Below are 143436 nucleotides of genomic sequence, written 5' to 3' on the forward strand. Positions count from 1 at the left end.
AAGTGAAAACACAGGGAATGAATTTAGCAAAGGAGAAGAATGATTCCCAAATGTACATCACCAACCCTTTCCTTTTGTTTTCTTCAGCTACACCTCTTTAATTGCTTATAAGACATTTCTAGTTGAACTTTATTATGTTGAAAACCAAAAATCAACATTTTATGTATCTCTCCAAATTCTATTTGGAGATAACTTTCCCTCTTCGATGCATTTCATTTCCCCTACATTACTATGTTTTTATTTCCATAGTTTCTATTTCTAAGTAATGACCACAGGCATTACTGATACTAATCTGTAGTGGTATAGTGAAAATTCCAGATCTGCCACTTACTGGCCACATGACTTTGGACAAATTACATAACCTCTGGGGACATTAGTTCCTATAAAATGGGGATAGTAGTAAGAATTAGAACATGTAGATATAATATATATGTGTGTTTGTGTGTATAAACCTTCCCCACAATAGGTGTGCAAAAAAATGGTAGCTATTATTACCCTGAAATCGATTTCAAAATCTGCTCTAGGCTATGCTCCAGGCATTGTATTCTTAACTAATTTTCACTCATTTGAAATTTTCCAGCATTATACTGTCTCATCCCATGATGTGTTATTCTCACTTCCCTGTGACATAAACATTCTTTTGAACTAGTCTGAGACCCAATCCTTTCTTTTTCTATAGCTTTCTGCTTTGCAGGCGGCTGCTGACGCCTGACACCCACAGGGTTAAACCTAGCTGCTGAAGCCACCCCCTCTTCCCCTCCCAGTCCCCCTTTTCACAGTAGCCTGGCAGCTGTCCCAACTGCCTACCGAAGCCAAATGCTTGAAGAGAGAGAGAGTAAGGAGCCAGCCATGAATCTCTTCCAGAAAAATGAGTTCAAGGAAACTCCTTTTTTACCTGTCTCCCCTGAAGAGGTACCACCTCGACCCCCCAGCTTTCCAAAGAAGCCATCTCCGGTGAGTCCTCAGATTCAGTTCTGTCTCTGGTAGGAACAGACTTACTCTTTTGGTTCTCCTTCTTGGCCCCTGGAGCTTCACGCTGAGCTGTGTTAGAGTATTAAAAACTATTCTCTCTTGGAGTTAGAATTAACCTGTAAACCAAACCTAAACAGAAGTTTCCTTTAACTTAGGAGAGGAAGCAGCAGGAAGAGGTAGTCAGAGTTCTTCAGTTGGTATCCAGGACTTGGCTGTATTTCATTGTATATTCTGAGTTTCTCTGGGGTGGAAAAAAAGCAATTTGAATGTCCAGGGAAACTTGGCAAGTACTCCTTTCTGGAGAACTGTGTGTGATTGTTCTTTCTTCACCAAAAAAAATCTCAGCCCTTAGTTTCCCCTGTGCACAGAATCTATGCTGACCACCAAGAGAAGTTTTAGAATAGATCTAGTCTCTGTTACTGTGTTCCACTTTACAGTGGGAGAAAGGACAGAGAAACAAGGAAGTAATAATAATGTTTTACTTTATACACTTGTTAAAGCACTTCCCAGTTCTTATTCAATCCTCATATCAAAATCCTGTAAATGGAGAGGATACAGACATACTAGCCAGTATTTACTGAATTCTTACTACAGGCAAAGAGGTAACTGTAGTAGTATTCTAGAGGTGGTAGTTTCTTTGGAATAACAAAACTGAAGTATAAAGCGAAGTGTAGTGACATGGCCTGGATCAGTATGTTAACACAGCCAGTGACAGTGTTACATAGCTAGTAGAAATGTGTTAACTAAACTTCAGGTTGCATGATTCTCGAGCTGTGAGCTGGTAAGGTAATAAGACTAATTCATATTGTCTTCCAAGCAAGTTTTTATCATACGTTAATGTATATTAATATTTTGGAGGGTTGTTTTTTATATCCATGTGGATAAAAGAATGAATACATTAATTTATTTAGTTATATGTTTTCTGGTCCCAAAGAATTTGAGCCTGCTTACAAAGATGTGTGTACATCTTATGAATAAGAAAAGGCAATAAAAATCTCATGATAAGATTCGACTGAACCAAGGACACATATCTCCATCCCCCTCTCATATTGGCTGGGCTATCATAATGGGTAGGGATTTGAAATAAAACATGATGTTCCTTTTATTCTGACTGATACAGTGCATGAAATAGCATAGTCCTTTTAATGCCCAAAAAGATTAGCATGAAAATGTTATAGAATCTTTCTTTCATAGAAAGAATGGACATTTAATTTGACAAGATTTAAGAACTCTCTGCCCAAGGTCAAGGTGATCAGTCATCTTACCTTTAGCAATCTGTACTAGGCTCTGTGCCTGGCTTCAGTAGCCACTGAATGGGAAGCCTTCATATTGCTAGGATTTCTCCCAGCACAGTGAATGGGGCAAGTGGGAAAAGAAAGGTTAATCCGCACAGTGGAGCTAAGCAGGATACTGACATCTGAGTGTGACTGCCTGGACATCAAGTGCTCCATAGGCCAACTCTTTGTTCTGTTCCTGAAAATAAGTATGATTATTCTCCTACCCAGAGCCCCAGGCTTTTCATTTAGTACTTGTGGGAAGATGAACAGGTCCTGGTGTCTAGTATCAAGGAATGCCTGAGCAGTTTCATGTTAAATGAATTGAGGAAAAAAGTAATATTCAGAATAGCTTCTCACTGCTAAATCAGCAATGCAAGCACTTTCAGTGTGATACTGGCTGTTTCATGAAGAGCAGGGGCCATTGTTTCACGTGACCTATCATGGCAACTTAAAATAAATGATTTTTTTCTGTTGTGGAGCAATCTAATGGTTTAAACAGGGAAATATAGTTCATGCTTGAACCATTGCCTTTTTGTTTCTTAGAAAATCTGTGGCTCCAACTATCCACTGAGTATTGTCTTCATTGTGGTGAATGAATTCTGTGAGCGCTTTTCCTATTATGGCATGAAAGGTAATTTTGTGTCCCTGAGTCCTACTCCTCTCCACTCACTCTCACCCCATGTTTGTAACAACCTGTCTCATATGCACTTATTTCCCTTATCTACTCTTTCTGCCTTCATCCAATTGGTCCTTTCCTTTGGCGAAGACTTCCAAAAAATGCCTCATGGGATTTTACCTACTAAGTCATACAGGCCAAGAACAGAAAGGCCAAGTGAAAATCAGAACACAGCCTATGAGAATATAAGTGGAAAAACTCTCATCATCGACATTCCATTCTTCATTTCTGTTCCTCAGGTCTATGGGTTATATCATTGCTGGGAAGGAGAAGGAAGGGATATTAGAAGCTCCATGTTATCTTTTGGATTGGCCTAAATTATCCTATGTAGACATACACTGAAGGGAGGAGTATTGCATTTGTGTACTAAGCATAGCCCCATTCACTCCCACAACTCCAAGGGGCCCTGCTTCTACTGCCCAGCAATCACCCCTCATCACTTCACTGATAGGAGTGTTGAAGGTCAGTATCAACTTCAAAGACCATATCAAATGTTCTTTTGCTCCATAAATCATTTTAATGCATCTATTTTGTTTTGTCTCTCTTTTTTTGCTTCAGCTGTGCTGACCCTGTATTTCCTGTATTTCCTGCACTGGAGTGAAGACACTTCCACATCTGTATACCATGCCTTCAGCAGCCTCTGTTATTTCACTCCCATCCTGGGAGCAGCCATTGCTGACTCATGGTTGGGAAAATTCAAGTAAGGATGATGGGAGGTCACAGTCCAAGAAGCTGCACATGTTAATTGTGCAGAGACTATCACTTCTAGCCTCTTGCTTCCAAGCAAGAACATACTTATGTAATCCATGACAAATAAGAATCTCTCTCAGACTGACAATACAGAAAGGTTTTGTCTCTTATCAGTTTTTCCAATATTTTTATACCCTTTTCAGTCAGCAGCGTTTTTTTCTTTTATCTAATTTTAATCTTCCATTCTGTAATTTAAGACTAGTTCTTGTTCTGATCTCAGGTGATAGAGATTGCTACCCACAAGAAAATTTATAATTCAATGTAGTTATTTGATACACTATCATCTCTTCTCTAGATTGAGTCATCCCAAAACTCTTACTATCTTCTTATGAATCCCTCTTTTTTTTTTTTTTTTTTTCTTTTTGCGGTATGCGGGCCTCTCACTGCCGTGGCCTCTCCCGTTGCGGAGCACAGGCTCCGGATGCGCAGGCCCAGCGGCCATGGCTCACGGGCCCAGCCGCTCCGCGGCATATGGGATCCTCCCAGACCGGGGCACAAACCCGTATCCCCTGCATCGGCAGGCGGACTCTCAACCACTGCGCCACCAGGGAGGCCCTGAATCCCTCTTTTTAGCTCTTTTACCATCTCTGTTTCTCTTCTCTAACCTCCTTCTGTAGTTTCTTTTTTAATAATATAATAAATATCTTCATGAGTTAGACTAATGGTCTGTTCAGTTCAGTATCTTTTAAGTCCCTGAAAATAGCACCAAGAGATATGTTTGGGGTAGTGTTATTTTTGTCCCCTATAACATCATCCTCATGGGCTAGAGATGGCTCTTAGATATCCATCACTCAGGTATTTTCTGTGGACTTGTCTTCTATGGAATTGTCTAAATTAGCATTTCTCAAAGTGCATTCTGTTGAAAATTGGTTGTATAGGATCTAATGAATGTTATGTGGGAACATAAAGCTCTCATAGTCAAATAAGTTTGGAAAATGCTAGGCTGAATAAAGCTAAAAAGGTATCTTTACTGCATGACTTCTTACAGCCTTTAACATGTGAATTCATACCATAAAATATCCAAGAACAGGTTATGGTATGTAGTATTTTCCAAACTTATTTAACCATGGAATATTTTTTCAGGATTTCTTGTGGACCTAGTGTTCCAAGGAATCCTCTTTAGTAAACATTGGTTTCTATCTCACTTTGGCCTAGATATATTCATTCTTCTAAAGTTTTTAATCAGCACCCAATGTAGCGCTACAACCACACCTTAGTACTAAACACGGTTTCTTGCCTTGGGAAAGGTATGGCAGGTGGCTGAGATCTATGTTTGCTCCTTATACCGAGTCCATCCAGATAGAGGGTTGGCACTATGTGCAGAAAGAAAATATAAACCATGGTATATAGTCTTCATTCAGTTATAGAATAAAAGACTCACATATATCATGTAGTAATTTTATTTATTTTTAAAATGACTTCCTTTAAGATTGAAAAAGTATAGATCCGAGATTTGGTAAGTAATAGCTTCCTGACTATTTCAGAGGAAATTTAGCAACCTCCACTTGTGCCCTCAATCTCAATCCTTTATGAGGTACTTTCAGTTTTTTTTGAATTTATTTTTATTGAGGTATAACTTACATAAAGTACACAAATCCAAAAGTCTTAAATGTACAGCTGGATGAATTTTTACAAATGTATCACCATCACCTAGATCACTCTCCTTTGTGTCTTTGTACCCTCAGTACCTCTGTCTCTTTCCTTCAAATTCTTCCTCAGAGACACTCTTGTCCTGTACCTAGAAGCAAGGGCAAATATGAGACCTTTAAACAAACAAAATTATTGTTAACCTTTCTTTTTCTATCTTCTTTGTCTTATTACCACTACCTTCAGATTTTTAAAAGAATCACTTATTATTTGTTGCCTTCCTTTCTCTTCATTATCACTCCTTAGGGTAGAGTAATGTAATGCAGTGCAGTAGAATCCAATTAGATTCAACTTAAGCTGATAGAGTTTAATTCAGTAAATGTTTATTGAGCAACTTCTATTTGTCCAAAGACCCATGAGGGATAAAAAGATGAATAAGACATAATACATGCTTCATGTTGTTCATATTCAACTAGCTTTAATACAAAGCAGATTACGGTAAGTGAAATAATATATAGTATGTCATCTTTTTATCCTATTGAAATTCTTCTCTCTAAGATCACTGGTAATGATCTCTTTGTTATCAAACCCAGTGGTCTTTTCTAAATTCTTATTCACTTTGAGTGTGTTTTAACATTTTAGTCTGTTAGCACCCCTAAATTCTTGAAACTTCCTGGGCTTCTTTAACACTGTATTTTCTTGTTCTTTTACTTTTTTGGATTCTTCCTCATTTGGCTTTTCTTTTGCTTTTTGTTTACTTTACTCTTTCCTGAATGTGGGCATTTCCCCAGTGTATACCTTTTACCCTCTCCCCTTTCTCCAGATTCTCCCTCAGCAACCTCTGTGGTGTCAATTTTACCTATATGCTAATGGCTCCTCAAACTCTGTAATCTTAACCTGTCACTCAAGCACCCTTATGCATTATAACTGCACATTAGCATTCATCTCCTGTATATTCCACCTTATCCTCTCTCCTAGCTTTCCTATACTCCCACATCCAATCAGTTTTCAAATTCTGCCAATTCTATTTCCATAATCTCTCTCACATTCTCCCTCCTCAACACTGAATCCCATGGCCATCAATCGCCACTACTCTAGTTTTGGTTTTCATTAGCCTCTAAGTTGGGCTATTGAAATGGACGTGTACGATGTTTTCGTTGCTTCCCATATCTTTTGTTCACAATTGAGTCTATGCACTACTGTCAAATTAATCTTCCTAAAAGAAATCTCTGTTCATATTACTACTCTGCTCAAAAATTTCTGCTAACACACTGTCTACTAATCTCATCCAACTTACCTTTCTGCTCTTATTGTCATACTCCCTTTCAAAAATATACACTAGAGAAAAACCAAATACTAATATTTACCTAATGATAAACAGGGACATTTCTTTTCCATGTCTGTTTGCATAGTTTCTACTTCATGGAATCTCCTTCCTCCCCAGCCTTCTATGTCCAAACCCTTTAAGGCTCAGTTCAAATTCCACCTATGCAATGGAGTATTCTCTGCCCCTCACCTTTCACCACTAGCCAGAAGTAATCTAAAGTTCTCTGAACTCCTTATTTTTTACCCTCATGTGACATTTACCAAACTCTGTCTTATCATAACTATTGTATATGAATCTAATACCTTCTTCAGACACTTAGAAGACAAAGTCTCATTTATATTTTTATCCACAGCACCTAGAACAGTGCCTGGTACATAACAGGCCCACAGCAAGTGTTTCAATTAATCAATTTATTCACCCTCAGATACTCAAATATAGGCACAAGACTGAGGTAGGTGTGGGCAGGTGTGAAGATGACTTATTTTGTTGTGGGTATTGTGATTGCTTTTTTTTTTTTAATCTCTACTTCAGCTACTTTTTTTAAATAAATAAATCTATTTATTTATTTATTTTCGGCTTAAAACCAGATTCATTTATTATATCACAATTCTGTAAGTGAGAAGTTGGAGCCAGTCAGTTGGCTCACAGGTCTGGGTGTCTCCTAGGTTGGACTCTGGGGAATAATCTACCACCAGCCTCATTCGTTGTTAGCTGAATTAATTTCCTTGTCATTGTAGGTGCTTATTTTCTTGCCATCTTTCAGGTGGAGGTGTCCCCTTTCCTTGACACGTGCTTCTTTCCATATTCAGGCTATCAGTATGGTGTATCAAACCCTTCTCGAACTTTGAATCTCTTCCCCTTCTGTTACCAGAGAAAAGTCTCTGCTTTTATGGGCTCATATGATTAGATCAGGCTCATCTAGTTAATCTCACTATCTTACTGTCAATTGTGTCATATAATATAACATAATTAAAGAAGTGACATCTCATTATAGTCATAGGTTCCAGAGATTAGGGTGAGACATCACTGGGGGGGGCAGTGGATTTCAGCAATTCTGCCTGGCACCATGGCATACGACAATAAGGGGCAGTGACAAAGAGCATTCTTATGTCAACATTTGCTTTGTGCGTCAAGAGTAATAGCCTTGATTACCTTTGACACTTGATAATAATAAAAGAAATATTTTAGGGCTTACCTGGTGGCGCAGTGGTTGAGAGTCCGCCTGCCGATGCAGGGGACACGGGTTCGTGCCCTGGTCTGGGAGGGTCCCACATGCTGCGGAGCAGCTGGGCCTGTGAGCCATGGCCTCTGAGCCTGCGCGTCCGGAGCCTGTGCTCCGCAACGGGAGAGGCCACAACAGTGAGAGGCCCGCGTACCGAGAAAAAAAAAAAAAAAAAAGATTTTAAAATAATATGGGAATTTTTATTTGATGACAACATTTTAAATTAATTCCTGAAATAGAAGAACACTGACATTTGTGAAAATATGAGAAGTTCTGTCCATTGATAGTAAAGAAAATATTTCCTCTTTTTGAACAAAGATGATTTTTTGAAGCTCTATAAAAAAAGAAATAGGATTATAAAAATAAGTCCCAAGGTTCCAATATATTCTGCTAGGTGTGTGACTTTCTGGATAGTTTCCTTTTTCCTAAGGAAGGAGCTATTTGAGCATCGTGTAACTTTCCACCATTAATTCTCTTGGAGCACAGAATTATCGCCTCTGTGTATCCTCTGCACTGCATCCAGGGCAACCACACTCACATATTAAGGTAGCAGGCCCAGCATTTATCTATAAATTTAGACCCTTTCTTACTGTGACAACATCATGGACTAATAAAAAACATCTAGGAATTGTTATGAGTTGCCTGAGATACTTTCCCCATAAATTTTTTAATTATTACTTAATTTTGATATTTCTTTCTTTGGAAATAGATTCTCTGTTGATTTTACAAGAAACCATAAATTCTTAAAGAGTGATCAGTCAACTGTTAGCTTTGCACTATTTCAAGCGAATGACAATATTACATGATAATAAAGTAGTGAACTTCTTAAATTAGACATGTGCATTAAAACAAACCCTTCCTGGTTGGAAACCCGTGACTGTCATTAGCCACTTTAGTATCACAGCAGGTTACACAAATTATTATTACATTTAATAAGCATTCTGACAAGTTGAGGAATTCTTTACCTGCATTCAGATCACACACAGAAAATGATTTGAAAGCATTTCCTGCCTTGAAAACACCAAAGCAAATCAAAGAAATCAGCTCCAATCTTATCTTTATCTTGACTGTGTTGGGTCTTCGTTGCTGTGTGCGAGCTTCCTCTAGTTGCCGCGAGCGGGGGCTACTCTTCGTTGCGGTGTGCGGCCTTCTCATTGCGGTGGCTCTCTTGTTGCGGAGCACGGGCTCTAGGAGCATGGGCTTCAGTAGTTGTGGCACACGGGCTCAGTAGTTGTGGTGCACATGCTTAGTTGCTCCATGACATGTGGGATCTTCCCGGACCAGGGCTCAAACCCGTGTCTCCTGCACTGGCAGGTGGATTCTTACCCATTTCACCACCAGGGAAGCCCTGTGGTTGCTTTTTAAATCACAAAACTCTTTGGGGATGAATTGGTATCTCTTTCTGAGAGAAAGTGAGTTGGAGAAAACATGAGTAACTTGTTCTATCGGGGTGTGTGTGAGCTCACATGTACAAAAACAATGATGACAGCAACATAAGAATATAAGTATTTAAAACTCCTCTCCTTTTCTTCAGATGTTATCTTCAGGATGAAAAATATCCTATAACATTAGAAACATCTGAATTTAGTAAACAACTTCTATTAAAAGTGCTTCCTCTGTTTGCAGTTGCAGAATCATAGCTTTGTTAAGAGAAAATGGGTATCCAGGGTCCCTCACTCTTGTATAAGGAACTCCCTATGTCAGGAAAGAGGTGAACCTTCCTTCAGGGCTACACACAGGAAAGAGTAGCCAGTGGATATACAATGGAAAAGAAAATTTTTAAGTATGGACACTGGCTTTTTATGATTTCTATAAACATCTACTGAGAGGGTTAATTACATGCTCAGATGCAATTTTTGATGCCTAGTTGCTTTTAAGAGAGAATAACATTTTTAGTCATAGTCCCTAGTGTTGGTTTTTACCTTGTGATCTGTGACTGTCGCTCTGGACTCCTGATCATGGCAATCACTAAAAGCCACTCTCTTAAATGTGTTTATTGCCAAATATGCTTTTAGATGTCTTCTCTACAATTTCCTTTTTTTTTTTTTTTGAGTGTGTCTATAGCATGTCCTTCCCCCACTATTTTTTTTTTTTTTTGTCTCGTCAGAGCTGACCCTCTTTATGCTAGGTCTCTTCCTCTGCCTCAGAGGAAGTATGAATAATAATATATGCCTACTGCACATACTCCTTCTCAGATCCTAAGCTTTAATTAAAAATGTCTCTGGCTTTTGATATTCTTACGGTTAAATAAAATTTAAAACTTCTTTCTCTTTCCTTTCCTTTTTCCACATTAACTTGTTCATGATAAAACTGAAGGAATGCTGGGCTGTAAGAAAGTAGAATTTCTAGACCTAATCCTAATACTAATTAGAATGTCACCTTAAAAATATCCTTTGACTTCTCTGGATTTCACTTTCCTCATTTGCAAATGGAAGATTGGTCAAGTCTATCTAAAACAGATCTGTGTCCTGTGGTTGGGATTGTAATGACCCCAATGACTCCATTTCAAATGCAGAATTTCCAAGTCTCTCTTGACTTCTCTCTCCTTCTGTTAAAGTTCTCTACCATTAGCTTCCTGTCTTATATTCTTCACATTCTAGACTAATTCCCTGAATTTTTCACCTAGGAGGTTGCCTGTTTTCCTTTTAAGGCACTTATACTTCTCTCATTCATTTAGTCCAACAACCTGATATTGCCCTGTTCTCCCAATGCAGACTATCACTCCAGCTCAGACTCCTTTTGTTTTTTCTCTGTGATGATTTAGCATAGATCATCTACTTTGTGTTCATAATTGTTGGGCTTTTTTTTCAATCCCTTTTTATTCCCTTTCTTTCTATTCATTCTTTTTATTCCAGTGAAGGGAACTTTTCTCAAGAAGACACTACAAGGCCTTTTGGAAAAGGCTGCCCCCTCCCCTAATATTAATTAGCCCTGGTTTAGTCACTCAGCTTTCTTATCCCCTGCTTCCCATTATAAACCCTCTAAGATCCCTTCACTGGAGAGCCAACCTAGGAAGATAAGGCATTTAGAATGAGAAATCCACATTCTGAGATTTCTGACATCTCCAGCCTCTCTCTGCTACTTTCATTCCATTCTTTATATTCCACATTAGCATATAACACTTCAAAATCACAGAAGTTAGCTATATAATTTCCAAGGTTCCTTCTAGTATTAATATTCTACTTATATATAAAGAGAATACTGGTGTCTTAATACAAATAATACACATTGTATATTTGGTAGTATGCCATGTTTCAGTGTGTATATCTCTACATATGTTCTTACTGGAATTCCTCACTCTTCTACTTCATGTTTGTCATTCAGATTTTTTGGAAAAACAGCATAACAAGTCCCTATCAACTGCATGAGCTATATCACTGGACAGTCTGTTCAGAGACCCTGGTTCCTTTCTTACCCTTGGGAAATTGTCCATGAGGAAACTGTGGTGGGGATTACAATTAACCCAACTGTTCAGACTGAACCTGAGAGCCCTTTACCTCTCTATATATCCCAGTGATTGTGTTTAGAGAAAGTTCTTTGTGTTAACCGTCCCTTTTTTCCTGTTTATGTGACATTCTTTCTTGACCCTTATGGATTTCTAGAGCCAAAGACATTCCTTGGAAGAAACCTCAGGTCAAAGTATCCTGTTCTTCTGGTTCTCCTTCCTTAAAACATTATCGCTGGCTACAAATCCAACCTGGTCATGACATATCTACACAAGATCAGGGGTACTCTTTGTTTGTGTGGGGTTAGTGAGGGAAAAGAGAGAGCAGGTATGAGAAAGGAATGTCCATTATCTCTAACACTACAGGGTAAAGAGTTACTGTCTCTTTTTCTAGACTGTTTCATTCACTATTATTATTTCTATTTGCATATCTCAGGTAATTCTTTCCTTCTCCACCCCCTCCTCCTGCCACTCCATTTATCCTGGCACTGAGAACAGTATGAACTCTGAGTCCGTAATTACTCAAATCTCTGAATTCTGTTTGTAGACTGACTGATTTAACTCTCTCAACAGGACAATCATCTATCTCTCCTTGGTGTATGTGCTTGGCCATGTGATCAAGTCCATGGGTGCCTTACCAATACTGGGGGGACAAATGTTACACACGTGAGTAAAATCATGGAATAAACTAAACCACTTTTCCTCCATTGGGCAGGTAAATGTCTCACACATTCATTACAGATGTTTTTCTGTCTTCTTACCAACGATGTCCCTTTATTTTCCAATCTGTTTTAATACCAAATTGGTTAAGGAAAAAACTTTGACCAGTTGAACTCTTTCCTGCTTTATCTGATCTCATTGGTTTTTATTAAATGTTTGGGGACTAGTAGAATGCCCAGTTAGTATCCTTTTCATAAAAACTCTTCATGTGCTTGAAGACATTAAAACCTTCATGCCCTCCTCATCTATTCACCCATCCACACATTGTACCTTTACCAGAGTTAAAAAAAATTTTCTGTGATATTTCCTTATAATACATTGTAGAATTCATTTTCAAAGCTTGGATTATTTCCATTTATGTGTAGCTCCATATATTCCAGTTGCTCTATCCCTCTTTATTAAGCTCTTGATGTTTATGATGCCAGAGACTCTTGATAGATTCTGATGTCTGTTGGTTCAGTCAGTAGAGAGGATTAGAGTTGTTCAAGAAGCAGGTCATACATATTCATGTTTATACTGTGCCTATATGTGCACTTTCCAATGAGTTAAGAATTTTGTTTGAAATTTAATAAATATTAGATACCTCCTTATTTTTGTCCCCTCAGAAATCACTACTCCTATTAGTTATGACTAGTTTAACATTTTATTTTGTGGTTACTAAGGATATGTGGGATAAGGGTTCACAAGGTCATTCTATTGAAGTGTCCCTTTGACTAAGACAAGATTGAGAACCAGTGCTTTAACTTTGGAGTTCCTTCAGTATCTGCTTCTATCTGTTGTGCACAAGGGGTAAATGAAACTATCAGGGACAAATCTCACCATGTAATGTATACTTTCTGGCAGAAATTCAAGGATTATAAGTGTACTTGAGTCTCCCCTAGGATTGAAGGCATATGGAAAATGCCCACAGTGTAGAAATGTGAAGGAGGTCTTTGCCCTTGTACACATTTTTTTCTCTTGTAGCTCTATATTTTATTTCTACAGTTGTGTTTAGTATCAATATGGTTAGTACTCTCACCTCTCCATTTCAGAGTCCTATCAATGGTCGGCCTGAGTCTAATAGCTTTGGGGACAGGAGGTATCAAACCCTGTGTGGCAGCTTTTGGTGGAGACCAGTTTGAAGAAAAACATGTAAGAGTCCTGTAATTTCTGTGTTTTCAAGAATGTAGAGCAGGCATCAAACGGCAGGTAACCATTTGCCAAGATTGAAGTGATCCACTAGTCAGATCATATCTGAGGAGCTGCGTTCAGTGCTGGGTACTGGTCATTAATAGAGGGAAAAACTGCAACATTTCAAAGGAAAGTGGTAGATGGACTAAAAGATGCTCTTATGAAGAAAAGTTGAGGGAAATGGAGATATTTGTAGCCTGGATAAGATAAGAATTAAAGAGAATATTTTAGCTGTCTATAGATATTTGAAGGATGTCAGTAATTAAACCAAAGATCAATGGCTGAAAGCTATAGGAAGCTAGCTTCTGGCTTGATGGAAAGAAAAACTTCAAATAGTTGGAAGTAGTGAGTTTACTCTCACTTGAGGTACTTAAGAAGATACATGGTAATCACTTTGGGAATGGTAGGTGATGAGTAGTACGGAGATGATTTAAGCATCTCTAGCTTTGAGATTCTATGAAAGGGGAAAAGGACCATTTGGAATAAAACAGAATGAGTTTCTCTAGATGAACCTGTCTGGATGATCATTCCTTCTTTTCCTAAATACTTGCCACTGTCAGTGGGAGGGGAAAACAGTGTGAATAAAGGTAAAAATGAGCCTGTATAAGGAAGCAGTGACAACTAGGCAAGGGAAGTAGTCTATTCTTAGATCAGCCAACATTTCTAGCTTCCTCTTTTTTCCTCTCAGTTTTCTTTTTTGGCTGTCTTCATGTATTATTCCCTCTTCTGTAGCTAGTTACCATGTTTCTGGGTTTTCACTCTGTTCTTTCTCTGTGTCCTGTCTTCCTTCATGTCTCTAACCCTTCAGACCATTTGAGTTATTTTATATTCTTTATCTGCCTGCGGGTCCATAGATCATAATTGCTTGCTGATGTTGGAGAAATAACCAACCTCTGGCAAGTGGGATTCTATGCACAATGAACTATACACATAGATTGGTGTAATGAGTTTAAATGGGGACCAGAAGAGGAAGCAAAACACACCATAAATAGAAAATGAGTATTGTGCTGATGTGTCAGGAAAAGATCTGGGGCATCAGAATGAAGCACAGAAGTGCACAATGAATAAAGCATCAGCAACTGTATTTGAAAATTGCTTCACTTTGTAACTGCTCCACAAAGATATTTCAATAATAGTACAAGCCCACCTCCAGGTTTCCACCAGCCATTTCCAAGCCCACAGATATCCTTTTATACTCTTTGGCAGACTTCCCATAAACATTAGGTAAATTATCCTGTTTGACGGACAGTTTACTCCACTGTCCCATGTTCTAGTCCTATTCCTACCACACATTCCACAAAATCAATTATTTGGTCACTCAATCACTTAATAAATTCAGCTAATAAACACTTATTGTCTGTAGTGTAACAGGTACTATACTAGTGGGGATTACAGAAAATAATAAGATACAATTTCTGCCCTAAAGGAACTCAACCTACAGAAAGAAATAGACATTTAATGCAAAGAAACTAATATTAGAATAGATATGTATAGGACACAGTACATAGGCATAGTGTACAAAATGATCATTTTTGCCAATATAAAGGGGTAAAAGAATGTTTAAGATGCTTGTACTAGGGTTTGAAAGATAGGGAAATGTTTGTCTGGGGTCAGCGAGCTATGTGTTAAAATATCTAATATGATATTCACATACACATTCACAGAGGCAGTGCCTGAATCTGTCTCTGTGTATGTACCTCTCGCTTAGTCTGAACATGAGGTGGGGGGTGGAGCTAGGAGGCATATTGCACTGATGATTTGGCCTTTTTTTTTTTTTTTTTTCCAGGCAGAAGAACGGACTAGATACTTCTCAGTCTTCTACCTCTCCATCAATGCAGGGAGCTTGATTTCTACATTTGTCACACCCATGCTGAGAGGTTGGGATCTTTTCTGAGGGACTCTGTATAAGCTTTACTCAGGCCAGCCAGAAATCTGTTCAAGGCTTCCTCCTGTCCATCTTCTCCTTTTATAAGAGTTTGAAAATCTGAGAGAATTTCTTTTAATCTTGCTTTGTCTGGCCCAAAAGGATTGTGGATTAGGTGATGGGAAGAAAGAGGATGGCTATGTCTATGACCTCAAAAACCTGAGCTTACAGAGTAGAACGTCAAAGACTTAAGATTCAGTTTTAATTTGTTTTGTTTTGTTTTCCTGTAGGAGATGTGCAATGTTTTGGGAAAGACTGCTATGCATTGGCTTTTGGAGTTCCAGGATTGCTTATGGTGATAGCTCTTGGTAAGTGCAGTGGGGCAAAGGAAACTAATAGCCACTGATGCCTTCCACATGTAAAGCATGATGTAAGCACTTTACACAAACTATTTCATTCAGTCCTCACACTAACCTATTAGGTAAGTGTTATTGTAGGGGTTTTCCCTAGACATTGGAGATAAATTAACTGAATAAAGTCAGAAACCTCAAAAAAAAGTGCCCAAGGTTACATAACTAATAAGAAGTTTCCTAGAGAGCTTTAAAAAAGACTGATCCCTGGACCCTATGTAGGACTAATTAAATCAGGATCTCTGTGGTATAGGGCCTTGGCATCTGTAATTTTTTAAGTATCTAGGTGATTCTAATGTGTAGTCAAGGTTGAGATGTACTGATCTACACTACAGTATATAATGAAGCAAGGAAAATAATTAATCCTTCCTTTTGAACTAGCTTATTTCATCTGATGGTTATTTATCTGGTAATTGGAAGACTTTTAAAATTCATTGGGCCTTTTAAAGTAGCTTCTAGGTTTAGCTGTTTCTACCCTGCTCTGCAATGCTCCCAAGAAGTTTGCTCTTAAGCAAAGAGAATAAGAGGAGTTGGATAAGTAGGGGGAAACTGATGCAACTTAGATCAAGTGGCATTCTCTTTACCACAGGGAACCCAGCAATGGAAGTGGAAGGGGGATGTGTGTGTTGCTTAGTTTACACAGCCTAAGGGGAAACTCGGACATGATTGTTTCTAATCATTGACCTGGAAACCTGTTCTCACGCTGAGCCTTTGGGTGACATCCCCCCTGGAAGATATCCAGTCCAAACACATAAAGAGCTCAATAGAGGATAAAGAGCCCAGAGACTCAATGTTCCATCTGATTATTTTCTACCGGGGGTTGGGGGGTGTGCTAATATTATTATATCAGATTGCAATTCCAATTCCAAGGAAATTTATGCGTAATTCCTGGAGCCCTGTGATAATACATTCTCTGCTTCCTTCTCCCTTTGAAGCCAAGTATTTTCCTAGTTTTCCTCTGATTAGTACTATGTCTTTTTCTCTGGATCATTGCACAATGATATTATTTACGTATCAGCGTAATTATGAAGATCAAAAGAGATGTTATAATGGAAATGTTTAATAAATAATGAAATGTTAAGTGTTAGCTGTCATCATTAGTCAGCTACTTCAATTTTCTGTGTACTAATAAGTCAGTTCTCTGACTTTTCACTATAATTTAATTTATTCATTTGATTTTTTTCACTCATTAATTTGATAGACATTGACTTAATGAGCCGTTTATGTGTCAGATTCTGTGCTAGATATTGGGGTCACACTGGTGAATTAGATAGCTACAGAATTCATGCTTTCAAAGAATTTATTTGGTCCAGCAGGAGGAGGGAGACAGATAAGAAAACAGGAAATTTCAATATAGTATGATCACTGTCACAGCTGGTGAAATACAGAGAAAGCTATAGGAACACATAGGAGGGATATCTGACTAAGACTTCGAGGGTCAGGAAAGAAATAATGTGTAAGGTAAGACCTAAAGGATTAGCAGCAATTAATTCAAAGATTAATCAAAGGAAATATTGAAAGTGAAACAGAAATAGGACACGGTATCTGTAAGACAGGGAGATGAGAAATAGTATGACATATTTGAAGGCCTTAGAGGAATTCAAATTGCCTGGAGCATAAATGGAAAGACAGAGAGGAGAAATTGACAGAAACTAGGTAATGAAGGGCCTTTTAACCTACTAAGGAATTAGAACTTTATCAGGAGACTAGTAGGGAGCTTCAAAAGGATTTTGAATAGAGGAATGATTGTTAGATTTTTATTTTTCAGTGGTATTTCTGACTGTAATGTGGAGAAAGAATGGGTTATGGGTGAGACAAGGATACCCTTTGTCTTGATTACTGAATTTTGGTACTCCCTTAAATTTTGTGCTCAAGGTGAGTGCCTCACTTAGCTCACCCTCCTTGGCCCTGACAGAATTGACAAGCTTGATATGATTAGATGTGTGAAAGTAAGGGAGAAGATAAGCCAAGATTGAATGTAGGGTTCTGGCTTGAGCAAATGGTGGATAGTAGGGTCATTAACTGATAATAAGGAAGAAGAGGTTTGGGGCAATACTAATGAATTTAGTTTTGGACATGCTACATTTTAGATGTCCTTGGAACATTTAATTGGGAGTATCAAACATTTATTTGGAAATACAGGTTTAAAGTTCAGAAGAAATGTTTCAGCTGTAAAGATCTGGAGCTATTAATATATGGATAGCAATTAATTCATGAAAATAGATGGAATAACTAAGAGATAATAAGAGTAGGGTAAAAAGACAGCAAGGTTAGAACCGTGAGGAACACCGTATTTAAAAGACAGTCAAATGATCTAAGCACCAGGAATTAGAGATAAACAAGTTATGGTACCTATTTGCAAGGAATTTTATTTTCCTGGTGAAGATACAGATAAGTGAACAATGAAGTTCTGTTCTCTGTGATAAGTGCAGAAATAAAGATATCTACAAGGAAGTGCAGCAAAGGCATGAGTAACTAGGTTGCACTGAAGTTATTCAAATAAAGATTCACAAAAGTAAAGTTGGGGAATGGCTCTCCAGGTAGGAAAAAAACAGTGCAAATGGAGAGGCAGAAAACAGAACATCATATTTTGAGAACCAGGGTGATTTCATTAATGCCAGAATCAAATCTCTAAGGGGAGTCTCTATGGCATAAACCTTTAGAATAATGTTTCAAATTTGTATGGGAATGAGTCTTAATGTAATGAAACTTAATAATGATTATTTTCTCCAATATATAGATTGTCAATTCTTTGTTATGTATTTATATTATTAAATGAGATTATTCAGTGTTGAGCATACCTTTATACAAACCAGCATTTACTTGTAAGTTCTTGTATTTCCTTTTCAGTGAAAATGTGTTAAGGGTCAAATTTTGTATTTGAATTAGGTAAAGGGTTCAACACTTAACAACAAAAAAAGACAGGCAAAGAGGGGAAACCCACAAATGAGACTAAGAAGGAATGGCCAAAGTGATAGTTGTTCTATCTTGGCTACCAAGAGGATTTCAAGAAGGGACTCATTCAGAGTAACAAATGTTACTGACTGGGAAAGCAAGATAAGGGTGGAAAATGTCCATTAAATATAGCGACAAGGGCTTCCCTGGTGGCGCAGTGGTTGAGAGTCCGCCTGCAATGCAGGGGACGCGGGTTCGTGCCCCGGTCCAGGAAGATCCCACATGCCGTGGAGCGGCTGGGCCTGTGAGCCATGGCCGCTGAGCCTGCGTGTGCGGAGCCTGTGCGCCACAACAGGAGAGGCCACAACAGTGAGAGGCCCGCGTACCGGAAGAAAAAAAAAAAAAAAAAAAAATATATATATATATATATATATATATAGTGACAAGAGGGTCATTGATTTGATATTATCATCTATGGTAGATTGGTGGAGATTCGAGACTAATTAGAGTAAATTGGGAAGTGAATGAGAGGGATGAAAGGGAAGACAGTATTTATAGCTGAAAGGCGACATGGAGTCAAGAGAGGATATTGAGCATGCTTGAATGTCATTAGGAAGACTCCAGTAAAGAAACATGTTGAAGATGTAAGATAAAACAGTATAATCAGTATGAAAGCACACATGGCACAACTGCCTTTATACAGGAGGAGGAACATCAATCACCCTCACCTAAATGGAGAGAGGAGAGGATGGGTGTGGATACAGAAGTTAATAGATTTGGTGGCAAGAAGTTGAGGGTGTTTTCATCTGAAGCCTTCTATCTTCTTTGTGAAGTAAGAGGCGACGTCTACTAGTGGGAGGAGATGGTAGAGAAACTCAAGGTCCCTACTCATCTTCTTTAGTTAAGTGGCCTTGAAATTTAAGTGTGAACTTGTCAAGATCTTTCTTTTATCACTTCACTGTCACTTTTAGACCAGAATTCCTGAGAATTTCAGCCTGTTTCTAGGATCATTCTTAGTTTCAAGAGCAGTCTATTTCCTTCCAAAATCTTCCAAAATCTTCTTATCTAAATACCTCTTTATCTGCCCACTGGTCTCCCAGGATTAGCATTCTTTCTCTGAACTATTTTTTCTATCAACAATAAGAAGGCTGTGGTAGGTAAAGGGTGCTATTTGGAGAAGCTTTGGGGAAACTGAGAGGATAAATAAAGAAAAAGTGGTAGGGTGAATCTGACTGAGAGGAATGGAGAAATTAGAAAGTTAGGATAGAGAAAAGTAAGGTGATTCAGGCATTCTAGATGTAAGGATATTGGAAATTGCTACTGGTCACTGAGAAAAGCATCTTGGGTAGAAGATCTACTAGAGGGGCATCTTGCTGGAGCTGGGAAGTCCATTCAGGAGGAAAGTACATCTGGGAGGGTACCAAGATGGAGGTTTCCCACAGATTTTAGTTAAATTTAATAAACTTGAAAAAATTTTACTTTTTTATAACTATAAAAGTAATATCTCATTGCTGGTAATTTGGAAAATAAAGGAGAAAATAAGAAAATTAAATTCACCTATAGATAACTGTGGAGATGTGGTTAAAGGATAAAGATGGGCGTTGAGGGAAAGAGAATGAGCTCAAGAACAGAAATAGAACAGAAAAGAATTTTTCATAGGAATGATGAATAGTGGTTAGAGGATAAGGTGCCAGATGGAGAATAATGAAAGGTAAAGTGGGAAGCGGTAGGTTGACGGGGAGCTCCATTGCAGACAGGGCCACCTCTTTTTTATCTTTATTACCAGTAGTATCTAGCACAGTGTGTAATGCAAGAATGAATGAATGAGGTGCTTTATGGTGGTTAAGAGTATAGATTCTTGAGTCAGACCTCAGGTCAAAAATGCAGTTTCTGGCACTTTCTTGTACAAATTGCTTAATTTCTTTAATCCTTGATTTCTTCATGTGTAAAATAGAGTATTACATATTTTGTCAGGTTAAATCAGTACTGAATGTAAAATGCCTAACACTTTACATATAATAATAAATCTTCAAGAGATCATTAATGATAATAATAACCACCAGGATAATAATGAATTTGGGAAGGGCTTCCATGCCAGGAGTTTAGGCTTGTTAGGTAGGTCCTGGAAAAAAGATTTAAATTTGGCATCAGATAAAAGAAGAAGAGAACAGGACTGAGAAACTAGGTGGTGGCCATTTTGATAATGCAGGGTAGAAGTTGTGAGGTCCTACACAAGAGTCACAGCAGTGGTGATGCAAAAGAGGGGGCAGGCAGGAAATGCACTGAAGACAGAGGGTCAGTAAAAGTTGGTAATATGTCAGATGTAGAGATGAAGAAAGAAGAGTGAGAATTCAAAGGTGACTTTCATTTCTGTGATAACAGGAAAGTCTCAACACTGATCATTTTGGCTCCCATAGTTTTTATAACTCCAAAGTCAGATAGCATCAGTCAGTTCCCTCCCTTTATGAGATGAGCCAGTTGCTCCTGTATTTCAGCATTCTGTCCTTAGTGTTTACATACTGAATGTGCTAAATGAGAAGCTAAGAACCTTATTTGTCTATCAACTGCAGTTGTGTTTACAATGGGAAGCAAAATATACAGAAAACCACCTCCTGAAGGAAACATAGTGACTCAAGTTGTCAAATGTATCTGGGTAAGTCCATGACTTGTTTACCTGCCTTTTTCAATCAAAGGGAAAGAGATGCTGTGCTGAGCATATAGGCCTTCAAACATGGCTTCTCTCAATGACCTCTGCTCTACTTCTGTGCCTTTTGGCAAACTGAGATTAATCGGTCTTCCCTCTATGCCTCTACTTAACCACTAAGTTAAAAATAATGTAATCATTTTTTTAAATGGGCAAAACTTTTCTGAAATGTAGTTATGTATGTTGCCAACAGAAAATAAGGATAGGTAAAATTAGATTTGAAATATTCTGAAATTCAATGCCTGATGAAATCAAAAGGTTGGATTAAGTCACTTAAGAGTTATGTGTGTTTGAGGGAAGAGATAATGAATTGGAAAAAGCAGGGGATGGTTTTTTTGGTCTCTCCTCTGATATCTACGCTCTGCCCTAGTTTGCCATTTCCAACCGTTTCAAGAACTGTTCTGCGGACATTCCAAAGCGAGAGCACTGGCTGGACTGGGCAGCTGAGAAATACCCAGTAAGTTGGAACTGCCGAAACATCTGATGCCTCCATGTAGTCTTTCCTAATGTCCAAACTGATTCCCTCCTGCTGTATTTGACCTCTTCTCTTACCGTTCTGGGCCACTTCTACTCTAAGCAAGAAAACCCTATCTGGCAATTCAGCCTGTTCCTTCTCACCCCTTCTTGCAGAGGCAGCTCATTATGGATGTGAAGGCACTGACCAGGGTACTATTTCTTTATATCCCGTTGCCCATGTTCTGGGCTCTTTTGGATCAGCAGGTAAGAATGAAGACACAAGAGGGAGGGGATATGGGAATATATGTATACGTATAGCTGATTCACTTTGTTATACAGCAGAAACTACCACACCATTGTAAAACAATTATACTCCAATAACGATGTTAAAAAAAAAAAGAATAGTTCTTTTGAAAGCTACCCCTTCTTCCAGCCCCTTCCCTCTCAGAGAAGGGGATTTCTTATAATAGCATCTGTTTGCCCTAGGGCTCACGATGGACCTTGCAAGCCACCAGGATGAATGGGAATTTGGTGAGTAGAAGAGATTTTTCCAGAGAAGTCTATCATTTTCTTTATAATCCATATTAAGGAGAAATTTCTTTGTGTTTTTGCCTGAAAACTGACATAAGATCATAAGAGATGTGCCTTTAGCATGAAGATACTGAGTAGGCAAAGTAAAGAAAGCAAATCTAGAAATAAAAAACAGAATCTTATCTTTAGAAATCAGAAATATAAGGATGGAAAGGTTTAAATGTATACAAAGAAGCACTGAGAGGATAGCAAATGAAGTGATAGAGCCTGGGGGATTGGATGTTTTCTTCCATCTAAGCCTGGCCAGGGCACAGCAGGTTTGATTGCTGCTACAACACAATTGACACCATCGCTTAGGCAGGGCTAACAGCAGAGGACCCAGAGGTGGGATATTTTGTACATGGATACAGAAATAACGGGAAAATTGTAAACATTATTTCCTCTTTTTCCAATTTCCATTCATTGGCAAAAACTCTTCTCTCATTTGTTCCCACTTCCTAGATTATTGTATTGTTTTTCTTTCATCTCAGTTGTGAAGAGGGCAGGGTGGAATGATGCCAGGGTTTTATGATGCCAGTCTGTTTGGAGCCTGCTTAATATAATTTCACCTTTTTCCTTCCCCTGGCTGTCCAGGATTTACCATGTTTGTCCTCTTTTTGACCTCCTGGAGAACAACTTCAGAAACACTGTGTGTCAGTGGGAGTCTTCACCCTAACCATGATGTCTTGTCCTTCGTATTATTACCACCTACGACTGCAGTTACTGAGATTAATAAAAAACACACTGACTCTATTCTCTTTCAAGTTAAAGAAAGCATAGTGAACAGAAAATAAGATTCTCCATTAAGCCCATCTGCCTTCAGGAGACATAGCCTAAAGCTATTCCCAGTCTCTTACAAGGGTAATAGTGATCCTGAACCAAAGACCTGATGGATTTTACCTTATGCTTCTCACCTGCTAATTAGCAAGATGGTTGATCTAGGCTTTTTTTTTGTCTTTAGGCCACCATCTTAATGTGATTTGTTATCATGTTTCAGGGTTTTTTTGTGCTTCAGCCTGACCAGATGCAGGTAGGAGACTTCTCTATAGTCCTGGGTGCTTATTTCTTTCCTCATCTACACCATTACCTGTAGTAGTAGGATTACCAACCATAATTTGATGTTTTTTTCCTTGTATGCTGAGGAGAGCTAAACATAGGGATGAAAATATTCTCTTTAAGCCCCACACTTCTCTTTCACATCCTCTGTTAAGTAAGTAGCTCCTGATCAACTCCAGGGAGACTGAGTTTTGAGCTCACAGGGAATGTATAAGCACTGGATTTTTTCCCATGTCAAGTATCATGGAAATATTGTCAAAGAAAGTATAAGGCTTTGTTGTGTGAGCAACAAAATCAGAATCTCTGTTTATTGGTGACTCCCAGGTATTTTTTTTAAACTCTTGTTCAACAATCCCCAATTCTTCCTTCTCTCATTCCTTTCTTCTGGCCATGACATTTTTCCCTTGGCTGTGGTGCTGAAGAAGATAAGTAAAAATGGGAGGGGAAAGCTCCCAGTTGATTGACAGAAAAACAGGTTCAGAGTGAAACTGGTTCCTTGGGATATTTGGAAGCTAATGTGCTATGCAGGGGAAATAGAGTCTTGGGTGTAAAGAGACTGAAAGATGTGGAATCATTCTGTACATAGTATGATGAAAGTGTGTTTGGATGTGAGAGAGAGTGCACACATGCAAATGAGAGCACATGCTTACACTCATGATAGAAGAACACTTGTAATAATCCTTTTTACCATGGTGTTACAGGTACTAAATCCCTTTTTGGTTCTTATCTTCATCCCATTGTTTGACCTTGTCATTTATCCTCTGGTCTCCAAGTGTGGCATTAACTTCACGTAAGTGCTCACTATGCCTATGTTGCTCCAAACTGACTCAACATTTGCCCAGTTTGATAAAGAGTCAATATCTTTTCTACTTAGTGATGATTTGTTTTGATTTATCATTTTTCTGCTTCTGCTTATCCATGTTAGATTAAACGCCTGTTAATACTGGAGGACGGGAATTAGATCTAATTAATTCTTATGATAGAGAGTCCAAGCCATTACTGCAGACTTATGTATGTGATGTTGAAGAGTTAGGACTATACTTCATGGGAAGTCAAAAGTATGGAGATTAGGCTCCTAAACCAACTTGTTGCTTTGTTCTTTTTTTTTTACATCTTTATTGGAGTATAATTGCTTAACAATGGTGTGTTAGGTTCTGCTTTATAACAAAATGAATCAGTTATACATATACATATGTTCCCATATCCCCTCCCTCTTGCGTCTCCCTCCCGCACTCCCTAACCCACCCCGCCAGGCGGTCACAAAGCACCGAGCTGATCTCCCTGTGCTATGCGGCTGCTTCCCACTAGCTATCTACCTTACGTTTGGTAGTGTATATATGTCCATGCCTCTCTTTCGCTTTGTCACAGCTTACCCTTCCCCCCTTGCTTTGTTCTTGAAAGTTGCCTCTTCAAAGAAGTCCAGAGCCTTTGAGGATAACTAATCCCTTTAAATCTTCCACTGTCCCTATGAAACAAATGGGGGACCCATAAGAGTGGGGATAGAATTGTCCCTAATTACTGCTTTCCCCACCTTCTAAATAGAAGTGTTATTCTTTGTAAAGTTTGACAGAGGAGGGTGTTAAGTCTTCTCTAATTTCTGATTTAATAGCAATTTCCTTTTGATAACCACTTACCATATTCAAATGACCTTTTGTCATTTACTCATTCATTGAGCAGTTTATTGAGTTCAGCACCAAGTGCTATGCAAATGTAAAAGCACAAATCTTGCCCTTAAGAAGTTTACTCTTTAGTAAGGAAGCTAGAAAATATGCAAGGTTAATTATTGCAATAAGGTGAAATATGTTAAGTGCCCTAATAAGGAAAGCAAAGTGCCAGGGAAATGCAGAGATGGAAGAGAGAGGCCAGGGTCAAGAAAGACTTCTGAAGGAGAGGAAAAGGAGGTAATAATATATAGTGACTGGTATATGGTAAATGTTCAGTAAATCTGGCTACATTACTATTATTTTTGTTATTATGACATAATGGATTAAAAAAATCATAAGCAAAGATAGAGGGAAAAATTTGATGCATTACAGAGAACAATTCAGTATGACTCAAGTAAAAGTAGAAAGAAGGTTATATGAAGGGGAGGCAATACTTTGAAAAGTAATTGGGACCAAATTACCTAAGCTTAGGGGGTTTAGATTTTATTGTTTAGAGTCTAGAGTTTAGCTATAATTGTCTCTTTCTTTCCCCTATAGATCACTTAGGAAAATGGCTGTTGGTATGATCCTAGCATGCCTGGCCTTTGCAGTTGCTGCTACTGTAGAGATAAAAATTAATGTGAGTACAATAAATCTTAAGCCATGAGGGCAGGACCATACCTATTTTGTTCACTTTTCTGACTTGTTCAATCTTGATTCCCTGGGCCCTAAGCACAGTACCTGTTTTAAAGAAGGTGCATAATAAGTGTTTGTGGTAAATGAGTAGATACTGGGGTAAAGCAGCAGTGCAAAATGAAGCCCACCTCCCACCTGAGTGATTCAAAGTATATTGTCAAGGAATTTCCAAGCACTGGTATCCAAGATATATAACCATCTCTTAGATAGCTTACCAGACACTCAAACAAATAACTTTTGGCAGATTGAATAGCCACTATTAGGGAATGATGTATGAGGCCACGGCTGAGTCAAAAGGCATGGAGTTTGTTACCTGACATCAGTGCTTGCTATATTGAGCTGGTGTTTCCCCCTCCAAACTGCCTTCAGAGTTTTCTAAGCCAAATGCTCTTTAGAGGTAGAAAACTGTGTCCTCCTGACTAGATGAGCTAGGCTGTCGAGAAAGGACTGAGGAATGTGTTTTCATGGTATCTGAAGGGTTATTTGTTGGTAATTCTAACATGTGTTCTTTGTCCTAAGGAAATGGCCCCACGCCAACCAGATTCCCAAGAGATTTTCCTACAAGTCTTGAATCTGGCAGATAATGAGGTGAAGGTTACAGTTCTGGGAGATGAAAACAATTCTCTGTTGGCAGAGTCCATCAAATCCTTTCAGGTGACGTATGGACTTGAATGAATCAGAAACACATTCAGATTATGTGCCAAGGCAGCAGCATAATACAGTGGTGAAGAGCGTGCACTTAGGGAGTCAAACTGCCCCAGTCCAATTCCTGGTTCTGCCATTCCCTAGCTATAAGACCCTGAACAAGTTATTTGATCTCTAAGCCTCAGTTTTAGCATCTGTAAAATGGCAACAATTTTTATGTCATAAGCTGTTATAAGGATAAATATTATATGTAAAGTGCTTAGCATAATGTCTGGGACATTGTAAGCTCTCAATAGGTTGTAATTTGTGTTATTATTTCAAACTGCCTTGTAACACACACCCTGTGGAAGAGTTTGGCTTGCATATTTTCACTACTATATTATACATATTCTGAAATATTCATTTAAAAATATTTTTAAACAAAAATAATATATGTTTATTGTAGAAAATTGGGGAGTATGTCAAAAGATATAAAAACCACCTATAAATCCATTACACAGAGATAATCATAGTTAGCATTTTTGTATAAATGAATAAACAAATTTTTAAAAAGTGTTGAAACACTATATGCAGTATTGACCTTGATTTTTTCTTAACATTCACCATCATAAGCATTTTCCCATGCCCTTAGGTAAACTTTGAGAATGTGATTTTAATGGATACATAATATTCTATTCTGTGGATATAACATGGTTTAGTAAAATATTTCCTTATAGGTATTTAATTTTTTTTGTTATTATACATAATTCTATAATGAACATCCTTACTCATAAAACTTTATTCAAGCCTCTCATTACTTCTATGGTATATTTCTAGAAATGGAATTACTAGGTTAAAGGGTAATGTTGAAAGTATCTAATGAGGTCACCTGCCCTGGGTCACTATGAGATTGTGATGTCCAAGATGGGGTAGAAGGTGAGTGTGACAGGCTCTTCATTCTATAGAAAATGCCACACTATTCCAAACTCCACCTGAAGACAAAAAGCCAGAATTTCCACTTCCAACTGAAATATCACAATTTGTCTGTCTACACTGAGCATTCTGTGGAGGAGAAAAAATGGTACACTCTGATCATTCGAGAAGATGGGAAAAGTATTTCTAGCATGATGGTAAGTTGAGGAATGGCCTAGTTTCCAAATTATCTTAGAGAACAATGACTGGGCTTATCAATTTCTTACCAAGGAAATGACTGATGATCAAAGTTTCTGATCAGCAGTTCCCTCTTGTCAGCTGTAACTGATTTTTACTTCCCTCTATTGTAGGTAAAGGATGAAGAAAACAAAACAACTAATGGGATGACAGCCATGAGGTTTGCATGCCAAGGAGACCCAGGCCTCTCTGTTCTCTTGAATCTTGGGTCTCTTCTGATCTGTAGGGCTTCACATGAAGAGACTTCACATTCTACTTGTCTTGTACAGGGATTCTCTTCCTAGAATGTCAAGAGAATTAGTGTCAGAAGGCATTTCCCAGGGCAGTGAGAAGCATAGATTCAAATCCAAGTCTTTTGGCTTGCTTTCTCATGTGGTATTCAAAGATGACCCTGTATTTATGTACGCCCCCTGTGCTCCGCAACATAAATCTCTTCTGCTGAATTTTATCCACTTATCTTGCTCTTAGGAAAATAACTGAATTGTTTCCTCTCTGTGATCACCAGAGAGAAATTTAGAAGTAAGCAAATAATCCTCCCTTCGTTATTGGTACTTGAGTATCTTTTATAGTTACTGTGTTTTTAAAGTAAAATTTAAAATAAACCTATAGAGGCCTCATGGTTTAGTAAAGGCAACACACTTGAAGTCAAAAGACTTGGTTTTGAATCTAGATAAGGCTGAAGTTCTTGTTAGACAGCCTGGGACATTTACAGAAATGGAGCCCTGAGGGGGTCACCTGCTCACTGGGGCAGGAATCTGACATGAAATAGACAGATGCATGTGCCTATGGCCATCAAGATTAGATGGTTGCTGTTGAGAATAGCATTTTAGAGGAGAGCTTTCAATGAAAAGTTTGAATTTCACTGAAGGGTGGAACAGTCATAATAATCTGCTTTTGCATATGCAGCTTCAGAGAAAGTAAACATCAAAAATGAGTAAGACAACAATGAGGATAGGACTTCCCTGGGTCAGAGAGCAATGGGAACCTCCAGGAAGGATGAAAGGGAGCAATTTCTAGGTTAGTGCAGGATGATTGAATGTCCAGAAATCAATATCAAGGATTTTAGAGGGAACTGCCCTTCTAATCCCACGGGCCAGGGACCAACGCAAATGCTACCAGAATCCCAAACTGAGGGAGCAATTTAGCGGCCCGGGTTCAAAAGACTAGAAAGATGGTTCTGGAAGAGTCCAGGGTTATCTGCAGACCCAAAACAATGATAGCTCAACCTACTGTTGGCTGGGAGTCTGAGTTTTGCATAAGTCAAATCAGACTTCATTTGTAAGAGGATAAAGTATCAGTTTTATATAAATACTGGTACATATTTATACATATATATATATATATACACACACACACACATAATTATTTTTCTTAGTGGAGTCTCAGTTGATGAATTACACCATTAGAAGACGGAAAGAAATTAGGTGCTCCTAAGGTGGGTTAGTAAGGAGACTCGGACTGCCATGGGTGATCACAATAGTGTCAACCCAGCTGAAATCAGGTGAGAGTGTGGCAGATAAAAAGCTAATACCTGAGGAAAGAAAAAGTTAGGGACAGCTAAGACTACAGATTGCTTCTTACATGTGAGTTCATTTATTCACCCAGTTAACAATACACATCACATACCTTTTATGTGCCAGCCACTGTTCTAGGCACTAGGCATATAGCAGTAAACAAAATAGAAAAGGCCCCTGCCCTTTTATCAGGTGGGGGAGTTTGTCTGATCTGTAACAATGTCTCTACCCTTAGGTTTGTTAATACTTTGCATGAAGAGATCAACATCTCCCTGGGTACAGATACCTCCCTTGGTGTTGAAGAAGACTATGGTGTGTCTGCTTACAGAACTGTGCAAAGAGGAGAGTAAGAGCATTACCCTTGTAATATTACTTTTATCAACAACTGTTTTTTTTTTTTTTTTTGCGGTACACGGGCCTCTCACTGCTGTGGCTCCTCCCGTTGCGGAGCACAGGCTCCAGACGCGCAGGCTCAGCAGCCATGGCTCACGGGCCCAGCCGCTCCGCGGCATGTGGGATCTTCCCAGACCGGGGTACGAACCCGTGCCCCCTGCATCGGCAGGCGGACTCTCAACCACTGCGCCACCAGGGAAGCCCCCAACAACTGTTTTTTAAATGCTTTCTTTGCATATAGGTGGGAGGATTAGGTATATCTCAGCTAATTTTAAATATACACAGATTCCTGCTCTCTTTCGACCTTTGCCTCCTTCCCTCAGTCTCACCTTTTTCCGCACAGATATATTGAGACCACGCTTGTTGTAAAGGCCATACTGTATAGTCAACAAGGCCATCTCTGGGAGGTTTGCCAGTTTATTATTGGCTCCCACTCCTACCCTTTGGTAACTCCTATTAACACCTCGTTCGAGCTTATCCTTTCGGGTTCACTGTTTTTTAATGTTCCACTAATTCATAAGACTTAGAAGAGAAAAATTCGTAAAATTTAGATGAGAAGACTTAGAGTCTGAAGTTCACAAAAGAAGACAATTTGTGCTTTCTGCATTCAGGTTTAAGGTTTAAAAAAGATTAGCCAACAGACAATGAAAAGCTCAGATCGGGTAGAAAAAACCTGGCATGAAAATAATTCACTCTGAGACTCCTCTCCTCAAAGAGAAATGGTAGCTTTGCTGATCGATTCACCATCAGTAGAGAGATAAAATCACTCTTTCCTCCAGAGATGGGAATGCTTTTCTAAACTGTAATGTCTATTCTAACCTAAATTTGTCCTGTTCCAGATATCCTGTGGTGCCTTGTAGAACAAAAAATGAGGACTTTTCACTGAATTTGGGGCTACTAGACTTTGGTGCAGCTTATCTGTTTGTTATTACTAATGTAAGTATCTCATGGCCACCCTTACTCTCTCCTTCCATATATCTGTATCTATATTTATGTCTATATAACTATATCATATCTATATATATAAATCTATATCTATCTGAATCTGTATCTATCCTGGGACCCAAAGAAGACTCTGTGGCAAGACAGCATCACATACTTATTTCTAGTGTAAGGTGACAGTTTCTATAGTGACTTTAGAAAACCTACTAAGGTCTCCATGAGGACTTAAAAGAGATAACATTGGCAACAGGCACAGAGTCTTGGGGAATGGTAGACATAATTTATCTTGAGTCATTGCTATGAGGTGACATGGTCTGCTGCAGTCTCATTATGGCCCCAAGAAAACAAAAATTGTTTAGGTCTTCTTGACTGACTCCACATGCGGGTCTCCTAGCTCCTTGGAAACTGATCTGCTAGCATATCACAGTCTGAAATACCAAGACTGGTAACGAATGTCAATCTCTACACAAAGTTTGGGGATGAATTAACTGTGCTCCATCCAAAGCAATTTTCTCAGCACTCGGCACATGACACCTCTGAATTTTAATTCTGATGTGAATCTTGATTCTAATTTTATTTCATTACTTTTTTTTTTTTTTTTTTTTTGTGGTACGTGAGCCTCTCACTGTTGTGGCCTCTCCCGTTGTGGAGCACAGGCTCCGGACGCCCAGGCTCAGTGGCCATGGCTCACGGGCCCAGCCACTCTGCGGCATGTGGGATCTTCCCGGACTGGGGCATGAACCCATGTCCCCTGCATCGGCAGGCGGACTCTCAACCACTGCTCCACCAGGGAAGCCCTATTTCATTACTTTTGACATTGTATTAAATATAAAAAGAAGACAGTGAATAAGAAAAAGATGGAAAATTTCTAGAAGTGTGATGAGAATAATCTGTAAAGTTTTTTTATTTTAATTAATTAGCATGATATCTTTAGTATGCCATTTTTTATTGCAGCTTTATTAAGATATAAGTCATATACCATACAGTTCACCCACTTAAAGTGTATAATGGTTTTCAGTGCATTAACATATTCAATATATATTATATATTCAATACATATATAGAATATATTTTCAATAATATATGTTCAATGGTTTTTAATAAATTCACAGAGTTGTGTAATTTTAGAACATTTCCATCATTCCAAAAAGAAGCCCCATATTCATTAGCAGTTACTCACTATTCCCTTCCATACCCTCTAGCACTAGCAACCACTTGTTTACTTTCAGTCTCTATAAATTTGCCTATTCTGCCTATTTCGTATAAATGGAATGATATAACATGTGGCCTTTTGTGTCTGGATTCTTTCATTTAGCATATTTTTTAAGGTTCATTTATATAGCATACATCAGTACTTCATTTCTTTTTATTGCCCAATAATATTCCATTGTATAAGTATAACACATTTTATTCATATATTCATCAGTTGATGAACATTTGGTTGTTTTCACCTTTTGACTAACATAAATAATGTTGTTATGAACATTCATGTACAAGTTTTTGTGTAGACATATATTTTCACTTCTCTTAGGTGGAGTTGTTGGGTCACATGGTAACTCTATGTTTAACCATTTGAGGAACTGCTAGACTTTTCCAAAGTGAATGTACATTTAACATTCCCACCAATAGAAGGAGGCAATTTTTCTACATCTTTGCCAACACTTGTTTTTCTATCTTAATTATAGCCATCCTAGTAGGTATGAAATGGTATTTCATTGTGGTTTTTATTTATATTTTCCTGATGACTAATGATGTTGAGCACCTTTTTATGTACTTTTTGGGCATTTGTAATCTGCTTTGGAGAAATGTCTATTCAAATTCTTTGCCCAATTTCTAATTGGGTTGTGTTTTAATTATTGAGTTGTAAGCATTCCTTATATATTTTATTTTATTTTATTTTTTATTTTTTTTTTTTTTGCGGTATGCGGGCCTCTCACTGTTGTGGCCTCCCCCGTTGCGGAGCACAGGCTCCGGACGCACAGGCTCCGGACGCGCAGGCTCAGCGGCCATGGCTCACGGGCCCAGCCGCTCCGCGGCATATGGGATCCTCCCAGACCAGGGCACGAACCCGTATCCCCTGCATCGGCAGGCGGACTCTCAACCACTTGCGCCACCAGGGAGGCCCTCCTTATATATTTTAAACCTAAGTCCATTATCAGATATATGATTTGCAAATATATCCTGCCATTCAATAGGTTGTCTTTTTAACTTCCTTAATGGTGTCCACTGAAGTACAAACATTTTTAATCTTTATGATGTTCAGTTTATCAATTTTTTTCTTTGGTTGCTTGTGCTTTTGGTGTTACATCTAAGAAACCATTGCCAAATCCAGTGTCATGAGGATTTATGCCCATTATTTTCCTTTAAGAGTTTTATAGTTTTACCTCTTATATTTAGGTCTTTAATCCATTCTGAGTTCATTTTTGTATATGATGTGAGCTTGGGGCTTACCTGCATTCTTTTGTGTGTGAATATCCAGTTGTCCCAGCACAATTTGTTGAAGACTCATCTTTTCCCATTAAATGGTCTTGACATTCTTGTCAAAAGTCAATTGACCGAAATGTGAGGGCTTATTTCTGGATTCTCAGTTCTATTCTATTGATCTATATATTTATTCTTGTGCCAGTACAATAATCTCTTGATTACTGTTATTTTGTAGTAAATTTCAAAATCAGGAAGTAAGAGTTTTTCAACTTAGTTCTTACCTTTAAAGATTGGTTTGGCTATTATGGGTCCCATGAATTTTAGGATCAGCTTAGGATCAGAAGCCAGCTGGGATTTTTGAGAGGGATTGCACTGAATCTGTAGGTGATTTTGAGGAGTTTTGCTCTCTTAACAATATTGTCTCCTGGTCAGTGAACATGAGACGTTTTTCCATTTATTTAGGTCTTCTTTAAGACCTAAATTTTTCAACAATATTTTGTAGTTTTTAGAGTATAGGTTTTACATTTATTTTGTTAAATTTATTCCTAAGTATTTTATTCTTTATTTTGCTGTTGCTAATGTAATCATTTTCCTAATTTCATTTTTAGATTATTCATTGCAAATATATAAAAAGACAATTGATATTGATCTTGTGTCCTGTGACCTTACTGAACTCATTTGATAGTTTTAATAATTTTTTAGTGGATCCCTTAGGACTTCCTACATACAAGATCCTGTCATCTGCATAAAGAAGCTTTACTTCTTTCTTTTCAGTGTGGATGACTTTTATTTCTTTTTCTTGACTAATTGCTCTTGCTTGAACCTCCAATACAGTATTGAATAGAAGTGGTGAGAGTAGACATCCTCTTAGGGGGAAAGCGTTCAGTCTTTTATCACTAAGTATGTTAGCTGTGGGGTTTTCATAGGTATTCATCAGGTATCAGATTAAGTTCCCTTCTATTCCTAGTTTATTGTGGGTTTTGTTTGTTTTTTCCTATGAAGGGGGGAGGTTGAATTTTGTCAAATGCTTTTTCTGTGTCTCTTAAGATAATCATATGGTTTTCTATTGATATGGTATATTATATTAATTGATTTTGTGATGTTAAACCGATCTAGCTGTATTAGTTTTCTAGGGCTGCTGTAACAAAGTACCACAAGCTGAGTGGCTTTATCAACAGAAATTTATTTCCTTATAGTCATAAAGGCTAGAAGTCCAAGATCAAGGTGTTGGTAGAGCTGGTTCCTTCTGAGAGCTGTGAGAAAGAATCTGTTTTGGGGCTTCCCTGGTAGCGCAGTGGTTGAGAGTCCACCTGCCGATGCAGGGGACACGGGTTCGTGCCCCGGTCCAGGAGGATCCCGCATGCCGCGGAGCGGCTGGGCCCGTGGGCCATGGCTGCTGGGCCTGCGCATCCGGAGCCTGTGCTCCACAACAGGAGAGGCCGCGACAGTGAGAGGCCCGCGTACCACAAAAAAAAAAAAAAGAATCTGTTTCATTTAGCTTCCTTTAGCTTCTAGTGGTTTTCTGGCAGTATTTGGTGTTTCTTGATATGTAAAAGAATCACCCCAGTCTCTGCCTTCATCTTCTCATGGAATTCTCCCTGTATGTTTGTCTATGTTCAAATTTCTCTTATGAGGACACCAGTCACATTAGATTAGAGCCCACCCTAGTGACTTTATTTTAACTTGACTAATTCTATCTGTAACAACCCTATTTCTTAATAAGGTCACATTCTCAGGTACTAGGGGTTAGGACTTCAGCACATGAGTTTTAGGGGGACACAACTCAACCCATAACACTTGCATTCCTGGTGTTTTCCTTCTGTCTCTCATATACTGCTCAAGATAGAGGCTATATATATTGTTTCTGAATGCCAGGATAATAAGCATCTAGAGTAGAGATCATATATTAGAGGCCTAAGGGCCCAGTTCCTCACATAGTCCTGTTTTGTTTGGTCTGTACAGTCTTGACAAAAATAAAAGTAATTACTATTAATAGACAATATTTAAAATTCAAGTGATTTTACCTAAGAAACTGTATTCCTTATATTTCTTAAAAACAAAATCAGAAGATTCTATAACAGGTATTACCATGTCAGTTGGCTGGTGCTATAGTGGCTGTACACTTTAGATGGGGCTGGGCTGTCCAGTTCACCATAGTCCCTATCATTCCCATTCAGCCTGCTTTGTTTAGTTAATTACCTGCCTGTGGGTATTTGAGAATGTGACCTTGATTTACAAGCTCAGGTCACAGTCTTCTCTTAGGCTAAGAAAACCCAAATATGTGCCCAGGTATTGTTCACAATACCAACTAAAACAACATTTGCCTTACTACATTTCGAACGCAATAGCCTTTGACTCAGAGAATCAAGGGCATTTGGACATCAAAGACTTTTGATTTCAGGGACTTTTGACCTATATGTTTTAGCTCTGCTATTTTTATCTCATGATATATCCAGATATTACACCGGCTATCTAATAACACTTACTACCTAATAACTTGGTTTTACTCCAACAAAAATACATAATTCCAAAAATTTAATTACATTATTGTAAGAAATATTAGTAAATATAATCTATATAATCTATATAAAATAAAACCAACTACAGCTAAAAACCTGCATGTAATAAAAGTAATTTTAGATGAAAAAAGAATTGTAGAATCGTGTATATTGGTAACATTAATAACAAAAACTTGACCCTGAAAAGATTCTTTTTGACCAAAATTTCACAGAAAAATTGCATCTTTTTGACAAAATTTGAATAAGATTGTGTTCAAAAATAATGGCTAATAAATAGAATTCAACATAGCAAGTGGTATTTGATATGGATTTTGAAACATTGATCAAGAAAATCTTCAATGTAAGGGTTACCAAGAAAATAACTCATTTTGATAAAAGTAATTTTAGTAAAATAGATGTTTAAATGGAAAATGTTAGAAATAGTTTAACTGTATTTACATAGAAAATTTAACAAGGAGTTAAACTTTTCTTAGGTACATGCTTTTCTGAAAATTCATTGTGTTTGTATAATTCAGATGCCATTTTACATTTAAAAGGTTGGCCAGGATCAAAATACCCAGTAGGTCAAAATGGTGGGAATCCAAAGTACAGTATCAAAATAGTCTACCATTTAAGGGCTCTGCAGTAATGGTATTTGATTGACTGAAGTCAGGCAAGTGAGTTCAGTGTTACTGAAAGGAATTTCAAAAAACTGAAATTGTGTAGAAATTGCTTGGTAGCACAAGGATGAAAATACAATGAGGGGATGGATATAAGACCATAAAATGTTGTAGGCCAGGAATATTTACTTGAGACTCCTGACAAGCCCATTTCTTCTTTCCCTCACTAAGAGCACCAGTCAGGGTCCTCAGGCCTGGAAGATGGAATATATCCCAGCCAACAAAATGTCCATCGCGTGGCAGCTACCACAATATGCCCTTGTTACAGCTGGGGAGGTCATGTTCTCTGTCACAGGACTTGAGTTTTCTTATTCTCAGGTAGGTTTTTGCAAGTGGAAGGTGGAGGTGGAGCTGTTGCTCAGAGGATGGAGTTTTAATCCTGGCACTGCCTTACTTAGGTATGTGACCCTGGCCAAGACCTCCATATTTTTTGGCCTTAGATTCCTTATGGTCCTGAACAGAGTATCAACTTGACTCCTAGGGTAGTGGCAGGCTGGATCCCTATGCTGTTTGGGATCCAGAAAAGGATACTTAAATACTAAGAATAAGGGCTATGGAATCAAACTGCCCACATTCAGATTTTGGCTGCACACCTAATGTGTAACCTTGAGCAAGTGTATCTCTCTAATGCTATTTTTCTTTATGTATAAAATAATAGTAATAGAACTTATCCCTTAGGGTTGTAATGAAGATTATATGATATAATGAATTAAAATATTCAGTTAAGAGCTTCATCTTATTGTTACTCTGAACATTATTACCATCCCCTGAATCAATGTGATAGCTGAACTTAGTGGGGGAAGTTTTTGTGGGAGAAGTTTTCTGGATAGATGCATGGGGCATGAGGGTGGTCTAGGGAGTTTGTTTACTAACAAATTTGTGTCATCTCTAGGCTCCCTCTAGCATGAAGTCTGTACTCCAGGCAGCCTGGTTGTTGACAGTTGCAGTTGGGAACATCATCGTGCTTATTGTGGCACAGTTCAGCAGCCTGGTACAGGTATGGACCTAAGGGAAGCAGGAGCATGTGTCTACCCAAGGATTTCCCTGCAACTTCCTCTGCTCTCTCTTCCCCCTCCCCTCTGTCTCCCACATTCCCCACTCAGCCCTCTGACTTGAGATAGATTAGATACCCACAGACTTTGCCAGAAAAATAGACATGTAAGTGGCAATAATGACTACCATAGGCCCATGCCAGGAGAGGCCAGTGAGCCCTGTCTTCTCCTGCCAAAGCTCTTCCTAAACAGGTGACCCTGGGTAAATCTGCTCCCCAGTCCTCATCCTATAAAGATCCCTTTAGTTTCAGGTTCTCCATATTCTTCTCTTATATGTATTTCTTCCTGCAGTGGGCTGAATTCATTTTGTTTTCCTGCCTCCTGCTGGTGGTCTGCCTGATCTTTTCCATCATGGGCCACTACTATGTTCCTATAAAGCCAGAGGATATTCAGGGGTCAACAGATGAGCAGATTCCCCAAATCCAAGGAAACATGATCGACCTGGAGACCAAGAAGACAAAGCTCTAATGACTCCCTGGACTCTGCCCAGACCCCAATTCCTGACTCTGGTCTTGGCCATCACCATCTTCAAGCATTTTTTACTCCGACTTGGTTAGAAGAGAGAAGTAGTGTCATATCTGAGCTAATCTCCTCTACTTTTCTCCCATGATAGAGGCAGTTCTAGGACTGGGTTTTTCAGTACATTATAGTAAAGCCCCTGAGACCCTGTGTCTTCCCATCTCTCAGTGAACTCGGTAGCTGGCCTGCTACCTCCAAATGGCCATGAAAAACAAAAATGTATAATTGAGGTTAGTCTCTGTGGTTATCAAAGTTATGTAGGCATTGTTTTACCTGCCATTTAGAACTGATGACCCCACTTTTTGAAGTGCTGATTTAGAGGCAAAATTGCAGAATAACAGAGAAATGGTATTTCAAGTTTCTTCATTAGCAGTGTAATTGTACTGTGTACAAGGACCTCAAGAATTGGTATGTTTGGTGTGATCTGGTCCAGGGCCTGGCTTCTCAGGTATCCAGATTTGATAAGACCGTAGTTAATTTTTCAGTACAGATAGTAGGAAACAAAATGATATTTTATTAACACATAGGAGAAGATATATCTTTCTGATAATTACAGTATTTTATCTACTAACCCAAATCCCCTTTCTCAGTACTGATAGATATTTGGAAACCAAATTAAAGATAGTAAACATGGTTCTGGAAAAGAGAACAAGTATAAATTGCAGAAGTCCTGATGAGCCATTTCTTCTACAGTGTACATTCTTCTTAGGGACTACAATGTTTCAGCCCTAGAGTACGCCCTCCTGTGGACAGCTGTGTAGACACTAATTATAATTTTCCACCCCTGCCTTTTCAATGTTGTTGGGCCAGCTTTGTCTTATTATTATATCATCTTGCTTATTGCAACAAGTATTTAATAACAACAGTATTTTTATGAATATAACTTCCTTTTTTATTAGTACTTCCTACGGCCTCAAAGTAGTGGATCTGTTTTGATAATTATTCCTGTTTTACTTTTCCCAACATTTTTAAATGCCATTTCTTCCATTTAGGCTTGGATTTTCCTGTTTATTAAAAAAAAAAAGTTATATTAATACTCTAGGTTTGAGCTTCTAAAATGGCAATGCTCAATGGGGGACATGGTCCCATATCAGGATTCTAACAAAATCTGGGGGTTGAGGGAAGGAGTGGTAGAACATGACAGGTTTTTGTTTGTTGCTGTGTTGGTGAAAAAAAGTTGAGAAATATTACCTTGCACACAATGAATGAATCAGTGGACAGACATGGGAATATCATGACTCTACAGTGTATTGCTGGGGGGAAAGTTCAGAACAGTTGTCCTAGACAGCCTCATTTCCATTGGTTTTGCTCCATTATTCTCATCTAGAACTGTGTTGAGTCAGTCTCATGTTGTAAACGTAACAAGGAAAGTTGCTTCAGTTTCCCAAGCTTTAATACTTTAGTCTTAGTTACCAAGTTTTCCGAAGTACCGAAGTGACAGCAACACCATCCAGTTTCCACAGATATCTTAATGTGAACCTGACTGTGCTTCTTCAGAAGATTCTCTGTTCATTTTTTTTTTTTTTTTTTTTTTTTGCGGTATGCGGGCCTCTCACTGTTGTGGCCTCCCCCGTCGCGGAGCACAGGCTCCGGACGCGCAGGCTCCGGACGCGCAGGCTCAGCGGCCATGGCTCACGGGCCCAGCCGCTCCGCAGCATATGGGATCCTCCCAGACCGGGGCACGAACCCGCATCCCCTGCATCGGCAGGCGGACTCTCAACCACTTGCGCCACCAGGGAGGCCCTCTCTGTTCATTTTTGAGCAGCTTTAACTCAATCTGTTCTATGAACTATTGTTTCAAGAGATATTAACAGTGCTCTGTGAATAAAAGATTTTATGGATAAATAACTTTTGGAAATGAAGCATATATATCTTCTTAACATTTGCATATTAAGGATTCTTAGATATCCTTCAGTAAAGACACAAGACACTTTGTTTAGTTTCACATGGTATAGTGTTCTGCAGAACACTCACTTTGGAAAAACTGGCAGGCAATTCTTCCTTATGTTGAACTGAAAGCTTTCTCTTTGGAACCTCCTACCATTGGTTCTTTCCTTTATGGCTAACAAGAATAAGCATAAACCTCTCTTTTATGCAGCAGAATTTCTGCTATTTGGAGAGAATTTTCATGTCGCCTCCCCAGTCATCAAGTAAGTATTCATCAAGCTAAAGATTCTCAGGTTTTTTTTCATGGCTCTTCACAGGGCGTAGTCCAGTCTTTTCACAACTCTTTTTCCACTTCTGAAAAATATCCTTTCCCTGAAATGTAACAGTGGGTCAGAATCCCTCTTAATATGTGATATCTGAAGCCAAATATGTACAACATTCCAGAATTGGTTGGACCAGAAGAACTACAACCTGCTTTTCTCCAAACAATACACTTCTGTTAATGTAGCCTTAGGTAACATTAGATGTTTTTGGCAACTGCATCACAATGTAGGCTTACATTTTAATCACATGGTTGGTTAAAACCTCAAAATTTTTTAAGAGAGTTATTTTTTTATTCAAATACCTCTTTGAGTTTCACTATATGCCATTCATTGAGTTAGGTGTTGGAAAAACAAAGATGAGTAATCTGCTATACCTGTGTGCAAGGTTACCTCACTTATCTTGACTAGCTGTCAAGATCTTAGAGAGTACACAGGGCTTGAGGAAGTAATGGAATACTGAGGAAGAGCAAGAAGGACAGTACGACCGGACTGGAGTAAGTAAGATGTAAAGAGGTAGAGGATGCAGTCCCACGAAGCTAGGGACCAGATTATGTGGGGCCTGTGGCCATGATAAAACATTTTGATGTTATTCTAAGTGAGATGTGAAACCGTTGGAGGTTTAGAACATGGGGATGACATAATCTGACATTCTCTAGGATCATTTGGTTGCTAAGTAGAGAATTGTCTGTAAGCAGGAAGGAATGGAAGCAGGGAGTCCAATTAGGAAATATTTATAATAGTCCAGGTAAAACATGATTGTTATTTGGCCAAGGTGGTAGCAGTGGAGGTGGGGAGAAATGGCTTGACTTGGAATAAATTAAATTATCTTTAAGGTAGGACTGACATGAATTGAATATGGTTTGCATATATGATTTGAAAGAAAGAAATCAGTGCTGACTCTTAGATTTGAAGGCTCGAGTAATGAGGATGAATGATGGTGCAATTTTCTGAGAGCAGGGAAGACTAGGGCAAGAACAGATTGGGGGTGTAAAGTAACTAAGAGTTTTGTGCATGTTGAACTTCAGATGCCAATAAGGTATCCAACTGGAGATGTTGAGCTGGCAGTTTTATGAGTCTGAAGTTCAGTTAAGAGCCTGGAGCTGGATATATAAACTTGAGAGTCATCAGCATATAAATGGTATTTAAAGGTGTGACACTGGAACAGATATCCTAGGAAGTAAACGTATACAGAGAAGAGGTTCAAGGTCTAGTCCTGGGGTTTCCCAACATTAGAGATCTGGAAGAGGAGGATCCAGAAAAGGCGATGAGAATGAGTGATTTATGAAGTAAGAGGAAAACCAGGAGAATGTGATTTAATTATACATTGTTTATTACAATTAGATAAAACTAAAATGAAAAAAAAATCTTTGACCTAAAGGAAGCACATGTTCCTCTTAGGAAACCTGGGTTCTGGTAATTTCTATGTAAGTTTACCTGAATTCTTTTGCCTCCATGGTTTAATTCAATTTAATGGAACTTTTTTTTTTTAAACTGAGAGACATTATGTCAGAAGCTATGGGAGAAATAAATTGGAATAAATAGAGTCCCTACTCTTAAGGAGTTTGCAGTAGGAAGATAAGGCATGTACCTAAATAACTATCATGTAAATAAAAATTAGTGTAATAATTTTCATTTGTTTAGCATATTACTTTTCACATGCATTGTTTCAATCCTGTTTACTGAAGACAGAATGTCACCTATACCAAGGAAATTACAAAATGTTACGAAAATTCCTAAGAAAGAGAGATTACTTCTGGCCACGGGAATTAGGGGAGGATTCATGGAGCAGATAGTGTATTAGGCTTGACCTTGAAGGGGACTAGAATTTGGACATGGAAGCAAGGGACAAGACAGCATTGCAGGTAGAGAGTCCCTCACAAGCAAAGGTGAAGAGGCAGGAATACAAAACATTGGGAAAATGATGAGTAGCCTGATTTGTGTGGAGTAGAGTGTGTGCAGAGTAGTAGTGGGAGATAAGGCTGGAGAAGTATATAACAATATGTTGGAGTCTTCCACATCCATAGACATAAACATTAACACCAATTCTTTGGCTCCTTTTTTTTTTTTTTTTGCGGTATGCGGGCCTCTCACTGCTGTGGCCTCCCCCGTTGCGGAGCACAGGCTCCGGACGCGCAGGCTCCGGACGCGCAGGCTCAGCGGCCATGGCTCACGGGCCCAGCCGCTCCGCGGCATATGGGATCCTCCCAGACCCGGGCACGAACCCGTATCCCCTGCATCGGCAGGCGGACTCTCAACCACTTGCGCCACCAGGGAGGCCCTTTGGCTCCTTTTTAATGCCAGTGATCTCCATTTTACTTTATCTAGGGTAACTCAGTCACCCTCAAACTCAACTATATCTTAAACTTAAACATACCTTGAAAGACTCTACCTCCAAAATCTCCAATTTTGAGATCTTTTATCCTTCTACAACTTTTCCTCCCCCTCTCTGTTGAACTCATTGTTCATCTTCATTTTAACCTCCAATTGACATATCTCAGTTTTCTCATACTGTGTGCTAGTCTGGCCATGAAACTAGCTTGGACCTCATGGTCAGTTATTATAGCTCCACATTTTAATTATGCATTTTCTACCACCTCAGAATTTTTGGCCTTCTTAACCTTCCAACGTCTTTGCCAATCTCTTCTACCACTAGGCACATATATCCATTATTTCTATTCCTATTTTTGGATTGCCTGGGAGTGCAGGAAAAAGTCACAAGACTATGATTATGTAGTTCCAAATTCTACATCATTTACCCATTTTCCAAATTAGGAACTTAGGCATTTTCCATGATTCCTCCCTCTGCCACTTCACACATACTCAGTTGATCAACAAGTCTTGGAGATTCTACTTAGTAGGCTTTGAATCTGTCCACTTCTCTCCTTTCCCACTGCCGCTATACCAGTTAAAGCCACCATCATATCTGTAGATTATTACAACAGCCTTTTAAGTTTACTTTTCGGCCTCCAAGTTTTCCTACATTACTAGCAATACGATCTTTCTTACAATGTAACTCATATTGCTTTATTGCTTAAAAACACTTCATTGCTCCCTATTCAGTCTAAACTTCTAACTCCTCAACAAGGCCATCTGACCTTGTCCCTACCTACCTAACTAGTCTCATCCTGCCACTGGCCCTCGTCAAGTTGCACACACACCCCCACACACAGAGATCTGATGAGATCTTAATTGGGATTTTATCACATCTATAGGTCAGTCTGGGGAGAGTTGGCATCTTTACCGAACTGAGCCTTCCCGACCTTGAATCATTCTTTTTTAAATGTCATTCCTTTTACTTCCTTTGGGTTTAATTTGCTTTGCTCTTTCTAACTTCTTGATATAGATACTTGGATCATTTATTTAGTAATTTATTTATTTATAATATACACATTTAGGATAATAGTATATAGATACTTGGATCATTTATTTTCTTTTTTTTATAATACACATTTAGGGTAATAGTGGGGTTTTTTTAATAGTTTTTTTTATAAGTTTATTTTTTTTATTTATTTTTGGCTGTGTTGGGTCTTCGTTGCTGTGCACAGGCTTTCTCTAGTTGAGGCGAGCGGGGGGGCTACTCTTTTTTTTTTTTTCCCACATTGAGCTGGTCTTTGTTTGCATCTGTTCATTTATTCATTGCTTTATCCATTCAACACATTTTTTTTTTCTTTTAACATCTTTATTGGAGTATAATTGCTTTACAATGGTGTGTTAGTTTCTGCTTTATAACAAAGTGGATCAGCTATACATATACATATATCCCCATATCTCCTCCCTCTTGCATCTCCCTCCCATCCTCCCTATCCCACCCCTCTAGGTGGGCACAAAGCACGGAGCTGATCTCCCTGTGCTATGTGGCTGCTTCCCACTAGCTATCTGTTTTACATTTGGTAGTGTATATATGTCCATGCCACTCTCTCACTTCATCCCAGTTTACCCTTCCCCCTCCCCATGTCCTCAGGTCCATTCTCTACATCTGCGTCTTTTATTCCTGTTCTGCCCCTAGGTTCTTCAGAACCTTTTTTTTTTTTTTTAGAATGTGGTTTTTCTTTAATTGACAAAAGGCATTTCAAAGTGGCCACATCATTTTATATTTCTATCAGCAATTATGAGGATTCCCATTTCTCCATGTTTAGGCCTCAACTTATTATTATCATCATTCTAGTGGGTGTGTGGTTTTAATTTGTATTTTCCTCATGACTAATGATATGACAAAGAGCACCTTTACATGTGCTTATTAGCCATCTTTGTTTTCTTTGGTGAAATCACTATTCAAATCTTACCTATTTTTAAAAATTGTGTTCTTTGTCTTCTTATTGAGTTATGAGATTTCTTTATATATTCTGGTTAGAAGTATTTTATTAGAAACATGATTTGTCACTATATTCTCTAAGTTTGTGGCTTGTATTTCCATTTCCTTAATGGTGTCTTTTGAAGTGCAGAAGTTTTAAATTTTGATGAAGTCCAATTTATAAATTTTTCTTTTAAGGATTATGTTATTGGTGTCATAGCTAAGAACTCTTTAAGTAATCCAAGGACACAAAGGCTTTCTACTACCTTTTCCTCTAAATGTTTTACAGTTTTAGCTCTTACACTTAGGTCCACTGTCCATTTTGAGTTAACTGCTTTTGTGTGCTATGAATTAAGTGTCTAAATCCACTTTTTGGCATGTGGCTATTGGCAAATGACCCAGCAGCATTTGTAGAAAAGACTATCTTTTCCCCCATTGAATTGCCTAACTAGCTTTGCCAAAAATCAATTTACCATAAATATAAGGATTTATTTCTGGACTCTCAATTCTGTTCCATTGATCGATATCCTTATGTCAGTACCACACTGTCTCAATTATGGTAGCTTTATAGTACATTTTAAAATGGGAAGGGGGGCTTCCCTGGTGGCGCAGTGGTTGGGAGTCTGCCTGCCGATGCAGGGGACACAGGTTCGTGCCCCGGTCTGGGAGGATCCCACATGCCGCAGAGCGGCTGGGCCCGTGAGCCATAGCCACTGAGCCTGCGCGTCCGGAGCCTGTGCCCCGCAACGGGAGGGGTCACAACAGTGAGAGGCCCGCGTACTGCAAAAAAAAAAAAAAAAAAAAAAAAACAATAAAATGGGAAGGTATAAGTCCTCCAATTGTCTATTTCAAGATTGTTTTGACTATTCTGGTAATCAGTCTTGCATACCTAGAATAAATCCCACTTGTTCGTGGTGTGTAATTATTTTTGTGTATTAAAATATTTGGTAATATTCTGTTCAGGATTTTTGCATCTATGTTCATGAGGGATGTTTGTAGTTTTCCTTCTTTTTTCTTTGGCCATATCTTTGTCTGGCTCTCTACTGTCTTCCTGAATGAGTTGGGAAATGTTTCCTCTTCCATTTTCTGGAAGAGATTGTGTAAAGTTAGTTTTAACTACCCTTTAAAGGTTTGATACAATTATCCAGTGAGACTATCTGGGCCTTGAGATTTCATTTTGGAGAGCTCTTTAATTAAAAATTCAATTTCCTTCATGGTTATAGGGCTATTCAGATTGTCTATTTCATCTTACTTGAATTTTAGCAGTTTGTGGTTCTTAAGGAATTGTTCCATTTTTTTTCTAAGTTGTCATATCTATGAGCGTAGAGTTGTATGTAGTACTCCCTTACTTTTTTTAATGGCTGCACTATGTGGAATGATATATCTGATTTCATTCCTGATATTGGTGTTTTGTGTTCTATTTTTGTCAGTCTTGCTAGAGGTTTACCAAATTCATTATTTTTTTGAAGAACGAACTTTTTGTTTCCTTGGGGTTTTTTTTTCAGTAATTTTTTCCTATTTCCAATTTTATTTTCTGTATTATCTCATTCCTGCTGCTTGCTTTGGATTTATTTTACTCCTTTTTCTAGTTTCTGGAGGAAAGAAGTTATTGATATAACACCTTTCCTCATTTTAAATGTAAGCATTTAGACCTATAAATTTCCCTCTCAATACTGCTTTAGTTGCATCCTACATACTTTAAGTTGTGCTTTAATTTTTATTTAGTTTAATTTCTCTTGACACTTATTATTTGACCCATAATTATTTAGAAGTGTGTTGCTTAGTTTCCAAGTGTTTTGAGAGTTTCCTGTTGTCTTTCTTACAGATTTCCAGTTTGATTCCACCATAGTCAGAGCACACATACTTTATGATTTCAATTCTTTTATATTCGTCAAGATTTGTTTTATGTGGTTTTTTTTTTCCTACTTGGTCAATGTTTTACAGGAAATTGAGAAAAATGTAGTCTACTGTTGTTGGATAGTCTGTTTTATATATGTTAATTAGATCCTGATGATTGTGTTGTTCAGATAGTCTATATCCTTGTGATTTTTTTTTTTTTTTTTGCGGTATGCGGGCCTCTCACTGTTGTGGCCTCCCCCGTTGCGGAGCACAGGCTCCGGACGCGCAGGCTCCGGACGCGCAGGCTCAGCGGCCATGGCTCACGGGCCCAGCCGCTCCGCGGCATATGGGATCCTCCCAGACCGGGGCACGAACCCGTATCCCCTGCATCGGCAGGCGGACTCTCAACCACTTGCGCCACCAGGGAGGCCCCCTTGTGATTTTTTGCCTAACAGTTCTATTGGTTGCTGAATGTGAGCAGTGTTAACGTTCCCAACTATAATCATACATTCTTCTCTTTCTCATTTCAGCTTCAACAGTTTTTGCTTCACGTATTTGAGGCTCTGTGGTTTATACACATTAGTATATCGTGTCTTCCTGACAGATTGAGCCTTTCATCATTATATAATATCCCTTTTTTTCTCTGATAATTTTCTTTGCTTTGAAAGCTACCTTATAAGATATTAATATTGTCACTGCTTTTTATTTCTATTATTAATGTGTACATAGTATATCTTTTCCCATCCTTTTACTTTCAACCTACCTGTGGTTGAATATGAAGTGAGTTTCTTATATGCAGCATATAGTTGGATTTGGTTTTTTAATTTTTTAATCTACTCTGCTAATCTCTGTCTTTTGATTGGTAGGTTTAGACCATTTACAATTAAGGTAATTATTGATATGTTAGCACTTTACGATGCTATTTTATTATTCATTTTCTACTTGTTTCCTTTGGTGGTTGTTGCTCTTTATTCTTTTTCTTGCCTTTCTGCAGGTTATTTGAACATGTTTTAGGATTCCATCTTAATTTATAGCACTTTTGAGTTCATCTCTGCAGTTTTCATAGTGGTTGCTCTGGGTGCTACTTATAACTCTGTACTTGGTATCACAGTGTTTACCATTTAAAATGAAATATAGAAACCTCACTTCCAATTAGGTCTCTTTACCTTCCCCACCTTTACATATCATTGTTAACTCATTGCATAACTTCTGTTTCTTTTGTGAGATTTTTTCCTTTTGGATTTTATAAATCATATTTTATTGAAACAAATTATAATACCATCTAATACTCAAAAAATGTCTATTGTATGGACTCATATTTCCGATCTATTGTTTCTTCTTGCATTCTGATGCTTATGTTTCCTTTTATCATTTTCTTTCTGTTTGAAGAACTTCCTTTGTCCAGTCTTTCCAGGGTGTATCTGCTAGTCACAAAATCTTTTAGTTTTCATTCATCTGTGAATGTTTTTATTTTCCCTTCCTTTCTGAAAACTAGTTTTGCCAGATATAAAATTATGGGTCAACAGTTATTTTCTTTCAGTGCTTAAAAAGATATTTGGCCATTTCCTTTTTCATGATTTCACATGAGAAATCCATTCAAATTGGTGTTTCCCTATAGGGAATGCATTGTTTCTCTCTGGCTGCTTTCAGGACTTTTTTGTCTTTAGTTTTCAAAAGTTTAATTATGTTGTGTATGGCATGGATTCTTTGGGTTTATCCTGTTTAGAGTTCATTCAGCTTCTTGGATCTCTATGTTGATGTCATTCATCAAATTTGGGAAGCTTTCAGTCATTGTTTCTTTGAATGCTTATTCATTTCCCTACTCTTTCTCCTTCACTTTCTGGGACTCCAATGAAATGAATGTTGGATATTTTGTTATTGTTCCACAGGTCCCTGAAGCTCTGGTCATTTTTTTTCCCAATCTCTTTTCCATTATTCATATTGGGTGAATTCTACTGTTATGTCCTCATGTTCACTGATTCTATTCTTCATCATCTCCAGTCTTCTCTTGAGCCCATCCAGCAAGTTTTTAATTTCTGTTGTATTTTTCAGTTCTGTAATTTCCACTTGTTTTTTTTTTTTTTTTTTTGCATAACTTCTATTTCTTTTCTGGGATTTTCTACATTTTTATTTAAGACAATTTGTAATTGATTGCTGTAGCATCTTTATAATGTCTGCCTTAAAATTCTTATCAGATAACTCCAACATCTGATTCATCTCAGTGTTGGCATCAGTTGATTTCACTTTTCATTCAAGTTGTGATTTTCTAGGTTCTTGATTTATATCCTGGACATTTTGTCTATTGTGTTAGGACAATCTGGGACCTATTTAAATATTTTATTTTACAGGAATTTATTCTATTTAGGTTTAACACATGAGTCTTAGCCTACTTTTGTGGGCTATGATTCCAACAGTTTAATTTTCAGAGACTTTGTGACTGCCTGAGGGAGGCAGGTGAGGAAATCCTTGTATTAGTAACCCCCCACCCCCAGCTACCCAGGTTTCTCTGGGCAGGGAGGAGAGATAAAGTGATTTCTGGGACCAGGCTGCTAGCTACAGGGCTGCTAGCTGTGACAGGTTCTTTCTCATGATTCCCCCAGTCAGCCCTAATGTCTCTGGGCAGAGGAGGAGAGTCTCTGGCCCTTGGGGACAAAGAAGCTTCCCCAGGTGGGCCACCTGCTTTACCTGGGTGTCTCTTACTGGTTCCTCCCATCCACATCAGTTTCTCTCCATAGAAGAGAGGAGTCTCTGGCCCAGCAGGGTAGGAGAATGCTTCCCCTGGTCACTTATTTTTGGCAGGACTCCCAGTTGTTCCCCCTTACCTGAGGTTGTCAGAGGGACTCTCACTACATCTAGGGGGAAGAACAAGCTACTGGACTACTTTCTGTTGCCAAGTGGGAAGTCAGAAAAACATCAGGTCTGGGTGGCTGCCTTCTGTTGGTTGGGGGACACAAGATGCCCTGCCTCTGTGTTGTCATCTGGTCCTGTGTTCCCAAACCACATCATCTTCTTCTTAGCACCCTTCAGAGTCATCTTTTGCTTGTCTCTTGTGTCATTTCTAGGTTATATAAAGTTGTGCTTAGGGAGGAGGAGCAGGGAAAAAGAGGTCTATGCCATCTTGTCCAGACCAGAAGTCCCTCAGCTACTGAATTATCCATTAAAATCTTATTTTTTCTGTTTTACCAATTTAGATGCAGTTACATTATGGATAGTAAAAATCCCAAAGACACCTTTGCACAATGCAGGTATTTAACCAGTATTCTCTAACATGTAATTAATGAGACTGGGAGAAACAACGGATGTTAATACAAAGGGATGTAAAATGAGCTTAAGGCCATACACATAAAGATACTGTTGAGGAACACGCACGCACACACACACACATATGCACGCACTTCCTTTCAGGCCGTCTACTTACAGTCTGCTTAAGGAGCGTCTCTACATGAAGCACAAATGGATTGATGAAGCCACCAGAAGGGGCTGAGGAAAATGAGAGAGAGAGGTAGGGCCTATTACAGAGAGGCACAGACCCTTCCTCCTGGGGCACTGAATAGTAAAACCTGCCTGGATGCCTTTGCTTGGGGAATAACTCTGCAAGGCTGAGTAGTGCCAGGAGAAAGGTCGCTCCAAAATTATCAGGTTGGCCTGGTTCTTCTCTGAGCTTTAGTCGGAAAGAAGGCTTAATTTCATCAAGTGCATCAAAATAGATATTTGGGGCAGAATCCTCAGGCCAGTAGCTTTCACTTACTTCTTCTTTACTTATGTACTGTGTTGTTCCCAAGAAGCATTTAAAGTGATTTCAATGGATGCATGTTATATAGGAAAATATAAATTAGATATAGGCAAAAAAAAAAAGGCAAGAAGAAAACAAAGGACAGGAATAAGACTGGTGCAAAAGTGCTTCTCTGTGACTTTCTACACACACAATAAATAGCCTGTGAGAGGGCACATGGCTGGAGTATTTCCTGTGCCATCTCTGAGTGAACCCTCAAAGGCATTCAGGACCAAGCTTGGGGGCAGTAAAGTGGACTCGTAACATGGAGGGAATCCTCTAGATATGCTATAGGGGGAGACAAGTTTCCATGGAAATCTCCCTATAGTACTCCATAGATTTTCTGCTCCTAAGAGAAGCAGGAAATGTTTGATTTCCTCTTAAAGATTCCTGAGTTCTCACTTTGAGAATGGCCACAGTTCTGAGCAGTGTAACCTAGCTGAAGACTCAGGCTACTAAGTTCCTGAGGGATCACATCCCAGTTAGAATTCATTACAAGTCAGACTATCTAAATATGCAGGGTGTGTACCAAGGCTTAAACTACAGTCATTAATTCCTCAAACTTTGTTTATAAAATTCTTCTATTTGAGGGCTTCCCTGGTGGTGCAGTGGTTGAGAGTTCGCCTGCCGATGCAGGGGACACGGGTTCGTGCCCCGATCCTGGAAGATCCCACATGCCGCGGAGCAGCTGGGCCCGCGAGCCATGGCCGCGGAGCCTGTGTGTCCGGAGCCTGTGCTCCGCAACGGGAGAGGCCACAGCAGTGAGAGGCCCGCGTACAGCAAAAAAAAAAAAAAATCTTCTATTTGATTCTCAGAATCTAAGCCAAAACTGTTAGATACAAACTTGCGGTGTCCATCTCAAGTCAGCTGGAATGGCCCCTCCCAAGTCAGCTGGAAATCTAGGTGATGCTGATGACATGCAGGAGCTGAGAAGTAGCCACAGAAGCAGTGTTGTGCCTGGTGACTAAATGACCACACTCCTTCCACTATGGGAGCTCTCTCTCTCCTGGGGAATAGAAGAATATACAAAAATCCAGTCAGCTGGGCTCTATTGTCTGTGTATACAATACACAAGTAGGCTTGATTCTGGTGCAAATCCTCAGTGAGTGGTGGCTGCTGCGACAGCAGCTCTGAATCTAAAAATTATTTCTTGACTTGTCATGAAGCCAGTTTCTCCCCTTGACTTATGTTTCTCATTTTCTACCTCACTGGAGCCTCCTTCAAACACCTTTAATTTCTGAAAATTTCTTAGAGTCTCATTCACTCTGCTTTTTGCTGATTTTTAACATCTTTAAGTCTCTCCTAGATCGAAAAACAAGGTACCCTGTTCCATTCATCAGTCCCTCTCTCTATCATTTATTCATGAAGATATGGCCCAGTTTTCCTTTTCCCATTTATATTCTCCTGAACCATTTGTTCTCAGCCCTTGTCTAAAAAGTTAAGCTTCACACTGTGGTATTTCTCTGATGTTATTTGTTCAGATCACTAATTACCTCTTCCTGACCAAACGTGGTGGCTTTTCTTCAGAAGTTATTCCACTTGATCTTTTGGCTTTCTCATCTTGCGCTATGAGGGCTTCAAGAACTATGGTTTTAATTTCTCGTATTTCTCTAACTTTGTATTGGAGGAGATTATTTTTATTTCAGTTTTGAATATCTACAATGTCATCTATGAATGTGAACTTTCTTGTTTGAAATGGCAAGATAAGATATCTGCCTCAAAACATACTGTTCAAAATGTATATGTATGTACTATATTCATGTTGCTATAAAAATTCTGTGTGAGTCACTGATTTTTTTCTTTTTTCTTGTGATGAGAACTTTTAAGATTTACTTGCAGCAACCTGTAAATATGCAATACAGTATTAATAACTATATTCACCATGCTATACATTACATCCCTGTGGCTAAGAAAAAAAAAATTCTGTGTGTTTCCATTTTATCAAGAAAGTGAGTTTTGAGAGCATGGTTTCCAATCAAAATGGTGTGGGATGGGAGATTGTAGCCAAGATGGCAGAGTAGAAAGGCCCTGAGCTCACCTCCTGTCATGAGCACACCAAAATCACAACTATCTCCAGAACCACCATTAATAAAAAACAAAACAAAAAAACTGGAACCTACGGGAAAAGATCTCCTACAACTAAAGATACATAGAAAGAACCACAATGAGACAGGTAGGAGGGGCAGACTTGCAATATAATCAAATCCCATACTCCCTGGGTGGGTGAACCACAAACTGGAGAATAATTATATTGCAGAGGTTCTCCCACAGGAGTGAGAGTTCTGAGCCCCACATCAGGCTCCCCAAGCTGGGAATCCAGTACCAGGAAGATGAACCCCCAGAGCATTTGGCTTTGAAAGCCAGCTGGGCTTAATTGCAGGAGCCCCATAGGACTGGGGGAAAAAGAGACTTCACTCTTAAAGGGAGTACACAAAAGCTCCTATTCACCAGGACGCAAGGCAAAAGCAATACTTTGATAGGAGCCTGGGCCAGACCTACCTGCTGGTCTTGGAGAGTCTCCTGGAGAGGTAGGGGTGGCTACAGCTCACCCTGGGGATATAGACACTAGTTGCAGATATATTAAACATTCAGCCACATGAACACTCCTGGCAGCTGCCATATTGGCTCATCAGAGTCAAGACCTGGGCCCACCCAACAGCCTGTAGGTGCACTAGTGCTGGAACATCTCAGGCCAAACAACTAACTTGGCAGGGACACAGACCCACCCATCCACAGGCAGGCTGCCTAAAGACTACAGAGCCCACAAAAGCCTCTAGACACAGCCCAGCCCACCAAAGGGCCAAGACCCAGCTCCACACACCAGTGGGCAAGTACCAGCCCCTCCCACCAGGAAGCCTACACAAGCCTCTAGATCAGCCTCACCCACCAGGGGGCAGACACCAGAAGCAAGAAATCCACGATCCTGCAATGCAAGCCAGATCCTACCCTGGGAACACCTGGACCCTGGTCCTGCCCACTATCATGTGAATGCAAACTTCAGGACACCCCAGACCCCATACCCAACTGTGTCAGGAACTGCCCCCCTTCCACCAATGGTCTGAAACAGGCTCTGAGATCCCTGGACCCTGCAGCAAGACTTGGGAACTAGCTCTGCCTGCCAGTAGTCTGGCACTAACCCCAGGATCTGGCTTCACCTGCTAGTGGGTAGGCAACAGCCCCAGAGTCTTCAGGATACTGACTCTGCCCACCAAGGAGACAGCACTACCCCTGGGGAGCCCACTTGGGTTCCAAAACCAGGCACCTCATGACTAGACCACACTAAACAGCAGCCAGCAGCATCTGTACAAGACGGGCTGACACCAACCAAACTAGGGGCCAACCAAGCCTACCAGACTGCCCACATAGCCTGCCTCAACAGAAGGACCCAAGCAGCCCTCTTAGGGGGAACCCCTAGAGAATATAGCTTGGGTAACAAGAGGGGAATGCACTGCTGGGACCCATAGGACGCCTCCTACAGAGGGCCACTTCTCCAAGGTTGAGAAACATAACTAATATACCATATACACAAAAATACAAATAGCAACTTGGACAAAATAAGGTGGCAGAGGAATATGTTCCAGACGAAGGAACAAGATAAAACCCCAGAAGATGAACTAAATGAAGTGGAGACAGGCAATCTATCTGAGAAACAGTTTAAAGTAATACTCATAAAGATTATCAAGGAACTCAAGAAGAAAATGGATGCACAGAGTGAGAAGTTACAGATTTTTAACAAAGAATTAGAAAATATAAAGAACAGCCAAACAGAATTGAAGAATACAATAGCTGAAATAAAAATATTTATTTATAGATAGCTGTATAAAAACCTCATGGTAGGGGGCTTCCTGGTGGCGCAGTGGTTGGGAGTCTGTCTGCCGATGCGGGGGACACGGGTTCGTGCCCCGGTCCGGGAAGATCCCACATGCCGCAGAGTGGCTGGGCCCGTGAGCCATGGCCGCTGAGCCTGCGCGTCGGAGCCTGTGCTCCGCAACGGGAGAGGCCACAACAGTGAGAGGCCCACTTACCACAAAAAAAACAAAAAAAACAAAAAACCTCATGGTAACCATAAACCAAAAATCTATAATAGATATATGCACAAAAAAGAGAAAGAAGTCCAAACATAACACTAAAGGTAGTCATCAAATCACAAGAGAAGAGAACAAAAGAAGAAAAGGAAAAAAGACCCAGAAAAACAAATCCAAACCAATTAACAAAATGTCAATAAGAACACACATATCAGTAATTACCTTAAATGTAAATGGACTAAATGCTCCAACCAAAACACATAGACTGAATGAATGAATACAAAAACAAGACCCATATATACGCTGCCTACAGGAGATTCAGTTCAGATCTACAGACTGAAAGTGAGGGGATGGAAAAATGTATTCCATGCAAATGGAAGTCAAAAGAAACGTAGAGTAGCAATACTTATATCAGACAAAATAGAGTTTAAAATATAAAGACACTGGCACAGAAACAGAAATATAGATCAATGGAACAGGATAGAAAGACCAGAGATAAACCCATGCACATATGGTCACCTTATCTTTGATAAAGGAGGCAAGAACATACAGTGGAGAAAAGACAGCCTCTTCAATAAGTGGTGCTGGGAAAACTGGACAGCTACATGTTAAAGAATGAAATTAGAACACTCCCTAACACCATACACAAAAATAAACTCAAAATGGATTAAAGACCTAAATATAAGGCCAGACACCATCAAACTCTCAGAGGAAAACATAGGCAGAACACTCTATGACATAAATGACAGCAAGATCCTTTTGGACCCACCTCCTAGAGAAATGGAAATAAAAACAAAGATAAACAAATGGGACCTAATGAAACTTCAAAGCTTTTGCACAGCAAAGGAAACCATAAACAATGAAAAGACAACCCTCAGAATGGGAGAAAATATTTGCAAATGAAGCAACTGACAAAGGATTAATCTCCAAAGTTTTCATGCAGCTCAATGTCAAAAAAACAAAAAATCCAGTCCAAAAATGGGCAGAAGACCTAGACATTTCTTCAAAGAAGATATACAGGTTGCCAACAAACACATGAAAGAATGCTCAACATCATTAATCATCAGAGAAATGCAAATCAAAACTACAATGAGCTATCACCTCACACCAATCAGAATGGCCATCATCAAAAAATCTACAAACAATAAATGCTGGAGAGGGTGTGGAGAAAAGGGAACCCTCCTGCACTGTTGGTGGGAATGTAAATTGATACAGCCACTATGGAGAACAGTATGGAGGTTCCTTAAAAAACTAAAACTAGAACTACCATATGACCTAGCAGTCCCACTACTGGGCATATACCCTGAGAAAACCATAATTCAAAGAGAGTCATGTACTAAAATGTTCCTTGCAGCTCTATTTACAATAGCCAGGATATGAAAGCAACCTAAGTGTCCATCAACAGATGAATGGATAAAGAAGATGTGGCACATATATACAATGGAATATTACTCAGCCATAAAAAGGAACGAAACAGTTATTTGTAGTGAGGTGGATGGACCTAGAGACTATCATTCAGAGTGAAGTAAGTCAGAAAGAGAAAAATAAATACCATATGGTAACACATATATATGGAATCTAAAAAAAATAAAATGGTCATGAAGAACCTAGGGGCAAGACAGGAATAAAAACGCAGACCTACTAGAGAATGGACTTGAGGATACGGGGAGGGGGATGGGTAAGCTGGGATGAAGTGAGAGAGTGGCATGGACATATAGGCACTACCAAACGTAAAATAGATAGCTAGTGGGAAGCAGCCACATAGCACAGGGAGATCAGCTTGGTGCTTTGTGACCACCTAGAGGGGCGGGATAGGGAGGGTGGGAGGGAGGGAGATGCAAGAGGGAAGAGATATGGGGACATATGTATACGTACAACTGATTCACTTTGTTATAAAGCAGAAACACACCATTGTAAAGCAATTATACTCCAATAAAGATGTTAAATATATATATATATATATATATATATATATATATATAAAGACACTGACAAGTGTCCTTGTTCTTAGACAAGGACACTACATAATGATCAAAGGATCAATCCAAGAAGAAGATAAAGAAATTATAAATATATAGGCACCCAACATAGGAGCACTTCAATATATAAGGCAAATGTTAACACACATAAAAGGAGAAACAGTAACATAATAATAGTGCGGGACTTTAACACCCCACTTACATCAATGGACAGATAATCCAGACAGAAATTAGTAAGGAAACGTAGGTCTTAAATACACATTAGACCAAACGGACTCAACTGGTATTTATAGAGCATTCCATCCAAAAGCAGCAGGTTACACATTCAAGTGCACATGGAACATTCTCCAGGATAGGTCACATGCTAGGCCACAAAACAAGCCTTGGTAAATTTAAGAAAACTGAAATCTTATCAAGCATCTTTTCTGACCACAACACTATGAGACTAGAAATCAACTACAAGAAAAAAAACTGCAAAAAACACAAACACGTGGAGGCTAAACAATATGCTACTAATGGATCACTGAAGAAATCAAAGAGGAAATTTAAAAAATACCTAGAGACAAATGAAAATGAAAGCACAATGATCAAAAACCTATGGGACGCAGCAAAAGCAGTTCTAAGAGGGATGTTTATAGCAACACAAGCTTCCTCAGAAACAAGAAAAATCTCAAATAAACAACCTAACCTTATACTTAAAGCAACTAAAGAAAGAACACACAAAACCCAAAGTTAGTAGAAGGAAAGAAATCACAGAGTTCAGAGCAGAAATAAATGAAATAAAGACCAAAAAGACCCCACAAAAACAATAGAAAAGACCAATGAAGCTAAAAGCTGGTTCTTGGAAAAGATAAACAAAATTGATAAGCCTTTACTCAGACTTATCCAGGATCATAAGGGAATGCTACGAGCAACTCTATGCCAATAAAATGGACAGCCTAGGAGAAATGGACAAATTCTTAGGAAGTACAATCTCCCTAGACTGAACCAGGAAGAAATAGAAAATACGAACAGACAAATTACCAGTAAGGAAACTGAATCGGTAATTTAAAAACTCCCAAAAAACAAAAGTCCAGGACAAGATAGCTTCACAGATGAATTCTACCAAACATTTAGAAAAGTGTTAACACCTGTCCTTCTGAAACTATTCTAAAAAACTGCAGAGGAAGGAACACTTCTGAACCCATTCTCTGAGGCCACCATCACCCTGATACCAAAACCAGACAAAGATATCACACAAAAAAGAAAATTATAGGCCAATATCACTGATGAACACAGATGAAAAAAATCCTCAACAAAATACTAGCAAATCGGGCTTCCCTGGTGGCGCACTGGTTAAGAATCCACCTGCCAATGCAGGAGACATGGGTTCAAGCCCTGGTCTGGGAAGATCCACACGCCGTGGAGCAACTAAGCCCATGCATCACTACTACTGAGCCTGTGCTCTAGAGCCTGTGAACCACAACTACTGAGCCCATGTGCCACAACTACTGAAGCCCGTGTGCCTAAAGCCTGTGCTCTGCAACAAGAGAAGCCACCGCAATGAGAAGCCCATGCACCACAATGAAGAGTAGCCCCCACTCACCACAACTAGAGGAAGCCCGTGCACAGCAAAAAAGACCCAATGCAGCCATAAATACTTAAATAAATAAATAAATAAAAATACTAGCAAATAAAATCCAACAATACATTAAAAGGATAATATACCATGATCAAGTGGGATTTCTCCCAGGTATGCAAAGATTTTTCAATATCCACAAATCAATCAGTGTGATACACCACATTAACAAATTGAAGAATAAAAACCATATGATACAATCATCTCAATTGAGGCAAAAAAGGCTTTTGATACAATTCAACATCCATTTATGATAAAACCTCTCCAGAAAGTGGGCATAAAGGGAACATATCTCAACATAATTAAGGCCATATATGACAAACCCACAGCTAACATCACACTCAATGGTGAAAAGCTGAAAGCATTCCCCCTAAGATCAGGTATAAGACAAGGATGCCCACTCTTGCCACTTTTATTCAACATAGTTGTGGACGTCACAGCCACTGCAGTCAGAGAAGAAAAAGAAATAAAAGGAATCCAGATGGGAAAGGAAGTAGTAAAACTGTCACTGTTTGCAGATGACATGATACTATACATAGAAAATTCTACAGACACTACCAGAGCTCATCAATGAATTCGGTAAAGTTGCAGGATACAAAATTAACGTATAGAAATCTGTTGCATTTCTATACACTAACAACAAAATATCAGAAGAGAAATTAAGGAAACAATACCATTAAAAAAAATAAAATACCTAGGAATAAACCTACCTTAAGGGGGCAAAAGACCTGTACTCTGAAAACTATAAGGCGCTGATGAAAGAAATTGAGGATGACACAAACAGATGGAAAGATATACCATATTCCTGGATTGGAAGAATCAGTATTGTTAAAAATGACCATACTACCCAAGGCAATCTACAGATTCAATGCAACCCCTCTCAAATTACCAATGACATTTTTCAAAGAACTAGAACAAAAGATTTTTAATGTGTATGGAAACACAAAAGACCTTGAATAGCTAAACTAATCTTGAGAAAGAAGAACGGAGCTGGAGCAATCGCACTCCCTGACTTCAGACTATACTATAAAGCTACACTAATCAAAACAGTATGGTACTGGCACAAAATCAGACACATACTTCAATGGAACAGGACTGAAAGCCCAGAAATAAACCCATGCACTTACAGTCAATTAATCTACAACAAAGGAGGCAAGAATATACAGTGGAGAACAGACAGTCTCTTCAACAAGTGGTGATGGGAAAACTGGACAGCTACCTGTAAAAGAATGAAATTAGAAAATTCTCTAACACCATATACAAAAGCAAACTAAATGTAAGACTGGATACTATAAAACTCCTAGAGGAAAACATAAGTGGAACACTCTTTGACATAAATTGCAGCAATTTTTTTTGGGATCTGCCTCCTAGAGTAATGGAAACAAAAGCAAAAATAAACAAATGGGACCTAAATAACTTAAAAGCTTTTGCACAGCAAAGGAAACCATAAACAAAATGAAAAGACAACCTACAGAATGGGAGAGAAATATTTGCAGGTGATGGGACCAACAAGGGATTAATTTCCAAAATATACAAACAACTTATACATCTCAATAAAAAAAAACCAATAACCCAATCAAAAAATTGACAGAAGACCTAATTAGACATTTCTCCAAAGATGACACACAGATGGCCAACAGGCACATGAAAGGATGCTCAACATCACTAATTATTAGAGAAATGCAAATCAAATCTACAATGAGGTATCACCTCACATCGGTCAGAATGGCTATCATCAAAAAGTCTACAAATGATAAATACTAGAGAGGGTGTAGAGAAAAAAGAACCCTCCTACACTGTTGGTGGGAATGTAAATTGGTACAGTCACTATGGAAACACTATGAAGGTTCCTTAAAAACTAAAAATGGAGTTACCATATAATCCAGCAATCCCACTCCTGGGCATATATCTGGAAAAGAAGCAAACTCTAATTTGAAAAGAAACATGCACCCCAATGTTCATAGAGGCACTATTTACGATAGCCAAGACATGGAAGCAACCTAAATGTCCAGTGACAGATGAATGGATAAAGAAGATGTGGTATATATGCATAGACATAGAAAACAAACTTTATGGCTACTAAAGGGGAAAAGGTGGGGGAGGGATAAATTAGGAGTTTGGGATTAAAATACGCTACTATATATTTAGAGAACAGATAACCAACAAGAACCTACTATATAGCGCAGGGAACTATACTCAATATCTTGTAATAACCTATAATGGAAAAGAATCTAAAAAAGAATATATATACAAATATATATATATATACACACACATATATACACAAATAATATATGTAAAACTGAATCACTTTGCTGAAACTAATACACATTGTAAATCAACTATATTTCAATATTTTTTTTCTTTTTTTTGGCCGCATCACACAGCATGTGGGATCTTAGTTCCCCAACCAGGGATCAAACCCATGCCCCCTGCAGTGGAAGCATGAAGTCTTAACCACTGGACCATCAGGGAAGTCCAATACATTTTTTTTAAAGATGTGGTATATATATACATATATATATATATATATATATATATATATATATATATATATATATACATATATACATACACAATGGACTATTACTCAGCCATAAAAAAGAATGAAATAATGTCATTTGTAGCAACATGGATGGACCTAGAGATTATCATACTAAGTGAAGTAAGTCAGACACAGAAACACAGATATCATATAATATCACTTATATGTAGGCTTAAAAAATGATACAAATGGACTTATTTACAAAACAGAAATATACCCACAGTCATAGAAAACAAACTTATGGTTATCAAAGGGAAAGGGGCGGGGGATGAGGCAGGAACTTGGGATTAACACATACACACTACTATATATAAAGTAGATAAACAACAAGGGCCTCCTGTATAGCACAGGGAACTATATTCAATATCTTGTAATAATCTATAACAGAAAAGAGTCTGAAAAAGAATATATATATAAAACTGAATCACTTTGCTGTACACCTGAAACATTGTAGACCAACTATACTTCAATAAAAAAAAAAATTTCTTCAAACAAAAATGCTGTGGGATGAATGCTCTCTGACACAAAGGAAAGCAACAAAATGGGGCCAAAGGAAGTTGTACAGCGCTTTCTAAAGAAAAGACATTATCAAAGAATAGACATTTTACTGAAAGTAGAAGTACCATAATCTAAAATGTTTTTAATTAAATCAAAAAGTTAAGAAAAAAGAAAAAAATCTTGGATTCTCTACAGCAAGTTTGAGTTTATCTTGGAGAGGAAAGAATGCAGTAGCTTTCTCTTGCATTAGAACAGGTGTGTACAGGCCAAGATTGGAACAAATCAGCAATGCCTTGGGAGGCCCTTTCTGACAGAGCAAGACTGGAAAGAAAGGTGATCGATTTGAAGGATACCAGAAACACAGGGGCCACTCAGTCTGAAACCCCTGGAGTTTAAAGCTTGATATTACTGTTTCTTATATTTCTGAGACTGTTGACTTTTGGTGGAGTGAAAAGACCACCAGACACGCAATGAGATCTTGGCTGGAGTCCTGGTTCTGGAGTCAAATGGAAGATACCTCAACATAACTTCCCTTTTCTCATGGGCACTGTACAGACAATACTCCTTACCTAGTTCAGTTCCCATGAGATCATTTACATGCAAGGCCTTGCCTGTTGGTATCTACTTGTTAAACGTTACTCTAGAGAGACTCCATTTGAGCCAAAAGATTTTTTGATTAATTTATATTACTCTGAATATTTAACAAAGTATTTTTAATAAGTATTTTGTAAAAAGTTATGGTAAAGCTGTAACTGTTGAAAGCTTGATTTAAGAAAATAGTGATACATCTTATCAGCTCAATTTAAGAAACTCTAGTTATATATAATCAAAGATCACCATCTAGTGGCCCAATTGTACTATAACTTCTAAAGTTAGCTGCAAGCTCCAAAGACTTCAGAGGCTAGAAGGTGTGTGGAAGGCATCCGGCCCCGCCAAGGAGAGGAACGAAGAGAGATTTTGGGCCCACTAAAAGCATTCAGAATTGAAGTTACGAACAAAATAAACAAAACACGGTGCCCTTCAAACGAATCAATCTTCCAAATCAAGCTTTGGTCTTGGGCCTCTGGTCACTCAGAGTATGAGTGGACAGTTGAATGTGATAAAGTAAAGTGATAACTATTTTGGAGATAAGCTCAGAGAAATCCAAAACAATGAAGGCCTTTACAATTATCTTGAGTGACTGCCTCTCACAAGCAACTTTACAATCGAAAATTTGGTTTGCTTGTGATAGAATTATTGGTGTGTACATCTTGATGATAAGGAAGAAATAAAGTCACAAGAAAACATCACTGCCCCACACAATTTTCTTCTAATTAGGCAGCATGAGTTATTGAAAAGGGCATAGTCTTGAATCAGAGGGCTTTGTTCAAATTCTGGCTTCACTCCCTATTGGCTGTGTGACCTTGAGCATGTTACTTAACCTCACTGAGCCTCACAGGGCTATTGCAAGGATTAAATGAAATAAGGCTTGGAAAGGGCTTATTCTGGTATCCAAAACATAACTGGTGCTCCTTTTACCCTTCTCTCACTTACAAGAAAGCATATAATTTAGAAGAAAATAAAGAAAAAGTTTAACTTAAAAGAAAATAGGGTTTGGAGTTGAAGCCGAAAGCTGACTTTTAAATTACATTTTTCTGTTAAAATGAAGATAAGAGACGGTCTAGTAATCATGACCAAAGTAACAGTGGTTGTCCTGGCTCTGATTGATTCTGTATTTTCTTTCAGGGTGTAATTTTCTTACTGGAAGAGTTGTATCCACCATAAAATGAACATAATAGTACAAACCTCACAGGGTGTTGAAAGGATTAAATGAGATGTTGCATAAATGTCCATAGCTCAGTACCACTTAGTAAGGATACTACTAAGTTTCATTATTACTGGTCTTTGCCTCTCTCGTGGGACATCTGTGAGAATATAATTGCCATTGATTATTTCAGAAATGCCTGTCGGCTTTTGCTACCTTCCTCACAAATCACTCTTTCACCAAGGTTCTTCCCTAGAAAGGCCAGCACTGGGGCTCTCATAAAGTGCCTGTTTCTTTGTACACACTATGCAGATGATTGGTTTTAAAACAAGTCACAGCAGAATTTGCGTTTCCAAACGAAAATTGTATCCTTCAAAGTGCGTGAGAGATTAAAATTCTTGTTCCTCTAATATCCCTCTACCCTGGGAACTTCCCTCACAACCTACTACATATCCCTTTATCTCAACAGAAGCAAAACGGAAAAAAGGATTTTAGTCGAATAGAGAAAGAGATTTTTGTGGGTAGCCTGTAGGTTGGTTCTGAGGCAGTTCATGAATATTTCTGAGCAACAGCCAGCATAACTTTTCAAAGTGACAACACAGAAGGAATACCATCATTAGGGTATATTAATTATAAGATATTTTAAAGTCGCATCTTAAAGGAGAAAAAAGGTCTATATTCAGAGGCGTAAAAAGCCTGCATCCCTCTTTGTGCCCCTTTCCATTGGCACCTTGCCTGTTCACAGAGTCCTAAAGTTTCGACCCATATTTGGGATATCAGGGTTTTTTGGGGGGTTTGTTTTGTTTTGTTTTTGTTTCCCTAAGTCACTTTAACGATACTTTCCGGAGGGGTTGGGGGTGGGTCTCAGGCCCTTGCACACTGACTTGCAGCACTCAGAAGTGGCACAAATGTCCTGTCAGGCCCACGGTTCTAATTTGGGGTATGGAAATTGTTGCTAAGTAAAGCAAGGCAGCTATGACAGGAAGTAAAGCCTTAGCCGGTGGAAGCTTGTGCTGGAGTTCTAGCTCCACTACTCACAAAGCGCTTAATTATTTTGAGCTTCGTTTCCTCACCCGTGAAATGGGGGGACCCGGCCCGACTGGCCTCAGGGGACTGTGATGAGGGCCGGAGCCAGACTGAGAGTGAGAAGGCCCTCTTAAGCATCACGCCCAGAGTCCCTCCCCTGCTCTTGGCACTCACTGGTCCCTTCCAGCTCTGCAAGAGGGGTCTCACCACGCCCAGAGGGCCAGCAGGGCAAAACAGAGATGAGGGACCCTCCGCGGCGGCAGGTGAGGTGGCCCGTGTCAGCCTGGCTGAAGAGTCCCCTCTGCCCACGCCCGACCCTCAGCAGGAAGCCCCAGGCTCACCGAGCGCCTCTCCACACTCCCTTTTTTCCTGACATTCTTGCCTGGGGTGACATCCAGGGAGCGGTAGCTGGGTGGCTTCTCCTCAAGCCAGTTTGGGGAGCGCGAGCGGCGGCGGCGGCGGGGCCCCCGACTCCGGGGCTGCCTCTCCTTCTCCTCCTCCTCCTCGGAGCTCCAGGAACTGAGGCCGGAGGGCAGGGGAGGGGAGTAGCTGCGGTGCCGGCGCCTCTGGTGTCCCTGGGAGGCGCCCCGGGGGCTGGGCCCGCGGGCTCTCTCTGGGAAGCGGCTCCGGAGACGGGGGCGGTTGGGCGGCCAGCGGGCCTCGCTGGACGAGGGGCCGTCGCTGAGGCTGTCCCTGTCTGACCAGGGCGTGGGTGACCCGCGCTGCCTGGAGCCGCGGTGCCTTCCGCTCCGCAGTCGGCCCAGCTCCCTTTGCTCCAGCGCCCAGCGCTGAGGCTCCCGGTCCCAGTGCTCCTGCTGGAAATCAGAGTAGCGGTGCTGCCTTCTCCCCTCCCTCAGATCCCAGGGTCCGGGGGGAGGCGGGGGGAGCCACTGCTGGTGGGAGGAGTTGCTGGTCCTCCGCAGAGACGGCAGGTCTCTGACCAGCGGGGGCAGGTGGATGATTCTGCGTTCCACGACCTCAGAGCCCAGGGAGGACAGCATGCTGCGGGGATGGCCAGATCTGCCTTGGAGGTCAGCCGGCAGAGGCTGGGCTGGGTTGAGGTTCCGCAGCTCTTTCTCCAAATACTCTAGGACACCGTTGGTGATGGGAGGGTGAGTGGTGGTCTGGGTCAATGGCATCTCTGGGAGGCTGGATCGCAGGGACAAATCTGATTGAAAATAAGGAAAAGAACATGCAGAACTGCTGGTCCAAAACACGCTCCTCAGAATCAGGGCACCAAAGCGCCACCTTATCAGCTTGCATCTACCCCCTCCCATCCTCAGCCGTAAAGAGGTCCACCATATTGGTCATGAAGGCCCCAATGCAGCCCATGCTCCTACCCTTGCCCTTTACCCTCTCCCACCCCAAATCTCTGGCAAGGTTTACCTCGCTGCAGCAGTGGGTTCATTGGATAAGATGAAAACTGGGAGCTCCTGTCCGCCCCCCAGTACAGGGGTTTTTCGATCATCTGAGGGCCTAGGGCCTGAGCCTGCTTCGTGTAGCGGTCGTGGGCCAGGGCTGCAGGGGGAAAAGGAGAAATGCAGACCCTCAGCCAGGACAAGGCCCACACCTCCCACTTCACTTCTCTCCGCCTAGCAGCCTTGCCAAGAGGCCACTTTCTCTCTTCGAAGTTTATTGTGACCTCTCTCGCATGGGAGTAAGAGTAAAGGGAAGTAATGAATCAACTATTCCTTTGGCAAGGAGCTGGGAATAAATTCCCTAGCCAACACTGCAACTCCTGCACACTAGGAAATATAATCTTAAAACCTGACTTCCTAGTCTTGAAAACATTTCATTGTTCTGCCCATTTCCAAGGTCACCTAAAATGTACAGGTAGATACATAGGTATTAGCAGGCAATGAAATTTCAGGCCATAGGCCAAATATAGAAGGTACAGATGCAAAGGGCTTAGAGGAGGATGTCAGTCAGGGGCTGCTTGGGAGGACTGCCTGCTCCGAGTGGAAGAAGAGAAGGACGCAGGTGCTGAGGTCAATGGGCAGAATTACTGGTAAAGGGAGAGGGACTGAAGAACGTTTCTAGCTGGTAATGCCAGCCCTGGGTGGGAGAAAACCAGGGGGAAGAAGGCAGAGAATGCAAAAAAGTTGAAGTGGATCCTTTCTACTCTTCTCCTCACTTTATTAAGTATTGGGGTTTTCCCTAAGTAGGGGGAATCTCTAATGGGTGGGGTAGAGGCAGAGAAGGGAGAAGGGAAATACCATTTCCTTTCAAGGCAAAGAAAATCATAGAAAAAAGCAGCACAAGGGATCCATAGAAATGTTTCTCCAGTCCCTTAGGTGCAGCTGGTCTGAAGCACACAACCCACAGCAAGTACAAATTAAAAACAAATGCATCTAGTTGTTTTTGTTCATGAATTTCTATGTTGAGGTAATTGTGACCAAGTGCACATGTCTCCCAAGCTCTCTGTCTATCCATGCATGTAGGAAATGTACTTGTGTGCTTAAGTGCAGGAAGTGCCTGCCAGCCTGGCACTCTCACCTCCTCCTGGGTTCCCCAAGTCCTGTGGCCACCCCTAAAGCAGCAGGGCTCTGCCAGAGGCTTCCTCTTACCACAGTAGGAAGAGGTAGAAGACAGGCATTCTGGACCCAGCTGCGTAGGTTGGGGGATTTGCTGAGGCCAGCAGCTAAAGGGCCATCAGGAAGGCTACCCAATGGCTCTAGTATGAAACCAACTTCCAGCACAATAGCAAGTGGTTTCAGCCAAGCCCCCAAAAATGTTTGGAGCCCCAGCCCTGATGGTGAGTCACAGCCCAGCATGGAGGAAATCAGATGCAAACTTAGGGCAGCTCACCCAGCTGCCACATCTTCATGCCAAAGGACAGCACTCCAGACCCTCTAAAGATAGGTTCACTTGCTCAGCACTTTCCTCTCCCTCTTGCTAACAGGTGCCTCCCCCAGCTCCCTATACACGATTTCTTCAGCACACACAATGCCCTCCTTAATATGCGCCAGTCACTTTACATGAGCTAACTAATCCTCAGAGGAATCTCTTAATATGAGAATCAGATGAGGAAGTTAGGCTTACAGAGGTTACCTTCCCAGCCCAATGTCCCACAGCTGGTGACTGGCCGAGGCAGCATGTGACCCGGTGTCTGTCTGCCACTCAAGTCTGTACTCTTTCTGCCAAACCACAGAGTCCCCAGACTCCTTTATTTATGTGATAAAGCAAAAAAAAAAAAAAAAACAATCTAAAAACAAAAAACCCCTTCTCTAGTGGTAGTGCCTCACTTTATTTCTCTCCACTCAGCACCACACCATTCAAAACCCACTTCAGACTAACTCTGCTTCCAAGGCCTGGGGACATCTGATTCTATTGGGAACAACCCTATCCACCCCCTGCCCCTCTGACTGAATCTGGGTTTCCTCCAGATGGTACCATTCCCCCTTTGGACCACTTCCTTCTTCAACTCCTCCAATTCAATAGGAGGGAAAAGGAGACTTGGGCTTAACTCCTTGCTCCCCAAATGACTTTTTAATTAATGGGGCCCCCTGCAGAGATGACTCCCTAGAGACCCTTCCAGATCCTCCATGTGCTTTCCTGTCAAATTTTTACATATTCCCAGGATTAACCCACCTGCTCCCTTCTTAGCTGCCACAAACTTTTTCCCAGGGTCCCTCCCTTCCCTGATGCACTGGAACTGATGAGATGGGAGTGGAAAAATACAGCCTCTGAGCTTCCTTGCCCTCCTGTCTCTGGAAACAGCTCCATGGGGAAGTCTAGACTATCAGGTGTTTCTATTGCTCACCTAATGGGGAATCAGGCAATAAAATAAGAAATATGGAGAAATTAACAAAGCTTCAAGACTCCTAATACGTTATCTCTGAACCTCAGTGGTGTAAAGTCTGCCTTGGTCACCTTTAACGTGCTAGTTATATATACAGACTCCTGGATCCTGCTCGCAGACTGACCTTCAGTCTAATACAAGGTAAGAAAATCCATGTTTTCAACAAGCTCTCTGATTTTTTTTTTTTTTTCCGGTATGCGGGCCTCTCACTGTTGTGGCCTCCCCCGTTGCGGAGCACAGGCTCCGGACGCGCAGGCTCCGGACGCGCAGGCTCAGCGGCCATGGCTCACGGGCCAAGCCGCTCCGCGGCATATGGGATCCTCCCAGACCGGGGCACGAACCCGTATCCCCTGCATCGGCAGGCGGACTCTCAACCACTTGCGCCACCAGGGAGGCCCAAGCTCTCTGATTTTAATGCAGGGAGTCGAACTGGAGTTGACTATTGTGGATCCTCAACAACATTCTGAGAATTATGGTCCTCGGGGATAGGTTTCCTTAAACACAGGCTTTGAGGGTCACGTGGACTTCAACTTGAATCCCAGCATGTACTAGCTGTGTAATTTTGAGTGAGTTTCCAGAGTGTCTGAGCCCAATCTCCTCATATCTGACCTGGGGATAATAATACCTACTTCACAAAGTTGTTGAAGTTAAATGAGGTAATACACATGAAATGCCTAATACATGACAGACAGTCAATAGCTCATGGCTCTCACAGTTACAATAAATTGTTAAAATAAGTCACTTCTTTCACCTTAGATCTCATAGAAGACAAAAAGTACACATTTGGAGACTAAACCACCAAAAGCATATTCATCCTCATTTCTGAGGAAAACCCAGGGCATGTTCTTTAAGATGACCCTTTTGTGGCAGAAATAACACTCAACACCTCCCCTCCTGCAGAGACCTGCAGCCAGCATTCTCTGTGTGCATCACCCATGGTGCCCCTGAGGACCTCCAACTTCTTACTATTCCTTACCACCCCCTCCCTGCTCTTACAGTGTGTTCTTCACCCTCTCTGACCCATGATCACACATTCCTTTCTTTTATACATATAATGGCAGTATACACAGTATACCAACTTGACTGGCAGTCCTTTCACTGACATCCTCAGGAGCATCCTAGAATCTCACGCCCCTTGAACTCTTGCCATTTCAGCTTTAGGGAACCACCAGTCAATGCTTCCTGGGCCCACACTGGCTGCACAGTCAGGCAACCGACCTCATATAGCCCTTCTCCCAATGTGCGTAGATCTCCTTGACTGATCTAGCGACCCTGCTTCCCTCCTCCAGAGCAGCAGTTTAAACTTCTCATGTCTTCCCCTCCCTATGAACTTTCAGCTAATGACATGTCTTTGTTGAGGAAGAGGAACCAGCCCTGGACATGGAATCAAGAGACCTAGGTCTAGTCCAGGGCTCATCACTAACAAGCTGTGTGTAACTGTGGAAAAGTCTCTCTAGGCCTCACTTCCCTCAGCTGAGGGGATGGGGAGGTGGGTGGCATAGATCAGAGATTCTCCGTGTGGCCTATAGCCCACTGCAGGGTGCGCCTAGGGGTTCTGTGGGGAGGAGGGTCAACAACCAATCTGGGGATGGAAGTTGTCTCTCCAGTTCCCACGGAAAAAAAATAAGGTTCAGTGTCAATAACTTTCATCTTTAAGTTCTACTGTAGGTTGTTTACTAGTACTAAGTGAATTACCAAGGATTACTAAACTTTGGTGTCATTTTCATTTTTCTCCTCTCTGGTCCTCTATTAACTCTCACTGGAAAGCAGGAGCAGGTTGGGGAGGTGGGCTGTGGTCTCGGAAGCTCAAGAATCACTGGCATCGTTCTCGAAGCTGCCTTTTGCATCTAGAATTTTGATGTGCTGAAATCGAGACAGGCTGGTGTGAGCTCGCTCCCTCAGCTCCTTCCCTTACACTTTAATCATCTTCCAGGTGTTAACAACTTCCTCTCTCTGTCAGAGGGCAGGCTTCCTTTTCCTTTTCTCTCTAAAGGTAATCCTTTCACTGTGAGCCTGATGTCTCTCCCACTGGCTCCATCCCTTCTCAGTCATCGCCTCACTTTACAATGCTTCCCTTCACTCTCTTTCTATTGGCCCTGGTTCTCTGCCTACAAATATGCTTAGGGTTACCTTATTCTAAAAAAAAAAATCAACGATCACATTCACCCTCTTCCCCACCCAAGAGCTTTCCTTGACAACTCCTGCCCCCTCCATGTAATCTCCACTTACCACCAAATTTCTCAGGACAGACTCCCCAAGTGACTCACTTTGAAAGTGATCTCATCTGCTCAAGTTCAGGGATCTTTATTTGTGGCCCACATTTCTTTATTTTACCAGTTCTTCTAAATGACCTCTAACCACTTAGGAGAAACCACTTTCTCCCAGAACCTGTTTATCAGCTTACTGACAGTGGATACATTTATCGCTTGTGCTGACTGGGTCCCTAGCCCTGACTGTTTTGAGTACCCCACAGACCTAGGGATTCCAAGAAAATATCTTGGGAGAGTTTCTCTCATCTCAGTCTGCATATTACTGCTCCAGTGGCAGTGACTTCTACGTGGCATCTCTCCTAGAGGCCTCTGAAAGGTAGGGAGCTCCGTGGCCCAATATTGAGTTCTCTGCTATTTTTCTTCTCTTGAAGGAGTTCATTGGTATCTCAGCGAATCCCATAGTGATCTACACAGATAGGTCGTGGCAGCCTCTCTCGTGGGAAATTCAGGCGCTCATAAGTCAGATAATCATGAATACAAGGCTGCACTACTTCTGCTACTTACCAGCTGTATGACTTCTCTGACCTTCAGTCACCTCATTGTTAAATAATGATGATACCTGCCTTCTAGGGTTGTGAGGATTCAAAAGGGAAATATATGCAAAGGGCCCACACACACCAGACATCCAATAAAAGTTAGTTCTCTTTTCCTGTAAGACAGCAACCTCAGAATATAGGCCTGAAACTAGACTCAGACCATTGACCTTCTTGACCCTGTAGATTAGGTTTTGTTTCTGTCTTAACAGCCAATTTCTTATTTTTTTCTTTTAAAAGTTTTCCTTTCAAATGGACCAAAATGATAAGAGTGGTTATATCTGGGTGCTTAGATGAGTCTTTTCATTTTCCTACATTTCAAATTTTCGACAATGTAATACTTATATCATCAGGAAAAGGAAATGTTACTTTAAAAACAAAAAAACTCCTTCTATTTAAAGCTGTTGATTCCATCTCTTTAGTAAGGAAAGATCTTTGTAGAATAATTCTTTTCCTTTTGCCTTCACCAAATTTTTTACAGCATGTCACAATTCTGTTTTAAAAGGTCAAACTTCAGCCCAAAGAAAGATCACATTAGAGCAAGATCTTCTTCTGCCTCCTCTTTCCTTTGTCTAAAAATGAGGCTCTCAAAGTGTGGCCCCCAGACTGGCAGAACTGCATCACCTGTGAACTTTCGAGAAATATAAATTCTCAGGGCCACCCAAGACCGATTAAATCAGAAACTCTGGAGATGGAGGCCTCCAGGAGATTCTTAAGTTTGAGAACCCCTGCTCCAACACCTCTCTCTTCTCATCTGTTCTTTTCAAGTCATCTTTGAGAAGTGGCCTTCTCTCTCACGGCTCTATGCAAATCACTCCCTCCAGCCACCTCGTGTCCAAGCAAGGTCAGTGCTGGGAGCAAATACTGGAGCACAGGCACATCAGGGCCGCTGATATGTAGGCAGAGACACCTGAACGAGGCCTTAGGCAGGCTAGGCGGTGAACAGGCAGAAGTCCTCCCACTTTGCTCCATAGCTGCCCTGAGCATAATTTCCTGGGCTGAGGCCAAAGACCTCTGAGCCTCTGACAGGAGAAGGGCATGGAGGAGAACCTGGAAGAACCCAAGGTTTTGACCTGGGCATATGAAATTGATCTGTCTGGGGCACTAGGCTCCTGCACCACCCCACCGCACTGCTCGTCCGTCCCCTCTCACCTTCCTCAGGGCAGCAGCAGCGGGTGGGACAGCAGGGGCAGCGGACGTAGCAGCAGCAGTACTGAGGACAGCACTGGCACCAGCACACTCCAATCAGCAGGATCAGAAGGAGGGCCCCCAGGATGATGAGGATCACCGTCAGCCAGTCTGCAGGAGAGAAGCCGAGCAGGGACTTAACTAAATATGCAGGTGCAGGCTTCAGGTTGTAACATTGTAGAGGTCTGATCAACACAGCTCTTGACCTATAGGTTAAGGCTGAGCAATATACAGGCAAAAAAAAAAAAAAAAAAAGTTTAGCTTTGGTAAGGGAACTTCAGGGGCTGGCTACCGACAACAATAACCTAGGCTTGCTTGTTTCTGTTTTCCTTTTTTTTTCTGTATGTAGAAGTGTCACAGTGGGTGGCCGAACAGAAAGCTCCAGGAGCACTTACGCAGGACAATGAGCTTCACTTCCTTATCTGGGTCTCCTGACGTGTCCCCTGGAGCCTCAATGGTGCAATAATACACTCCATGGTCCCACCACATCACTTCATTAATCACAAGATCTGCTCCTGCAACAGGGGAGGGGAAGGTGCCAGTGGTTAAAGGAGAGGGATCTGATCTATGGTCGCTTCAAGTCCCCAGCACTGTACTTCCACATCCCAAGAGGGCCTCTCATAGTTCAGAGAAAGGCCTCAATTCCTTCGTTTGATACTCTCTTCTTTCTCCAAACAATATAAAGGTGGCAGAACTTACCATTCATTGAGCCGTACTAGGTACCTTGAAAGGATTTTGGATACATCACCTCATTTACTTCCCAAAACAACTCTAAGTGGGTGAGGTAGAGATTACCAGCTATCTCCCAATGTCTATTCTCCCCTTCTCTCGTGATCATAGAAGTTTTGGTCATGTACATGGCCATCCAGAATAAAATCACTATTTCCCATCCTCATTTACAGATGGACACGGACATGTGATTCAGTTCTGGTGGACACAATATAAGCAGAAGTGGCACATGATGGCTCCCAGGAACTTTTTAAAAAACAGTTTAGGAACTTCTTTGCCCCTTTCTTCTTCAACTCTGTTATCTGGAAAGCAAATGTGATGGCTGCCATCTTGGATCATGAGGAAGGAGATGACATTCTTGGTGAGCTGGAAGGAACTTGGGTCCCTGAGGACATAATGGAACAGACCCACCACACTAGTTCTGGTCTGTCTACCTCCAAATTTATACATGAGAGGAAATAAACTTCTTTATTGTTTAAGTCACTAATATTTGGGGCTTTTGCTTACTTGCAATCAAACTTAATCCTGATACAGTGGGTAGGATTATTAACTGCATTTCAGATGAGGAAACTAAGACTAGAGGAAGCTAGAACAGAGAGCGGTAACAGAGGTAGGTTCAAACTCATGTCTCTGCCCCAAAGCTGGTGCCCTTAACCACCAAGCTCTACTGTCCTCTCCTAACTGGGTGGAAAACTCCACAGCCTGGATTCCTCACAAGCTGGAAACACATACTTCTGAATCTTGAAAGGATAGGTTAGATGAACTTGAATAATAAGTAAGGATGAAATGCCAATATTTTAAGAGTAAAGCTTACTCAAGAAAAGAATTTCAGTTTTCATGAGCACCAAGCATCTACCCCATTAAGATAGGTGAATGTTATGTTCACATTTAGTAAATGCAACAAATGTTCACTAAAGACCTTTTGTGGGTCCAGCACTATATCAGACTCTGTGGAAGGTCAAACAAGACCTATCTCTGTCCTCAAAGTGCTTAAAGTCCAGTCAAAGGCATCAGGGCAGCTCCCATGTCCCTGCTACTTCAACCACAGTAAGTACCAGAGAACACCTTCAGATTCTTAAAGACCTCAGTTATAGACTTGCTCCTGCTCAGCTGGCAGTGGTAGCTGCAATTCTTTATTATCTCTTTGTCAAGAAATATTTACTGAGGAAATGAAACAAACATGCAAGGTCACGCACCATTGGAGCTAACTTCGACTTCTGTTTCCTTCTCTTTCTACGTCAATCCCTACGGTTTTTTCCTACCCCATGATTTTCCAAACGCACTGCCTTTCCCAGAACCAAGCTTGCCCCAGACTTGGAAGAATGGTGAAAGTGCTTAGGAAGAAATTCCCCCTCCAAGGTTAATGTGTGTTATAAATCAGCCCCAATTTTATTAGAGGCATAAGGATTATTTCAGGGATGTCAGAGTAATGAGGACATTCAGATATGTCAATATTTTAAATTATCCAAGAACTGATTTGACAGGGTCTTCTCAAATGATACAAACACAGGCATAAAAGTATCGGAAAACAAGGGCCCCAAGAAGTCACAACAAGCCTGGGGTTAAAAATTAAAACCAAGGGGAAATACCGCTTTCCCATGTGAGTAAGAAGGAGGCAGAGTCTGACCCAAATGTGGCTGGGAGGGGAAGTATTAGACAGTGCTGCTCAAAATTAGAAAAAAAGACAGAAAATCAGGGACTATCCCCTACGGGCACTTTCATCCTTCAAAAACTGTAAAGGAGACTTTAAACTTTGGGATCAAATCGGAGCTAATTCTGTGGGCTCTGGAGAAAGCAGAGTCACCCTGAACCTCTGAGGATGCACCTAGAAACTGGAAAAGGACAGATGTTCCCTAAGGCTGAGCATTCAAGGGTTGACGTGGGAAAGTCTGAGGTTGAATGTAAATGGATCAGACTTATGTATTATAGCCAAAGTATTATACACAAAGGTGGAAGCAATTTTTAAACTGGCTTGATCTACCTCAACAGTCATAGGATATTCACTGATTTCCTCACATTGCTGCTAAGAGTACCCTGAGTGGCCTTCTAGGTGTATTCTCCCACTTTTTTTTTTTTCACTTTTAACCAGCCAATATTTATTTAACACTGCACATAAAGTTCATTGAAATACGCTCTGAATTCTGTGCCAATAATCCACTGCAGCAGTCCTGGATTACAAGATAGGAATGTGGGGTGCTGACCCATCCATTCAAAAGTGTGTTGAGTGATCATAATTGAAGTTTACTGCACACTTAATGTTTGCTAAATGCTTTATACGTATTATCTCACTTAATCCTGACAACTCTCCATGAGATACGTGCTACGGCAAGTCCCATCTTACAGAAATTGAGGTTAAAAAAAATGGAAGGGACTTGCCCAAGTTCACACACCCTGTAAGTGCAGAACGGGGACCAACACCTGAGTCTGACTCCAGAGTCGGGGCTGACCACTACTCCTTGTACTCCCACAAAGAATGCATATGCTTTAGACATAGCTCTCAGATATCACATTTGATACTCACTTTGGTGTGGGGAGACAGAGGCCATTATGCCCATCTTTCAGATGTGGCAACAGAGGCCAGAGAAAAGAATGGATCTGCTGCTGGTCACTAAGCAAGGGAGTGGAAGCATGGGGGCGCCCACCCTGTCTTTTGATCCTAAGCATAATGCTCTTTCCTCTACCAATGCAGGACGAGGGTCTAAGGTGGCCACCTACTTGGAAACCCCTATTTCCTTAGATTTGGGCAACAGAAGTAGCCAGAGGGGAACTCAGGGGCCTAGGGTTCGAGCAGGCCCTGAGAGCAATTTGTGGAAGGAATCAAGGGAGCCTGAGCCACATGTTAGAACTGCATCTTGGAAAAGCAAAGGAAATCACCCACTCCCTGACCTTTAGCCAAAGCTGTAGGATGTCTTCTTGCCCGAGACCAACTTCCAGGGTAATGACTTCAGATGGTATAGCACATTCTGTGTAATTCGGCACTTTCCTCAAAAAATGAAAGTGACCAAGTAGACCATCAGGCAGCAGAAACAAGAGGGAAATCCCCACAGTGACTCAGACCTCTGGGCCTGGCCTACACACCTCCCCACGCCCAGTTCCCTGCTGCCTCCACACTCACGGTTCTGGATGGTGATCTTGCGCTGCCGGTAATCCACCCCCAGCACGGGCTCGTTCTGCCCCCGCCTCTGGGCCACGATGCGAACCTCCCGCTGGCTGTCATTGCAGTCGTTGGATGGGTCCTGGCCCAGGGATAAAGCCGCCTGGTATGCTGGGAAAAGAGTACACACCTAAGTCACACAGCAGTGGGGAATTCCCATGAAGAAAGGTGCCCTGAGCGGTTTCTGGAGCAATGAATGTTCTCAATTTTTCCTGAGCCTAGAAGATTCTGATTCTGGAGCGGGGATCTGAGATTCTGCATTCCTAATGAGCTCCCAGGTGACAGCAGCGACCCACACTTTGAGCAGCAAGAGTCCAGACCCCTCTAATAGGCCATCATTTCCGAATCCTGACTGCATCCCGATCTCCCACCCGTTTCCCTTGCCCCATTTTCAAAGTCACCCCAGAATCTGCTCCCATATGGTTCATCCACCTGCCCTTACAATAAAAGTTTTGAGAGCTGTTAAATCTGCTGATGATAAATGCCTACTAGCCGGTCCCTCCTACCTTCCCACTTAATGCAGGCATTTTAAGAGTAACCCCCAGGAAACAATGCCTCAATTTAGAGAGGGGTGTTTGGGGGACAATGTCAGGCTCCGTGGATGGCTCAGACAGTTAGGTTTTGGAGTTCATATTGTAAGATATTAGGGCTAAAAAAGGTAAAGCTGATGTCTCCCCTTGCTTTCCCTCATCTCAGGAAGCTCAGTTCCTTCCTGTGAACAGGGTATCTACTTCTGTTCTCCGAATTTCTAACGGTTAATTGTCCCAGGCTGGTGGTGGGGATCAGGGTTCCTTTGTTTCTTGAGAGAGGCAGAGGTGGGCAGCTAGGGAAGAGCTTTGGTTCCAGACAGCAGGACTGACGTGAGTAGGGCAGCTGTTACTGAGAGCTAGGACTTGGCTAAGCGTGGGGAGAGCTGCACAGCGCTCAGGGATGTCCAACAATGAACAGGCTGCCTGTGGCCAGGGAGCTCTCCAGCACTGAGAGTGTTTAGTCCACAGAGGACTGACTGTCCACCAGGAAGGCTGGCTCTAGAAGGGAGTGTGGCAGTGGGCGGGAAGCTCACAAGTGACCACTCCTCATGCATAATTGGGGGGCGGGTAGGAGTCTTCTTGTCTGCTTTCGGAGGAGGTGGGGGTGATGAGAGGCAGACCTACATCCTCATCTTAGCGCATGGGTGGGCAACCAGGAATGAACTAGGAGTCACGACTTGCTCTGCCTTTTACTTAATGTCTAAGCTGCCTTCATTTATTTTAGAACAAGGTGAGACATAAATTTTAAAATAGATAAATATTATGTGACCCTGAATAGGTTATTTCATCTACCTGGCCTCCATTTGTTTATCTATAAAACGAGGGGACAGTATTAAGTGATCTTTCTGGCTTCTTCTCACTATAAGGATTTGTGATCCTAAATAATTCCTACACCCTAATGGCGGTACTTCACAGAATGACTCCAGGAGAGCAGGGGGTAGGGATGAGGGCACTCACATGCAGAGTAGTAATCAAAGATGGGGTCCTTGCAGAAGGACTTGAAGCGCCACGTCACCACCACATCCTGGAGCTGGGCAGAGGTGGTGTAGTCACATTTGAGAACGACGGAGGCAAACAGGGTGACATAGCGCTCCGTGTGCTGGACTGTCACCAGCAAGGACACACACCCTGCAGCCAAGAGCAGGAGACAAAGCTGAAGGCAGACCGTAGGTAGGTCTCTAAGGGGTGACCTACTTCTATTCATGGGGCAATAAAAGCATTGCACACAAGCAAACACACCGCCTGACTGGCTGGGAGCGGCTCACAAGCTGTCTGTGATCTTACTTAGCCTGGGCAGGGTTGGGACGGAAACTGCACAGACACCCTGGAGGAGACGGAGGAGGAAAAGAGCAAAAACCATGACTCTCAAGGTGCTCCCAGTCCATAGAGAGTGATAACACATCCAACAATGATAAAGAAACGATATTAAAAGAAGGCCAGGGCCTCCCTGGTGGCGCAAGTGGTTGAGAGTCCGCCTGCCGATGCAGGGGATACGGGTTCGTGCCCCGGTCTGGGAGGATCCCATATGCCGCGGAGCGGCTGGGCCCGTGAGCCATGGCCGCTGAGCCTGCGCGTCCGGAACCTGTGCTCCGCGACGGGGGAGGCCACAACAGTGAGAGGCCCGCATACCGCAAAAAAAAAAAAAAAAAAAAGAAGGCCATGTATGTACTGGAGTGACTTTGCTAATATATATAAGTTTTCATGTCACTTCTCTTCTTAAAATGTTTTCCCATTTCCCTAAGGATAAAGTTCAACCTCTGTACCCTGGCCTAGGAGGCCAGTCACGTCTGCCTTCAGCCTTTCTCTGTGGCCTCATCTCCCTTCATGCCCACCCCCACTCGGGGCTTCAGCCACTCTGGACTTGCCTCAGTCCTTCCCGTGCTAGGACTGCTATCTTCCCCAGGTGCCCCCACATGTACACCTCCTGGCTGGAGCACTCTTCCACCTCACCAGCTGCCACTCCACTCCCTTCACCAGGTTAAGTACTATTTATTTCTTAGGTCTTCAGCTGCACACTTACCTCCTCAAGAAGCCTCCTCTGACTACAAGTCTGGGAGAGGGGCCTTCCTCTGTTTTCCCAAAGTGCCTCAGCATACCCCCAGGCAGAGCATTTCACACTTCTGGGGATGGCCTGGCTACTGTAGGCTCTGAGAAGGCCGACTGGGTTTGCCTCTGACTCACTGTTCAAACACAAGGGCCTCATACTGTGCCTGTCACCTCCTTGGCACCCAACAAATGCTTGTTGAATAAATGATGGAATGAATGACCAGTGAAAATTGGCAGTTCAACTGGTCGACATAAGCATAAAGAAAATAAAACAAAAATGATCAGACTGTGACAAATTTTATCACGAAAGACTTGAAGGAGCTAACAGTTTTTCTTTTTACTTCTTAAAAACTTTCTCCCCTTACCCTCCAAACCTACAGATATACTGAAAGCTCTAAGTGTGTGTTGATGAGGAACCAGGTGGCACAGAAATGTCAGGTGGGACTCTGACATGGTCAGAAGTCCACACATAACCAGCATCTTCAAATGTTCCTATGTCAATATGGATTCTAGGCCAAGTTATAGGGGCCTTCTCATAGGAGGTTTAGTGTAGAGCAGTAGTATTCAAACTTGAGCATACACCCCCAGGAGGACTCATGACAGCCCAGATCACTGTCAGCAGGAGTTACTAATTCAGTAGGACTTGGGTGGGACCCAAGAACAAATTTCCAGGAGATGCTGATACTACTTTGATGGGTACCATACTTTGAGAACCACTGGTGTAGACTAGTTAAAGTAAACCCAGGCTTTGGACTCAGATACAACTGGGTTCAAATCAAACTGTACTACTCACTTGGACATTGGACAAGTTATTTACTCTCTCTGAGCTTGTGTTTCCTCAGCTATGAATGGAGACTATAACAGTACTAACCTAAGCAGGTCCTTGCAAGAATGCAATGAGATAACCCACTCCCGGCACTTGGCGTGGTACCTGGCAAGGTGCTGGCATATATGCTGCCATGTTAGTGACACTGTATGAGTCTTTTTCCTTTTTTCCCTCATTATGAGGGCCAAGGAGAAAGAGGTTCAAGCTGGGAGTCCCTCCAATAGAGTTCTCAGGTAGAGCTACCTTAATTTTGACTGAGTTACTCCCATAAACAAAATAAATACAGTCACCCCCGTTATAGAGCAGCTGGGTGGACCTGGCTCAATGGCCAGAGCCACATGGTTCTCGGTCCTGCCTCGCCTTCTGGACACAACCCTCATAAGACAGCCACCATGGTTTAAGATGGCCACCAGCAGCCACTTTTCTCATGTCCACAGAGAGGTAGCAGGATGTTGTTTGGGACAGGCTCTGGTGCCCAGAAATGAGCTGAGCCATCTCCAGGGCTGGGCTGTAATGAGGATGTGCCAGTGACAGCCATGTTAGAGAGAGGGTCTGCAGCAGTGTTGGGGAGACCTGTGGGTGGGAAGCATCATAGAAGGAAGAGATTTAAGCTAGACCCTAAAAGCCAAGTAGGATTAAGATGATACGTGAGGGCTTCCCTGGTGGCTCAGTGGTTGACAGTCCGCCTGCCGATGCCGGGGACGCGGGTTCGTGCCCCGGTCTGGGAAGACCCACATGCCGTGGAGCGGCTGGGCCCATGAGCCATAGCCGCTGAGCCTGCGCGTCCGGAGCCTGTGCTCCTCAACAGGAGAGGCCACAACAGTGAGAGGCCCACACACGTACCGCAAAAAAAAAAAAAAAAAAAAAAAAAAAAGATGATACGTGAAAAATAGGGAGAGGGCAGAGAGACTCATTGTGTCAGGATGGAAGAAAGGAGTGAGCAAAGGCCCTTATCAGGAAGGGGCAGTTCCTTGGAGAACCTGGAGGGAACCAACCCAGCTGGTGCCTTTGGCTTTATAGACAGAGGATAAATAAGGCGAGCTTGTGGTGGGGAGTAGGAAGTGGGGAGATGGGGTGGAGTGTAAACTGTTATCCAGTTAATGGATAATCACTGAAGGCTTTCCTGAAGAAGAGTAATAAGGTGAAAGTGATGTTTTTAGGAAGATGGATAACTTCCTTATTTAGTTGTGAATGGAAAAAGAACATCATTTTGAAAATAAGCCTTGAGGAGTTTGGGGGAAATAGCTGCTGTCTCTACTAGCTGTAGGATTCCTGGAAATCAGTCCAATCAGAATGGAAGAGCTAATGACTAGTATCTCAAGCCTAAGAGGGATTATTTCATAATCTGATTTTTTATTTTTGCTTCTCCACCTTCACCACCTCTTTGGTTTTTTCCAGAACTGACCTGAAGTAGGCCTTGGAGCTTTTACCCAACACAGCTTTAATTGAATACCAGAAACAGCTACAGATAAGATTTGACAATGAATAGGATGGCACTGTCAACACTAGCTTATTTTGTTCAGTAACACGCATGGATTGGAATAGAGAGAAAAACATTGATTTGTGGTGTAAACAAAATCTTAGGTTCACAAAGAGCTTTCAAATATTTTCTTTTACTCCCTAAATAGGAGCCCTGGGAGGAAACAAGTTGTGCCGGTGCATACACAGCAAATCTAGGATTGGATAAGGCAAGTGGCTTGACTGTGGTCATTCATTTTCTAAGGGGGTTGGAGCCAAGATTCTGCCCCTGAGCAGTCTCTTGCCACTCTAGCTGGCTATTCTTTAAATAAAGGAAGATGTTTGGTATTCAATAGCTTGCAAATAATCAGAGCATGGGGCCAGGCTACACGAGCAATAATTAATATACAACGGGCAGCAGTTACTCTAATACCGTGATTAATAAACTACATGTTCTTTATTTTGCTTAATGGTAATGCAATATAAATGACAGTTTATTCAAAGGACTCCAGTCAACAGTATTTGTATAGAGGTGGAATATCTGCAGGGAGGTAGTGCAGGTTTGCTGGGAGTCAGAGAGGGTATTTGGTTGGAGCCAGAAGTTGCTCTGGGGTAGCTTTGAAGATGGCTGAATCTGACACCCTGAGGCAGAAGAATGGGGACAAGGGTGATCACCTTCATTACCAAATGCTCACTCAGCTTCTTTTCCATGAATGCTCTTGTTATGGACAAACCACACGTGGGGTGACTTGACTCACCTTTACCAACGTCAGCACTGGCTTTGTTGCCTGGTATTTCTCTTTTATCCTCTCTTTAATTTCATGCCTTACGTGAATTTCAAGCCTTGAAATACGCCAGGTTCCCACGTATCTGACCATATTGAGCTCACTCACACTCCCTCCAGGGGTCTGTTGGCCCTACAGCATCCTGAACAGCTCCCAGACCTTCACCCCTCGCCCACCCTCACATGGAGAGTGGGGGAGAGTCTCAGGACGAAAGGTACCGAGCAACCAGCAAACCCTTCTCCCTTCTTCTCAGCTGTTGCTCTGGGTTTCAGCATCTACTGTGTACCAGGTGATGTACATACATTGTCTCTAATCCTCACAAAATTCCCTAGGGTGGAGTCAGCCCTGCTCATATCTGTGGGCAAAAGTTCAGAGACTATAATAAACGAAGCCCTCTCAGCCTCAGGATTTGAATTCGGGTCTTGCTCACACCAAATCCAATCTTTCCCAAGAAGGCAAGCCTGACTTTCCAAGTAGAAGTCAGGCACTGGACTCTCAAAAAGCAGGAGGAATTTCCAGATTGAGAGGAAGAGAGAAGTAGCAAGACAGATCATTTCCAAGGCAGAAACCTCCTATCTTTTCCTTTAACCTCTAATTTCTCTGTAAAACTAACCACACTGGGCACACACACTACTAAGCAGGTAAAGTTTTCAAGAAGAGACTAAGGGCAGCAGAATCTGGGCTGAAAATACGAAGAGATTCAAAAAGATAAGTGTTCTGTTTATATGTGTCCTGGTTGCATCCTTGTTCTTTTAAACCTGGTACTACGGGTTTTCAAATTCTTAAATTTTCTCTCTGTTCTTAAATTCCCTTCATCCTGTGGCATCTCCTTCTCCCCAGTTCATCACCATCTAATTGCCTAGTTGTGTCTATAATTTTCTCCTGAAAACGTTAATTCTAGAGACTGATTTTCTGAGTTCAAATTCTGCCTCCACTCCCCTGCTAGCTAAAAGACCTGACAAGTCATTTCCAAACTACAGTTGTTTCTATATATTCAAAATTGGGATGATGATAATACGTGCCTGATAGGGTAATAGTGAGGGTTAAATAAGATAAATATGTCCAGCATTTAGCAAAGAGCCTGGCACATAATAGACACTCAATAAACAGTAGCTATTATTTGTATCATTTGTTCTTATCTTGCCCACTTCAAGAGGTTGAGATCAATTGAGAACAGCATGCAAAAGCATTCTGAATGAATTAAAATGATACAAATGTAAGCTATCATTACTGCCTTCTCTTTGCAAAATGAGTTAGTGCATTAAAAGCTTTTAAAGCTGTGTCTTACCTGGCAAACCCATTCACAGTTTGTCTCTGTGAAAGAGGAAGGGAGATCTGTAAGGGTGGAATGGTAACTTCAGATGAGATAGCAGAGCTCATGGGAAGGAGGGAAGGAGAAGGGGATTCTCTGTTTCCCGCCATGAGGTACTTTCCAAGACTACGCTGCTAGGGAGAGTGGGGACTACCATCCCGCATTGAAGTGGAAGGTAAATATACCAATGAAAAAAAGAGTATCTTTACAACTAAATGCCACGTGTTCCCAAATAGATGCAGATCTTTGCACATTTATTTATTCAGCCGGTCTTCCCTGTGTAGTATCAGAGTGGGCAAGATGTTTTATAGTTTCTAGAACATATTATCCATACAGTATAGGGATATAGGTACAAAAGGTTTTTTTCCTTTTAAACTAAGAATCATTTTCAGGGGACTGGATGGCATTTCCCCTCCTTTCCACATGAAGGGTCGTGCTTGGAAGGGAGCGGCAGGCAGGGAGGAGAGCAAGGTCTTTCCCAGCAAGGGGCAGTGGCCTAATGGTGCCTCCTATGGAAGGTCTTGATTCCTGTTTTTCAGGCACCCAGGCACCTCTGATCCACTAATCAGGTTAACAAAAAGTACACAGGTTTAATCCTATCAGAGTTTATGTCAGGGCAAGCTATCTCCCCAAGTATATTTACCGTCAGTATTTGTTACATTTCCTCAGATAACAGTGCAAACAGAAGAGGAATCAAGGGGAAGAGGGCCTGGCAACGCATGGACAAGAAGTAAGGGAGGGAGAGAGCAAGGAGAGGAGAAAAGGGGAGAAAGAAGCAGGTTGGGGCGGGGGAGGAATTATGTCTGCGTATTGTACATTTAACAAAGGTGTGGGGGTGCTTCTCGACAGTTGTTAGGCTTGGGGTGGCAGAAGCCTACGTCTACTCTCGGGAGGAAACTGGTAACTACTGAGCACTTCAGTGTTGGTCAGCACGGTATTGGGGGCTTCATTATGCAGTATGTAGTTTAACCTTGGCAAACCCCCATGAGATCAGCCTTATTTTTAATCTCAATTTCATAGATGAGGAAAATCCTCAGGGAGATTAAGTAACTGGCTTGAAGCCACACAGCTAGTAAATAGCAAAACTAGATATAAGCGTATACCTCTAAAATCCCAAATCCTACAGTTTCCATTGTAACACCTGCCTTCTGGATAAGTTTCCTAATGGCGGAGGTTTAACCCTTTAAGAGACATTCACAAATTTATTTTAACCATTTTGTAGAGAAACCCCTTTCTTCCTTTTTTATTTATAAATAATAAGAAACTTCAAACAATAGAGAAGGGTATAAAGTAAAAAGTTCATCCTTGCTCACTATGAACTCTTCTCTCCAGAGGCACCATAATTTGGTGTCTATCCTCCACATCTTTTCCTACACTTTTTTTAAAAATCATATTATGTACATTGACTTGCAACTTTGTTTTTTCTTCAAAATAATGAGATATTATATTCTATCTCAGTATATATGGATCTAAATTTTAGTGGCTACATGAAAATTCGCTACATGGATGTAGCATAATTTACCTATTTTTCTAATAATGGGCATTTAGGTTGTTTCTAATATTTCATTATTACAAACAATGCTGAACTAATTTGTTGAAATGAATACCTTTATATTATATAAAGTATCTCTTCACATGCATGCTTTTATTCTAGTAGGATGTATTTCTCAAAGAGAGAGTGCTGAGTCAAAGGGGATAAGGCATTTATATTTTAATAGATAATTCAGGAAAGAAAGTTATATTCCCGTCAACAGTGTGTGACACTCCCATGTTTCACCACAATCTTTCCAACAGGGGAAATATCAATCTTTAAAAATTTCTTGATAAACTACTAGGTGAAAAAAATAGCCCCTCAGGTGGTTTGAATTTGATATCCTCTGGTTATTAGGGGTAGAGGACAACAAGACCTGGTTGAGAGGCAGATGCTCGGGGTTTCCCAAAGTCAGACGTGCAGTGTCTGTGACTCAGTGACTCATCTGTGTCCCCACATGCTAATCTCAGAGCACATGCAAATTTAAGTCTCACCACAATGACAAATTTCTGTGTGCCCTGGGCCTTCAGAGGTCACTCATTCACTCATTTATTGAATACCTACTATGAGCCAGGTGCTGTTCCACATGATGGGGGTAAAGTAGCTAATGAGAGAGACAAGGTCCCTGTACTCTTGGAACTTATATTCTTGGCGAAAGTCAACAATACATAAGTAAACAGATAAGCAAGGTACCTCTGGTCATGGCTAAGCTTTATAGGATTGCTTAGAAACTGGTAGAGCTTTGAATAACAAATCCTACTACTGTACAATAAGATCCAAGAAGACACACGGGTCCAAATCCTCCTCATAGCTCTTATTGGTTGTTTCAGAATCTAAATCAGGCCCCAAATCTAAATCCTACTCTTTCTGTACAAACTTGGGCTTCTTCACTATTTCCCATCTCAGTGAATGGACAAGACTGAAAACTAGGAATCGTCCTTGACATCTCTTTCTTCCTCACTCCATATAAAATCTATTCTCAAATTGGGTTTATTTGTCTCCTAAGTATTTCTGGAATCTCTGTCTCTCCATCATCACCATCACCCTAGCACAAGCTACCATCACTTCCAGCCTGGATACTGCTTCAGCTTAACTGGTACCTGCACATACTCTGGTTTTCCTCCATGTGGATTCCACACCCGTCTCCCAACTCTTTCTCCTTAAATATCTCCAAAAGCTGTCCATTGTTCTTATGATAAATACAAAGCCTTCTACCACGACCCATGAGGCCATGCATATCTGGTCCTACCTATCCCTGGCCTCCTTTCCACCACACGTCCGGTGGCTTCCTCCTCTCAGTCACACTGATATTCTTGCCACCTCTCATTCTCACTGAGCTCCTATCCAGCAGCCTTGCACATGCTATTCATTTGTTTGGGATGATCACCCCTCAGCTCTCATCATTTCTCCAGGGAGGGCCTCCTGAATGAGCAAAATCCAGCTATTATATGCTCTTGTGGTCCCTTGTATCTCTTTCTCATGGTCCCTATCATAGTTGTATTTCTACATTTGCTTGTATTTCCTTTAGACCATAAGCACCATGGGGACCAAATCCATGTCTGCTTTTGTTTGAGAGTACGTCTGGCACATGGTGTGCATTAAACCTTTGCTGAATAAACAAACAAATAAATTCATACAAGACAGGCTAAGCTGCTTGGAACACAGTTTAAGTTCTCTGAAAGTACAGAAAACAAGTGGTTAAAGTCAACCATTTGTAATATGGCCAGACAAAAAGCAAGGAAGAAGGATGTATGTTGGGGGGAGAGGGGGTACAAGAGCATGCTCATAGCAGTGGAGACAAGGCTGCCCATGTTAGTGAGGCCATAATGAGTGCGGCTTGAATTCCAAAGAGCTTTAATCCACTCATATAAACTATGGGGATCTAGTAGAGGTTCTTGGAGGACTCAAGTGGAGGTGGGAAAGATTAATCCAGGTAGGTTAACCTATCATCTGGGTAGAGGATAGTTGAAACTAGGCAGAGAGGTAGTAGGCCTAGAGGCAAGGAGATGGTTGAGATGCTGGGATTAAGCAATAGCACATGGTGATTAACTGGGTTTGGGAAATGAAGAAAGTGTAGAATGCTTTCCTCTGACCCCACCTTACCCTAAGATTTGTAGATTGGAAGATCCAGAAACGAGGACTGGAGAAAGACAAGACATGATCAGAGTCTTCCTAATTCTTAAAGCACACAATCTTATTTCTACCCTAAGGACTTCAAATAATGAAATAAATTATTAGGCTGAAAGAAACTTAGGCAGACAGTACAGTAATTACCCAGCATCTCATCCCACTGCATTGTTGTTGAGGCAAGAGGTTTAATAATTAACATCTGGTTACACATCCAGGAGGTAGTCAATTTCTATTTCTACCAGGATTCAATTAGACAAAACAAACCTGCTCCATGGTATGAAATAGGTGAAAGAGCAATGGACTAAGAGTGAGGACGCCAGGGTTCCTGTCGTCCCAGCTCTCAAACCAACTCCACTGTGTCAACTTGAGACGCCTGACTTCCCTGGACACAGATTTCCTTATCTGTACAACTGGCTGGGAGGAGAAGACAAGGACTGGGAGTGATTTCTACTTGTGTTTGCAGAGCACTGGGGTTCTGGGAGGTACTTCAGGGAGCCTCACGGCAGGGGCGTGGGGGTCAAGGGAGGAGTCGAGCGGACAGTCCCCTATCCAACACTTGAGAAGCTCTACTCTTTACTATCTACTGTATCAGGGACCAAGATGTCATTAGGTCTTCAGTATGATCCCAACCTTCACCCCCACCACCAAGGGGAAGCTCCTGGTCTAGATGCTCTCTAAGAATCTTGTCCCTTAGAAGTCAGCTGTCTGATTTCCCAAAGAATAATATAAGTTGATAGCTACATGGATCTATAAGTTAACACCCCTCTAAGATCTTTTTAAATATTCACAAAAGCACAAACAACACACAACATTTTAGAATTTGGCAGTGGGGGGCGCGGGTGGTGGAATCTAAACTTTTCATTCCAGGAATAAACTTTGAGGTTGGATGAAGGTAACCAGAGCTATTAGCCAATAATGCAAAGGGCTATAGGAACTTACTTTAGCCTATCTTAAGGCTCTGTTTTAAGAAGCAAATATCACTTGTGTGATAAAAAAAAACTTCTTTCTTTTTAAGGAAAAACAGTTTGGAGATTACACACACACAAAACCCTCTGACAACCCATCTCTCCACAGCTCCAAACATAAAGACTCTGGTAACGTCACAGGACTTCCTGACCTCAGAGGCTTCATCAGAGGCCCCAAGCCACACCAACTAGCCAGTACCCATATCTGACATAATCTCTCTACTGACCCGCACTTCACAACTGCAGAAACTTGGATGCTAATCAGAGAGCTGGGTTGACTTTTCTTTAGAAAGAGAAGAGAACAAGGTGACAGACCAAAATGAATACGTTCTAATGCAGGGTTTTCCAAAGTTCATACCTCAGTTTGCGGTGGGTCTTGAGAAAATCAACTTACTGGATTTTTCTATTTAATACTGTTAATTTGGGGATTACTTTCTATGAATTTAAATGTTATTAAAGTAATAGTTAATGTTAATTTGTTATTCTTTTATCCAACATAGTAACTGGTTTTGTGTGTGTGTGTATGTATACCTTTTGTTCCTATTTTATAAATCTCATATATGTGTGTATATGTCACAATGTAAACTGTATTTCTTCCTGGACTTAGGAATTTTCCGTGTTCAGCATTCTTTGCTTCTAAAATGTGTCATGCGGGTAGGCTTCCATTTAACAAATGCCAGGCAAATACAGCAGTCTGTATTATTTGACCACCTCAGTATCCTGGCGACTCACACTGCATGGTTCGTTCATGAACACCTGGAGCTCCACTTTCTGAAGTCTCTGTCCATTTAGTAATTTGCTTACTTTAAGAATGTACCCTTTAGCCACCAGAAAACTACTAGAGCTAATCAATGAATTTGGTAAAGTTGCAGGATACAAAATTAATGCACAGAAATCTCTTGCATTCCTATACACTAGCAATGAAAGATCAGAAAGAGAAATTAAGGAAACAATCCCATTCACCATTGCAACAAAAAGAATAAAATACCTAGGAATAAACCTACCTAAGGAGGTAACAGACCTGTACTCAGAAAACTATAAGACACTGATGGAAAAAAATCAAAGATGACACAAACAGGAGAGATATACCATGTTCTTGGATTAGAAGAATCAATATTGTGAAAATGACTATACTACCCAAAGCAATCTGCAGACTCAATGCAATCCCTATCAAATTACCAGTGGCAGTTTTTACAGAACTGGAACAAAAAATCTTAAAATTTGTATGGAGACACAAAAGACCCCGAATAGCCAAAGCAGTCTTCAGGGAAAAAAGTGGAGCTGGAGGAATCAGACTCTCTGACTTCAGACTATACTACAAAGCTACAGTAATCAAGACAATATGGTACTGGCACAAAAACAGAAATATAGATCAATGGAACAGGATAGAGAGCCCAGAGATAAACCCACACACCTATGGTCAACTAACCTATGACAAAGGAGGCAAGGATATACAATGGAGAAAAGACAGTCTCTTCAATAAGTGGTGCTGGGAAAACTGGACAGCTACATGTAAAAGAATGAAATTAGAACACTCCCTAACACCATACACAAAAAAAAACTCCAAATGGATTAAAGACCTAATACCATACACAAAAATAAACTCAAAATGGATTAAAGATGTAAATGTAAGACCAGACACTATAAAAGTCTTAGAGGAAAACATAATGTCACTCTTTGACATAAATCACAGCAAGATCTTTTTTGATCCACCTCCTACAGTAATGTAAATAAAAACAAAAGTAAACAAATGGGACCCAATGAAACTTAAAAGCTTTTGCACAGCAAAGGAAACTATAAACAAGATGAAAAGACAATCCTCAGAGTGGGAGAAAATATTTGCAAATGAATGGACAAAGGATTAATCTCCAAAATATATAAACAGTTCATGCAGCTCAATATTAGAATAACAAACAACCCAATCCAAAAATGTGCAGAAAACCTAAATAGACATTTCTCCAAAGAAGACATGCAGATGGCCAAAAGCACATGAAAAGTTGCTCAACATCACTAATTATTAGAGAAATGCAAACCAAAACTACAATGAGGTATCACCTCACACCGGTTAGAATGGGCATCATCAGAAAATCTACAAACAACAAATGATGGAGAAGGTGTGGAGAAAAGGGAACCCTCTTGCACTGTTGGTGGGAATGTAAATTGATACAGCCACTATGGAGAACGGTATGGAGGTTCCTTAAAAAACTAAAAATAGAATTATCATATGACACAGCAATCCCACTGCTGGGCATATACCCAGAGAAAACAATAATTCAGAAAGACACATGCACCCCAATGTTCATTGCAGCACTATTTACAGTAGCCAGGTCACGGAAGCAACCTAAATGCCCATCCACAGACGAATGGATAAAGAAGATGTGGTACATATATACAATGGAATATTACTCAGCATAAAAAGGAATGAAATTGGGTCATTTGTAGAGACGTGGATGGACCTAGAGACTGTCATACAGAGTGAAGTAAGTCCGAAAGAGAAAAACAAATATCATGAATTAACACATATATGTAGAATCTAGAAAAATGGTATAGAGGAACCGGCTTGCAAGGCAGAAATAGAGACACAGAGGTAGAGAACAAACGTATGGACACCAAAGGGGGAAAGAGGGATGAATTGGAAGATTGGGGTTGACATATATACACCAATATGTATAAAATAGATAACTAATAAGAATCTGCTGTATAAAAATAAAATAAAATTCCAAAAAAAAGAAGAATATACCCTTTGGTTATAATCATTGTGTTTGAAAAATGTTGAGCGCTCAATATTCTTTGTAAAACTAGAAGAGCTTTTAAAACATCATGCTGGTGATTTAAGGATTGGGTTTTATACCCTAATGGGATTTTTGTCTGTAAGTCTTCTTCTATTATTCTTTTGACCTAGATGACTGCTGGCTACAAAGTCCTAATTCTGAGGATGGGGTGCCCAGGGTCAGAATTGGGAATTAGGAATTACAATTAGGAATTGTAAGAGTGGTGTTTCCGCCTCTATCAATTTGGCTTTAGAGACCAAGAAGTGCCTAAAGAGCAGGAGGAGAAGCTCCTAGCTTCTTCCTTAGTTGCACCTGTTTCGGAAGGGCCTAGGCTAATAAAAGAAGAAAACAACAGGTTCCCACAGGCAGAAACTCGATTCAGTCCCCGCAACTCCTGGCGCCCGTGCCAAGAGCCACCTGAGCACGGCCCGGGCCTCCGCTGTCCTGCCTGTGGCCAGCTCTGCAAGGCCAGGCAACAATGGCTTCCTCTCCCCTTGGGCCCCGAGTGGGACCCATTTTCCCACGGCTCACCTGCTGGGAGCCAGGTGAAGAGCAGCAGCCAAGGTGCGGGCAGCTCGGAGCCCATGCCGGCCCTCTCCGGTCCCTTTCAGCTCAGGGGCTCCAGGGACACTGTGTTTGTCTTCATCAGCGGCCGGTTCAGGGCGCAACACTTCTCCAAGGAATCCCCCCGCTTTCCGCTCACTGCGCGCAGCGCGGCGGGAGGACCGGTCCGGCTCCGCGGGCAGGTACCGCCCGGCTCCAGCCCACCTGGGAGCTCCCCGCAGCTCCGCCTCCCGCTCCGCGCGCCGCCGTTTTCTGCTCCGCCCTGGCCCTGGCCCGCGGCCACCTTTCCTACCTGCCACCGCCCCCAGGCAGGCTGCCAGGTGATTCTCCTCACCGAAACACCATCTCGTGCCACTCTCGCCTCCCACCTATAAGAGCCTGTTACCATTTTCCCCAGAAGTTCTTGGGAAATCTTACCCCTAGCAAATTTCTCCCTCAATCTTCTTAGAATTATGTGGATATAACTTTCTAGGGAATATTTCCTGCCGTATGTTTCCATTCACTCATACGTGCTTGGAAAACATTTTTTTTCCCCACTAAAAACACACTAATAGGAAGTTTATGTGTAATGATTGTTCAGGTTTTCTATAAATAAAGATGGTGGGGTGTGAACTAGAGAAATAGACCTAATTTTCCAAGTTATAAAAGAAAAGGGTGCTCATTATAGAAAAGTTAGAACAAATATAAATTAATGGAAGTAAGAAAAAACCCTGCTCCCACCATCCATAGTTATGCATCATTAATATTGGCTTAGACCTCATTATTTGCCATCCTGCATGCAGCTCAGCAGCCCCTCACAGCCCTCAGCTGCCCAAGATGAAAGATTCTAGGTCTCTTTGCACCAGGCCACCTAGGATGTATTCCCAGTCTCTCCTTCTTCCTTGGTAGGAAGTAAGGGGTAAAGCAAATCAGAGGAGGAAGGCACACTTGCCTTCAGGAACCAGCCAACCAATGACATTAATTTGGAAAGTGACATGAACACTGGCCAATATAAATAGACAGCAAGCCACCTTATACACCTCTCCCTTATCAGGGATTTCTCACTGTGCCCTCCATTCTGTAACAAACACAATTTCCCCCTCTTTCTAGCCACCACCTTTTTCCTGAAGAAAATAGTTATAAAAATGCATTGAACATGGTTTCTGCCCTCAGGGAGCTCCTATTCTGCTCACTGACCTTACAAGTCAGTATTATTTCTCCTAAGTGTATCTCCTGTTTTGCTCTGCCAGGAAGGTTCCTCTTCGCTTGGCACTACTAGAGTCTCTCATCTCGCCTCCACCCAGAGGAGCATCCTTGTCCTGAATCTGACCGGAGGTTTCAACCCAGTCTCTTCTCTCCAAATCCCCTCCTCCCCCCTCCACTCCTGGGTCTGGCCTCTGGTTCCCCTATAGGGCCTCTCCACTTTAAATAGTTTTCTTGTAGCCTCTTCTCTTCTAAAAAGGAGGAAGTAAAATCAGGAAGTGCATGGCCAAAGGCAGATGGCACAGTGTGTTTAGGAGCCTTTGGATCTTCCACAGTGGGATCCCAGCACAGCAGGAGCAGCAGGATACAATGTGAGTGAGGGGTGCTCCCCCAACGCCTTCCAGGGATCCTGCATGTGCTCCCAGAAAGCTTGTATGTGTTTGAGAGTTTGTGACCCTGAGGGATTTGTGTGATTCCTGGCTTTGAGAATTGTTCTGGGGAAATTTTCAATCCAGTCTAAAAAAGTATGAGCCCTCTCCTTCCCACACCTATACCTCCCTTAGCCCTTGCTTTGGTATTAAGGTCACTTTGCTATTCACTGAAGTCAGCATTTCTCCATGTTTATTCCATGGAACAGTAGTTCCATGGAATGTTAATAAATAATATATGGAAAAAGGGCTCTTTGATCAAATATATTCAAGAAATGCTGGGTTAAACTAAATGAAACATTTTTCCAGGACCTATCAACCCCTTAGGGTGCTAATATACATTTGAATTTCCAAGAGAATATGTCATGCAGCATTGTTCAACCACAAAACCCTTTTTTCTCATACATATCTTAGGGCAGATGTCCCATGGAACAGATTCTGGGAAAGCCTGGTGGTCTAACCCAAACATAACTGGGGGAATATGTTGAGACTTACATAGGAACAACAACAACAAAATAATGACTTTAACAAAGGTTATTCCAAGTGTAGTAGAATTAGAAAATTCCCTTATTTTCTCTTGAGAATCACTCATTCAACTGAACATCTACCTCCATTTCTTCTCTTGTAGTGAACACTTAGGTTAACTTTATATGGTCCTCTGTCTACTATGTGCATCTTTTTTTCTTCACCACTTATTACATATTATGTACCAAGTAATGTTCTAAGTGCTTTACATGCATTATCTCATTAAATTCCCACAATAACTGTATGAAATAGGAACTTATTATCAATCCCATTTTACGGAATGGAAGCTGAAATACAAAGAAGTAACTTGCCCAAGGTGACAAAGCTAGTAAGTGGTGGAGTTATGAGTCTAAGTGAGGCAATCTGATTCCAGATCTTGTGCTCTTAGTTATTATACCACCACGCACTCTCACCTAGTTATGTCTCAGTGTGTATAGTTGACTCTATCAGCGTGTGCTAATGCAGTTTCTTTCCACATATGCCATTTAGCTCCAGACAAAGAAAAACTCCATTCCACTGCCGTGAGCTCTCCTGGGTCAGTCATTTTGCCAACATGTGCCATTCATTCAACAAAGATTAGATAAGAGTATACATTTGGCTCAGAACAAATAGTTTTTTCATTGCTAGATATAGAAGTAAAAATCATTTGACCTGCTGATACTGATTGAGACAAAAGTGTCCTCATCTGCAAAATAATAATAGCTACTATTATTAAACACTTACATTGTGCTAGGCACTATTCTAAGCACTTTTTGTTTTAACTTCAATAATTCTTTCAACAACACTATGAGGCAAGGACTATCACTGACCCCATTTTATAGCTGATGAACTTGAGGCACAAAGATTCAGTTATTTACCCAGGGCCACCCAGTCTGTAAGTAATAGAGCTGAGATGCAAACTCAAGCAACCTGTCTACAGAGCACACACCCTTAATTACTACTCTAGTTATGCTGTGCTTCTATGTGTCAACTGGTCCAGGCTCTGACCACAAAGTACCGAGCTTATGATCTCACCATTGATAATTGCACTTCCTAGTTGAAACTGTATCCATGAATGTTCTGAATACTGAGTCTATATGTGCATATGCATCTGTATTTGAGAATATTGTGATATTTCTACATCTATATGTGTATTTATCAAGAATGGAGAAAAGAAAAGAGCATGTAAATAAAAATTATGCTTCAGGCAGTTAAAGGTAAAGGAGAGCAAGAAAAGAAAGTCACCAACTGATGCTGCACCATTTGGAGTATGTCTTATTCATCTTTGTATGCTTGGCATATAGCATAGTACCTGGCATATAGGTAGTGCTCAATAAATATTTGTTGAGCTGTTAATCCATAGGTTCTGGAGGAAGTGACATGTGATCTGGGTTTGAAAACAAATAAGATTTTGCCAGAGTAATCCAAGCAGAGAGATCAGTATGTGAAGAATCATGGAACCAGGAAATAGCATAGCTGAATTATAAGCACTTGAGTTCTGCTAGACTATAGAGCAAGGTGGGGAGTGGTAGGAAAGTATGTTATAGAGAGCTAGCCAGGTAAATAAAGGGCCTTGCATGACCAGCTGGATTACTAAGACTTCATAAAATAGACACTGGGAAGCCAGTGAAGGGTTTTAAGCTGGTCGAGGCATGATCAGACTTGCATTTTAGAAAGATAAACTTGGTAGCAGTAAGAAGAATGGTAGATGAGAACTGAGATGAAAGGCAGGGAGACCAGTTAGGAAACTGATACTATAGTCAAGGTGGGAGATTCTGGGGGGTTAAGCCAGTCGTTGGTGTTGGGAATGGAGAGGAAAGAATACTTGAGCAGATATTTCGAATATAGAATTGACAAGATTGGTGATAAATTAGATGTGGGAATTGAGATAAGAATATAAGTTTCTGACTATTGAGACTGGGTGGATGGTGATGCGTTTAAAGAACATAGATATATAGAAAGGTTTTGAATCACTTCAAACACATTGCACCTGAGAGAATAGTGGACCATCCAAATGAAAATCCTATGGAGGGTTGGACATCTTTATTAAGTGCGATCTGGTTACATTAGGTTAGTAGGAGCTGCACAACTATATAGGGAGGTCTGGGTTAGTAGGGACTGAGAAACCTTCTGGATTAGTGGGATATAACAAGACAATTTATCTTGGAGTAGGGCTAAAAGCAGGAGGTGGTAGAATCTAGTAAAAGGAGTTTGAGAACAAATACATTTATTATTACCATTCCTAGTCAACATTTTACAGGATATTATAACTAGTATAATAAGAAAATAAAAAGTAAAAGTCTGAAAATGAAGAATAAAGATGTTACATTGTGATTATCCACACAAAACATTGAAGAGAATCTATAAATTATATATAAGGATGAACAAAAAAGGTTGCTGGAAACAAGGTCAATATACTAATGTCACTGGTGTTTGTATATACCAACAATATCCATTTAGAAGAAATGAATTTAAAATATACATTTGCAATAGCAATAAATCTATAAAGTAACTAGGAATAAATCTAAAAATATATGTGGAAGAGCTTTATGAAGAAATTTGAAAAAAGGTACTGAAGACATTTTTTAAAGATTTAAATAAAAACAAAGATGTACCATGCTCATAGATAAGAACACTCAATATCACTAAGGATGATAATATTTCCCCAATTAATCAAATTCTATATATTTCTAACAAAATTCTGAAAAAAATCTCTGTAAAACTTCACAAGCCATTTCTAAGATTAAAAGGAAATTATACAGTGAAAAGTAGCTAAATAGGGCCTCCCTGGTGGCGCAAGTGGTTGGGAGTCCGCCTGCCGATGCAGGGGATACGGGTTTGTGCCCCGGTCTGGGAGGATCCCATATGCCGCGGAGCGGCTGGGCCCGTGGGCCATGGCCGCTGAGCCTGCGCGTCCGGAGCCTGCGCGTCCGGAGCCTGTGCTCCGCAACGGGGGAGGCCACAGCAGTGAGAGGCCCGCATACCGCAAAAAAAAAAAAAAAAAAAAAAAGTAGCTAAATAATTTTGAAGAAAAATTAGGAGGAAGAGGGAATTTGCCTCTTCAAATGATAAAGCTAGAGCAATTAAAACAATGTGGCGCTGGCATATAGATAGACAGACAAGTGGAACATAAAAGAGATTCTGGAAATAGGCACCCATAATAATGGGAACTTGATATATAACAGAGATGGCATTACAATGCAATGGGACAACCATAAACTATTAAGTAAGTGATGCTGGGACAATTAGTGTCTGTTGTATTAAAAGATAAGGTGTATCTTTTCTTCATACCACATACAAAATTCCAAACTGATTAAAATCTACATATTAAAGGCAAGAATTTCAATTTTTTATAAGAAAATATAGAATACCCATATGAACTTGTAGAAAAGACTGAATTCTTAAACAGAAAACAAAAAGAATAATTCATTAAGGAAGACTGATACATAAGACTATATTAAATTTAAAAGTTCTATAAACAAAAGACAACATATACAAAGTGAACAAACAAACCACAAACTGGAAAAATATATTTGCTGTGCATTTAAAAGGCAAAAATATTATAACCAACAAATATTTTTAAAACTCCTAGGGCTTCCCTGGTGGTGCAGTGGTTGAGAGTCCGCCTGCCGATGCAGGGGTTTGTACCCCGGTTCGGGAAGATCCCACATGCCGTGGAGCGGCTGGGCCCGTGAGCCATGGCCACTGAGCCTGCGTGTCTGGAGCCTGTGCTCCACAACGGGAGAGGCCACAACAGTGAGAGGCCCGCGTACCGCAAAAAAAAAAAAAAAAAAAAAAAAAAAATCCTAAAAAGTAAGCAGGAGACAATCCAATGGTAAGGGAGATGAACAGGCAATTCACATTAGAGGAAATCTGATTCAGTATTAAACATATTAAAAGATGCTCAACTTGACTAGTAATCAAAAACTGGAAATTTAAAACAAAAAAATGCTACTTCACATTTGACAAATAGGTTAAAATGTAAAGGTCTGAGCCAACTAAGCATTAGTAAAGATGTGAGAAGTGCAAATTGGTTCAACTACTTTGAAAAACAATTTTACAAAGCCTCATAAAGTTGAAGGTGAACATATCCTAGGATCTTGTGATTTCCCCTCTAGGTCTCCACTCTATAGAAATTCTCAACTCTTGTGAACACAGATACATGTGCAAGGGTGTTCACTGCAAAGCAATTTGTGCAAAACTTGGAAACAACTTTCTACTAGAGGGAAATAATAAGATAGGGCTTATCAATGGAATGAGATAATATGCCACTGTTAAAATGAATTAACTAGATCTATACCATGGATGAACATTACAAATATAATGTTATATGAATAAAGAAGTTGCAAGATACTGTTTTGTCAAATGTTAAGACACAAAACAATATCGTTTAGTGTTATAGAAGATTCATATATATGTAGAACAAAGTATAAAAACATTCAGGGGAATGGGATTCACCAATATTAGAGTGTTGTTACTCCTGAGAAAGGGGGAGGAGAGAAATGGGTTGGAAGGGACTTTAGCTGAATCTGTAACTTTTTAAAAAAATATTTGAAACAAATATGCTAAAAAGGTAAAATCGGTTAAATTTAGGTGGTATAAGTGTGAGATTATATTATTTTGTGTGCTTTTCTGTATCTTTGGAATCTTAGGTGTTTAAAAAATACTTTCAAGACAAAAAAAGAGAGTGAGCACTGGGTGTAGAATCAGACCAAGTGTGTTTGTGTCATGACATTTCCACTGGTATTCAGTGTGACTTTATGTAAGTCACTTTGGGCCTAGATGTTTTTATCTATCAAATGGGAAACTGTATGAGATAACCTCCTTGGTCCCTCCCAGCTCTGGCATTCTACAGTTCAAAGGTGAGAAGAATCCAGATTAGGAAGATGTTAGGGTCCCTTAGCTGGACAGAGGAATACAGAACCAATGCATCTCTAAGGGTGACCTCCCTGAGAGAAGGGTCCTGCTGGGTTCTGCCCATTCTGAGCCAAGGGTTAGACTCCATGTTCTGCCAAAGCATGAGACCCATGTACTTTAATTGCACTTGTCATTGAAAGACCTAAGAATCTGGTTCTCTCAATATTTTATTATAAGGAGAGAAACCAGAGACGAATTGGGGGGTGGGCGCTGGGGGAATGGGGCTGCATTCCTGAGACTGGAGCCATAGAGAAGAGGTCCATGTCCTCAGGTCATAGCAACAAAGGCAGAAAGCCTGGAGTTTTGCTACCACCAGAGGGATTTTTTTTCCCTCTCTAGTGTTTCTTCCTCTTGTGTCAAGGCCCAATTTGCTATTCAGACTCAGAGCTCCTCTAAGATGATGAGCTCACTCCATGCACATTTCGGTAAAGCTCAATGAGGGTCAGAATATCCAGTTCTTTCCAGCCCACTTCAGAGACTCTGGTTCAATTAGTCTGTGGGGAGGCCCAGGAAGGAGTACTTTTTTTTTAAAGTTCCCAGGTGGTTCTAATGTGCAGGCAGAGTTGAGAAGCTATTTGAAGGGTGAGATGGATAAAAGAATGCCCCACATATTTGTTACCAAACAGGGCATTCCCTAGCGTAGTCCCTAAATGAAACACTTTCCAACACATTTCCTATGTCAGCTTCTCTTTAGTAACTTTGCTTTGCTGCCACCTTGAGCGACAGAATAGGAGAGTTTCTACTCCAAAGACTATGATCCTGAGATGTGTAACTTTCCCCTTTTTTGGCTTCTCCATCAGGGCAGCACAATATGGTACCTTCAGATGGCAGTGAATCTCAGGTCATTACCACCAAGTAATAGCTGTATAACTCTGAACAGTTATAACACAGTAGTAACACACACTCTCTAAGCCTGTTTCTTTATTTGCAGCACAAGGGAGTTAAACTAGATCAGTGGTTTTTAAACTGTTCTGAGAAACTGTTCTGTGGAATATCTAAGGGGTTGCCTCTGCCAGAGAGGCCAGTTTGAAAAATCACTGGATCAAATGATCCAGAAGGTCTTTTCCAGGACCAACATTCAACAATTCCAAATTCTATAGGAATAGATTTATGCTACCACCAAAGGCTACTGTAACCCATATGCTTTGGAGGCCTGCTGAAGATCACATTTACCAACCCTGGTCTAAAACAGATATTATAAACTGGCTAGTTGAAAGCCAAATTCAGCACAAAGACCTGTTTTGTCTTTGCCTGAAGAGTATTCTTTTCTTTCCTTGGTATCTTTTTAAATTTTTCCTGATTTGAAGTATAAAACAATGCTGAAATCTGCACAGATAAGAGGTGTATGGCTCATTGAACCATCACACTGTAAACACACCTTCACAACCACCACTCTGGGCAAGTTACAGAACAGTTAACACCATTTCAGAAGCTCTGCCTCATTACCCCTTGTAGTCATTCCCTCCTTTCTCCTCTTCAAAGGTAACCACCATCTTGATTTCTTACATTGTAGATTGGTTTTGCCTCTTTTAACATTTATATAAAGGAGATAATGTAGTACAGTTTTTGGAGTTTGTCTCTTCTGCTCAATATTAGTGAGCAAAAGAATTAGTGAGATTCATCTATGGTTTCACATGTACCTGTAGTTTATGAATCTGTAGTTTACTAATTTTCATTTCTGAATAGTTTCCCATTGTTAGAATATACCACAATTTATTTATGCTTTCTATTGTTGATAGACATTTGATTTGTTTCTACAATTTGGCTATTATGAATAATGATGCTATAAACGTACTTGTAAATGTTTGGGGGGCCATACACCCACCCTTTTTTGCTTCTATAATTCAGGGTCAAATTATTTGGTCATAGGGTATGTGTGGTGATTTTAATATACGTCCATAAAGTCTTTGACCCTCCTGTCTTCGAAAGGGGGAGCATAAATCCATGACCCTCAAGTGTAGGCCAGACTTAGTGACTCACTTCTAATGAATAAAATAACAGAAGTGACACCGTGTTACCTCCGAGACTAGGTCATAAAAAACATTACAGTTTCTTCCTTGTCTCCTCTGGGGGGAAAGCAGTTGCAATATTATGAGGATACTTAGCTAGTCTTATGGAGAGGCTCACACACTGAGGAAGTAAGGCTTCCTTTCAGTGGCCATGTGAGTGAGCTATCCTGGAAGGAAATTGTCTAGCTGCAGTGAAGTCTTCCAAAGAACTGACATCTTGACTAAACTCATGAGAGACCCTGAGCCAAAAACCCTACAGCTAAACTACTTTCAAATACCTGACCCACAGAAAGACTGAGAGAATATATATTTATTATTTTAAGTCACTGAAACAATATTGCTATTATGCAGCAATAGATTACCAGCAGAGGAAGCGTATGTTCAACCTTAATAGAAAACGCCAAAAAGATTTTTTCCAAATTTACCCACACACCGCCAGTGTATGAAAGTTCTAATTGTTCCACATCCTTGGCTATATTTGGAACTGACAGTCTTTTCACGTATAGCTCTTCGGGTAGGTGTGTAATGGTATTGCATTGTGGTTTAATTTGCATTTCCCTGATGACTAATGAAGTTGATTAGATGACTAGTAAACTTTCATATGTTTATTGGCCTTTTGGACTTTTGGATATCTTATTTTTGGCTTTGGTGGGATCTTTTGTTTATTTTTCTATTAATTTCTTGATTTTTTAGGAGTTTCTTATGTGTCTTGGATATGGTCCTTTCCGTGGTTAAAAATATCTTCTCCTAATTTGTAGGACTTGCCTTCTTGCTCTCTTAATGATATTGTTTGATGAACAAATAGTTTTATTTATTTAATAATTTATTATTGATAAATTTTAAAATCTTTTCCTTTAATGTCCTTAATATTTTAGTATTTTATTTAAGAGATACTTGTCTTCCCTAGGGTAATGAAGATATTCTCCTCTATTGTCTCCTAGAAGGATTATATTTTGGTCTTTACATTTAGGTCTATAACCCACATAGAATTAAGTTGTGAAGTACGGGGTGGGTTAAGTGTCTTTTTCTCATATGGATCCAATTGACCAAGCCCAGTTATTGAAAATTAATTTCTTTATCCACTCCTCAGCAGTGTTAGCTCTTCCAAAAGTTAAGTGTTGATACATGTGTCTCTCTGATTCTGGATTCTCTATTCTCTTCCACTGGTCTATTTATTTGCCTACCTTTGTATCTATACCACACTCTTTTAATTAGAGCTTTATAACAAGTCCTGATATCAGCTAGAGCAAATACCTCATGTTTTCCTCAAGACTGACTTGACTATTCTTAGCTCTTTGCATTGACACACACATTTTGGAATCAGTGTGAAAATTTCCAGAAAAATCTGCTAGGATCTTAATTGGGATTGCCTTACATCAGTAGGTCAATTTGGGGGAGTTAACATTTTTATATTTTGAGCCCTCCAATATCTTCATTTATTTTTATATTTTTCAATTTCTCTTAATAATTTTTAAGGGTTTTTTTGGTAGAAATGCCACACATCTTCATGAGGTTTATTTCTATTGATATTGTTTGATGGCAAATTGTATCCTTAAAAAATTTTATTTTCTATTATTTGATGTTGGTATATAGACACTAAGTTGATTTTGTATTCTGACCTTGTATTCAGCAGACTTGTGTGTCTGGTCATTTTTGTTGAGCCTCAAAAATTGTACATGAAAAATTATAGAGATTAATTCTGGTTTCACCTCAGAAGATGTAGAAAGCTATAAGGACAGTTGTTCCCACCATAACAACGAGAAAATGCTGGACAAACTGCAAACCAATGAAGAACTCTTAAAAGAACTGCTATGACAGGGCAAAAATATAACCCAATATTTAGGGAGAGACAAGCTCCTATACGGAAAAACAGGATGCGAGCATTTGATTACCTGGGGCAGATGCCTCCAGATGCCACATGTCAGTAACAAGAATCAGCTGGAAAATTGTAACAATTAATTGTAATGACTGAGTGTAGGTTAGTGTGATACAGTGAAGCCCCTGGCTTGCATCGTTTTTCTGTGAGAACATCATCAGGAGCTCACAAGGAAAACTGGAGAAAATCCTGAGGAAATTTTCTTCACAGGGATGGGTGGAGGAGGAGATTAGAAACTGCTGCAGAAATTCTGCCCAAACCCATCTATCCTGTCTCCCTTATGGAACAAAAGGCTTAATCTGCAGGGATAGTGAAAACAAAAACTATATCCTTATGGCACTTGTGGAAGCCCATTGCCACTGGGGGACAAAAGCAGGAAAACCATGTTCATCCCTGGGAAAAAGTCAGGAATAGGTTCTAGCCCAGCACTTGATTTGGAGGAGGGACAGGAACACTTAGTGAAGGCCCACAGGAAGCAGGTTCACAATGTCTGACTAAAACTGAAACAATTAGAAAATCAGAGAACTCTGTCTTCCTCATACCCCTCCTCCATAACCACTCTGATAAGCATCAAGTAAGATAAGAATGGAATACAGCTAGGAGAGCTGCAAAAGACAGATTCTTTCTGGGGAGCCAGTTCAAAGGGAAGACTCAAAGCAGAGAGAGATGAAGCCAGGTGTAGAGCAGACATTTGGAGAAACAACCTGGTAAATAGCCCACACAAGTTATCATTAGAGAAATTTGAAGCCTATGGTACACTGAGGTTAACCATACCAACAACAAACTTCAAACCCAACTCAACTCCAGACAAACTTAACGCAAATCCCCACATTGCTAAGGACCTAGCAGAAGGAAGGCGTGTTTATCTCTAAGCACAAAACATATTTACCTCAGAATCTATTATTTTATATAACACATCTGATTTTGAACAAAAAATTATGAGGCTGTCTTACTTGACTCAAGCTGTCATAACAAAATTCCATAGACTGGGTGGCTTAAGCAAAAATTTATTTCTCACAGTTCTGGAGGTTGGAAGTCCAAGATCAGGGTGCCAGCATGGTTGGGTTCTGATGATGAAAACAAGCAGGACCCTGTGGGGCCTTTCCAGGGACATGCCCCACCCCTGTGTTCCCCATCTCTTCTTCATAAAATTGCTTTAGCTTCCTAGGCCTTCCCTGAGTTCCAAAGAGCAAATTTAATCAGAGAAGTGAAAAAATAAAGAAAAACAATGAAGCAAAACAAAATAATAATAGTTTAGCCATAAAACAAAGTCAAGAAACTCAAGTCTTTAGTTCCTCCTCAAGAGCTGTAGATAATATCCTGAGCCACATCCTTAAGTTGTTTTGCAGATACTAAAAACCCCACCAGGTGGAAAAAAGTTAACTGCATGCTGACCACCAGCAAGACTGTTTGGAACCAGAAGGTTGATGATTGAGATCCCCAAAACACCACTCTATTACCTCATCATCAACCAATCAAAAAACTGTGCATAGATTGTACACACCCTCTCTCACACTGTCTTTAAAAACCCTTCCCTAAAAGTCGTTGGAGAGTTCAGGTGTTCTAAACATGAGCTGCCTATTCTCCTTGTTTGGCACCCTACAATAAATGCTATACTTTCCTGCACCACAACCCAGTGTCAATGGACTGGCTTTGCTGTGCATTGGACGAGCAGACCCAAGTTTGGTTTGGTACCAGTGAGAGCTCTCTTCCTGACTTTCAGATGGCTGCCTTCTCTCTGTGTCCTTATATGGTAAGAGAGAGAAAGAGAGTGAGCATGCAAGCTCTCTGTTGTCTCTTTGTACATGGGCACTAATCCCATCATGAGGGTCTCACATCTAATTTCCTTCCAAAGGCTTCATCTCCGAATACTATCACATTGGATGTTAGGGCCTCAACATACAAATTTGTATAGCAGAGGCATACAAAAAGGCAAGAAAAATAAAAATCTGAAGAGACAAAGCAATCATCAGAACCAAACACAAATATGATACAGATGTTGGCACTATCTTATAGGAGATTTAAAGTACTTATAATTAATATGTTAAAGGATCTAATGGAAAAGGTATTTTAAAGATAATTTTAGCAGAGAAATGTAAACTATAAGAAAGAATCAATTTAAGAATGCAGTAACAGAGAAGAAAAATGCCTTAAACAGGCCCATCAATAGACATGACATAGCAAAAGAAAGAATCATGGAACTTGAAAGTAGGTCAATAAAAATTATATAAACTGATAAGAGGAAAAATAGGATGGGGGAAAAAACAACAGAACAGAGCGACCAAGAGCTGAAGGAAAATACCAAATGGTATAATATACATGTAATTGGAATCCCAGAAGGACTAAAGAGAAAGAATATGAGACAGAACAAATATCTGGAGAAATAACGGCCAAAGTTTTTCTAAAATTAATGTCATACCTCAAACCACAGACCTAAGAAGCTCAGAGAACACCATGAAGGATAAATATCAAAATCAAACTAAACCAAAAACCAAAAAAACCCCCAAAAAACCAAAACCCACTAATATTTATATTTGCTAGGCTACCCTAACAAAATGCCACAGACTGGTTGACTTAAGCAACAGAAATTTATTTCTCACAGTTCTGAAGTGTGCAAGTTCAAGATCGAGTTATGGCAGGACTGATTTCCTCTGAGGCATCTCCTTGTGGCTTGCAGATGGCCATCCTCTTGCTGTCTCTTCACATGGTCATCCCTTTGTCCATGACTATCATCCATGGTGTCTCTTTTTGTGTCCAAACTTTCCCTTCTTATAAGGACATCAGTCAGATTGGATTAGGAACCATCTTAACAGCCTCATTTAAACTTAATCACCCCCTTAAAGACCATATCTTCAAATACAGTCACATCCATGGAAACTGGGGTTAGGACTTCAACATATAAATTTGAGGTGGGGAAACAATTCAGTCCACACCAACATTCAAAGTGCTGAAAACCAAAAGCAAAGAGAAAATCTTAAAAATAGGAAAACAAAAAAAGTTCCTGCAGAAGAACAAGGATAAGAATTACAGCAGACTGTAATTCGTTTTCTTCCCCTGAAACCATGCAAGTAAGAAGACAATGGAATGACATATTTAAAGTACTGAAAGTAAAAAAAATCTGTCAACTCCAATTCTTTGCTCAGCAAAAAATATTCTTCAGAAATGATGGAGAAATACTTTTTCAGACAAATGTTGATAAAATTCATTGCCAGTATGCATATTTCCCAAGAAATGTAAAAAAACACAAAAAGCAGAAAACAAGCCAACAGAAAACCCTTTAGGTGAAGGAATATGTATTGGTCAGAAATTAACAGGCATACCTCAGAGATACCACTGGTTTGTTTCCAAACCACCTTAACAAAGTGAGTCACACAAATTTTCTGGTTTCCCAGTGCATATAAAAGTTATGTTTCCACTATATTGTAGTCTATTAACTGTGCAATAGCGCTATGTTTAAAAAAACAATGAACATACCTTAACTTAAAAATGCTTTATTGCTGAAAAATGCTAACTATTACCTGACAAGTCTGGGTTGCTGCAAACCTTCGCTTTATAAAATATGCAGTATCTGCAAGGTGTAATAGACCAAAGCACAATAAAATAAGGTATGGCTGTATATACAAAAAATTTAATGAAATAATAGAATAAATAAAATGGAATAAATGAAAGAAAATAAAATCTTTTTTTCTTAGAATTAAATGTGCTAAAAAAAAACTGATCATATAAAGCAAAAAATGACAATGTAGTGTGTTTAAAACATGAGTAAAATAGATGATAAAAATAGCACAATTTTGAAATTTACTGATAAGTTCTTAAAATGCCTAGTTAAAAAAGAACTTCTTTTCTTTCTTAATGTAGACATTTATTGTTATAAACTTCCCTCTTAGAAATGCATTTGCTTCATACCATAAGTTTGGGTAATTTGTGTTTTTATTTTTGTCTGTTCAAAGTTTCTTTTTGACTCCTTTTTTTTATTTCTTCTTTGACCAATTGGTCACTACTGATTTTAGTAATTTTAGCCTTTTTTCTTAATCCATCTAGCTGAAGGTTTCTCAATTTTTTTGATCTTTTAAAAAGTACCAAATTTGATTTTGATTTCTCTATTTTTTTCCTATTTCATTTATTTCTCTTCTAATCTTTATTGTTTCCTTCCTTCTGCTATTTTTGGAATTAGTTTGTTCTTTTTCTAGTTCCTTAAGATGTAAAGTTTCTAGTTCCCTACATCGTTGATTTGAGATCCTTTTGTTTTGTTTTGTTTTTTGTGGTACGTGGGCCTCTCACTGTTGTGGCCTCTCCCATTGCGGAGCACAGCCTCTGGAGGCCTAGGCTCAGTGGCCATGGCTCACGGGCCTAGCCACTCTGCGGCATGTGGGATCTTCCCGGACTGGGGCACGAACCCGCGTCCCCTGCATCGGCAGGCAGACTCTCAACCACTGCGCCACCAGGGAAGCCCGAGATCCTTGTTTTTTGACATCAGTGTTTATAGCTATAAATATCCATTTTAGTCCTAGTTTTCACTGTGTCCCATAAGTTTTCATGTTTTGTTTCGTTTTCATTCATCTCTAAGTATTTTCTAATATACCTTGTGATTTCCCCTTTGATCCAGCAGTTGCTTAAAAATATGTTGTTTAATTTCCACAAATTTGTGAATTTTCCAGTTTTGGTTCTGTTATTGACTTCTAACTTCATCCCATTGTGGTCTGAGAAGATATTTTGCATGACATCTTTAAAATCTATTGAAAGTTAATTTGAGGCCTAACATATGGTCTACCCTGGAAAATATCTTAAGTGTACTTGAGAAGATGTATGCTGTTGTTGTTGCGTAAAGTGTTCTATGTATGTCTGTTGGATCTAGTCAGTCTACTGTGTCCTCTGTTTCCTTAATTATCTTCTATTTGGTTGTTCTATCCATTATGGAGAGTGGTCTAATGAAATCTCCAACTATCAGTAATTCCTGAAAAGGAGAGACTTACTTTTGTCATTTTGCTATTTGTTTTCTACCTTTCTTATAGACTTTTTTGTCCCTCTTTTCCTACATTATCATCTTCCTTTGTGTTTCGTTGATTTTTTTGCAATGAAATGTTTAAATTTCTTTCTTATATCCTTCTATACATATTCTATATCTATTTTCTTTGTGGTTACCATGGAGATTACAATTAAACATACTAAAGCTGTAGCATTCTAATTTGAATTATACTTGCTTAACTTTAATAATAAACAAAAACTCTGCTCCTTTACAACTCCGTCACCACCTCTTTCAGTTGTTGATATTACAAAATTACATCTTCATTCATTGTGTGCTCCAAAACATAAACTAATAAGTCTTTTAAATGCATTAATCTCTCAAATTATGTAGAAAACAAAATGTAGAGTTACAAATCAAAGTTACCATAATACTAGCTTTTAAAATTGCCAGTGTATTAACCTATATTGAGATCTTTATTTCTTCATACAACTTTGAGTTACTCTCTAGTTTGCTCTCATTTCACCCTACAGGACTTTCTCTGCATTTCTTGCAGAAAAAATCTAGTAGTAAACAACTCTCTCAGCTTCTGTTTACCTGGGAATGACTTAATTTCTCCCTTACATTTGAAGGACAGGTTTTCCATATATAGGGTTGTTGATTGACAGGTTTTTCTTTTCTTTTTTTTTTTAGTACTTAGAATATATTGGCCCATGGCCTATGGCCTCCAAAGTTTCTGATAAGAAATGTGGTGCTAATCTTATTGAGAATCCCTTGTATATTACGAGTCCTTCTCAACCGATGCTCTGAAGATTCTTTGTATTTAGCTTTCCAGAAACTTCATCATAATACGTCTCAGTGTAGGTCTCTTTGAGTTCATCTTGCTTGCAGTTTGTTGAGCTGCTTGGATGTTTATATTCAAGTCTTTCATCAAATTTGTGAAGTGTTCTGCCCCTTCCTCCCTCTCTTCTCCTTCTGGGACTCTCACAATGAATATGTTGATTGATTTCATGATGTCCCATGGGTACCTTAGGCTCTGATAATTTTTCTTCATCTTTTTTCCTGTTTCTCGGTCTTGATAATTTCTTTTGTCTTATCTTCAAGTTCATTGATTCTTTCTTCTGCCTACTGAAATTTTCTTTTGGCTCCTTCTAGTGAATTTTAAAATTTCAGTTATTGTACTTTTTAGCTCTATAATTTTTTTGGTTTCTTTTTAGGTTTCCTATCTCTTTTATTGATACTTCCATATTGTTCATACATCATTTTATTGACTTTCTCCACACCTTCCTTTAGTTCTTTGAGCATCTTTAAGATAGTTGTTTTAAAGTAGATGTGCCATCAAGTCTTTATCAAGATCAGTTTCTGTTGATTTATTTTTTCCTTTTAATGGAAAATTCTAAGAGGGAAGTTTATATTTTCCTTTATATACATCGTGATATGATTTTTTTGTTGAATGCTGGACATTTGAATCTAATGTGGTAACTCTGGACATCAGATTAGCCACCTTTCCCACTGTTTGCTTTTTGTTATTCTTTTTGTTTTTTTAAATTGTTGTAGGCTGTCTCTGTGCCAAAGATCACACTGAGGTATAAACTTAAGGTCCTTTCAGGTCTTTTTTGAGTCTTTGCCTTTCCCACTTTCTAATTTTCCCCATATATGCAGTTGCTTTTGAATTTCCTAGTCTTTAATGTCTGGCTCCAAAGGGTGGAAAAAGAGAAAAAGGAAGGAAGAGGAAGGGCACCAGTCCTTTAAATCCACTGTAAGTCACTTCAGCTGGCAGTGGGGGAGGTGCAACAAAAATGGCTTCTCATCTCTTTGTCTGCACTTCTGTACCTGAAGCAGCAATCAGGGATCAGGACATATATCCCAGATATTTGGAGTTCAGGGTCTTGTTTTGCCCACCCTGATACATGCAAGCTGTGTGCAAGGTGCTCCAGGAACTTGTGCACAATTGCCTGCAGTGGAACTGGGAGTGGCAGATGGGTAGCTGCTGCCCTGTGCCAAGAGCTGGAATTGATTGAAATTAACCACAATTTACAGTCCAAGCCTTCCCTTGGAAATTGAAAGCCTTCAATAGACTACAGGGTTCCAAAATAGTTACATCAGACAGATTCTGCCAGTGCAATTGTCTAGGCGGTGAGAGAGATTCCTGGTGCTTCCTGCTCTGCCATCTTCCCAGAATCCTGTCACCTGTTATTTTCAAACTTCATTAAAAATAATATAGGTAATCTATTTCTAATAATTTTTCTTAACATTCTGATCTTCTAAACTAATTTACAACAATTTTTTTAGTGTTATCTCTATACGTTTTACTGGCTTTCAAGCTTACCAAAGTTTTATTTCTTTCTTTAATCATAGCTTTTCCATTCTTAGGCTTTCAATTTTAACTCATTTCTAATTATTTGGGAACACACATATTTAAGTAATTTATTTTAGAAGGTTATCTTAGTGGTGGTATTTTTGTCATTGTTGTTGTTGTCTGCTTGGTAATATATTTCTACTGACTTCACACTTAACTGGCATCTTATCTGGGTAGAGAATGCTACCTCAAAACACTATGGATATTGTTCTGTGGTTTTCTGACATTTAGGGTTGATTAAGAGGCCAAGCTGGTTTAACTTTCTCTGCAGTCATCCTACTTTAATTTTTTTTCCTTTTTTTTTAGTTTTCTTTGTCTTTGGAATTTAAAATGCTCACAATGATTTCTCTGGATGAAAATCCATTTTCTTAAAAACATTTTTTTGACCATCTGAACCCTTTGATTTCCTTATTGTGCCTTTTTTAGTTCATACATGGAAATTTCTTTTCTTCTGGTAATAGATTCCACTTGATGAATTTTATGTTTCTCTCTCAAGTACATCTTTTAATTTTAGGGTTCTGCTTTTTTTTTTCAGGTCTCTATTTCAGGAATCCTCTCTTTGACCAATCTAACTTTTGGCTATAGTAGGAATGACATAATAAAAGTGATAATTTTTGTTTGCCCTCCTTGGTTGTGCAGCTCTCGTAGGAGGTCACCCCCTTGCCCTTGAAGTTCAGTGAAATCTTCCATCATCCTGGTGGTGGAAATCACAGGGGGAGGCTACCCACTTCCAATACACATCCATAATAAATCACACTTTTTATTGTCTTACCAAAATCTATAGAACATTCTTTTATTCCATCTTACAGATGCAGAGTGTTGTGTTTTTGTTTTTTTCTCTTTTTATTATCTTATTTTCTAGGCTTTTTGAGGGAGTTTCAAGGGGGGGGGGGGTTTAGTCAGCTTCATCTTAATGCCATGTCTGGAACTCAAGCCACTGAATTATTATTTTTTAAATATATTTAGACCTAGGTCAACAAATTCAAATGCAAGAAAAGGGTTAAATTTCTTCCACAAGTGTTGGCAAAATCTGTAGAAAAAAAGAGGAACAGCAGCTTTAATAAAGAAAGTTACAAAGTATACCGTCATTGAGGAGGAAAGCTTTCAGCGGTGTAGGAGGGGTTGCTCCTCCTCCCACTGCCAACTAGCAGAGACAGACAGACAAACAAGGTCATTCCCAGACAGTTACCCCAACAGCAGAAACCAGTGAAGATGGGTCTCAGATGGTGAGTGATCATTCTTATTTTTGAAAGGCAGTTATGAGTTAAGTGACCTCAGTGTCAGGCTGAGTTCGAGGATGGCGCTGTTTTCTGTCCTTCCTGCCCAAGAATGCTAATTATGTATTAAGGATGTATTTATGCAGCAGGAATATCTGGGAGAAAGAGCAATCTATGCTATGGAAGGTTAGCTAGAGTCTTGAAGCCATTCGCACCTTCTTGCTCCATCACTCTAAGATGATACCATACCTCCAAAGCAGGGGAGCTTTTAAAAAATGTCTACTGAAGATATTTGACTACTAATTAAAGATGAGAATTATGGAAATGTCAAAATGTTTATTGGTTGTTGGGGGTTTTTTAAGTGATTTAATTTTGATTTTTGAAATGTGTTTTTCAGATATTTAAATGTTACAGTTACTGATTTCAAGAATCAGGAAATTTTAAAATGTCTGTACAAGTATAACAAATGACAGGGAGTAAATTCAATGGACACCAAGGTCAGTTTGGCCTGGGGGTGGGGAATGAGATAGAGAAAGTAGAAGGAGAGAGGCAGAGGAAAAGGATGAGGAATAAGAGGTGTAAAAAGAAAATGCAGAATCCAAGTAATGAGTCACAAAGAGGCCATGGGAGATTCTGAGCAGGGTGAGGTAGCAGAAGGAGGTAGAGTAATTCAGTTAGCTACCGGGTATTGAACATGCATGATATGCTGTGTAGTTTACTAGTGTGATTTCACCGAATTTTAATCTTCACAGTGACTCTCAGGCAGATGATATCATCACCTGTGTGTGTTTTATGGATGAGGTAACTGTGGCTTAAAGCAGCTAAATAATTAACTCAAGGTCACACTGGTCATAAGGAGTAAAAATCTTTCTTTCCACTTTGTCCTGCACCACAAGGTTTCTCCATGTCCTGGCAGGTCCCCATGGCAGTGACTTACTGGAAGAAGTCATATCCACCCTTCTCTTGGATGGTGGCAGCTGGGGTCACTGGTTATTTATTATTGTTCTTTGAAAATCTACATAATCCTCATCTATCCAGTGCTTACTGGTTTGGTAGACAGCTTTGCTGCTTTTATTTCAGAAGATTAGAATTTAATTTCCAAGTAAAGACTCCTTTTCCCTCCAGTGAAATTTTGAAATGTTACCCACGTATGAAGTGAGCAATTTCAGAATATATAATTTTGTGGAACCATAGAAGTGGTACCTTATGCTAACACTGCCTGCAGATGTCTATAGAACCACAGGCCACTGTCTACACTGTTCTTGTTAAGATTCTCTTTGTTTCACAGTGCCTGAAAATTGATCATGAACAGGAAATTTTAAAATATAAATGGCCAGTACTGTTTAGTCTTACCTGAAGTAAAAGAAATGCAAATTAAAGGTGAAATGTCATTTTTCTTTTATCAACTTGGCAAATATTTTGTTTGAAAAGCAAGCAAGTAAGAATCCTATGTGTTTCTAAGGAGGGAGGAACATTTATATCCTTATTACCTGTTGATGATAATATAATCTTTCTAGACAATAATATAGTGATACATACCCAAAGCAAAATATATACACCTTTTAACCAAGTAGTTCAACTTTTAGGAATTTATTATAAGGACGCAAGCATATTTTTCTTGCCATTGTTTCTCATAGGGAAAATCTTAGAAACAACTTAAATATCTAAACATAAGTAGTTGGTTAATTATGGAACATCCATGATGAAATACCATGCAATCATTAAAAACTCTATTGTAGAACAATTCTTAATATATTTTGTATAAGAAAAAAACCAGAATGTACACAGCTACTACTTTTATACATGATACCTCTATACATACAATGTTAGAAATACAGATGCTTTTTATTTTCTACTTCGTGCTTTTGAACTTGGATCACATCTGCAGGCAGAAAAATAAAACTAGATATTTAAGAAAAAGTAACTAATAGCTGGCTTCTCTCATAAAAGCAGTCAGCTGTCTAGTGGTATGTGATCACTCATAATTTGTGGAGTTCCATTGTTAGGGCTTTGGCCCTTTGTGTTTAATGTTTTTGTCTCTTGACTCCTTCTCAAAATATACTCACTCTACCCATAAATCACTAGATCCTGATAAGCCTGTTTTCATAGAATATTCTATGTGGAAGAGACCGGAGTGCTCATTTTCTTATTTTACAAATGGATCTCATGGCTCTGGAGTGAGCTGCATGGTGAAAGGAAGAACAGTGCAGGGGTTAAGTGGCCACAGTTAGGAACCAAAGTACTAGTGTTTCTGTCCCGGATTCTTTCACTTTCTAGCTGTGTGACCTTGGACAAATTGTTTAACAATTGAAATCCTTAGTGTTTTACTGTATAATGGGGATAATTGTGATAATTGTGAGATTTTAATGAGATAATCCATGTAAGGTACTTAGAACCTTGCCTGCGATAAGTACTCAGTGATTATTATTATTGTTGTTGTTTATTACTATTACTGTTAGGATTAAGAAATAGAAGGGAGGTCATTTGTCCAAGATGATACAGCTACTTGATGTCAATGCTAGGATTAGAATTCAGGAAAGTTTTTTCCCATCAGAAGTGTTCAATCCCCTCTGAGCCTGTCAGGACAACCCTAGGCTGGGCTCCCAGGGGAGCTGAGAGTGAAACAGGCAGAGCCCAAGGACAAGACCAGCCACTTCCAGGAAATGACTCTGATCACAGTGGGAAGCCAAATGCTGGAAAGGAAGATGAGGGTAGGGAAGCCGAGAGCCAAGTTAGATGCAAGGATGAAGCCAGGAGCAAAGAGCTAATACAGGAGAGAAAAGATGGCTCAGAGACCCTCCTGAAGCTTTTTAGATCACCAGCTGTGGGCTTCATGGGAAGTCAACATAATTTAAACACCCAAGGTCTGGGTAATTAAGTAGACAAATGGGGTGCATGGGGGAATCGCAGGTATAGCTGTGAGAAGATGCCTGGCAAGTAGTACTCATAGAGGATGAGGTGGACACTGGGAGGGGTCAGAACAAGGACACTCTCTCCGCCCTGCCCTGAGCCCAGGCATCCATTGTGATTATCCTAAAGTCACAGCCTACATTTGAAGAACCATAAACAAGCAAAAATACGATAAAATTTGCTTTAAAAATTCCTTGGGCAGCAGAGTGCAGAACTGAGTTAACAAGGAAATCATTTAGGAAACTATTAGGCTAATAGGACTATAGGAAACTAATTCAAGGAGAGGTGTTGAGGACATGAAACCAGGGCAGTTATGGTAGGGTGAGAGAGGAGAGGATGCATTCAGGAGATATTTACACACCAGAATTGATAGGATTTGGTTTTTGACAGATATGGAGCTTGGAAAGAGAGATCTAAGTATACAGTGGCATCCTCACAAAATCAAGGATATAGCAAGTGGATTGGGTTTGGGCCAGGGTAAAGAGGACCGAAGTTGAATTCATTTTTTAACATGCTGAATTTGAGATCTCTTGGAGCAGCTAGATGGTGATGTCCAAGTAGACAAGTGGATATACAGGTGTAAAGCTCAAAAAAGAGGTATGGGCTGCAGAAAACATTCAGAGTCTTCAGCATAAGTATAGGTGATAGTTGAAATTCTCATTGTGGGTGAGATCACTAGGGAGAGGGGATGGTGAATTGAGAAGAAGCCAAGGATGGAAGCTGGAAAATTTTGACATTTAAGGAGGTAGATGAGGATAAAGAGTCCACAGTAGACACCAAGGAGGGACTAGAGAGAATGGGAACAGAGCAGGAGAAAAGTGATATCATAGGAACCAGGGGAGGAGAGAGATGCAAGAAAGAGAAGGACAGCTGTACACCTGAAACTAACATAATATTATAAATCAACTGTACTTCAGTTTAAAAAAAGAGGAGGACATGTTCATGGAAAGACAAAGCATATTTACCAAATTTCTACACTGAGCACATGAGATACAGAAAAAGTGACTAGGGACTAAGGGTTAAGGGTTGGTTGTGTCCCCTCAAAATTTATATGTTTTAAGACTCTTGGCACAGAGTCTTAAATTGCTTTCCAGAAAGGTTATAGCCATTCACAATCCCACAATCAGTAGTATATGAAAGTACCATTCTTCTTAATGGCATCTCAGGATGTGACTGTATTTAGAGATAGGGTCTTTACAGAGATAATCAAGCTAAAATGAGGTCATTAGGATGGGCCCTAATCCAAGATGACTGATATGCTTAAAAGTAAGAGGAAATTTGGACACAGAATCATGCATAGAGGGAAGACCATGTGAAGAGACTTGGAAAAGATGGCCATCTACAAGCCAAGAAGAGAGGCCTAGAACAGATCCTTCCCTTAAAACCCTCAGAAGGAGGGTTGTTTAAACCACAAAGTTTGTGGTACTTTGTTATCACAGCCCTAACAAACTAACACATTTGGTGAGTGTACATAATCCTTTGGTGAGAGTGCAAATAGCCAGAGAAAGAAACTGTGAATAAGTATCTCAGAGAGGTTGGTGAGGAACCAAAAAAGGATTAGGTCACCTAAGCTAAGAGGAGAAAAATATTTCAAAAAGTAGAGGGTAGTCACGGTGTCAAATTCTGCAGAAAGGTGAAGTAGGAGAGTGACTGAAAACGTCAGTCCAGAGGTCCGTGGTGACCTTTGCAGAGCACTCCCAGCTGAGTAGAGGGGGTAGATCTTAGAGAGCTGAGAACAGAGAGAGCAGATAGATCACTCCCACAAAACATTCGGTGATGAAAGGGGACCTCTTCACTGAACCAAACTCACCTCTGCTGTCCATAAAGAGCCACACGGAGACACCCGAGTCAATCAGCCAGACCTGGAGTCTCCCCTGCTTTCTGCAGCTGTCATTTTACATGTTGGATTTTTGGTACTGACATAGATTCCATTCTCTTTTGTTAAGCCATAAGAAATGTGTTTTTCAAAGCTTCTCAGAGATGAACCCTATGATGAATCTGATGTTGTAAGGGGGATGTTGTAAGACTGTGGTGAATCTAATGATGTGAAGGAAAAAACAAGCCTGAGTGGAATTTGGGGGATCATTATAACTTAGGTCAATAAGCAGGAAAAAACATAGTAGAATTGGAATAGGGAAGTATTAAAGCATTGTCTTAGAAAGCTTTGAAGTCAAAGTGAGTCTAAAATTTTCCTTCTGTAGCCTCAGGATATTATTGGTCAAGCAATGCAAATGTCACACTTCTATATTATTGGGGATCAAATTAATCAGGTTTGACTCTACTAAAGGATCTAATAAAATTTTTTTAAATGAACATTTAGCGAAATAAATGAATTAGTCAATAGCAGCCAGGAAATAATCATGGGGTAAAACCTGAAATAAATAAGTACCCAAAAGATAAACCTAGATCATCACCTCCATCTTACAACTATTTTCAACCAAGTAAACAATAAATCTTTATCAAGAACCTGATAGTTTTAAGGCAGTATGGAGGATACAGAAGAAAAAGCCAACATACAATTTTTATAATCTAATTGGGAATGGAAAACAACAATTATGAAGTGACAAAAGCAATCCAATGCCGTTAATAATTAAGTGATTTTAAAATATACAAATAACAAAAAAATGTTCATTTTCAGTAGACATTGAAGAAACACCAATGAGATGTTTTCACTTATCAGATTAAACAGTAAACAAATAATCCAATTACAAAATGGGCAAAAGACATAAAAACATTTCCCCAAAGAGGATATACAGATGATAAGTAAGCACATGAAAAGATGTTCAACATCATTATCCATTATGGGAATGAAAATTAAAACCATAGTGAGCTATTATCGTACACCTATCAGAATGGCTAAAGTAAAAAATAATGGTAACACCAAATGCTGGCAGGATGCAGAGAAACTGGATCACTCATACGGTGCTGCTGGGACTGTAAAATGGTACAGCCACTCTGGAAAACCGTTTGGCAATTTCTTACATATAACCCAGCAATTGCATTCTTGGGCATTTATCCCAGAGAAATGAAAACCTCACACAAAAAACAGTACATGAATATTCATACCAGCTTTATTCTTGTTGTTTTTTGTTTTTGGGTTTTTTTTTTGTGGTACACGGGCCTCACACTGTTGCGGCCTCTCCCGCTGCAGAGCACAGGCTCCGGACGCGCAGGCTCAGCAGACATGGCTCACGGGCCCAGCCGCTCTGCGGCATGTGGGATCCTCCCGGACCCGGGCACGAACCCGTGTCCCCTGCATCGGCAGGCGGACTCTCAACTACTGCGCCACCAGGGAAGCCCCCAGCTTTATTCTTAATAGTCAAAAACTAAGGGGAAAAATGTCCTTCCTTGGGTGAATGATTAAACAAACTGTGGTACACATATACCATGAAATACTACTCAGCAATAAAAGGAAAGAACTACTGATACACACAGAAACATGAATGAATCTCCAGGGAATAATGTTAAGTGAAAATGCCAATCCCAAAATGCTACTGTGTGATTCCATTTATATGACATTCTTGAGACAACAAAATCATGGAGATGAGAACAAGTTGGTGGTTGCCATAGTTAGGGGTGGTGGGGAAAGGAAGAGGTATGTGTGGCTACAAAGGGATAACACCAGGGAGCCTTGTGGTGGTGGAACAGTTCTGTATCCTGATAATGGCAGTTGTTAACATGAATCTACACGTGTGATAAAACTGCATAGAACTACACACACACACACACACACACACACACACACAGAGGAGTGCACATAAAACATAAAACTGGTGAAATCTGAATAAACTCTGTGGATTAAACCAATGTCAGTTTCCTGATTTTGACATTGTACTAGTGTTATACAAGACATTACCATTGGGGGAAATTGGTTGAAGGGTACATAGGGCCTCCCTGTACACTTTTTTCCAGCTTCCTTTGAATCTTTAATTATTTCAAAATAAACAGTTTAAAATGTAATTTTAAAAGACAAAATTTTCATCTTCACTAAGTATTAAGGAAATGCCAGTGCAAACACCAATGAGATATATTCATTTATCAAATTAATAATTTATATTTCATAAGGGAATGGGGGTATTAATGCTCAGAGTATACAGGAAGAATGGTACTTTCATATACTATTGATTGTGGGATTGTGAATGGCTATAACTTTTCTGGAAAGTAATTTAAGACGCTGTATGAAGAGCCTTAAAAATTCAGATATAAGCAAACTTGGCCACTGCCTATCTCTCTATGTTCTAAGTAATTTTTTCAGTTCATTCAGCACCTTTGTTCCAGGCACTATGCCACACATTTGAAATATACCAAAGACGAGCAAATATGATTTCTGTCCTGAAAGAGCTCAGCTTAGTGGTAAATATAACAAATGTGGTGATATTTTTATGAGTGAAGTGTGTGAGGTTCCCCAGGAGCACAAAGGTGTCTGTTTTCCGTTTGCCTGTAGGTAGTATTGTGTCTTAGATAAGTGCCAGCGTTTTGAGTCAGTCGGGCTGGTGTCAAATAATAAGTAGTTAATAAGTAATTTTGTACTTATTAGCGATGTCACCTTGGGGAAGCTATCCAGCTCCCTGAGCTTCAGTGCTTTCATCTGTAAAATGAGGCTACTGGTACTTACCAATGCTATGAGGTTTATAAGAATTTACAATGGATGTAAAGTCTTGTGAAAATGAAATATTTTAGGCTTCACATTCTTTTCTTTAAAATCTATTATTTCTTATCTTTTAAATGAAGTCTTAAATTTCTTTGGCTCTGCCTTTTCTGACTCAGTTCTAGCAAATGGATTTTTACCTATAACTCAAAAAAGTTGCTATAATAGACCTCCTAATTATAGATAAGAGAAGGCCGGCTCAATGCAAGTGAATAAGGTGAAAGCCAAACAAAAAAGCCACCTAAAATATATTTATATGAGGTAGGATGCCAAAAACATTAAAATGAAACCCTGTCCTGTGATTGGTAATCAAGTGAGTGTCTTTATGAAGTTGTCCTTGAAACCCCCTTTTTAGCCTTTTGGACCTCAAATATTTTATTTCTGCTTGTCTGCTTTTAATTTATAAAGATGATTTTGCTCATTAGTCATCATGGGTAACATATTCAAATTTACACTTCTAATTCTAGAAGATACATAAACTATCATTTTTCTTTATCATAAAAATACGCTTATTTATCTTGTTCTAATAATTTCACCTTTAGGGATCTATATAATTAGATAATCAGGGATGTTAACAGATTTGTGCACAAAAATGTTTATTACACCATTATTTACTATAATGAAAAATAAGAATCAACCTAAATTTTTCATAGTAGGTGAATGGTTAAGTAAACTAAAAGTGAAGTTGATGATGACTTCTTGATGACAGAAGAAAACATAAGACTATGGAATTATAAAGAAAATAATGCAGAGAAACAAGATAGCAAGCAAATACATCAAAATAGTCACAGTGATTACCTCTAGATTGGTGATATTGCAGAAATAGGGATTTCATTGCTCTGCTAAGGAGGATGAAATCAAGGTAAAAAGTCATCTAGTAGGGGGGGTACAGACTCTAAGTCAGAAGTGGCAAACACAGAACACCTTTGAGACCCTCAGATAACAGAAGTGAGTGATGGAACAAGACAGGTGAGATCTGGGAGACAGAAGCTAAGGGGGTTGAAAGTGTGGACCCAGCAAGACACTTCCTTATGGAAGCCAGACCCTAAGGCAGAGGCCACTTATCTTCTTCTCTTCTGACTGAGTTGGGAGTGTTCCCAAGATCTTCCCCTGGGGGTTGGAAGGAAGTGGATTGGGAGCGAGGGGAGAACTTGATTGAGAGCTCAGTGGAGAAGGTGGAAATTCGAGGAACATGGAGAATTTAGACAGTAGGGAGTAGAAAAGTTAATGTGCCCATTCAGTGGCTCACCCAAGACTTTATTTCCAAGAGAATTCCCTGGCTTGTTAAGTGTTCATGGTTGCCAGAAAATAAAAGTTAAAAAAAGGAAAACAGGCTCAAACCCAGGCTCTTTAATGCCTCCAGCTGAATTTTCACACTTACAGGCAGAATGATCCCTTTAAACACTACTTAGTTATTGATATCAGGGGCTTATTCAGTTCTGGGGGGCCTTAGGAAAAACATCTGCTTAAAGGAACTTTGGGCAGGTTACTTAATTCTCTAAGCCTCAGTTTCTTCATCTGTTAGAAGGTTTAATAGTTTCAGTTTTTCAGAGGGTAAGGATTAAGTGAACTAATGGAGGAATATGAAATGCGTGGCTCAAAGAAGGAAGGAACAGTGATGGCTGTGATGAACAGGGACAGGGCTAGGAACTTACATAGGTGTTGTCCCTGGATCCTTACGATGGCCGTGTGAGCTTGGTATTATTTTCCCCATTGAAAAAAAAAATGAGGAAATTGAGGTTTAGAGAGGTTTAGTAAGTTACTCAACATCACAAAATTAGTAAGGGGCAGAGTAGAGACATGTACTCAAAAAAGTGCCAAACCACACCCAAAAAGTACGCTGACATCTGACATTCTAATGACAGTCACATAGTATTATCAGTTAGAAATTAAAACAGATTCAATTCTATGTACCACTAAAACCTTGAGGTTGCCAGCTGTGTGTCCCTGAGCAAGTGGCCTAACTTCTCTGAACCTTAGTTCCCTCACTTGTAAAACTTTGTATGTTTGTTGTGCAGATCAAATGAAGTAACAGATTTAAAGTACTTAGCAGAGCACCTAGCTTATAAGCAATCAGCTAACAGATATTAACTTTAATAACATTTACCGGACCTGTTCCTTTGCTAAGCACTAGGAACGCAAAGGGGAATGAAACATGTCCCTTGCCCTTGTGGAACTCAGGACAGGAGAGCCATATGAGCAGTGAGATTGTAGCACAATGAGGAAATAGCTATAATGGGAGAATAAGTAATGTGATTTGGGAGCAAGGAAGATATAGATATTGTGAAAAGAGGAGGGGAAGGATGGCCAGAAAAAAGGTTTCAGCTGTGAACTGTGGAATGATCTGGATCTTAAAGGAAGAGGAGCATTTTGCCGACAGAGAAGGCATTCCAGACAGAAGGAACAGTTTGTGCAAAGGCAAAGAAGGCAAAAAAGTCTTGAAAGGATTTGAGAGGGTCAGGGAATAGTGAACAGTGCAAGTGTGACTAGAGGGTAAGTTATATGAGTTGACTGACAAAAGCAGAAGAGAAAACTTGGATTCAGGCTGTCAAGGGCCTCATGTGTCTTGCTAAGTAAGTGTGACTTCTGCCCATGAGGAACAGGGAGTAAGTCTTTAAAGCAAGGAAGTTTCATAATCAGATTGTTTTTGATGAAAGATAATGGTAGGGTAAAGGATAGTGAGAGGGAACCAGCCTGGAGGCTGCTGCAATAGTCCAGACAAATGGTGGCAAAGATCCTAACATTGACCGCCATTGACATTGCAAGTGGGTGGGGAGGAAGGGGAAGTGAGGGGGTCACTTAAACACGTGTGAAATCCAAGGTATGAAAATGGCTTGGTCCCTTCTTACCACAGTCATCCCAAAGGACCAAAACAAAAACACAGAAAACCTCTTTTAAAAATAATCTCTTTTGTTTGTATGCAAATAGGCCATGCACAGTGAAAATGCAACTCAAGTGTGATGACAGATACAATATTCTGCCTTCAATCCATGAAACATGAAGATGGAACTGGTTTACAAATGCTGTCCTTCTTAAAAATTCCAACTCCTCACATTAAAGCTGTAGCTAACCAGCGCAAGGCTTATTTGAAATTGTTTTCAGTCTTAAACCAGATATGTGGAAATCTATTTAAGGCACTTTTCAAAAGAAGCTTTACTGACATTGCTGCAGAGTAGGAAGAGCAACATCTTGTTTTACTGGAAAATTTCTTTCATATAGCAACACCTCTGCGTGGTGGTGGACATTTAGAATTTTCCAGATAAAGGTGTGTGAAGGGAACTGCACAAATTACACTTCTATGGTTCTGCACCACCAACTTGAAAATTGCAAATTCAAGTTGACAAATACATATTTTAAGGGTTCACAGAAGTCTTATGTGCATTGCTTTTGGTTACAAAGATGACACGGGGAAGTGAGCCTTTGGGTATGAAGTACCCCCTCCCTCAACCCGGCTGTGAAATGGAAGCTTTAAAAAATCCAGTGGTTTTTTTCTTTTTTTTAAACAAGCTTAGTCATATTCGTTGTGTTCTGTATGCCCCAGTCTATTTTATTTTACTTTGTAGTGCACATTTTATTTATACTCCTATATAAATATTTTGCATAAAAAGGTGCTTTCTCGGGTCTTTGTGCTTCCTTAAATTTGAAATATACTGCCATTTGTTAAAATGTGTTAGTTTTGTTATGTATTATATTCCCTCTTCTGCACACAGCAAAAAATACATGGACTCAACTCTTCTAGCATCTTTTACGTTTAGAATATTACCTCATTTTATTTCTCCTAACCGAGGTTATAAAGGAAATGGCAAATGTCAAACACTTTGTGAAAGAAATGACAGTTTCTCAGAATGCGTAAGTGCATACTCTTAAGCAAGGGGCCCCTTTAAATTCAGAGATCACAGTCTTCTGAACTGAGGTTTAATGTTCCCAGGTAATGCTAAAGATTGAAAGGATGTAAGTTTGGAATCAGATATTCACCATTAGATTCTGAAAAGTTCCATCACCAATGTTGGCAGTTTATTGTATCAATTTTTAAACTTGCCACTGTATATATTTCCTTCCTCTTGGCAAGATTTTATGTGGTTTTGTTATCTGTTAACTAATAGGCCATCTTTTGAGTAAACTATCAGAGAAAGTCCTGGGATTGTAAAATTGTATTGTAAACCTTACTGAATAGCTAGAGCATAGAATTGAATCTACCCCTCCCTCAAGTGAGCTCTCTCGATTGCTCCACCCATGACTAATGGTCATGCAGACACTGAGACCATTTAAAATATGAAATATCTCTCAGAGAGCCTATCCTTGAGATGGAGGGCCTTGGAAAATTTTTCTTGACTGTGGCCTACATGATCTAGTTAGAATCTGCCTCATGCTTTTAAGATGGTATTTGATCATTAGGACATCATATGTAACTGAAGTTGTTTACGTTGAAAATCAGTTGGTGGCAAGTACCTTGACATTATTAGATTGCGTAGGTCTCCTGCACTCACCTGCAGGATCTGGGAGGACAGGGACCCTCTGCTTTTGCTCGCCTTGGATCCCAGGACCAGCCCAGGGCCTGTACTTAATCAAGGCTGGTTAAGCATTTGTTGGTGAATGAAGGCAAATTAAAGGAGAAATTCCAAATGGTGCAATTACATCTGTGGATTTTTAAGAATTATTGAAAAATGGGAAATGTTAACTGAGATACAAAGATCAGTGGGAACACAGGTGAAGCATAAAATGTGTGTATTGGGATGCCACTAGAGTCTATAGTTACTACTAGTTCCCATGTATGCTCTGGCACCAGCCCTGATGCTCTGCCCAGCCCTTCCAGGAGGTGTTTGTGCACTCAGCAGGCAGGCAAGGCAGGAGGGATGCTCTGGATGTGATCTTGCTGGTATAATCCTGGTCTCTGTCCACTGAGTTGTGAATTCCTTGGTTCCCTTAAGCTGCCGTTCTTCTCTGGCTTAACCTTGTTTCTGACCTGTGGTCCAGTTCCCCGCTGGTCCCTAGGGCCTGTCCCCCAGTGAAGGGCCTTGTTCCATGGGGACAAACAAGGCAGTATCTCCATTCACCACACTGTAGATATCACACTTCTCAGAAACTCCTGATTCTGGGTGTGTCGTAGCACACCCCCACCCCATTCTGCCCTGTCTCCACCAGACCACCGATGCCTCTCAGACCCTGAGTGTGGGATGGCTGGCTCCTCACATGCTGGGGTTGTCGCCCCAGCTCCATCTTCTTCCCTTTCCTCACTCACCCAGACCACTAAAGTAAGAGCGCATCTAAAGGCCACCCCCATCTCCGGTACAACAGTACTTCTTTTTCTAAAATGCATGTACCCTGACGCTTACCCTTTCGACAGTTTTTTCCTTAACCTACTTTTCAATACATGCTAATGTAATCTTCAATCCAAATAGACGTATTTTGCTGAATATTAAGCCACCGTGTGATTTTGAGAGAAGAATGTTTTGTATTCACTTGATAGAATCTTGCAAAACAACTGTTTGTGCCTCTTGCCTTTCTGACTTCTTAGAGGACATCTAGGCAAAAGTGTATCACTGGGTCCTAGTTTCAGTGTTCAGAAGCTGATCAAATACAAGTTAAGAAACAATACACATGGCCTCTTTCTTAGCATGCATGAATGATAGGTGTGAATTTGCATCATGAGAAAGTGAATAGAAGGAGGGGCAGCTAGGGATACCAAACAAGCCAGCCTAGGATGGGAGGGGAGCCCGTGCTAGAGGTTGTAAGGGTGAGGGTCTCTCCTACCTTGTCGACTCACTTGTAGGATAGAAATACTGAGGCTGCAGAATTTGGGCTCAGAGAAAAAGACTCTGATGTTTAACTATATAAAATCTATTTTAAGTGTAGGTCAAGATTGTATCTCCCCCTCAAAGAAAAAAGAAACATTTTATTTCTAAGAATGTTCCTCCAGAAACATGGAACTGAAAGCTATTTTTTTTAATTGATCTGGCCCTTAGAAAACAACGGGGGCTTTTTCTTTAATTTACCTAAGGAATTGACATAAAAATCTATGGCTCTGCACCAGAAAGATGCAGAAAATGTCAAACTAGAGGGCAGAACCACAAAACTGGAGATTGTTCACTGCAACATTTTATGCATGGCATCTGATAAGTGTGCAACATGGAGAAGTGAACCTCTGGAGTGTGAAATTCATGCTAATTTCTTACCCACTAGTCTAGAAGCCCTCTAAAATGTCACATCGTTCATTTGGTTGCTTTACCAGGAATCATTGCATGTGATGAGTGTGCATGTCTGTGTTTAATTAATAGATTTTATTTTTAAAACAGTTTTAGATTTACAGAAAAATTAAGCAGATAATACAGAGAATTCCCGTATACCCCCTACACTGTACAGTTTCCCCTATTATTATCATCTTGCATTACTGTGGTATATTTGTTACAATTAATGAACAAATATTGATACATTATTATTAACTAAAGTCCATACTTTGTCTCCCTCTTTGTGTTCTATGGCTTTTGACAAATTTATAATAACCTGTATCTACCATTACAGTATCATACAGAGTAGTTTCCCTGCCCTAAAAATTCCCTGTGCTCCACCTATTCATCCCTCCTCAAGTACCCTGGCAACCACTGATCTTCTTACTGTCTCCATGGTTTATGTCTTTTTTAGAATGTCATCTAGTTGGAATCATACAGTATGTATGCTTTTCAAACTGCCTTCTTTCATCAAGCAATATGCATTTAAAGTTCTGTCATGTCTTTTTGTGGCTTGATAGCTCATTTTTTAATCACTGAATAATATCCCATTGTGCAGACATATCACGGTTTGTTTATCCATTCACTTATTAAAGGGCATCTTAGTTGCTTCTAGCTTTGGCAATTATGAGTAAAGCTGCTGTAAATATTCATGTGTGTTTTTGTGTGGACATAAGTTTTCAATTCATTTGGGTAAATACCTAGGAGCATGACTGCTGGGTCATATGGTAGGCTTATGTTAAGTTTTATAAGAAACTGTCAGATTGTGTTCCAAAGTGCCTATATAATTTTGCATTCCTACCAGCAATGAATGAGAGTTCCTTTTGCCCCACATTCTTATCAGCACTTGGTACTGTCAGTTTTGTGAATTGTAACCATTCTAACAGGTATGTAGTTAGTAGCTCGTTGTTGTTTTAATCAGCAATTCCCTAATGATATATGAAACTGAGCATCTTTTCATATGCTTTATTTGCCATCAGTATATCTTTGGTGACTTTGTATAATCGGATCTTTGGCCATTTTTATTTTTTCTTTTTTTTTTTTTTTCTTTTTTTTTTTTTTTTTTCTTTTTTTTGCTGTATGCGGGCCTCTCACTGTTGTGGCCTCTCCCGTTGCGGAGCACAGGCTCCGGATGCCCTGGCCATTTTTAAATTGAGTCGTTTGTTGTCTTATCTTTGAGATTTAAGAGTTCTTTGTTCATTTTAGATACCAGTCCTTTATCAGATTTGCGTTTTACAAATATTTCTCCCAGTCTTTGGCTTGTCTTTTCATTCTCTTCGTGGTTAGTGTGTTTATGCTTTAAGGAGGAAGGTTCTAAAAATACAATTTTACAACAGCAGTAAAAGGCAAATGTCATAGCAAATGTGCTATGCTCTTTCTCAGGTGGTGTCAGGGAATCCTGTTTGTGGACCCAGCAGAGTTTCATTAAAAGTAGAGTCAGGGGCCTCCCTGGTGGCGCAAGTGGTTGAGAGTCCGCCTGCCGATGCAGGGGACACGTGTTCGTGCCCCGGTCTGGGAAAATCCCACATGCCGCGGAGCGGCTGGGCCCGTGAGCCATGGCCGCTGAGACTGCGCATCTGGAGCCTGCGCGTCCGGAGCCTGTGCTCCGCAACGGGGGAGGCCACAACAGTGAGAGGCCCGCATACCGCAAAAAAAAAAAAAAAAAAAAAAAAAAGTAGAGTCAGATGCTGGGGTGGCTGACCATCCTGCATTATTAGAGGTTGTGCGACAAGGCTGGGAATAAGAACAGGACCCAGCCCTAGGCTGCATCACTTCTAAATAAAGAAAAATTCAGAAACTGTGTTTACAGTCCAATCTTGGGCCCCCTCCATGGAGGGCCTCCTACTCCCTGTGTAGGCTATGAATTTCTGTCCATGAATCCAAGTGTGTAAGAGATGATCACTTTTCCTATTTCTTAATCTCAACTCTGAGCCCCCATTCTGCCAGTCGGACAAGAGACTCCTTCTTGATCATACAGGGGTGCCCTTCCCCTCTTGTGGCCCAGTCAGAATTCAGGAAGTTTACCTGGTGCCTAAGAAGTGGTGGAAGTCCTAGTCTGTACTGGTTGCCATTGGCAGCCTTACTTTCTAGCCCACAGTGGTCTGTGAAGTCTGGCAGCTCTTTGCCCCATGCCACGGTGGGGAATGAGGTCACCTACTGAGGCTGGCTCTCTAGGCATGAGCCACTGCCCCTGAGGTTGTTGTCTCTTTGGGAGCAGTGTGAGCGGTGCCTGATTCCCACTACACATGGGCCCCATGCCCCTCTGCCCTCTCTCCCTTCCTTCTGCATCTCAAAAGCACTCTCTGTGTTGTCTCTCACCCTCTAGGGCACCTGTATTGTCTTTTCCAGGGGCTTTCACAAAAGTCCAGAAGTGCCTTTGACTTTAGGTCTCTTCTGCTTTCTTCTCTGCAAAAATTTCTGTGTCAAGGAAGCTCAGAAAACAAACACTAATTAACATTTCAATAAATCATTTCTCTACAATTATTTGTGGAAACTATTTTATCCGGTATCAGAACCACCACCTGGAATACTTTTAGAGTGCCTCTTGACCACTGGCCACAGGAAGCCATTTATATAAAGCAACAAATATGAATGGAATTGGAAAATTCAGCTAAGTGTTTGGCTGTTTCCAAATACCACAGGTTTCTAGCTTTGCCTCCCAGAGTGGACCCTAACGATGTTTTCCCAGAGGAACATCTCTTGAGCAAAGCTGAGCAAGGACATAGGGAAGGGATCTGTTTCCTCCACTCAGCCACCATCTATAAGCCACTCCCCTCCTGCTGCTTTCCTGGTAGCCTTGGCCTCCTCAGACCTTAGAGCATCTGGGAGTGAGGCAGTGGAGGAAGCAGCCCCACACAGAAGGCAGGTTTCTGAGGTTGCCAGCAACTTCCTCCTCATTAAACACAAGGAACTGATCTTCATTTTGTTTGACCTCTTAGCATTTGAAACTGTTGACCACCATCACCGCTGAACCTTCTCTGTCCTTGGCTCTGATGACCCTTGGTAAGGCCTCCTTATCAGATATTCAAGTGGCACAGGCTTGGAGGGATGGCTAATTTACAATGGATGACATATGTGGGATTCAGAGTAATTTCGATTGGCTGAACGCTGGCCCCAAATACTGATACACAAACAAGATGGGGCCAGAGGGTGGTGATCTGACTCGACATGTGAAAAAAATCATGGTCAGCCAACCTCCCAATGCAACTATTTACAGGCTAATTTGATCTCTGACTCATTAACAAAAGGGATCTTTTCACTGCCCCTTTCATTCTGTGAGCAAAGAGACAGTTGACAAACTCAGGGAGATGGGTGCCAGTGTGAGAGCCACCAAGTTGATTAGGGTTCTAGAGACCAAATAATATGACGAACAGTTGAGGACACTGACCATATTTAGTTGAGAGAAGAGACTATTAAGGAAATTTATAATATCTGCTTTTGACTATTTGGAGGAATTTATATCTAGATAGATGATATAGATATAGACACACGCATACATATATTCTGGTAGTTGTAGAAAACATGTCAAGGACAACTAGATGGTACTTATGGGGGTGAGGAGTAAGGAGTGAGAGATTTGGGATTATTATAAAGAAGATCTTTGTCTTTTTTTTAATTAATTTTATTGGAGGATAGTTGATTTACAATGTTTTGTTAGTTTCAGGTGTACAGCACAGCGATTCAGTTATACATATACATACATTCATTCTTTTTCAGATTCTTTTCCCATATAGGTTATTACAGAATATTGAGTAGAGTTTCTGTGCTATACATTAGGTCCTTCTTGGTTAGCTATTTTATATATAGTAGTGTGTGTATGTTAATCCCAAGTTCCCAATTTATTCCTCCCCACCATGTTTCCCCTTTGGTAACCATAAGTTTGTTTTTGATGTCTGTGAGTCTGTTTCTGTTTTGTAAATAAGTTCATTTATATCGTTTTTAAAAATTAGATTCCACATATGAGCGATATAGTATGGTATTTGTCTTTCTCTGAAGAAGACCTTTGTCTTATAACTGTCTTATCAGGTAGTGAGTTTTCTAATATTAGTGAAAAAGCAAAGACTGGACATCCATCTATCAGAGATGATATCGAGGGGGGTCGTTACTTGAGTGAGAGACTGGAATGACTTCTGAGGTCCCTTAAACAACCCTGCAACTCAAATTAAGTCATAGAGTAGGAGAATTCCATGACACTGTATCATCTTTTATTTCTGCTGCCTGTCTCATCTCCCTGCACTTCTATGTTACAGCTTTGGAGGAGGCTGCTCTAAGCAAGAACTAAAATAAATGTATGAAAGAAGGGATATGGAAAAAAGAAAACAAAAACAAAAAACCTTTTTTAAAAAAGGACCTACTACCTGCCAGAATCTGTGCTAGGTATCATGTATATATATGTATATATGTCATCCTATTTGACCCTCACAACAAGCTTATAAGATACTTAGTATTACTTCTGTGAGGAAACTAAGGCTCAGAGAAGTTAAGTAACTTCCCCAAGAACACACATTTATTAACTATTGGAGCTGGGGTTTGAACACAGGTCTCTGTGATTCCAAAGTCCAGTGTGGCGTGTTATTTTTATTCATCCTTTATTTATGGCAAATGATACTGCTTTTTAAAATTTTTAGTATTGACATAAGGATTCCTTTTAAAATAAATTTACTTAAAGTAAGTTAAGAGAAAAATATTGTACAAAGAATAGTACAGATTTTACATGGGTATGAAGTGGTACTAGTACCTAGAATGACTGAAGTTTGGGAAATACTATTCCAAATATTTTGATAGCAGGACTTTCCAATTTAGTCAATCTTATATTTTGACTGCTGAGTACAAGGACGAGAAGAAAGTTTGAAGAGTAAGTTGAATGTGAATTAGTTCCCTGTGCTCTGATAGGTGGGGTAATTTCATGTGTTACAATAAGGAAACCAAATGGACCCTTTCAAATTAAAAACTATATGATTGTAAAATCCAGAGGAAAACCCCAGGTGGGGCCTATTCGAGTAAAGGATGACGTTTCCAAGGTATGCACACAGAGTGGCTGAGGGGAAGTAGTGGGGAAGAATGATCATCACCTTTCCAGTGATAGAAGGAAGATCTTTGTGGAAAAGTCAAAGTGAGAATTGGAAAGTCCAAAAAGAAGATAGGAAAGTAGTAATGAAGGCTAAATAGTGCAGAGCTTGCTCTGTGTTGGGTGATTTACATGCAAGACCTCATTTGTTTTTCACAACAACGCAGCAAGGAAGCTATTACTAGTCACAATTCATAGATGAGAAGACTGAGACTGGGAGGCGTTCAATAACTTGCCCAGGGTCCAGTGGCTCAAGCCAGGATTTGCCCTTGGGCTGACCACCAGTTCCAAACCCGCACTACTTCCCCTGCACCACACGTCCTTGCTTGGTTGGACCTCCTCCACCCAGACAACATCAAGCAGTTTTCACTTTGTCACTCTTAATTTCTCCAGCCTCGCAGGCACAGCTAGCCTCCAAGAGGCGGGGAGGCATGCTCAGAGGGAGCTGCCTCTCTCCTGAGCTGCAGACTCAGAGGCACATAATTGCTCCCAAAATTGAGCAGAGGGCACTGTAGGGTCTGATCGGGTCAGAAAAAGAAGCTATGCGTTTGGGGCAGGATTATATATGTGAGGCCTATTTCTGCCTAAGCACTGGAGTTGGAAAAATCCACTTGGAATTCACATACTTTCGTACTTCTTCTTGTGACTTTTCCCCAGACTCAAGAGTACCATCCACTTCCAGGAATAGCAAACCAAGGTAACAAACATTCTAGGCTACGACAATTTGGATTAGATTAGGGTAATGTGAAAATAGGGGCTGTGTAGGCTCATTGGGTTCTCGCAGGATCCATGGAGTGGTACTCAATGAATGATTTTGTGGGGAAGGTGACAGGTGAAACACCGGGACTCTCTGCTCTCTCTCGTTGAGGACTGTCTCCTGCAACCTGGCCAAGCCAGACACAGTATCTGGCACATGGCTGCCCAGTAAAACATTTGCTGAACTGAGCTGACTCTTTACCTGTAGACCTCTGTAATCTGTCAGAGAAGGTGTCTTTGCCATGTTTGTGGCGGGGCTGTCTTTAGGGGGTTTCCTCAGGGCTTTACAGTCACTCGCTCTCAGGAGTGCATTTGTAGTCATTCTCATCAGTGGAAATGCCCACCTGTCAGCAGAAGTTATCTGGAACCAGTGAGAACACTGCCACTGTCTGTGGTGTTATTTCTCTCTGGTCAGTTCCCCTTTCTGCATTTGAGATCTAGCCTCAGCCCTGACATTCTCTCTCTACTAGGAGTGTTAGGAGGTATGGGGAGCTCACAAAGGCTCCTCTTCGTTTATTCTTAATACCTTGCTTCTGTGTTCCTCGGGAATGCCACTGGGCTTATGCCTCTGGTCTCTGGGAGCTGCAGTGGATGGGCATTTGTGACAGGTATGTTCTTATGAAGCTTGTATGCCTGGGAGAGCATGGTACGGGATCAAGCTGCATCTGGGGCAGATGTTCAGAGGTGGGGCTGACAGCCAACAAGGGAGTGGGTAAGAAGGGGTGAGGGGTACGTGCTTAAAACCTTTGACCATCAGGCTTGATTCTCAGACTGGCTACGTCGGAGGTGGGACATTATCAAAACGTGTCTCTTTCAGTCAGATCCCTTTGTCTGCTTTGGTGAGCTAAGAGACATGACAGGCAGGAAATAGAGGGCACCACTTACCAAACAACTGGCAGCCGCTCTTGGCCTTGGAGTGCTGGGGGCTACAGGCAGCTCTGCTCCAGGAGAAACTGTCCAAGTATGCTAGCCCTGACTGAGCCCCTTGTGCCAGCAGAAAGTCCAGAGGACAGGGGCAAAACTTACACCCTCTGAAATGGCCTCTGCTTTCTTGTTTGGCCTTTCCCTTCTCCTGTCCAGAAATCTTTGCCCATTTCTTCCTCCCATCCAAGTGCCCCATCCCAATATTGGCCCCTTTTGGCACCAGAGACCAATAGCTTATTTGGAAAGAAATAGTCCTAGGTCAAAAGAGAGCCCAGGCAGTGGTTTATCATGTTCTGTATACCATGAACATATTTGCATTTGCAAATAGGCTTAAAATAGCGCCTCCACTAATAGTTATTTAAGGCTCTGGAGAGACAGGTGAAAATAATTTTTGGTCAAGGGAACTTCCCACTCCTCTCAAATTGTAATAACTGAGGAGTTGACCTGTTCCTCCCAACCTCAATCTTTGGACTCAGGCTCTGGACTAAAATAAGTCAATTTAATTATGTGCACAAGTTCACAGTTTTATTATTATATCTTCTGTTTGCTGCTACAGATACCACTAACTCTATTTACATGAGCTATCCTGTTTATAATGGAAGCTTTTTCAAATCTCTGCTCATTTGTGTGTTCTAAATACATTTATTGAATGCTTCCTACATCCTAGGTACCGGGTTTCTAACAGGGAGCATAAAAGACATGGTCCTTGTCCTCCTGAAGCTTCTAACCTAGTGGGAAAACAGTGCTAATTAAATAGTCACACTAAAAAATGACCATATAGCAACAGTGCTTTGAGGAGAAGAAATGGTTCTTTGTGATTGTGCTCACTGTTCAATAACTATGCCTTTGAGCTTGATTTTTTTTTTTTTTTTTTTTTTTTTTTTTTTTTTTTTTTTTTTTTTGCTGTACGCGGGCCTCTCACTGCCGTGGCCTCTCCCGTTGCGGAGCACAGGCTCCGGACACACAGGCCCCGCGGCCATGGCTCGCGGGCCCAGCCGCTCCGCGGCATGTGGGATCTTCCGGGATCGGGGCACGAACCCGTGTCCCCTGCATCGGCAGGCGGACTCTCAACCACTGTGCCACCAGGGAAGCCCTGAGCTTGATATTTTGGTTCCCCTGATATCCCAGGTAACAGATGTCCCCTCCTGGTGGAGGTGAGGACTGGATTTCATGAAATTGAGGCTAGGGTGTGAGGGGAGAGAACATGAAAGGTGAAAGGGTGAGCCAAGCTAGATTCCTTAGGAGAAAAATCAAGGTTCAGATACCATGCTTCAAAAATTAGATGGGCTTCCCTGGTGGCACAGTGGCTGAGAATCCGCCGACACGGGTTCAAGCTCTGGTCCGGGAAGATCCCACATGCCGTGGAGCAACTAAGCACATGTGCCACAACTAATGACCCTGCGCTCTAGACCCCGTGAGCCACAACTACTGAGCCTGTGCCTTAGAGCCCGTGCCCCATAACAAGAGAAGCCACTGCAATGAGAGGCCCGCACACCGCAACGAAGAGTAGCCCCCGCTCTCTGAAACTAGAGAAAGCCTGTGCACAGCAACGAAGACCCAATGCAGCCAAAAATAAATAAACAAATAAATAAATTTATTTTAAAAAAAATCAGATAGAGGTGGGAGTTGAGTTTAGGGGTCTCTGGGCCAGGAGATTGAAGCTGTGAAGACACAGAACTAGAGCAAACATGTCTAAACAAGCGAGGAGGTGGTGGGGAGTTTCCTGGAGTCATTCAGAGTCCAAGCAAGTGGGGACACTTCACCTTTCATGACCAGGAAGGATGGATAGGGCTCTAGGCTGAGCATATAACCCTTTATTAGACCCTTATCCTTATCTCGAATCTGATATAGAGAGCTTCTGAGCTGCACATCAGAGTATACTTAGGCTGAGGTTTGGGAGAGAGACACCATTTTGAATATATGTAGAAGAAGAAAAGTATCCAGCACTTTCTGTCTCCCCATCAAGATGGGAAAGGTCCCATTCCCTGTTCTTCTCCCTCCTTTCATGAATATGATTTCTTTCCGAGTTCCATTTCCTGTTTAGATAAATTAACTTGAACTTAACTTTTTTCTCTTTTTTAATTAATTAATTTATTTGTTTTTTGGCTACGATGGGTCTTCGTTGCTGCATGCAGGCTTTTCTCTAGTTGCGATGAGCAGGGGCTGCTCTTCGTTGCGGTGTGTGGGCTTCTCATTGCAGTGGCTTCTCTTGTTGCGGAGCACAGGCTCTAGGCGTACGGGCTTCAGTAGTTGTGGTGCACAGGCTTAGTTGGTCCACGGAATGTGGGATCTTGCCAGACCAGGGCTCGAACCCGTGTCCCCTGCATTGGCAGGTGGATTCTTAACCACTGCGCCACCAGGGAAGCCCAAACTTAACTCTTAATAGCTAAAAACAAAAGACATTTCTCCTTTCCAGATAGCATTTGCATTTTAACAGGGGCTTTCAAAAAATGCCTTTACCCAAGGAATGAGTAATTTGGGAATTCCAAGCACCAGGGTAGGGTTAGTACATGGAATGGGGAGAAGGGAACATCCCTCAGATTGTGCCCTTGAAACTTTGGTTTTCTCTCTTTGACCATATGGTTCTGGTTCTGAGAGAACAGGAAGGGGCTCCCTTAGGTTGCCAGAATTGTCATGGCTGCCTTTTGGTAAGTTCTGTGGGTCTTATTCATGGCAGGCAGAGCTCCTGATTGGACGTTTACAGACTCAAAGAGAGGAACTTGTAAAACTTTGCATGATACTTACCCACAGGAATTTTTTGGCAAAAGGGGAAAAGTGGTTTCCAAAACCATTGATAATTTGAAAAAGCAGTGCTTCTTGACTCAGAAAGGTCCGATTCTAGATACGACTAGGAAAACTGGGCATCTGTCTCATACACAAACTTGCTGTTGGGAGACTGGAAAAGCTAATTACTATTGCCATGTTACGCTCCTTCTTCTGGGTAAGTGAGGGGAATGGACTCAATTTTAAGACTTTAGTTACCTACAATATTGGGGAGTGAAGAAAAGCATCCCCCTGCTCCTTATGAATCTGCCTAGACATTTCTTCTTTGTACCTCGGCATCTTTGATACTGCTCCCCTCATATCTGTGTGGAAACACTGTGCTCCCAAATGGGTGAGGAAAAGGACAGCTAATGAAAGGAAGGCAGTGTTAGGTAAGAAACTTCTCTGCCAATGAGGGCCCAAAGGGATTTGCTCCAAGAAGAGACTGGAAACCAACTCAGACATATGATCCAGCCTAAGCTAGGAGATGTGGCTGGTGGGGAAGCTCAAGGAAAGCAGAGCTCAGGATGGGTGACATGTATCCATACCAATCACCTCCCATGTCCACCAGACACCAGGAAGTGTTCACGTTTTCATCAAGACATCACTCATGCCCATATTCTTTCATGTCATGCCTGCTGCCCCTAAGCTGGTTCAGCCTCTTCATCTCAAGGTCTACAAGCCTTTAACATTGTCTTTCTTGATCACCCTGATATCAGCCCTTGCCTCCTTCCTCAGGCCACTGACAGGATTATTTTCTTTAAATTTTCATTACATAATTTTTTTGCTCCCACACTATTAATCCCAAACTCCCAATTTTCTATCAAATCAAATATAAACTCTTTATCTGACTTTCTAGGCCTTGTTAAGCTATCCTACGCTGCTTACAGAAACTCATTTCCCATTATTTGTCCAGAGTCAACCATCAACCTCTCTTCCAGTCCAGCCTGATTTTCTTACTGTCCTATAAAAAGACCATGGTCCTTCCCATATTTCCAGGTGTTATAACATTACTATATTTGATTGTGGCTTAGGAAGTTGCCAAAGACTTTTATACTAGTAAGAAACATTGAACACAGGGTTCTGCCTCTGTTCTTATACATGTGTGTGCACCTCAAGAATATGGATAAAATATTTATCCAGTTAAACTCAATCAAACATTTAAAAGTGGTTCATCAGGAGGCAGCAGTTTTTTTTTTTGTTTTTTGTTTTATTTTTTGCATTACGTGGACCTCTCACTGCTCTGGCCTCTCCCGTTGCGGAGCACAGGGTCCGGACGCGCAGGCCCAGCGGCCATGGCTCACGGGCCCAGCCGCTCCGCGGCATGTGGGATCTTCCCGGACTGGGGCACGAACCCATGTCCCCCGCATCGGCAGGTGGACTCTCAACCACTGCGCCACCAGGGAAGCCCGAGGCAGCAGTTTTTTGAGACACATTAACTGCATGCCTAGGCTGGTACTTCTTCAGGAATCTGTTTGAAGGGCTGTCCTGGGAAGAATTGTTGGAAGCTTGAAAAGGCTTTCAAGGACAGAGGCAGATAGCCACCACATCGAGTTCTGAACAATCAACAATTGCTAATATGAAAGGAAGACAGAAATTCTCCTAGAAAGATTCTGTTATGCAGTGGCCTAGGCTGACAAGTCTCTGGAGTGGGAGTATCAGAATGAGTGGGCTTAGGTGGAGCACTGGGTAGAAGCCTCATCTGCTCTAACAGAACTTGACTCTCTCCAGCAAGCACTAACACCCCTAGCTTACTCTGTTCCTGTCACCAGAGGACAGATCGGAGACCAAATCTGACCTACTTTTAAGTCCCAGGTCAGTTATCACCATCTTCACCCCACCCTTCTGGACTATAGGAGTGCTTGCTGTTCTCCATCTCTTCTGAAGCCTTAGACCACATGTCAGCTCAGCAGACCCTCCACAGACCCTGGGATCCTCTAAATGCACCCTACCATATACTATGCTAAAAATAAGAGGGGGCTTCCCTGGTGGTGCAGTGGTTGAGAGTCCGCCTGCCGATGCAGAGGACACGGGTTCGTGCCCCAGTCTGGGAAGATCCCACATGCCGCGGAGCGGCTGGGCCCGTGAGCCATGGCCGCTGAGCCTGCGCGTCCGGAGCCTGTGCTCCACAACGGGAGAGGCCACAACAGTGAGAGGCCCGCGTACCGCAAAAAAAAAAAAAATAAATAAATAAAAATAAGAGGAATGGAATTGGGTGGGGGCAGGGAAAGGTGGCGTGTCCAGGTTTTCTCCCTTATTTTTCCTCCCTCCTGGGAATGGAATGAGAAGCTTCAAGGTAAACTTAAAAGTTATGAAGTTCAACCACCCACCCAATTCAAGCATCTCTCTTAAAATGTCTCTCTGCATTATTACCCCACTTTTGCTTGAGCAAGTCTGGTGATGAGGAGCTCATTACCTCACAAGAAAGTCCAGTCCTTGGTTGTACCACTCTATTCAAAGTCCTTCATTATCTGAAGCTGAGCTCTGGCTCCCTGTAACTTCCAATTATTGGAACTACTGGCCCTTTAACAACAGTGCATGTGTCTTCCTGTGGGAGGGCCATTAAATATTTGCAGAGGGCCATCAGGTACTTGTAGGCTTCTCTTCTTTAAGTTAGTTAATCCCAGGCCTTTTAACTGTTCCTCATTTGACATACTTTCACTATTCCCTGGTGAATCCCTTGATAAACTCTAATTTGTCATTGTCATTCAAGTATAACCGACCGTGATACCACAAGTGATGTGGTCTGATTAGCACAGAGCACATTTACCACATTCTACACTAAGAGTGAATTAACTTTTGGTTAGCCTTGTCATGCGAACGCTTATATGATTTTTACCTTTACTATGGATAAGCTACTTCTCTATTGTCTACTTAACTACTTCACTTAAGTGCAGATCTTCATGTGTACCCTGAGATTCAGCATGCTAGTACCACCCTTTCTTTTCAGGCTTTATAAATATTAATTCAGCTTACCAAATGACCAGTAGCTATCTGGCTCATTCTTGTGCACATTTTTATGCACATCTGCACATTTGAAAGCAGAAGTATGATTTCTGTGCTTTCATTCATAGTTTTACTAAATATGTGAAAGTGAAAAAGTAAAAAAACAGCCCCACAGTATCCACCATGGTATCAGTCTATTAAACAAGAATGGTTCCTGGCACTCAGTTGTTGAGTGAATGAATCAATCAATACCTTGTCCTCATTCCCCATATTTAACCCATCACCATGTCCTGTTGGCTATAATCCTGCTTGAACCTATAAACTTCTATCTACTTTTGCCACCACAACCATAGGCCATCTTCATTCACTTAAACAACTAGAGTAGCCAACTGATTGGTTTTCTGGCCTCTGCCCTGGCTTCCCTACTATCCATTTGCTACACAGCAGCCAGTCATCTTCAAAATGCAAACCTGATTATGTCGCTCCTCTGCTGTTGATGTTGCTCTCAGAATAAAGACCAAAATCCTTAACTGACCCATAAAATGAGCATGGTCTGACCCTTGCCGACCTCTCCAATCTTGTCCTCCACTGCTCTCTCCACATTGGCCTACTCTCATGTGCCCTCAGTGCCTTTGCACATGCTATTCCCTTTGCATAGCATCCTTCCAAGTCACCCCCCCCAACCCTTCACCTACTTAGCACCTATTCAATCTGCTCTGTTTACCTATTGATGCATCACAAACTGCCCCCAAACTTAGCAGCTTACAACAATGAATACCTTACTCTTTCACAATGTGGGAATCAGAAATTTGGGCAGGCTTCTGAGTGATTTTTCTGGTCCTCAGGGCATCAATTGAGGTCACTTGGCGGTATTAAACTGATGAATGGGCTAGTCTGGAAGTACACTGTCCAATTCAGTAGCCACTAGCCACATGCAGCTACTGACTGCTTGAAAGGTAGCTCATCTTAATTGAGAGTTGTTGTAGGTATAAAGTACCCACAAGATTTTGAAGATTTAGTACAGAAAAAAGAATGTAAAATATCCATTAATAATTTTTATACTGATCACATGTTGAGGTTATTATATTAGGTATATTGGATTAAACAAAATATATTATTAAAATTAATTTCACCTATTTCTTTTGAATTTTTTAGTGCAGCTACTAGATATTTTCAAATTACATATGTGGCTTGCATTATATTTCTGTTAGACAGTGCTGATCTAGAGCAAGGGTCAGTATTTTGTTTTCTATAAAAGGCCACATAGAAAATATTTTCAGCTTTGCAGCCCATATGGTCTGTGTCACAGCTACTCAATTCTACCATTGTAGTACAAAAGCAGTCATAGATAATAATTAAATAAATGGGTACGGCTGTAGTCCAACAAAACTTTATTTGTAAAAATAGGTGATAGCCTGATTTGGTCTTCACGCTGCAGTTTGCTGACCTCTGATCTAGATGATTCGAGGTTTTATTCACATGTCTGGTGGCATGGAAGAGATGGCTGGAAGGCTGGGTTCAGCTGGGTCTATTGACCCAAACACCTACACATGGCTTCTCCAGCATGGTGGTCTCAGTAGTGGGACATCTTACATGAGTATTCCAAGAAAGACAGAAGCTGCAAGGCTTCTTTTGACCTAGCCCCAGAAATCCTAAACATCCCTTCTAGTGCACTCTATTGGTCAAACAAGCCTCTAAGGCCAGCCCAGACTCAAGAGAGGAGATTAGCAAAGACTATGTGTCCATCTTTAATCTATCACAACATTCTTCAAAGTTTAGACTAGACCTATTATGGGCCCTCAAAGTACCATGAACCTCTCCTCTGTAGCACTTGTCATCATTGTAATTTTACATTTATTTGTATGATCATTATCCTGCTCCTCTGCTGAACTGTAAGCAACCACATGAAAAGGAGTCTTTCTGGTTTTGCTCATCATTCTATTCCCAGCACCCCGCACAAGGCCTGGCTCCCTAAATATTTGTTAAATGACTGAACGACATTAGGGCACAGCTTTTCAGCCAAATAATTGTATGAGTGTATATCCCATATTTCTCCATTGCTCTCAAGCATATCATGAGACACCCTGTCAGAAGTTAAAATTCAGATACAGTCAAGTCCCAGCAACCTTCTTATTTTGCAGTTCAGAAACTTCGTAAAAAAAGGAAATAAGCCTACCCTATTCCTCCCAGGGCCTCAGAGGTTATCATAGCTGCTCTAAAGGTAGAGCTTCAGGTTCTGGTGCCCTGAGAAGTGATTCATGCAGCACGTCACCCCAAGGCCAGCCAAAGCCCTGGGGAAGCCTTGTCCTCCTCTTGGTCTTCACTCTCTTCTCACCCGGCTGGCTGTGCCCATCCAGCACACCTGGCTTGTCCAGTCACAGTGTGAGCTGGCAGAAGGCAAAGGGCCAGGGCCTGAGCACTGGGCTGAGGCCCATCTAGTCCTCCCTCCACGGAGGTTGTGGCGTCTCCCGCTTCACTCGGAACAAGGACTCTCGTGTGTGCCAGGAGAAGATAAATGAGTCCACCTTCCACACTGGCCTGGAGCTTGAATGGTAGCTATTTGTGGACATTCTGTTTCTCTTTTTAGTGCTGGGTCAGGGACCAAGGCCTGCACATCTTTACACTCCCCCATAACCTCTAGAACAAGCCTGATGCTGAGCAAATTCACTACATGTTGGCAGGAGACGGTCTCAATGAACAACCTTCCTTAGACACCGGCAAACCTATCATCATTTTTCCTTGTGCCCTGATCACCACTAATATTCTAGATGAAGTTGAGAAATAGGGAAATTTTTTTGTTGCTCCCCAACTTCTGCCTTGGAATCCTTCTCTCACTTCCTGAGTCATCATGTCTGTGCTCCCCTGTCCCACCCCATGGCTGGCCACCCCTACACCACACTTCTGCATACTGCCTTTTGCCTGAACTAGATCCCACATCCTCCTGCAGACCTGAGATGAAAAAGAACTCTTCTTAATCCTCTCCTTTTTCTGCCCCAATACCTGTAGTTCCCTGAGCTCTTCTAGGTGAAGCTTAGCTGAAACACAGTAACACGTATCTGGAGGTCAGCCCAAGCCAGGAAACTGATTACCTGTCTAGGGCTGGAATGGAGAGGAGCATTCTCCGCCTGGCACATAGTGGGTGCTCAAGCAATATTTGTGGACTGAATGGCAGCTCAGGACAGAACTTTTCTTGATACACAGGAACACTTATGGCTCCCTCCTGCCCGCAGCCCAGCCTGTCCCCCTGAGTGTCACACTCTGATTCCAGGAGCCACCATCACACTTGGCCCCAGGGATGTGCTGCTCCCCTGTTGTCCTGAGAGGGTAGAACTGGGATCCTTTCACTGGGTCCTACAGCACATCTGAAACCAGCTGGAACTTTTAAAGGAACCACACCAGTGTTAAAAAGAACACAGCGAGTGACGGATGGAAACTAAATTTTTGGTGGTGAGCAAGCTGTAGTGTATACAGAAGTGGAAATATAATGTTGTAGACATGGACCTTATATAATGTTATTAACCAATGTTACCTCAAAAGAATTTAAAAAGAATGCAAGGAGGCTGTGCAGGTTTAAATCTCAACCTCGGATCTCCACCTCTCAATCTCAATCTCAACCTCCAGGTGACTCAGAACTTTCTTTAACCTCTCTGAAACTCCATTTCTTCATCTGTAACACGGGGAGAAATAATCTCACCTTGTTGTGGGGCATAATAATATACTTAGTCATTCAGCTGACTCTCACTCACATTCTATGATGGCCAGGTATGTAAAGCAAGGGAAAGTAGTGTCTGATGGGTACTTTTCTTTGGTTTCTGAAGTGAACCTCCAGCTAAATGGAAGCTACTCATTCTAGGTTTTTGACCAGTTCACACACCTACAGACTTTACTCTGCTCATAGCTGACAGAAATCTCCTCTCAGAGAATCCTCCCTGTAAATTCTTAGGTTCTTTCCTCTCCCATTCCCCTTTTTGCTCTCTCCCTCCAAAGGCTAGAGTGTCTACTTCTCAGGCCCTCTGGAAAAAGCAGTGACTCATAGTTGGGGTAAGAGTTCATTGCACAGGAAGCAGTGACATTTCTGCTCTTCTTCAGAGCCGATGACATTGAAGAACACTGGCTTCCTAAGTCAAGCCTCCACCCTCACGCACACTCCATGGCTAGAGGTGAGAGAAATTTTTTACATGGGGCATTTATACTGTATAAGAGAGAATCATGTCAATCTCAAGTGTTTTAGCCCTACATTTTAATAGGGCCTCTGATAAACTAAGTGTCTAAAGTGTTGGCCAGGATGGTGGGCAGTCTCCAAATTAATGTCAGTGAAGTTTACTAGGAATGTCACTGCTGGGCCAGGATTTTGAGAACAACCATGATCTCTACCCCCCAAATCCATGAAGGGCTTAGATAGAAGTGTGGTAGACTTATTCTGCATAGTTTGAGAGATCAACACCAGTATCAATGAGAGGAAGTTAAGGAGAGGCCGCTTCTCACTTGGGAAGAAAGAGTTTCCAAACAGAGAAGTCAGAAACGATGTTGACTTCCTTCTCATACCCAGTGCTCCTCCCCGCTGCACGAATCACAGGGACCATCTGTCCAGGATTTCCCAGGGCCATACCAATTTCATGTAATTGTTTGAATTAAAGGTGATTCATTAAATTTATAACAAAATATAATTTTTTTGAATTTTAAAAATTATTTATTTATTTATTTTTATTGAAGTATAGTTGATTTACAACATTATATTAGTTTCAGGTGTACAAAATAGTGATTCAATATTTTATAGGTTATACTCCATTTAAAGTTATTACAAAATGATGGGCTACACTTCCCTGTGCTGCACAGTATATCCTTGTTGCTTATTTATACATATACATTTTATTTTATACATAGTAGTTTGTACCCTTTAATCCCCTACCCCTCTTGCCCCTGCCCCCTTCCCTCTCCCCACTGGTAATCACTAGTTTGTTCTCTATAACCATCTGTTTCTGTTTTTTTTACATATATTAGTTTGTTTTATTTTTTAGATTCCACATACGAGTGATAACGTAGAGTATTTGTCTTTCTCTGTTTGACTTATTTCACTGAGCGTAATACACTCTAGGTCTATCCGCATTGTTGCAGATGGCAGAATTTCATTCTTTTTTCTTTTTTTGGCTGCGTTGGGTCTTTGTTGCTGTGCATGGGCTTTCTCTAGTTGTGGCGAGCAAGGGCTACTCTTTGTTGTGGTATGTGGGCTTCTCATTGCGGTGGCTTCTCTTGTTGTGGAGCATGGGCTCTAAGCATGTGGGCTTCAGTAGTCGCGGCACATGGGCCCCAGAGCACATGGGCTTCAGTAGTTGTGGTGTGTGGGCTCAGTAGTTGTGGCACATGGGCTTAGTTGCTCCACGGCATGTGGGATCCTCCTGGACCAGGACTCGAACCCACGTCCCCTGCATTGATTGTGTGTCCCTGTTCGACACATCACCCAGGGGGAAAATATCTTTGATTACGTCAAGCATACTGATATTTGGTTTGCAAACAATGGGAGATTTTTACACTAGGTGGCAGTTCAGATTCAAAGGGTTCCTAGTCCTCAGATTCTATGATAAATAGGATGCTGGCAGTGATTTAGGATGAGGAAGTACACAGGAACCAAACAGAAAACCCCTTTACCATATGATCCAGCAATCCCACTCTTGGGCATATATCCAGAGAAAACTCTAATTCAAAAAGATACATGCACCTCAGTGTTCACTGCAGCACTATTTACAATAGCCAAGCCATGGAAGCAACCTAAATGTCCACTGACAGAGGAATGAATGGATAAAGAAGATGTAGTACATATATACAATGGACTATTACTCAGCCATAAAAAAGAATGAAATAATGCCATTTGCAGCAACATGGATGGACCTAGAGATTATCATACTAAGTGAAGTAAGTCAGACAGAGAAAAGACAAATATCATATGATATCACTTACATGTGGAATCTAAAAAAAATGATATAAATGAACTTATTTACAAAACAGAAACAGACTCACAAACATAGGAAACAAACTTATGGTTACCAAAGGAGGAAGGGGGACAGGGATAAATTAGGAGTTTGGGATTAGCAGATACAAACTACTATATATGAAATAGATAATCTACAAGGTCCTACTGTATAGCACAAGGAACTATATTCAATATCTTGTAATAAGCCATATGGAAAATAATCTGAAAAAGAATATATATATATATGTATGTATATATAACTGAATCACTAGGCTGCACACCAGAAATGAACACAGTGTTGTAAATCAACTATATACTTCAATTAAAAAAACAGAGAACTCTTTTTCCAGACTCTACCACTGAGTGGTGTCAGCTCTGGCCCAACAGATAATGCCTGAGTTCTGAAACCTATTGAAATCACTGGAAGGAAGGCAGAGAAATTGGGAGAGAGCATGAGGTGCATAGACTGAACACCTACTGTGTGCTTCAGCAACTGAATATATTTGCAATTCACTGTCACAAAGCACTAATTTTCTAATTGTTTACTAACCAGCACTAATTTTTTAAATATAAAAGAGTTCCTAGAAATCAATAAGAAAAAAGGCCAAAGACCCAAGTTAATAGTAGGAAAAAGAAATGTACAGATATCGAACAGGAAATATTATCTCTCATACATTTGAAAAGACGCTCATACTCAGAATAAAAGAAATTCATTTTAAAATTACAGTGAGAACCACCTCACACCCATTAGCATGGGTACTAAAGAAAAAAATACAGAAAATAACAAGTGTTGGCAAGGATGTGGAGAATTGCAACTCTTGTACACGGTTAATGAGAATGTAAAATGGTGCAGCCGCTATGAGAAACAATATGGAAGTTCCCCCCAAAATTAAAAATAGAATTACCATATGATCCAGTAATTCCACTTTCGAGTATATACCTGAAAGAAATGAAAGCAAGGTCTCAAAGAGATATTCGCACATCCATGATCATAGCATTATTCACAACAGCCAAAAGGAGGAAGCAGCTCAGATGTCCGTCAACAGTTGAATGGATAAACAAAATGTGCATATATATATACAATGGAATATTATTCAGCTTTAAAAAGGAAGGAAATTCTGACATATGCTACAACATGGTTGAACCTTGAATACGTTACGCTAAGTGAAATAAGCCAGATACAAAAAAAAATATTGTCTGATTCTACTTACATGAGGCCCCTAGAGTAGTCAGATTCATGGAGACAGAAGGTAGAATGGTGGTTGCCAGGGACGGAGGGGTGGGGGAGAGTGTGGAGTTAGTGCTTAATGGGTACAGAGTTTAATTTTGGCAAGATGAAAGAAGTTCTGGAGATGGGTGGTGGTGATAGTTACACAACAATGTGAATGTGTTTAATACCACTGTACACTCAAAAAATGAGTAAGATGGTAAATTTTATGTGTAATTCATGACAACAAAATTTTTTAAAAAATTACAGTGAGATGTCATTTTAACCTTCCCTATTGATAAAGATCGCAAATTAGAAACCTTTGTTGGCAAAAGCTACATGAAACTAAGCACACTCATGTTTTGCTGCTGGGAGCATAAACATAAAATTTTAGGGGAGAACAATTTTTTCAGTATCTGTGAAGATTAAAATTGCAATTACCTTTTGACCTTTTGGTCAAGGCATTCTGCTTCTAGGAAGATAGCTTACTCTCACATATGTGATTTGGCATATGATCAAGGTTTTTCATTGCAGCAGAAGATTGGAAAAACCTAAACGTCTATTGATAGGGGCTGGTAAAGTAAATTATTGCCATCCAATAGAATACACCAGAATAATATACGACTGTTAGAATGAGGATACTCAGTACGTGCGGTTACAGAAAAATCTTCAGGGGAGTGGTTAGTGTGCAAAACTGCATTATAGTGTGCTAACATTTGTGTTTTATAATAAAATGAAAAAAATATGGGTATAAGTTTTCATTTCATTTTGCCTAAAATAACTTCAAGTAGAGGCAAGAAACTGCTAACAGGTATCAGTGGTCACTCCAGTTATTTCTATGGGGGAAAATCAGACTGCTAGGGGGCAGGGTTGGGAGTGAGTTGCTTTCCACTATTTATCACCTTTACATTTTAAATTTAGTACCATGTGCAGGTATGATCTACTAAAATTTTTAATTAAAAAAGAAATGTTATAGTACAGAAGGGAAGAAACAGACACTTTTGGCCCAAAGCTGTGTGCTGGGTGTTATGGGAAAAGAAAGAAAGGGTGTCTAGCCTAGCCCAAAGTCATCAGGGATGGCTTCTAGACAAATCACCCCTAAGAAAGAAATTTCTGCTATTGCATCAGGAATAGTTGCACACTTTCCCCTGAGCATTGGTTTGTTTTAAT

General features: G+C 40.5%; 2 protein-coding genes across 3 annotated transcripts; one reads left to right on the forward strand and one right to left on the reverse strand.

Moving 5' to 3' along the window:
• The first annotated feature begins 816 nt into the window (after nt 1-816).
• On the forward strand, nt 817-37571 carry SLC15A2 (solute carrier family 15 member 2). Of its 2 annotated transcripts, XM_060099925.1 has the most exons (22): nt 817-954; nt 2793-2880; nt 3484-3625; nt 11830-11922; nt 13008-13107; nt 14933-15023; nt 15301-15378; nt 20886-20968; nt 21390-21476; nt 21650-21739; nt 21962-22006; nt 23043-23075; nt 23803-23891; nt 25303-25384; nt 25960-26094; nt 27030-27194; nt 27348-27394; nt 28984-29094; nt 29981-30077; nt 35857-36003; nt 36578-36682; nt 37029-37571. In XM_060099925.1, exons 1-22 carry the CDS (start codon nt 817-819, stop codon nt 37203-37205), a joined length of 2223 nt encoding a protein of 740 aa, XP_059955908.1. In that variant the 3' UTR covers nt 37206-37571. The 2 variants fall into 2 exon arrangements, with proteins under 2 accessions (XP_059955908.1, XP_059955909.1); XM_060099926.1 differs by lacking the exon at nt 11830-11922 and having other exon boundaries at nt 850-954.
• Nucleotides 26852-89419, reverse strand: ILDR1 (immunoglobulin like domain containing receptor 1). Its single transcript, XM_060099927.1, has 8 exons — nt 89365-89419; nt 75967-76137; nt 74441-74590; nt 70992-71111; nt 70561-70707; nt 64190-64321; nt 63145-63971; nt 26852-27514 (listed from the first exon to the last, which is right to left on the reverse strand). Exons 1-8 carry the CDS (start codon nt 89417-89419, stop codon nt 27329-27331), a joined length of 1788 nt encoding a protein of 595 aa, XP_059955910.1. The 3' UTR covers nt 26852-27328.
• Nucleotides 89420-143436: the final 54017 nt, after the last annotated feature.

The sequence above is a fragment of the Mesoplodon densirostris genome, chromosome 5, assembly GCF_025265405.1.
Source record: "Mesoplodon densirostris isolate mMesDen1 chromosome 5, mMesDen1 primary haplotype, whole genome shotgun sequence".
Lineage (NCBI taxonomy): Eukaryota > Metazoa > Chordata > Mammalia > Artiodactyla > Ziphiidae > Mesoplodon > Mesoplodon densirostris.

Bases quoted from the DNA above. Each gene is read 5' to 3' on its own strand.
- SLC15A2 (XM_060099925.1), top strand. From the start codon at position 817: ATGCTTGAAGAGAGAGAGAGTAAGGAGCCAGCCATGAATCTCTTCCAG. The intron at 955-2,792 runs GTGAGTCCTCAG...TTTGTTTCTTAG, and splicing joins TTCCAAAGAAGCCATCTCCG to AAAATCTGTGGCTCCAACTA. The intron at 36,004-36,577 runs GTAGGTTTTTGC...TGTCATCTCTAG, and splicing joins TTGAGTTTTCTTATTCTCAG to GCTCCCTCTAGCATGAAGTC.
- ILDR1 (XM_060099927.1), bottom strand. From the start codon at position 89,419: ATGGGCTCCGAGCTGCCCGCACCTTGGCTGCTGCTCTTCACCTGGCTC. The intron at 70,708-70,991 runs GTAAGTGCTCCT...TCTCTCCTGCAG, and splicing joins AGTGAAGCTCATTGTCCTGC to ACTGGCTGACGGTGATCCTC. The intron at 63,972-64,189 runs GTAAACCTTGCC...ATTTTCAATCAG, and splicing joins GAACCCACTGCTGCAGCGAG to ATTTGTCCCTGCGATCCAGC.